Below are 144,179 nucleotides of genomic sequence, written 5' to 3' on the forward strand. Positions count from 1 at the left end.
ATTGTACTCTATGATGGGTCTGATGAGTGATGAGTAGAGGGGCACTATAACCTCTTTATTTCTAGATATGACCCCTCTAGTAATTAGATGGGCCACATAGAAGGATTTCCTAACTACGTTGGCAATATGATTGTCAAAGGAGAGATTACTATCTACCTGGGTCCCCAGATCTCTTATTACCTCTTCTGTGTTAAGGGGGCTGCCACCTATGTGGTAATTCATGGGTGTTTTGTTTTTCCCAAATGGTATGACTATGCATTTTTTGGCATTTAGCTTGAGGCCATGACTTTGACACCAGGTGTCTGTCTCTGTAAGGCCCTTTTGGAGGATGTCCGTGTCAGTTGGAGAGTCAATTATGGCTCCCAGTCTGCAGTCATTGGCAAACTTGGTTTGCCATAGTCCTCCTGTGTTTGCCTGTACTTCTGAGAAGTATATTCCAAACAGTAGAGGTCCCAGGACCGAGCCTTGCTGGACACCACTTGTGACTGGTTTAGAGTCGGACCTGGAGCCCGCTATTCATAACGTGTGAGTTCTTTCTGTAAGCCAGTTGGCCACCCATCTCATGACGTAGGGGTTTATGTTCAGGCTGGTGAGTTTTTCTGTAATACCCAAGTGGGGAATGGTGTCAAAAGCTTTGGCGAGGTCAAGGTAGGCTGTGTGAACAACCTTTCCCTTGTCTATGGCCTTGGTGACTGCCTTGAAAAAGACAACCAGGTTTAGTAGACATGATCTGCCCTTAACAAAGCCAAACTGGGTTGGGTCAAGTGTTTGGAGGTTCCCAATATCTATGTGAATGAGTTCCATGATGATGTGCTCCATAGCCTTGCAGACCAGGCTAGTCAGACTTATGGGGCGATAGTTACCAGGGGCAGTTGTGGCCTCTCCTTTGTGGAGTGGAATAACCATTGCTGTGTACCATTCTATGGGCACATAGCCTGTGGAGAGGCTGAGGTTGAACAGCGTGTTTAGGAGGGGGGTTAGTTCGTTCTGTATTTTGTGCAAGACGCAGCCTGGGACACCATCTGGCCCCATTGACGCTGTGTTTTTGCTTTTGAAAGGGCTATTTTCACCTGTGCATCTGTGATTTCTGGAAAACTGCACTTTTCCGGTATTGTTGTGGGCCCTTTTGGGGGTGAAAGGGGGTGAAGTTTGCACTGAATCTATCTGCCAGGATGTTGGTAATATCAGTAGGTTCAGTATATTTTGTGCTATTTTGCACTAGTTCAGTTGCCATTAGTTAGATTCTTAACATAGCTAAAGAAGTCTTTGTGGTTATCTTTTGAATCCTTGGCTATTTTTCTTTCGAAGTTAGCCTTGGATGATTTTATGAGGGTCCTTAGTTTCTTACTGATACTGATCAGGGATGTCTTTCCTTCTTGGGATTTGCTTTTTTTCTAAACTAGTTTCTTCCTTCTATTGTATAGCCTGTTTATGGAAGGGGTCCACCAGACTGGTTTCCTTCTCTTAGAGGAGTGAATTTTGGTTTTGCTAGGGATGGCATGATCCATGCATCCTTGTAGGTGCTCATAGAGTACATTTGTAAAGGTTTCTGCATCTTGGGTAGCGTTATCCTTTAGCGTGGGGGCTGTGAAACCTACCAACTCTGACTTGCATAAGGTGAAGTTTGTTTTAGAAAAGTTTTTTACTGTGGTTTCCTTAGTTGGGAGTGGTGGTGGGGTGTGGACATCCAGAGTGATTAGTTAATGGTCTGATCTAACCAGTGATGGGTTGACCTCCGGTTTGGAACACCTGTCGCCCATGTTTGTAATGACCAGGTCCAATATGTTTTCACCTCTGGTAGGGAAGTTTACCAGCTGATCCAGGGCATTTGAGTTGATGAATTCCAGGAAGCGCTGGGCCTGGGAGTTTGTACTCGAGTAGTTTTCCCAGATAATGGTAGGGTAATTGAAATCGTCCAATATCAAGGTGTTCAGTAGGACCTTCATGTTTTCCAGTGTCTCCAGAAAGGTGGAGTGGTGGTCCTGGATCATGGAGGATGATCTGTAACAGGCCACAATTTACATTGCAGATTTGCCCAATGTTAGTTGCACATGGATGATCTCAGAGGTTTCATGCTGCGCCACTAACCTGGAGGTGTAGGTATCCTTGATGAATATGGATACACCCCCTCCTTTTATGTTTCAGTCCATGTTTTGTAGCCGAAACGTGTGGTCTGAGTTGTAGCCTGGTAGTGCTGGGATGCTCTCTGGAGCCTTGAACCAGGTTTTAGTTACTGCACAGATGACGTTCTCCATACTGAGGAGTGTTTCAAGTGCATGCATTTTGAGATTTAAACTCCTGGCATTGAGTAGCATAACCCTCAGTTTCTTGTTAATTGTGCTGTTTACGGAGGTGGGTTTAACTTTTGAGCCTTGCCTAAAAAAGGCACTATGGGGACAGCAAGAGCCTTGGCCAGTATTCAAAAGCCTAGGGGTGTCAGGTGCAAGCAATCTCTTGCAAAGCAGCGTGGCTTGTCGAGCATGTCGTCCCAGGCTGACAGACACTGGATCCCCTTTGAATGACACCAGAAGCTTAGCCAATTGTTGAAATTGATAATTTTTTCTTTATACTGAGGTATCATTCTTGGTGAGGGCAGGATGCTACTCAGGGTCAGGGTCATACCAGCCTGGGCTACATGATCAGAGAGCTCTTTCATGTAGTCCAGGGAGGTACGTCTCAGGTCATTCACACCAACATGAACAATGACAGAGTCATTTTGTCATATCTTTTCATCAGTTATGGGGATGTCCAGTTCTTTGCAATGCCACTGTTGTCCCATATCTACTCCACCTTTTGATGACTGCCTTCGCTGTGTTCCATGGTACATGCAATGCTGTGGTAATGTTTTGTACCCTACTCCTAACCGATACCTTTCAACAATGAGATCCCTTTGATCCTTTGTAAGCTCTCTGTGAACCATGGCTTTTGCTGTAGCAGGCAACTGAGTAAATGTCAGGATTCTGATGAAGTCTTTCATCTTGACGAAAGCGCTAAATCATTAAAAAGTGTCTTGGATTACTGGATTGTGTCCTCTGTGGTTCCTAGCTTCACTATTCATCTGTGGACTTAAATGTAAGGAATATCCTATTAGGACAGCAGACCATTATTTGGTGTTACTCAGAGTCTCTTTACTTTATGGCAGGTGTGTACCCAAGCAGTTTGAATGCTGTAATTAAATCACAAGCTGCTCCAACAAAGTATTAGTTGACAGGTGTGCACACGTATACATCTAGCTTATTGTATGATTTGTATCCTTCATATTTGGTCCTCTGACAGATTTGTTGGTTTTTCAAGTGAATTTCTCAGATTACAGGTCACACTAAAGGTGGGAAAAGGTGTGGAATGAAATATTGTGGTCTCATTTTGTTATATCACAAACACCTGGCATCTTAACAGAGGTGCGTACACTTTTTATATCCATTGTATAAGAGTAATATTTCAAATATGTCCCTATTTTTGGGCCTTTGTCCCCCGCATTTTGCCAGTCTCTGTCCAGATTTCTTGCACTGACAGGTTGTGAGGTATGCTACAGAAATGCTACATCTCCTGCATATAGCCTCCTGTGGTGACCACTGTGATGCAATGCATTTAACCCCAACACAAATGAACATGCACATAATGCAATATGGCTAGGAGTGACAGTTGTGTGCATGGTAAAATGCATGCCCTTAACATGCCTTGGGTATTGGCGAACCACAACAGGACAATTACATACTCACTAGCTTCAGGCTGCTGTCCCACATTAAGACCGGAGGGACCTATGTAGTTGTGGCAGAGAGGTATTGTCAGCAGACTCACGTGGCATTGGGACAAGATGACTGCAGCTTTTCTGCACATTTAGGGTACAAGCTCCAATACTACACAATTTGCTGTCCTTCACCATAGAGGTGCAAGTCTGTGCATTACAAAACCCAACCACAACTACATTCTGACCTGACATATGCATGTAGATACTCTATGGATGTCAGTATGACTGCTATCTTAGTCTATTGATCTCCACTGGGGCCTTACCTGCATGCTCCTCGCCCGTTGTCTGGGCGTCACCCACCTCCACATTGTGAGTGTCTGGACTCTAATGTTGGGGTGGGGTGTGTGCCCCAAGGTTGGCAAGGAGTTCCTCGGTGAGTGTAAGTGGGGCCTGCATGTCAAGACCCCCACCTGTGGCTGTGCAGTCCCTGGCCACTGCAGCAGCCCTTTGCCAGGCATGGAGTATCAGGTCATTTGCATTATGTCGGACCTGCCCATATGTTCATGCGTGCAGGCTGACATCATTTATCCTGTGGACAAGGTTGTCCCACAGGGCAGGCCACTCCTGCAGATGTTGTTAGTTCTGGCTGAACATTATACTGTAGTGCTGGATTACTGCAGTTTCAGCCTCCATGTAAGCAGGATTTCTGACATGATGCATTGCACCTGGAAGACATAAACAGGGGAACACATTACAGGACCTCATACATTTGTCAATGATATTTACAGAACCTGCACATCAGCATTAACTAGCAGTAGCCACCACTCACAATGACATCATACCCCTGTCAGCTATCAGCACAGTATCAGCTTGTATTGCATTCCTGGACTTATGTGCCATGTTTCCCCCAATGAAGGCCAGTAAATTGCATAAGCCTCTCTTCATCATTCACTTCTGTGTAAAGGGATGACAGTGGCTGTCTTTCACGTGGATGGTGGTAGATGGTGCTTAAGCTTTGTTTGACTACAGTGTGTAATGGAGCTGGGAGCACATGCCTGAGTTCATGTAGGATGCAGACATGGATGTTATCACGTCCCATGGTGACCTAATTTTGTTGCCTTTCGGTAGGCATTATGGACCTGCTCCCTGATGATGAGGGAAGGAGTGTGAGTGCTGTGCATATCCACCTATACTAATGGGGGGACAGGGGGAACATTTCCACTTAACCTGTCTGCAGCGGGTTGGCTATAGTCATGGCATGTATGTATGTAATGTGATTGATCACCAGTACAGGGTGGGTTGGGTTGTTGCCTCTGAGACTGAAGACATATGTGAGGATGGCCTTGTGATTGGCCTTGGTGAAGTGGATGTGTCCAATTTGTACTCATAGTTAGCCTTACCGTGTTTCACCTGTGATGTTATATGCTTGTTTAGACAAAGGTAGACATGCTTCCAAGTTGATGCCTGCACCTACTTGGCCCTGTACAGCCAATATAGCAACATATTACGTGGTTTGTGTATTGCTGCTGTCCAGCAAAGGGGATTGCCCTACCTTGGTGGAGGTGGGTTTTACAAGTCAGGTATTGATGAGACCATACAGCTATGTAGGTGCTCCTATAGCTCTTTGTAGTAGGCCAGGACATGAGGTCATGACACAGTTGGACACTTCTACAATTTCATCCTGATAGCCATGCTTATTGTAGTACCTATTTCTGTGTCAGGGCAATGCAACAACCAGTAGCTGTAGACATATATGTCCATTGGATGCACTAGCACTCATATTACACACGTGTACAACATGTACAGCTTATTTACCTGACTCCTTGCAACTTATGTCTGTTGTGTTCTGGCTTCCAGCTAAACCTACTCATACATACATGTGCACAAGTGGTACCTGATATACATTTCTGTTCCATGTCAGTATGGCACACTGTATTTACACTCTTGCTGCTGAGTCATACCTCTCAACCTAGCACAAAAGAACAAAACAAAAAAAAACTGATATAAAAAAACAAAACCAGAGGACTGCTTTGAGCAAAAAAAAACACAAATTTAATGAAGCGCTTTTCATCTGCCTCTATGGACAGATTTCTTTAGATAAAATGAAATGGTAAAACAAAAGGAAGTGTTTTACCATTTCATTTTACTTGAATAAGTCTGCCCACAGAGGCAGATGAAAAGCGCTTCATTAAATTTGTGGGGTTTTTTTGCTCAAAGCACTCCTCCAGGTTTGCTTTTTTACACCTCTCAATCTGTTAGAGCAGGACATCTGGATGACAGCACACATGAATGGGGGGCAAAGGCCCATAAATATTGACACTGTATTACTATTGCTGTAACATACTTAAGTCAGTTGGTAGCACAGTAGGCTTTCCATTCTCAGAAATACCCTGGAGGATGTCTGACATTCATATGTATACTATTATGTTCTGATGTCAGTGTTCACAGACTTGCCAGTGGTTTTCCAGACATAACACACCTCTATGTGTAAATGACTACAAATATTAGGCACACTTGGTTGCTGTGCAGCAGGACACTGTACAGTTGAATGATATGAGCTCAGTATAGCACATGCAGTTCAACACACACTTCTGCGGCAGTAGTTTACTATGCACATACCCTGTATAGGTCTCTTAGATTTGCAACACAAACATGTGTATCACAGTTATATTCACAAGTAACATCTGGATATGTACAACATCCCAGTAGCTGGCCTAGTAGTATCACAGTCAGTATTGTCCAACAGACACTCCAGTAGTAGTCAAATGTGAGCTGTCCTTTCCTGGGGTGACTCAGGGGCCTGAGCTCTGATCTATGGCACTGCAGACAGATCCAGATGTTATGGCCATAGGTGCTATTCAGCAATATATCAGTACAGCAAGTCTTGTTGAGACATATTTGTTTAACTTCCTATTCCCCATTATTACATAGCTCCTACTGCATTCCATTACATTCTTACTTATGTCACATGCCTGTTGTTTTTCCAAGTAGTCCTGAATAGTCATGTTTTGGTTTTGTTTGTTTTGTGTTGTGGTCTTTCTTTCTTTCTTTCTTTCTTTCTCTCTCTCTCTCTACTTACATAGAGGTTTACACCTGTTTTGCATAGGCAGCATCTTGCCTTTGTAGGTAATAGTCATGAGCAGGTGATGGCCTGTCCACCAATTGGTGTTCCCCACTTGCTAATTGCATGCAGAACAGCCATGTTGTTATTCCAATAGCCAATGGCATGGTAACACACTCCTATAATTGAGTACTTCATGTGTGTGTTGCCCCTTTTCCTTGCCTGTGAGGAGAACATCATGGAGATGTGTGAGCTACCACATCACAGAGACTAGGTGGGAATCTCTCTTACAACAAGACTTGTGGAGACAGCCCAACTAATTGGGGGAGAAGGCTCCAGACTTAGAAACAGAATGTACGTATTGTTGTTATACAGCTGGAATAATGCTAGTTTAACAGGGCTTGTCTGGACATGCATTTTCAGCGTGATTTCAAGTCTGACACTGTTATGTGGATGACATAACTCTCAACTGTAGGGCTATCTGCAAAATGGCCAGAGGTTTGCCTGTTATGTTTGGTCTGTTCCTCAGACATTTTATGTCATTGGAAAATCGGTGCATACTCTGGGGATTGCAGTCAATAAATGCTAATATCTATTTGTGTTTCTGACTTCATATCCCTCAGTAAAGATATGTTACACCAAACCCTGAAATACCAGCAACCTTCTCAGTTTATGACAGCAATATTTCCAATATGTCCATGTATTTGGGCCTCTGTCCCCCAATTATGTCAGGCTTTGTCCAGATGTCATGCACTAAGAGGTTCAAGGGTATGTTACATCATTATTTAGTGCCTTTATTCCTACTATCACCACAGTGATGTAGCAGACTCCCAGACATGTTACGAGGAAGAGGCCATAGACATGAGGCCAAAACCTGGACATTATGTGGGAATCTGTACAGTTGAGAAGTCTGTGTATGTCTGGCCATTGTTAACAGACTGTCAGGATTGTGTAGCAATGTAGAGTGTAAATGTTATTTGGGCTGTGTAGGGGGGTACATGTGAGTGTCATGGGCCCTTTCTATCTGACTGTGCATGCTGCTCTAGTTTCTGGTGGTCTATCGGCTATATATGTTTGTATGTGCAGACTGTGACATGACCTGTAACACCTCAGGATGACTTGGGCCAGTATATGTAAGGGTAGTGTGTGAGTGGCAACCAGGATATATTTGCCATTATACGGTAGTGTTCAGTTGTTTACCGGTATGTCACTGTGACTGTGGTGCAAGTGGTTATGGGTATGCACTTTCACACCTGTGTCTGTTTTCCACTACTATTACATCCCTGTAGTACCTGTTATATTTGCTAATGGATGCGTAAGTCCACAGAGCTGATTTGGGGTGGTGTTGTGTTGGACTGACTGTAGTTTGGACGGTGCTTGGTGACATGCTTGACAGCTCAGTGTAGTTTCCCTAATGTTATGTTATGTTATGTCCAGATATTCGTAGGATGTCCAGTTGTGTGGCTCATATATTTTGCCAATTCCCCATAACTGTTGTGTATGTCTGACAAATTAGTGGGATGATGTGAAGAGTGAGGTCAATAACTTATGAGAAGCAATTCTGTGTCAGACTTGTGATATTTCATCAATATATGTTACAACAGATGGTGTTACTGCAGCAACTTTCTCATATTATCTACTCATGTATCTCAGATGTGTCCCTATTATCATGCCTGTGTCCCCACACTTTGTCAGGCTTGGTCCGGATTTATTCCACTAAGGGGTTTTGAGCATAACTGTCAACTGCTAGGCATTCCACAAGATGTCCAGATGTTTGGCTCATATTTTTGGTCTGTTCCATTAATTATTTGCATGTGTCTGGTAAATCACTGTGATGATCCGAGGAGTTATGTTGATAAATAATGACATATACATTTCTGCTTCAGATCTCATATCCTTCAGAAAATGTATGATGAAACAAACCCTGTTACTGTAGCATCTTTATAAGTTTATGTGTCTTTCGGCTTTTCCCGGTTAATGGTCACCACAGCGGAACTCCGGTCTGCTAATGATTGGCAGTTGATTTTTACGTACCGGCTTGCCAGGCCTGATGCACAACCTTCAACGAAGGTACGCCCATTCATGCATGTCTCCACGCAGAAGACACTCTAGCTGAGAATCGAACCGGACAGCGTCTTACTGTGAGGCGACAACGCTACCGCAGCACCACCACCGCGGGTTTCTCTTTATAAGTTTATAAGGGCGATATTTAAAATATGTCCCTATTTGTGGCCCATTGTCCCCCCATTTTGATGGACTTTGTTCAGATTTCCTGCACTAAAAGGTTGAGAGTTATGATTCTGAGGTATGACTGCACTGCATGTTTATATATATATATATATATATATATATATATATATATATATATATATATATATATACATATATATATATATATATATATATATATATATATATATATATATATATATATGGATCTACTACTATTCACCAAAAGCACATTTCACTGAAACACATTTCACCGCACACTTTTCACTGAAAGCACAATTCACCGAATACACAATTCACCAAATCACATTTCACTGAAAATGATATATGGCCTTTTCCCCACTGTAGTGTGACCCTGGCGTTAGTATATATAGTAAGGGGGGCACCACCCCCCACATTGGGTGGTGTGGGGGCATAGCCCCCCACATATTTTGAATATTGTCAGTTATATACATGGATATATCTAATTGCAATATATTACTGTTCTTTGACAATAATATATACATAAAATATGTGGGGGGCAGTGCCCCCACACCCCCTTTACTACATATACTAACTCCAGGGTTGCACTACAGTGGGGAAAAGGCCATATATCACTTTCAGTGAAATGTGTTTTCAGTGAATTGTGCTTTCGCTGAAAAGTACACACTAATTTGGTTTTCGATGAAATGTGCTTTCGGTGAATAGTAGTAGATCCATGTATATATATATATATATATATATATATATATATATATATATATATATATATATATATATACAGTACATATGTATGTACAGTTAATGGGTATGGCCGTACAGCGCTTTCACATGGCAGACATTTGTATTTCAGTCTTCATACCTTGCAGGAAGTCCATGCTACTGCAAACCCTTTATTCTATCAGCTTTAGGGTTTGTCAGTGCAATATTTAAAACATGTCCCTATTTTTGTGGCATTGTCCCACCATCATTTATGGCTTTGTACTGCTTTGTTGCTTTATGAGGGTGAGAAGTATGTGAGGCAGGCATCTGGGCATTCTGCTAACACCTGTACAGTTCACGGCTATGGCTGTGCGGTGCTTTTACATAGCAGACATTTGTGTTTCAGTCTTTATACCCTGCAGGATGTCTGTGCTACTGCAAACCTTTTATTCTATCAGCTTTCAGGTTTGTCAGTGCAATATTTAAAATGTGTTCCTATTTTTGTGGCTTTGTTCCTCCCATTATTTATGGCTTTGCACTGCTTTATTGTTCTAGGAGAGTTAGAAGCATGTGACACAGGCATTTGGGCATTCTGCAAGCACCTGTACAGTTAATGGCTATGGCTGTATGGCACTTTAACATGGCAGACATTTGTGTTTCAGTCTTCATACCCTGCAGGAAGTCCAAGCTACTGCAAACCTTTTATTCTATCAGCTTTTGGGTTTATCAGTCCAATATGTATAACGTGTCCCTATTTTTGTGGCTTTATCTTCCCATTATTTATGGCTTTTTACTACTTTATTGCTCTGGAAGGGTGAGATGTATGTGATGCAGGCATCTGGTTATTCTGCAGAAACCTGTACAGTTGACGGCTATGGCCGTACATCACTTTTACAATGCAGGGGATGTGTGACAGAACCTGTCACACACCCACTGCATTGTTTCTTGCTCCCCTAGCTATTTCAGGGTCCGTGGACACTGAAATGCACATTTTATTTCATTTCAGTGTCTTCAGACTCTGAAATACTTTTAAAAAGTACCGTATGGCACTTTCTGAGGGCAGGGGGCATGTTGGATGTGCGTGCACTGCTTAGACACGTCCCCTGCACTCGTTCACTGTTCGTATCTGTTTTGCCCTAACAGCAGCATGCCTTCATAAATATGCAAGGTGCGCTGCTGTTAATGCTAATACTACTCGAACACGAACCACTCCGTACAGAAATAGTGCTATTCCTGCATGGGGTTTATTGAATCCAGGGGTATATCTTAGAATAACAGTATTAGTAATATTTGTAATGTCTGTAGTAATATACAGGTATAATAGCCAGTCCTGCATAATGATTGCACTGACCAAGTGGATAACTGACAAATGCATTGACATGCAAATATAAAGTTTAAGGAGTAAAATGTATTATTCTGACATGTCAGTTAATATGAGTATTACAAACACTCATGGGATACACTTTAAAGGCAATGAATCACTGAAAGACATAAGCTTATTACAAACGTATATGATACTATAGGTGTTAAGGTGTGGAGTATGTAACTTAATATAAGTGTCATCAGACATCTGTGACCCTCCGAAGGATATCCTGCATGTCCCTCTAGTATAGATCATCATAATGACGGTGGACCTACACACCAGTCCAGTAGATCCCAGTTCATCCATGATGCTCCCTTGATATCCAATTCCATATGTCAATCATTGCAAAGTTCCTTGGGGATGCCCGCATACTCTGCTCAGATCCAGCATAGACAGTGAGCTCCTCTTCTGTCCAATTTGGTTCCTGGACTCACAGAAGCCTCCTCTCAGTTGACATCCTTGGCATGTTGCCTTTGTTAGAACAAATTCAAAAAAATGCTTACAGAACCTCCAGGTAGCAATGGTGTGATAAAAATATGTATCAATATTGCATTTTAAAATTGGAGCACATAGGCTTGTAGCAGACTATTGGAGTGTATTGGTCACATGTTACAGATATTCCCATTTATTGATACCTATTGGCAGAGCTGGATCATGTTCAAATGAGACCCTAGGCAGGGGAATGAACCAGGATCCTCCAAGCCATTATGGTGCCCCATTACTTGTCTTTCTCACTCCAGTTGCCATAAACACTGCTCAGCACTGTTAGCGTGCATACTGTTTTCTTCTTTACCTTTGAAGTGTACTCAGAGCTATGAATTTAATTTAAAACTTTTAATTTAAATAGCCTTTGTTGACCAGGTTAGTACCACTATGCTAGTAACATCTTTTCGGGGGATACCCTTGGTGGTATTTATACTGCTAGGATAAATTTGGCCAATAAATCAAGTAGATGTAAAAGATCTCACAGCTACTACTATTAACAGAGATTGGACCTCAGTTAACATCTCATCCAAAGAATGACACATTAGAGAGTGCAGCACACACACACACCGCTTAAAGTGCACTGCAGTATCAGTAACACATTTACATGGTGTGGGAGTAGAACCCACAGCCTTCTGCACCAAAAGGAAATATGCTATCTGTTGTACTACTAGCAGTGCTTTGGTACTTGCTACTAAAATCTCTGATGTCCATTTGCTAAACAAAACAGTTGTACATTGAAAACAGATTAAGTATGATCAACAGTAAATTTCTCTTCTCTTGAAACTCACATACCTTGAAAATGCACCCCTGTAGTTTTAAAGATTTTTTCCATTAAGCACTGAAACAAAATGTATGAACCAATAAATGACAAAAATTACCAATTTAGTACATTTCAACCACCTTTCATGACTAAGGGTACAAGCTGGTAGTCGGTGTGGAAGATTAAGGCTCTTGTCTCCTATAACCAAGGTGCAGGGTTTGAGCCTGCGCAAACTAATTAGCTAACCCAAAAATCCCTAACTAGGGCATTTTACAGAGACTCACATCTCTGATAGTATCTTAATTACTAATTTCCCAGAAAGTCTAGTCTATGGCAGCAGCCCATTAAAAGTTCTATAGCAACATGAGTTGCAGAAGTAAAGTTCAGAAGCAAGTAGCCTGACAATATTCTAATCTGTGTTTAAGTCTCACTCGTAACTGTGCATGTATCCTACAATGGGATGCATGCATAGCAATGTATAAGACTTAAAAAAAAATGCAAACCACACAGTTCAATCCAAGCTAAAAAGCTACGGAATGATACTTAAATCTGAAAACACCAAAAAATAACGGAAAATGCAGCAAGGGCTGTGAAAATGAAATCCTTTAATGATTCTGGTACCTCGGCCTTCGCCTTCTCATGGAATGTGCTGCATTTTCCGTTATTTTTTGGTGTTTTCAGATTTTAAAAAAATGTTAAGATGTACATGAAATTTATTTTGTATTTAATTAAATTTAAATGTTGTGGCAGCCCCCAGCAAGCTCTAGGCAACTGCCTGGGTTGCCCAGCACTGGAATGAGCTCTGCCTGTTGGGCAGTTACACTGAACATTGTACACTTATGATGAGCTATTAGTTAATTCACCAAGATTCAAGAACTTCCGCAGATGTTAACTAATAGGATTCCAAAACATTAAATGCTAATGAACCTCATTAATTATGCATGGTGTAAATGGTACTTTAAAAGCTCTCTGCACTTAACTAACCTCACTATGGGATATAGCTGACTCATAGCTAGCTCCCAAAGGTAAGCTGTCATCTGCTTGTATTGCTGTTGTGGAATACAGTGCTATTATTACTTTCCTATGTTCATACAATGTTGTGTAAATCCACTAAAACATAGCATAGTATGAAATATTATGCTATGCTGTGTAAAACCACTAAAATAAATTTTCATGCATGTGTTATGCATAATTCTTTGCATTAAAATCTATCTGTGTGATACATAAGGGGTGGGGATAGACTTCCTCAATATGCATGCATATAGGTACATATCCATCACTGTCAAGGAGGTATTCCTCAAATGCAGTTGCAGGGCTACAAGCAAACCAACCCCGGTGAACTATAGAAATGAACAGAATTCACATATACCTATAGTTACTGCAGATTAACATATAATGTCTGAAGTAGGTTTGCAGAGAATGATCACTTACAGGGTTGTCAGCAAGTTGTATGTTCAGAGACTGATTCACAGATACTCTTTGATGCTTAATCATATAGTGGTAGCTGTAATTACATTTAATGAGATATAGACAACATCAGGATGGCTTAACATTTACGTTGTATTTTATTGTTATATGTAGCTGTGACTGAATAACTGTTCATTTTCATAAGTTGATGTTTTAATGCCTTTTTTCTGTAAAATTTTCAGTAGGTGTGTTGTTTACCATATCATGAAGGTCACATTTGTGATGTTGTCTGTCACTGACTGTGATAACATCTGTTATGCATTCCACCAGCTTGAGGTAGAATTAGTAGGTGTGGGATGGATGTGCATGTAACTGTGGTAACACCATTGGTAATGGGTTTGGCTCTTACTTGTCATAATATCCATTCACATGGGTTCAAGTCCCATATGTGACATATCCAAACATGCAGAATAGTTTGATAACTGTTCACATGTACGTTGATGATGTAGGGCATATAGATTAGCTATTCAGAAATGTTTTTCTTATGTTCTTTCCTATTATCTGTACTTGATGGTAGTATAGATGACACAAATTGTTCTGCATAGCTATGCACTGTAAAAGAGGCAAGGCATTAATTTGACATATGCTTTTACATTGACATGTTAATATGTGAACTACTATAAAAAATCTGAGATGTGTATATCACTCTGTCCTTCACATGTCCAATTGAAATAGGAGGGACAATTTTTTCATAGGTTCATAGGTTCATAAGTAGGTACTAAGCTATCGGCCCAAGAGCCTATGTAAGCCTAGCCAACAAGATCCCTGGCTTTCGTCACCCAAGAAAGTTATTTTCCTGTGCCCCTGTCGAGCAGAGCCACTGAAGTGATCCCCGGTGTGAATTTCCTATTTCCCATCCACTCATCAAGATTTCTCTTGAAGAGTGCTAATGAGGAACTTTGCTTGACATAGATAGGTAGCTTGTTCCAGAGTATGGAAGTCTCTGGGACAGGAATCTATACCCCCAGCATATTCAGTTTATTGTGGTGATAAGGTTTAGATCCCTAGAGCATGTATCTTGGAGGGATTGGGATTTCTTTAGGTGTAGCATGCCCAACAGCTCTGGGTTTGACATAACTTTGTATGTTAGGCAGAGATCACCTCAGAATAGTGAATATGCAATGGAGTAAAGCTGGATTTGTTTTAGACGGTCAGTGTAGGATATCTGTTTGAGGCCCGTAATCCTCTTTGTGGGGTACTTCTGTGGCCTTTCCAGCTGTTGCAGATGTCTTGTGACGTATATTCCAAAAGGGGTGTTGTATTCAATAATGGGTCTAATGAGAGCAGAGTACAGGGGAACAATTACCTCTTTTTTCCTGGATGAGAAACCTTTCATGATAAGGTGTGCCATGTAGAAGGATTTCCTGACTACTGCAGTGATGGGATTATCAAAGGAGAGACTACTGTCCACCTGAGTACCAAGGTCTCATATCACACCTTCAGCATTAAGTGGACTGCCGCGTATGTGGTAGTTCATGGGTACAGAGTTTTTACCAAATGGGGATGACAATGCACTTTTTGGCGTTGAGCTTGAGGCCATGGCTCTGACAGCAGGCATCTGTCTCTGTGAGGCCGTTCTGTAGGATGTCCACGTCATTTGGGCACTCAACTATGGCACCTAACTTGCAGTCATCTACAAAATTTGTCAGCTAGAGGCCCTCTGTGTTAGCCCTTATTTCAAAGAAGTAGATGCCAAACAGGAGAGGGCCCAGGACTGAATCCTGTGGTACTCCACTTGTCACTCGTTTGAAGTCAGATTTAGAGTCTACAACTTTTACAGTGTGGTTTCTGTCAGTGGGCCAGTTTGCAACCCATCTTGTGATGTATGGATTTATACCCAGTTTAGTGAATTTATCTATAATTCCAGAAAGGGGGATGGTGTTGAAAGCCTTGGTGAGGTCAAAATAGGCTGTGTGATCTGCCTTACCCTCATCTACGGCTTTAGCAACTGTTTCAAAGAAGTCTATCAGGTTTAGGAAGCATGATCTGCCTTTCAAAAACCTGAACTGGGTGGGGTCCAGAATTTGGAGGTCACCAATATCTTTATTTATGAGTTCCATGATGATACATTCCATGGCCTTGCAGACCAGGCTCATCAGGCTAATAGGGCGATAGTTCCCAGGGTCCATGGTAGATCCCCCTTTATGCAGTTGTATAACTGTTGCTGTGTGCCATTAAGTGAGTACAAAGCCTGACTCGAGGCTCTTATTGAAAATGGTGCTTAGGTGGGGGGGGCCAGTTCGCACTGAAGTTCCTGTAGAACGCAGCCTGAGATGTTGTCCGGTCCCATGGAAGCTGTGTTCTTGGCTTTGTAGAGTGCAGTTTTTACCTGCACAATTGTGATTGCATGGGCCCTGCATTCTTCCGGTATATATATGGGCCCTTTGGGGTGAGAGGGGGGTAAAGTTAGCACTGAACCTATCAGCCAGGGTGTTGGCGATATCAGTTGATTCTGTAATTTTCATGCCACTGTGCTGTAACTCATAGCAGATCTGGGTGTTGCCATTGATATTCTTGACATAGCTATAGCATGCTTTGTGGTTATCCTTAGAATTAGTGGCAATCTTGTTTTCATACCTAGCTTTGGAGGATTTTATGAGAGATCTCAGTTTCTTGCTGAGACTGACCAGGGAGCTCCTCCACTCATGAGATTTTTCTCTCTTCTGCAACAGTTTCTTCCTTATGTTGTAGAGTTTGTTTATGGCAGGGGACTACCACATTGGCTTCCTTTTTTGGAGGATAGCATCTTCGTTCTGTTATGGATAGCACAATCCATGCACTTGTGTAAGTGCTTATAGAGTGCATTTGTGTAGGGTTTGGTAGTCATAACTGTATTGTTCATCTGCATGGGTGTCGTGAAGTTTACCACTTCTGACTTAAGAAGCATGACGTTGGCTTTGGAGAAGTTTTTTTTACAGTGGTTTCCTTAATGGGGGTTGGGGGTGGGATGTGGATATCTAAGGTGATTAGCTTATGGTCAGATCTGACCAATGAAGAGTTGACTTCAGGTGTGGAACACCGGTCACTCAATTTTGTAATGACGAGGTATAGGATATTGTTGCCACTCGTGGGGATGTGGATAAGTTTATCCAGGGCATTGGAGTTTATGAATTCTAGATAGCATTGAGTGAAGGAGTTGGCACATGAGTAGTTTTCCCAGTTAATGGTGGGGTAGTTGAAATCACCCATTATTAGGGTGTTTGGTTGAACCCTAATATTTTCCAGTATATCAAGAAAAGAGGTGTGGGAATCCTGGGGCATGGTGGGGGATCTGTAGCAACCTACAATTTGGATTGCAGTTTTGCCCAGAGTTAGTTGCACTTGAATAATTTTGGATGCATTATGTTGGACAACTAGCCTGGGGGAGTGAATATCCTTAATGAATATGGGCACATCTCCGCATTTGGTGTTCCGGTAGATGGCCGAAAGGTATGGTATGAGTTATAGCATGGTAATGCAGGGGTGCTCTCTGGAGCCTTGAACCAGGTTTCAGTCACTGCACAGATATTGATGTTCTCCATTTTAAGGAGTGCCACGAGTGAGTGCATTTTGAGGTTTAGACTTCATGCATTGAGTAGCATTACCCTCAGTGTTTGTGCCCGTACCTGTTACAGTGATGGGTTTGTCATTTGAACCTTGCCTAAAAAAGGCACTATAGGAGCGGCAAGAGCCTTAGCCAATATCCAGAATCCCAGGGGAGACAGGTGCAGGCCATCTCTGGAAAAGCATCAAGACCTGTCGACCATGTTGTCCTAGGCAGACAGATACTGGATCCCCTTAGAATGACACCAGAAGCTTAGCCAATTATTGAAGTCAATCATTTTGTCCTTGTACTATGATATCATTCTGAGTGAAGGTAGGATGCTACTCAGGGCTAGGGTCATACCTGCTTGAATTACAAGATCAGAGAGCTCTTCCATGTCTCTTTTCATGTAGTCCAGGAAGGTACATCTCAGGTCATTCACAGCAACATGGACAATGACTGAGTCATATTTCTACTTGTTGTGGAATGACCTGAGTGAGTGTGTTATGTGGTGGATCCTAGCACCTGACAGGCAGCTAACAGTAACCTTCTCTTGTCTAGTCTGGTGAGTGGAACATCGGTGTGCCTGACTATAGAGTCGCCTATGACTAATGTGTTGGGTACGTTGTTTTGCCTTATGGGCTGTAGTTGAGTGGCACACTGAGTCTGTGGGTTATGTGTCTTTTGAGTTGTGTCGAGGGGTGGAGGTTGCTTACATTTCTGCTTTGGAGGTCTCTGTTGCTTTGGCAGATTATTACTGAGAGCCTCTGCAAATGTTTTTGTTTATCTATGTGTGGGTTTTGGTGGTGTAGGTTTAGTGGGACTATGTGATGAGTGTAGTATGGTGCAAGTGCTTACCATCTCCTCTTGACAGGTGTGCTAAACTGCTGTACTATAGCAACAATATGAACAAATGAACAACTTTACCAGGTCTGCCTGTGCCTCATGTTACATGACCCATGTCATGTAAAGATGTATCTGTAAGAGAAAATTACACACAAACAACAACATGTGAGTATACTCCTTAGCCATAACAGGAGACAGAGGCACATGCCAACTATGGATCAAACTGCTATAATATGAAGACACTTACATGGCATGTGGTGTCAGTGTTCTGATGTTGATGGTGCTATGCAGTTGAAACACACAACATTACCCATGCTGCTGACAGTGTTATCTATGCACTGTGTAGGTAAGATATGTGCTATGACACTTCTATTACATATCCACATCAGGTGTGATGTCACTGTCATTGCATAGCTCTGTTGTTGCAACATAAATATAACAGTATAGTAAGAATTGTGAATGAATATCCTTCAGTGAGAACTGGTTTATGCTGCAGTGTTTGTGAATGTCAAATACGCATGTACATCCTGAAACTGCCTCAATACGTCCCACAGGTATCCAATGATCTACCAGGTGTTAAAATGGGAGGCAAGGAATATTGTTATCTCATCCAAGTGAGGCTGTGGTGGTCCATTTCTAGTGACATTCCTTACCCTCTCTTAGCGGCAAATTCAGTTATCTGTACAGAGGATTATGACAGAGCAATGTTACCAGCAGGCCTGCCTAGATCTGTTGTGTCCATTCATGGCATTGATCATGTTTGTAAGATCCATCCACACCTGATTTCTCCATACAGTATTGCCTGTCTGTTCAGGCAGGTTCCAATCATGTTGGTGCAGAGCATCTATAATCATTTCATTTTCACAAGGTGAATCTGCTTCTTCATGCTCATCACTGGTTCAGAACTGTTGTAAGCACTAAATAAGCTACAAATTACTACAGCACTCAACATTCCTCATTACCTAGTGGATAACAGCTTTTTGTACTTATCTTCCTCAATTGCTTAGAGGAAAACAAGCCTCATGTACACTGACAACCCTCTTCTCCTACCACCCAACACTACAACCTGTGAGAGATGCATTTATCTAGCCAAACTGGAGGCAAAGCTCTCTCAAACCAAGACCTTACAAACACAAAGTACAGAGTTTGAGTCTCAAAAGAGGTAATTCTCTAGACTTAAAATGTCCCACAAGGGCAACTAGCTCAGTACTAACCTATGAACATATGCCTCACCTTCAGCACTGAAAGCACTTCTGTAGACAAGATGCCCTTTTTTATTATCATCCTGACACATACATTCCATGTGAGTCTTCCCATATCTAGTTGATTCCACACAACTATATGCCTATTTTACTGTATCCCAAACAATGCAGCTAGTTCCAGGGCTGATGTGTACTAACTGTCATTGATGCGCTTTATGATCGAACATATTCTTACCTTTAACTGAATCATGGTGAAGCAAAAACCTGTGCATCGAATCGTTGCATTATGTGTGACATTCAGTGTCAGGCATGTGACGTGAGACTTGTTTCTTTTTGGTTAGTCCTTTGGATACTTGTCATTGCTGCACCACAATGTTTCACATCACTATGCTATGTGTGATGCATCAGTGTTAGTGTAAGACCCCTGTATTTCGATTACATTTGCACTGATATATCCCCATACACTGCATGGCTGTAGATTTATTGTGGTACTGGCTGTCTTATGTCTATCTTCCAATACTAGTTATTTGTATGATGGTATCCTACCAGTACAATGACACCTTCTATTTTGCACACCTCCTGCTTACCAGAATTATGCCAGTGTGATCATCTTCGGTGATGTATCTTGCAGAGAGACTTCCTGTTGTGATGTTTCCTCTGTATATATCTAGATGTGCTCCGTACTGAGTTGTGCGTATATATGGCTCTACAAGTAACTCATATGTTTCTATTGTGTATGATTCCACTTCCTGCCTATTGCCACAACTACCTTACTAATCTGTCAATCTTGTCAACACCACTTCCTCTATACCACCGTCTCTACCTACTCTATCTGACCATATTTTATTCCAACATGTATTATTTTCTAATATCTTCTACACTACTCCTTATTCTCTCTATCTCCACCTCTTACCACTCCAATCTCTCTGACCCACTCCTATGTTCACCACCTTTTCACCCATACAACATATATCCAACTACTTCATCTTTTACTATCTCCCCTAATCTCTTTACTACCTCTACCTCAAGTCTATATAAACTATCCATAATACAGGTTTTTAAACCTTCCCACAAAGCTAAGTCAAAACTATACAAACTCCATTTAGCATCTACTGCACACTCTCTCCTCACTAAAAACCTACTTTGTTCTGGAGACATCCATCCCAACCCCGGCCCCTCTTCTCTCCCCAAAACTACCTCTACACTGCCCCCATCTTACTCCTTTAACAGTCACCAACTTCAGTCACATTGCTATTCTGTCCCCCCTCTCCAAGATATTAGAAAAATGGATTTTGTCTCACCACAGCACCACCACTGCCCTCCTCTCCTTCACTCATATCATTGCAGAGGCCCTAGACAACAATAAACTAATTTCCTGTCTCTTCCTAGCTCTCTCCAAAACCTTCAATACTGTCTCTCATCCTCTACTACTATCCAAACTCACAAATCTCCACCTATCCCCCTCCACACTTGCTTGGTTTTATAGTTACCTATCTGGCAGGGAACAATCCGTAAAATAGCTCTCATCCTCCTCACCTTTTCCTCCCATCTCCACTGGTGTTCTTGGGACCCCTTTTGTTTAACATCTTCACCAATGATCTTTACACCTCATGCAAAGAATCCTCCCTTATTAAGTATGACGATGACTCCACACTTATATCCATCTCAAATAACATTTCTGAACTACACTCCCTGACCCAACAGGCCCTACTATCCACTGAACAATGGCTCTCTCACAACCTATTCATAGGTTCATACTAGGCTATCTGCCCTAGGGCATTTATAAGCCTAGCCAGAATGTGTTTGGCTTTCGCCACCCATTTTAAATTTATTTTGCTATGCCCTTTTTCAAGGTTAGTATACTGTGCCTCTGTCTAACAGTGACACAGAAGTGATACCCGGGGTAAACCTACGATCTCCCATCCACTCATCAAGATTCCTCTTGAAGAGAGTCAATGAGGAACTCTGCCTAACCTGGACTGGGATTTTATTCCAGAGTGAAGGGAGCCTCTGGGTTATGAATCTGTCCCTCCAGCATGTCCTATTTATTTCAGTGCTGAGGTTCAAGTCTCTCAAGCGCGTAGCTCGATGGGATTTGGATTTTCTGAGGTTTAGCATGTCCATTAATTCCGGGTTGGACATGGCTTTATACGTCAGACACAGATCGCCTCTGAACAGGTGGTATGCCACTGAGTAGAGCTGGAGTTTCTTTAACCGGGCAGCATATGGCATCTGATTGAGCCCTTTGATCCTCTTGGTGAGGTACTTTTGGGGTCTTTCCAGTTGCTGCAGGTGTCTGGTAAGGTACATCCCAAAAGGGGCATTGTACTCAATTATGGGCCTGATGAGGGATGAGTAAAGAGGCACGATGACCTCCCCTGATCTAGATGTGAATCCCTTCATGATTAGGTGGGCTATATAAAATGTTTTTCTAACCACTTTGGCCACATGGTTGTCAAATGAGAGATTGCTATCAACTTGGGTCCCCAAGTCCCTAATTACTTCTTCTGTACTTAATGGATTACCACCTATGTGGTAATTTGTGGGCACTTTGTTTTTGCCAAAGGGGATGACTATACACTTTTTGGCATTTAGCTTCCTAAATCCCAAAAAGACCAAACTCCTACTTTTCCTTCCCCGTTCTCTTTCTCATCACAAAACCTCCTTTTTTATTACATCTTCTAACAATACAATTATCCAACCTGACACCCACACAAAACTCCCAGGGATCATTATCAATGACGAACTAAAGTTCTACTTACACATACTCCAATGTATAAAAAAAAACAAACCAGAAACTAGGTCTGCTATATCGGAACAAAAAATTCCTAACCTCTGAATCTAGACTTATCCTGGACCAGGCAAACCTCCTCCCCTCCCTCTTATACGCCACCCCAGTTCTTACCAATATCCAGGCCTCCACTCTGAACAAACTCCAACAGACTCTATATACAGATTCCTATATATAAATAGGAAACTCAATGGTACTAACGAGTTTTTGCACGGCAATAATTGTCATCCCTCATATACTGTCTTGGTTTTACTTTATGGTGAAATACTCAGGGTTAAAAGATTATGAGAAGGCAACTTTATAAGTGATGTTGACCATCTCATTAATATCTTTGCCTGAAGAAGTTATTCTTGGGGGGCATTGATGGAAACATATTTTGAAATGCCCTTCATGTTCATGCAACAGAAGGCTTGTGGCATTGGTATTTGTACTTGCTCCTCTAAGACTTCCTACAGTACTAAAACTAAACAGGATATGTTTTTGTTACTGAATAAAATGTTCTAATTAGTGAAAATTTTCAAGTCATTCATAATTATTGGAAGTTTTTGCTTAATGATCTAGAGCTGAAGCGTAGCATTTACAGCAAACTCAAGATTTCATATAGAAAATGCAAAAGCCTGGAAAATAGGTTGATGGTTACTATTACCATATTTATTTTACTTAACATTTGTTCAATGGGAAAGTCCGACTTGGAATGAAGCCAATTTTCAGCAGAGGCCCAGGGAGAAATGCTCCAGATACATGTCTTTGCAACATGGGAGGAAGCCCACACAAACACAGGGAAGACATGCAGACTCCACACAGAAGGTACCCCAGTCAAGAATCGAACCAGAGAACCTCTTGCCATGAGGCAACCTTCTGCACTGGATACTATTCCCTGTGGCAGATGTGGTTGTATGAAAGTGATTATAAATATTTTTTTAAATATTAACAATATTAAGTTTGACAATAAAGCTTAGAGAATGGGCTAACTGTACATTAAACCTTGATTGGACAATGAATGTTCTCCAACAGGGTGTTAATGTACAGGTAATGCCCACTGAAAAATGAGTCTAGTGCTTAATGATATATTAAGCTGCCATGAAACTCAGAAACAAACTCCAGATGAGGAAGCTAATGGCCACCATTATTTTACATTCACAAAGCAGAGCTTTTTCTGTTTATCAAGTGTAAAATTAAAACAAACAGAAAATTAAAAGTAAAAATAGAAAAGTGTGTGTGTGTGTGTGTGTGTGTGTGTGTGTGTGTGTGTGTGCGTGCACGCGTGCGTGCATGTGCGTGTATGTGCATGCGTGCGTGCTTGTGTGTGTGTGTGTGTGTGTCTGCGTGCATGTGCGCGTGTGTGTGTGTGTGTGTGTGTGTGTGTGTGTGTGTGTGTGTGTGTGTGTGTGTGTGTGTGTGTGTGTGTGTGTGAATGTATACATCCCTGAAAGTGAGAGTGGGATTGACTGAAGCATTATTTTACACTTGTTAAGCAGCATTTTTGCTGTTTAACAAGTGTAAACTTAAAAGAAATATTAAAAATAAGAACAAAAAGTGTGTGTGTTTGTATGGTTCTCTTAGTCTGTGTGTGTAAGCATGCTTGGACAAGGTTGCCAGAATGATTGAGCAAGGGGGAGGGAGCACCCTCCCACTTTTACAAGATGATTTTGTCTCATCTAACACCTGTGTTAGTGGAGAACTCTATGGTGATGTCTTTCATGTGTCTTCTGCCGAAACATAGTCCATACTTAAGGTGGGTGAAATTACAAATTTTATGCTTGAGAGTGTGTAGGTAAGGAGATTTCAGATATACTGTTGCTTCTCCAATATTATAGAGCTGGTAAGGAGGTGGGTGTGTCCTCTCCAATATTATGCCCCAGTTAGGTATACCTGGTGGTTAGTGTTACTCAGCCTCAAACTCTGTACCTTAGGTACAAGGAGCAAGAGCCTCAATTCTCTACCCATACCATGACTTATGACTCAAGGAGTTGAGTCAGGATTTTACAAGGAGCTGAGAGCTTCAGGGGAAGAGAAGTTTAGTGCTGTTTATGGCATGTCTGCATGCGTTGTTAGTAGAGCAGCAGGTGGTATACTCACTTTTGATGCAGAAGGCTGTGGGTTCTACTCCCACAATATGCAGATGAATTGCTGACACTGCACTGTGTTGTACTTTAATGGGAGTGGATGCTGCAGTCCTATGAATGTCCTCCTTTGGAGGAGATACCTAGTAACTATGAACATGTTATCAATTTGCCATCCATTCCCTATTGCAATATTATTAGCTTTTTTCATTTTTTAATGTAACATAGGCAATTTATTATTCAAGGGCATCAGGCACTTTATTTGTAGTTGAAACAATGAAAGATAAAGTAACCACTTCATTAGTTACAGATCCCTTTAATGTGGAATTATTTAGATGACTTTACTTCTGCAGAGATTTTTCATATTTACTGATATTGGTGGATTGTAATGACAGAAGTCTGAGTGGCCTTTTATGAAATTTTCTGAAATTGGTAGTTTTGTCATTATTGGTTCATACATTTTGTTTCTAGAAGACTGTTCAAAACTAGAAATTTAAAACACATTCTAACAAGTGGTGCTATATTATACAAGGAATATAATTTAATATGATCAGGAAGGTGAATCAAAAAATGCATATATGTATGTATGCCCCAAACAAATGTGTAAGGAGCCTATTGTTTGAAAACAACTCACTGCTAAGCTTAGTCCTCCACTGGCCAGATACAAAATGAATGTGGGTTTTCATGCCCTTTCAGTGAATGTGAGTTGAAAGGGCAGAGAAGTTTACTGCTCATGCTAAGTCTGCTTTCATTGTGAGACTGTATTGTTTGTTTAGCAGTTGGCTCAGTGTTTGAGCTATTTTATTTCAATTTCTGTAATCATTGTAGAAGTAAATAAGAAAACAGTCTGCACTCTGACAGGTTTGATTAGTGTTTATGGTAACTGAGGAGAAATAGCCAAGGAACACTGGAGTGGCTGGGGAGAGGGCTGCTGCTGGAGAGGTACGGAGTTACAGACTATCCATTCAAGTAAAACAAAGCTCATCCCTGTCCATATTCAAACACAACTTGGATCCAAGGATGGGTAATAAAAAATGTACTCCAGGATTGCCCCTCATGCCACTAATGGATAGAGGCAGTTCCTAAATGCTGTATGCCTTACATGGGTCCCCTCAAATTATCTATGGTATGATCACAGTTATTTTCAATAGGACTAATATACAATTATCAGCCATGGGATAGGTAAGACCAAACAGGAACTGTCAATTTAAGCACCAAAAGGGAAATTGGCTAAGCTTAAAATGTCCTCTATGTGGACCTATGTTGTGGTAGTAAATAGTTTTTTAAAAAATTGCCCTTTCTAGATCACTAAGTGCACCTCTCACCCTCCACCCCCTAATATTCAACAGCTTCCGGCATCTATGTGCTTGCATGGATGACAGTGGAAGAGTTATATGTGTGTATGTAAGAGAGAGTGGGAGATTGATCCATCAGTAGCAGCAGCAGCAGTTAACATTAAGAGGTATGCATATCTCTCAAACTCTTAGTTCAAAGAAATCTTGATAAAACCTAAAATAAGTGTGGGGCAGGGGCTCAAAAGTAGGAACAGATTTTATACATTGCAGTTATAAATTTAGAAATTTGCTAGAGTGAAAGGATTTATTTTAGTATGCATTTTCTGAAGGAAATAAAATGTGAAACTTAAATGTGTGTCATTATTTAATGGCTTTAACACCAATGATTTGCCAGCAAACCACAAACTTGATTAGTAATAGACCAAAAAAAAAAAAAATGAGGTAAAAAGCTGGGCATTCTTTGAAAATCTTATTTTTTTTTATTTTTGTAAAATACTTCTTCCAACCACTTACATATACTATAACAAGTTTGAAACATTAGGCAGAACAACTATCTTGCATCAAAAATATAAAAAAATAATAATGTAGTAATAAAAGAAATAAACAAAACAATTTTGCAGACAGCCAATTCTCTAAGTGTAATAATGTGTTAAAGAATGTATATTACTGTGTAAGGAATGCCCTTCCAGGTGGTGGTGGGTCTCTGAACACCCATGACCATGTGTTATTTATTCAGTAACACACCAGCTGTTGGGCATTATTGCTTGCTTTGTACACTTGTAATTCTGTCAGTGTAGTCTATGTACTGAAATTACCGTTTTATAATGGAAAAACAAAAACTAAACTGAAAGACGGACTACATGAACATCTAATAGACATCAGACAAGTTAAAAAGTCCAGTAGCAGTGCATTTTTATTATCATTTTAGTAGTCTTGATTAATTGCTATTTTTTTTGTTTTGTTTTATTAAAGGTTAAACCTAGATTTATATGAGGTTGTGATATGCACAAATGTTTATTATACAAAAATTGTCTCTGTATATTAAAGTTTGAACTTTAAGACCACTTATAATTGATAGTAAACTGAGTTGGAAATATTTGATTGCAGTTATTAATGTTGTTGCATATTTAAAGCTACAGATATAACTTGTTTTTAATTCCCCTTTAAGGCTTTGGCAAGGAGCCATAAACATTTAGTAACACAGTTGTTTTTAGTTGTTTGATTTTTTTATGAGTTCATTGCTGTAGTGGAAAAATGTTTTGCTGTACTTTGCTATGTCTGTAGCGTTTTTTTCAGTTCACTGTTGATTCTTTGTTTATGTTATCTGGTAGTTGGCTTAGAGGATCCAAGTGCAGTTAATCAAGCCATTTCCTGTGGTGCAGTGATATAAGGTTTGATTCCTTCAACCTCCATTACCTAGCTATGAGCAAGTCCTTCCACTTGTTGACACGGGTGTGGAATGTTGTACCTCTAGCAGCTTATCCGCATTTTGCATTTTCAGAAAAATAAACATATAAAGCATAAAATAAACAAAAGTAAATAGTTTGCGAATAATAAAGACTATTAAAGCTGTCCAGGTAGTAATGTTATCAGTAAGAAGTGTTCTTTATTACAGTGATAATAGTTAATGCATTCATAGTCTTTTCCATAAATACTGTGATGTATTATAATACACACAAACCCCAAACTATTTTCTACACTTTCTAAAACATATCCTGATATCTTGAAAACTATGCAACCTAGACATATATAGCTGCAACACTTTTGTTAACCTGTCATTAGCTTTCACATGACAAGAAATTCCTCTATAAGTGAGATATTTACAGAAATATGAAAATGTTTAATTGTATAAATTAGAAAAACAGATATTTGATATCTCTCAAGATGTGCAACTTACAGTGCAAATTCCGAAGACAGTTTTCTTTAACAACATCTAATTTTTCACCTAATGTCATGCAACAGTTTGTCAGTCACTTGTTTTTTTTTTAAGTATTAAGTACATATGGAAATGGTGCATATTTTCATAATTACTAACAAACAACTAGCAATATTTTCAGTATAGTATGATGTAAATCAGCATTTTCAGAGAATTATCCCGTCTTCCACATTGATATTTCACACCATACACCTCAGTAAAATGTAGGTCTCTCAGGTATCAAAAATATGAACACAAATATGAATAATAAGTGGCAGAGATTAATTACTCCACTGCAGGGCACTCTAGACTAACAATCTTAGTGTTATTTTGTTAATATCTTCTTGCCCTTTCTAATACTGCCTGTTATTAGCCAGAAGTCTCTTCATTAAAGAAGCCAGGCCCAAAACAGATCTGGACACCATAAGGATGTATGGGAGTGAAATGGAAGTATATAAAAAGGCATTATAGGCTTGAGTGTGTTAACCAGGCACCATTTTCAGACTGAGACTGAAAATGGTCCATGTAGATCAGTGCTCTACCCCAGAAAACAAACACAAATAAAATAAAAATAAAATAAACTATATCAGGATTACTGCAGTCAGTTGAGGTGTCTTGTCAAGTGTTGATCTATGGTTCAAGACTGCATGTTTTCGCAGCACCTTACATATATGCCAGATTGATTACTACTTTTATTTTGCGAGTAGCTAATAAGTGCGCTCAGTTAGTACTGCTCTGTCTTGATTTGGTGTTTGCTGTCATGCTATTGCTACTACTATGGTATATTTAATGGCACAAAATACTACACCTCCAGGTGCAATAACTTGCTACTGGCCCTTGCTGCTTACTAGTCAGTATTGTAGACATTACTTAGCAGCAATTATATGCTTCTTATTGATCTTTGTTAACTATAGTGTGTTCTTTAGGCATATTTATTTCATAATCTGCTGTTCCTCCACTATAGCACAGTTTTAATCCTATCCTAATAGAGTTACAGAAACTGTATATCTCTTCCCATGACAGTCTACTATTACTAAGATTGTTACAAATATACAAGGTCTCCAAGGATGGAACACCAACCTCAAATCACACACACACACACACACACACACACACACACACACACACACACACACACACACACACGGTCTATTTTAGATCAGCGAACGCTTAAAAATGTGAACGCTGCTTGATCGAACTTATGTAAGCAAAAGCTTAAAATATCGAAGCAACAGAAACCTGAATTTTTTCCTAGGGAAAGAATTTGGTTGTCCGTTTCTGTTGCTTCGTTATTTTCAGTGCTGTGGTGGAAAGTTGCTGGTCAGGTTCAGGTAAGTGTGCGATTGTGTGGATGCGAGTGTTACGGCGGGTTAGGTGAGTTCGGGTTAGGGCACGGGTTAGGTATGTGTGCGATTGTGTGGATGTGAGGGTTAGGGCAGGTTAGGTGAATTAGGGTTAGGGAGTGGGTGAGGTGAGTGTGCGATAGTGACAGACCTTAGGGTTAAGGTTTGGGTTAAGGTAAGTGGATAGTTAGTGGTGTGTATTTAGTGTAGGGTTAGGTGTCAGATTTTAGGTGTATGTGTGTGGATTGCTGTTTGTTGTGCTTGTGTTGTGCGTATGTGTTTTGGATCAGCAATTTTTTTCCCTAGGAAAAAAATCGCTGTTCTGACAGTTCGAGATTGTAAGCTTTCGCTTACATAAGTTCGATCAATCAGCATTCACTTTTTTAAGCATTCACTGATCTAATATAGACCCCCCCCACACACACACACACACACACACACACACACACACACACACACACACGTCATGCAAAGCCATTTCAAAGACTGTTTAAAAATGATCTGATGCTAAGATGACTTTGCACACCTTTTATTATCATGAAGAAATAAATTACATGAACTTTATTGGTAACTTTGGATGAACGACATGAAACTGCATAAATATCTCTAGCATCAGCCCACAAAATCCAACTATATGTAACACAGTTTAAATAGAAGAGCATTTATAAAAGCATAAGAAAAATTAACCATCTTATAACATTTTAATTCTATATGCGCAATCTCTACAGAAGTAAAGATTATCCGAATATTTCCACCTTAAAGTGAACTATTACTAATGCAGAGATTGCTGCTTGCAAACAACTTTGCAATTTAGCACTCTGGCTTTGCCTGCTGTCCTTGAAGAATAAATTGCATAGGTTACATTACAAAATTACTGTGCAGCTGATATTGCCATAACATTTCCTGAACTAGATCAGCTATGTAGTAATGAATGACTAGCAAACAATAACAATGGGTTCATAGTTACCAGGCATGCATTCCTGGAGACCATTAAGGAGCCGAGCCCATATTCCCAATTGCTCTACAGCACTGTCTGGGTAAGTGCCTTGCTCAATGCCACACAGTAGTTTAATGAATATGGAAAGATTCACACTCTGCACCCTTGTCACACAAAGCAGCTCACAAACAAGTTGGAGCTTTTGTCCTCAGCACTAACTGACAGAGTAACAGTTCATGATTAAATGCCAAAATCCTTTATAGTCTAATCCTGTAGAGAAGAATGTATCACAAAAAGGTGGAACAATGACTACATAATGGATGCTAAAGATCCAATGGTTATCATCATCACGCCAAATAATCCAGACTATATGACCTGACAAATTTCCACTCCTTAGCAGTTGTTGGAGGTTGTAAAGAAGGTACTGCAAAAATATATTATTAAAATGCAACATATTTCAACTATTAAAATGCAACATGTTTAGACTGTATTAGACAATCTAGGCTTAGTAATGAATTAAATAATTATTTAGAGCAATGAATAAAGCAATTAAAGACAATATAAATTCTGCAGCAACTTTTCTTCAACAACCAACAAATTATACAGACATTAGAAATATTACACCATGCTATTTTTGTTTTTGGATGGGAGAGGAATCATGGGTTTACATGCTTGCAGGACAATTTCAACACATTTTTGATATTTCTATGTTTTCTTTGTCATCAAGAATAGCTATCCCATTTAACATCTATCAGTAAAGTTCTGACCTCCTTGAATGGATGATAATTCTGTATTGCTACAGCATACACCTCCAGAGTCATCAAAGATGGATTATAGACAAATGGGGCCCTTACAAGGTAATGAAAGAGCACCCCACCAGCCACACCAATATCCTAGTACCATGCTTCTCAACCTCTAAGAAAACCAAACATGGACAAAGCCAGAAATAATGGGAAGGGGGAACAAAGGCCCAAAATCAGGGACGTATTTTAAATATTGTGGTGCTGCGGTAGCGTTGTCGCCTCACAGTAAGACATTGTCCTGTTCGATTCTCAGCTAGAGCGTCTTCTGTGTGGAGACATGTGTGAATGGGCGTACCTTCGTTGAAGGTTGTGCATCAGGGCTGGCAACTTGGCACATAAAATTCTACTGCCAATCATTAGCAGACCGGAGTTCCACTGTGGCGACCCCTAACCAGGAAAAGCCGAAAGACACAACAACAACTCTGATAAACTAAGAAAGCACTCAGAATGATTGGGTTTTGTGCTAGCATGTACTTTCTGAAAGATATAAAGTCTAAAACTGATTTATACATCATTATTTAGTGACTTCAATCCCCAGTGATTTGCCAGAAAAACACACATTTTATAAGGAACAGCCTGAAAATATGAGCCAAAACCTGGACATTCTGTGAAAAACTGAACAACTGAGAGGTCTGTCAATAACAGACTTTGCCCCTTTGATTTAATGGCACATGATCTACAACCCCTGTGTTGAGCAAGTACTAAAGATCCTGAAGAAAAAATAGTTGTTTCATTCAGAGGCTGGAGTGGCATTCCTCTAAAAGGGCATATTTGTATCCCTTGCCAACTGTATCCATCCTGAACCAACTTTAACACCAAGAGTCTGAAACAGTCTGTTGTTAAAGGGGAATGTACAGATCCAGTTTCTGGGACAGATTTTGTCAGATACGGGCAGGAGGGGTGGGAAAGTGGGAGCGAATGTTGGTATAGTCATTCTAAAATACTAGATTGTCCCTTTATGGAAAAGATCCTTGTGTCTTGTTTCTTATTTCTTGCTCTTCCTCTCCTTGTGTTCTCTCTTTGGCTTAAGAAGGCAAGGAATTTTTTTTGTTTTGTTTCTTATGTGGGAAAGAGAATTTAGCAAGTAAGAGGGGCCTGAAAAATCTTTGAAACCCCTTGTATTAGTTTTCCTCTCTCTTCAAATTACATAAGGACTTGAGTAGTAGAGGGACCAAACAAAACCTCCTTATCTATAGCTGAATTTAAATTTTCAGTTCATCATCAGAAAACTGTGATTACTTAACCTGGCATATCTCCTCAGTTCTGTATCACAGCTGTGGCCCTAGATGCTAATCATACACACTCCTTAAGGCATGCTTTGATACCTGGGAAATGTTAGAAGCAATAGACTTCAGATGTACTACCTTCAGAGGGAAGTTGAGTAGATAATTCTCTCAAAATGTCAGCACAAAAAAAGAACAAAATTCCACACAAGTCTGATAGTTGAGAATTCGATACACCAAAGTGGTGAAATAAAATATTCTCTTACCAAATCTAACACCTGTCATTTTTTGTACACAGGGGAAGGACTGGAGGACACTAAACATTGTTTTCCCAGATGGCAAAGTTGTGGAAATGACCGAAGGGTAAGATATGAGGAGGAAAAATAAATGTTTGTTAGTTGGAGAATCTTTATAAAACCTGCTTTTCTGGGAATTGAAGGATGAGAATGAATATTGTTATAGGCAGCATTAAATACATCCTTCGAGGCTAGCATAATAGGAGGTGTGGAGTAGACTAAGGCATATCTTCTTGTAACATAGAATAATATATTCTCAGTTCTGGGGGAACATCCTTTTGTCCCCATAAAAACACTTCATTCATCCTGGCTATTGTCTGAGAGAAGGAAAATTCTTCCAAAAGAACTTGTGAGGACCACAGTCCTCAGAATCAAAGACTTGGGCTTGCCAATATGCAGGAGTCCTGTCTGTGTCAGAATCCTCTAACATGTCTTCCTCATAAATGTCTCTGCTGACATCTTTTCCAGATAAGGATTTCTGAGTACAAGGATTGACAGCCTGTAATAACTTCTAAGCTAAGGTAAGAACATTATTTTTTTCACAGATACCATGTCTTCAGAAATACAAATTTTAATCTTTGGCTTTTTTTACAGGCGTAGCCCATGACTAACTCAGAGAAGATACTTCTGCCCCATCAAGAATTTCTTTCCCAACTGCATTGAGCTGCATCTCCCAGCGTGTCTCCTTTAGCCAGAAGAGATGGTTCTCCCATGCTCACATTGGGCACTGTAACAGCTAAAGAGGACATGGCTGACCCCCTGTTAGTGGTGGCTGACAGGACTACACCAACAAAAGCTAGAGAAGTAAGTTAGAGGTTAATGGCCACTGCAGAGTCACCCACCATCAGCTGAAGCACTAAGACTGCAGAGTCAGGAAGGACTCTTCAGTAAGTTGTTTTTTTTCTGTCTAAGTACAACAGGAGATGGACAAGCATGAACCAGGTAAGTCTCTATGCTATGACTGAGGAGGATGCTCTGAATGCCATAACCTTCATTGGAATGAGTCTGTCGGTAGGTAAGTTATCAAATGTTATTCATAAAAAACACACTTACACTCGCATACACAAACCCCAAACACATTACTGCATAAGCAGCACATAAAATTGCGATCGGAAAAAACATTGATGCAAACTCAGTCTGACAGAAAAATGGCAATTAAGTTGTCACATAGTGAATGCAAGCATTAACATATTCAATAATTGCTCCTGCCTGAATAAAGCACGTCCTGACATTAAACTTTTAAATAAAACACCTAAAGTTTAAATAAGCAGTACATTTTCTCATGAAGAAAATAGCCCCTGAAATAGCTTAAAGATAAAAATAGCAGTCCCTGACAGGAAACTTCTAATACTAGAAAGATACTGGATTTCCTAAAAGAAAAATGTTTTAAAAAGCCCTATTAAAAATGGCCATTTTTAAGGGGAGGATACTGTCTGGAAGGGTTCCCACTAGACAATTATCTGCCAGAACTGAAGTTGAGGATTGGCTATTACCCTTGTGAAGCCTCTGAGCTGCTTCTTCATGAGGCAGAAAAGAAAATACTGAAGAATCTTCACTCTGGCTGCTGTGTTTTCCACCACAGGGCTGCCCGATCAGCAGTCATAATAAAGATGTGGGAGAGAGTCAAATTTTTTGAGGATGGTCAGTTGCGCTGTGTCCTGGACATGACATAACCTATATAGCCTAAGGACTACTGCAGCAATGGGAGTGATGAATTTATGTGTTGTATTTTGATCTAAGCAATGGAATATTTATAGGACACTTACTGTTGTAAGTACTCCATTGCTTAGATCAACAGAGTATTTATAGGACACTTACTGTTGTAAATGTGTCAGAGACAATAGATACCTTAGTTCTTCCTTATATGTATTTCCACTCTTCCCTTTTTCTACCTCCTACTAATAATGTATCTATGATTTTCTGCATAACACCATTTGATGTAGCTATAGAAAGCTTCATTATCTGTGCTTTTCCTATGGTAGTAAAGGGGCTATATATGGTGCTATAAAATGGGAAAGGAACATTGATTAATAAGAGTGCTAGTTGTTTGTGCATCAAATCTGCTGTACAGTATGAGACAAAGTCATAGATCTCTTCTCCAGTACAGACTTAAATAATCCAACAAACTGCCATAATCTTGATAAAATATTTAGCAGGGGAATCTGTCAAACATAGGAAATACTCCAAAAACAAAAACAAACAAAAAAAGCCATTTAATCAATAAAAAAGTAAACACCTAAAACAAACTCATTCCATCTCAAATATATTATAAATCTGCATAAATTTAATATAATAATAAAACAGAAATAAAACAAAACACAATTCAGGATTGCAACACAAATTAAAACACGTTATAGTAATAAAAGCTCTAAAAACTCACATGTAAGTACAATACATGATCATGAACAGTAAATGGCATCTATCTTTCTCTTGACATAATCAGAAAGAGGACAGATACATCAAGTAGCAACAAATGAATAAAGTTAAGAAATATTTTTACTTGTCTCGTTTCTATCTTCTTTAGTCTGAAAAGGGGACATTTCTTGAAAAATATATTTCTGTCTTTTCCTGAGCACTAGGGTAAAGAAATGCCCATGGTGAACTTTGTTTTATTGCTGGCTGCACCTTAAACTGCACCCATATAACTCCATTAATGCACATTCCAACTATTGAAAGTATCTGGCTAAAAGTCTGAGATTTTGCTGTTACTTAGTTGCAAGTCATATGAATTTTTGCACAGCAATGATAATATTACTCATAAATCTACTGCCGTTGCAACTACCTCACCAAACTCCTCTTCATGTTATACTAAAACTTATCATTGTTATTTTTTTAAGATTTTAGGGTGATATCAAAATGCTTACTCTCTCAGAAAGCTAATAGTAAAAGAAAGACTTCTAAGAAGTTGTGCAGAACTGACACACAATAGTTTGCGAGAAGTATCCCTTAAATGACTACCTTGAAGTTTTATGCCAAACTTCCACACTGTTAAAATGTTATAACCTTGGCCACAAATTAGTCAAATGAGTAGAGGAACTATTTTATTTTAAAATACATTTTAAACATATAAGTATCATGCCTAAAATGCTAAATATGAAATTCAAACAGAAGACTATTTTATAAGGGCAATAAGGCACTTATGTGTGCATGGTACAGTAGATGTTATCACAAAACCAGGGACTATAAGACACTTGCCCTTCAGGCCTGTACCTTACAACAACCCTTGCATGCAGTAATATCTGTACTTACTGCATTCTTAAGATTTCATTCAGTCTTCACAGTTCAAATTCAATGTGTACAAAGAATTTATTGTAAAGAAGTCTGCCTAACAGTGCATTTCAGAACAGTCATATATTGCTTGTATACATATTTTATAACCAATCAACATTTATATGTATTAACATTGTGGCCACCTCTAGGATGGCTGTGTTTCATTTTAATAATTTGTAGATCACTTTATGGTTCATAAGATCTTTGGGCCAGATTCAGAAAACTTTTCTGCATTATGGTATGTGAATTTGCTTGAAGAGTGGCCTTATGCAGGGTTTGTGTGATTCAGAAACACACATGCCACCAACCAAGAATATTGAGCAGCACAGTAGGGTGTGGTATATGCTAATGGCTGTATAATAACATGGTAATGAGCAACATTCTTAAAATGTGCAGCTCAGAGTATGCAAATGAGGTAAAACAAGATGCCAGTGCAATTCATAAACAAATAAAAAGCCATACAATAGATCTGCCTTTGCCGTTCATTTGAATTTGAATTAGTGTTCATATTCATGCTAAGGGAATTACTGCAGAATGTTAGTGATCCCCACTGCATTACTAAATGTATATCTGCAAGAAGTTATTATTTCCATTGCCATTCACAGCAGTGGGTGTCATTGTTTTTACTGGCACTGGGTCATCCATCTGTGCATAACAGTTCATGTACTCCATGATACTGACATTGTGGACAGGTACCATGTGGATAGAGATACCATGAAAGACATTAGGGGCATGTGTCGGCCTCATATGCAGCCCTGTGGGAGTTGTACAGTATTCAGCTCATTGAATTCAAAGGTATATGTGACTTTACATATATTGGCTACATACATATTTCAGTGACCTACTGGGGACATGGGGGAGGCGTTATCTAAGGCATGAGCTTCAGGAATATGTCAGTTTCTCGATCACATTTTTCAGCCTGGCTGGATGTATATGTGATTCCCTTGTACCACAAAGAAGATAGCTAACACCATGTGGGATTTCTTTGTTATAGCCTACTTCTTTGAGGTACTGGAGGCCACAGACTGTACCCACATTGAAATAAAGGCCCCACCTGGTGATCTGGGAAAGAGGTATATGAACCATTAATGGTATTACTGCATTAACTGTGATTTTGTCTGTAATGCACAGAATATCATCTACAGTATATTTTCAGGCTACCCAGGTAGTTATGATTCACACATATGGCATACCTGTGATATTTACCAACATTTTGCGAGGGGTGACCTCCCCAGGAGCACTTTGCTGGTGATACCAAATATGTCCTGGAACCCTGACTCATGACATCTTTTAAAAAATCCACCAAATGTAAAAGACCAGGAATACAATCATGCCCAATCACAAACATGCATGTGTTTGGCCTGCTGCTGGTACATTTTCAATGTCTTGAGTCTTCCACTGGTGCTCTGCAGTATGTCCCTGGCACCTCAGTATGTGTTTGGCCTGCTGATAGCATGTTTTCACTGAATGGATTCTTCCAGTGATGTCATCCAGAATGTCCATGGCACTTATGCAATTTATTTTAGTGTGAGCAAAGTTGCACAATATCATACTTTGGAGGCAGTTACAGCAGGGTGGACACTTTCAGGAGCAATAGTCCCCACCACACCAAGCAGTGGAGGCAAAGTCAGATGAGGAATCAGCAGCAAGGGATGGTGATGCAAGATGGAGGTGGGTACAGTATGTCACTGCACTGGCAAAAATACAGTGGCTTGCACATATCTTCAGAATGCAGTAGACAAGAGCAAATCAGATACACTACAGAAAAAGTGACACATGCAAAAACAACAACAGACTGTGCTTACCCATGTATAGGCTGGTCATTTTGTACATCAGACATAGGCAACCTAATTAACAATGTACAAGAGGAAGGGCACAGTTTTCATCATTTGCACAGGTGGGGAAGGGAGAGCATGATGTGTCTGTCTTTCCTAGGGAAATGTGCTGAAGATTATTACAAATTATAAATATACAAATTATGTATGTAAGTACTAAGCTAGCTGCCCTTGTGGGCCACTTTAAGGCCAGCCAATTTCCCTCAGATGTGAAAATCAAACCCTGTACCTTGTGTCCATAAGGTAAATACCTGAACCATTATGCCAGTCCCAAAACAATATCTGTTAAACAGGACAAGCTCTCCAGAAACTGCTAAAGCAGTTAACTGAACAAACAAAACAAGCAAACACACAATTTGAGCTGATACCACAGCAAGGAAGTCCCACAGTAAGAATAAAATAAGTAAATACTTTAATCACAACATACAGAATATAAATACTAAAATCAAGTAAAACAACAGGAGATAAGCACTTTTGGCATTTGCCTTCATCAAATTGTTGTTTTATTTCATTTTATTATTTATATTCTGTATGTTGTGATTAAAAAAAAAATGTTACTTATTTTACTCTGACTGTGGGACCTCCTCACTGTGGTGTCAGCTCAAAACAATATCTGTCAGAAGTGGTATTTAAACCCACGCCTCCAGTTGGAGACCAGAATTCACACAAGCCAGGAATGAAATTTAATCCTTGTTTTTGGTACCTTAGAGCGGTCAGCCATCTGGACAGCCATTAAAGTAAAGTCTGTATGTGTGGGGGACATAACATAAAGCTGAACATAAAAGTGTTTGTGAAGGACCAGTGTCACAGTAAACATGTGTTTGAGTGTTTATGTGTGTGAGTGTGTGTGTGTGTGTGTGTGTGTGTGTGTGTGTGTGTGTGTGTGTGTGTGTGTGTGTGTATGTGTGTGTGTGTGTGTTTGTCTGTCTGTCTATGTGCATGTGCGTGTGTGCATGTGTGTTTGTAATGTACTGTGGGCTGTAGTGGTGTGAGTGTGTTTCTGCTGGGACACAGACCCAGTAGTAGTCGCAGTACTGTGGTTAAATGTGCTGTACAGATCCAGGGCAGGCATGGTACAGGTTTAAACATCCTGTACATGCACCTGCCCATGACAGCTGGCTCTGCCAGGAGTTATACCAGTTGTAGTATGACCCTGGCTAGATTTTTGCATGTTATGATCAGAAGGCACTGAATAAGATAATTTGTCCCAGTCCCCTTCAATAAACACATCACACCAAATGACATTTGACGACCTTTATTAAATTTCCATAACATAGCTTGTTCAAATTCATTACAACTATTCATAATATAATTACTTCTAAACACAGTATAACATCCTTGTAATGTTGATCAGGGCAGCGTACCTACTCACCCTGACCAGTAAGCGGTGTCCATACCTCTGCTCGCTTACTTTACTTATGAAGCACCATCCTCGTAATTTTAATCAGGGCAGCATACCTACTCACCCTGCCCAACAAGCAGGGTCCATACCTCTGCTAGCTTACTTTAATTATGAAGCAGCGTCCCATCTCACTTCATACACTATCCATTAAATTACCTTCCACCAAATAAGCAGTATCCTTACCTCAGCTTGCTTATCTATTCGGCAAGCTTCCTCCAAATCCTTGAAATGAAAATCCAGACACCAGAGGGGGAACAGAAGAGGGCAAGCCTATCCCCTCTTCTCTGCCAACCAGCCTAACCAGGCTGTTCCCCCTCCCTTCTACCCAAAATTGTTCAACCCACTACTTCCCATAAAGGGAAGGATCAAGCCAAATATCATTTGGTGTACCCATCATCTGGAAAGCACTTTAGAATCCTGTTATAAACCCACCTTGCCATACCCTCACTGAAACACACCCTAATGAAACTAAATAAATTACCATGAACCCACTGCAAAACCAGAACATCCACATCAAGAGAATACATGCCCTTTTAGCCCGCTTCCTTTAAAGCTGAAATCATTGCTCAACCTGAATGGATTGACAACCTATAACCACAACAAAACCACAAGCTATAACCCCTTGAACTCAAAGACACCCAGTCAAAACTAGTATCAAGTCACACACCCAGTACCCTGTCAACTGGAGCATATCACCCCTATAGCTGCCTTATCCTGCAACCAAGGTGCCTTTATATCTTCTAACTCCCCTGTAACCACACACCCAGTTCCTAAAACTACCCCAACACAGCCACCTACCTACCATGCTTCCTAAAATCCTATCTATAAAATTCACTCAAACCCCAAGTGAAATGATCCTTGTGCTATTCTGTAAAACCTTAACCTGGCATGTAACATTAACACTACCTACTCAAGGGACAAATTTGTCACACCAAGATACCACCCATTAGGAACAAACTCCAGCATCCTATCCAATACCTTATTGGCCCTTCCTCCACATACGGTTCAAACAACTGGATGAGTGAAAACAATCACCCCAAGGTTCCAGGAAAGCCAGGATTGAACTTCACTTGCTTGCATGAGCCATAGGGCTGTAGCCTAATAAGTTCCTATGCTCCTATGAATGTCACAACTCTACTCATCCCATGGGATCCTCACACTCCCCATAAACCAACCCCAAAAGTTTTCCCCCTTTGGCCCCCTACCTGCCTCCCTCTACCTTACTTGCCCCCTATATCAACACAATAATCAGCTCCCACTAATTAAACACAGAGCTCTAACATGCCTTATTAAGGTGGATACGCAGACCCTCCTTGTGCCCCATTCCAGTGGCAAGAACATCCATCCTATCAAAACATCACCTTTCAAATCCCCTTTCAAGCCACTGCATGATGCCTTCTGCACTTCAGCCATCTGCAAAGAAAAGAAAAAAACAATAAATTCTATGTGCACACATTCCAATAATTACTTAACATGGAGGCACTGACAAGGACCCCTGCTACCCCATCAAGTGTTTGCCAAACTCTGCACCAAAGTATGGCACCAGCCCCCCCCCCCTTTTTTTAATACTATAACCTATATCCCCTTGAACAACAGTGATAAGTGCTACCCGAAGAAAAGAGCCAAACTTGTCTAGTTTGTAACCATCCCTGAGCCAGTAGTCTAATGCATTCCTATGATACTAAGAGTGCTGTGACTCCACTCCACCTACCTGAACCCCATCCACATTGACATGCCTTAATGAGCACTAAATAAAATGCATTACCGGGAACCTCATCAAGCCCCCTGCAGGAACCCAAACTCTTACCTATGGCTAATAGCCGTTGCTCCCTTTTACTAATGAATGCAAATGCCCAAAACAGGGACAACTTAACATACTGAACAGCTAATAGAACAAACTGTACAACCAATTAACCCTGAGATCAAAAACTCAAATGCCTATCCTTCTCTGACTAGCAGTGTAAATCCTCTACCAAAATTCAACTTTGAAATCCACTTACTTCCATCAGTAACTGTTGCCCACATGTGCTTCCCATGTGTAACCTCCTCACTCACCTCTGCTTCCATCCTCTGCGAATGCACTGTGTATCACCTCAACTGGTACTCAGAACACCACCATCTACAATGAAAAGGAGAAAAGTAAACCCTCTGATATGTAGAGAGAAGGCTCCACTTTATAACCACCTATTCCAAATTACAGCTGCAGCATTCCAAGACCCCATCTGCAAGAAAGAAAAGACATGTAAATCATCCAAAATACATATTCCAAGACATATGCAAGGACAACCTATCCTGCCAACTCAGGAAGGAATGTACCACCACCACCACTCCCATCTATGACAAAACAGCTATAACTGAAGCTATGCTTTCCAATGACCCTATCAATACCCAAGATAAATTTAACTACCAGTCGAGTATGTTAAAACTAAACCACACTCATGAAGGGACCTATCAATATCCACAACCATGACAATCCCTGAGCCCTATGCTTCACCCATTCAGAATACCCAAGCCAATGCAAACTGCTACTCCACCACTCTACCAAGTCCATAAGAGTAATCCCTACAACTTGTCCCCACTGTTGACCCTAATTATTGCTGTGTCCCAAATTCTAATAAGTACTACTACTGAGTGCCAAAGAATTCCCCCTTCCTTGACCCCTTATATACTAAATTTTATACCTCTCAACTGTACGTCACGCAAAATGTCCATATACTTGTCTCCCCCCCTTCCTGACCAACACACACCCGTGGTTTTCTGGAAAATGTACTTTAAAACAAATCCTGTTACTTTAGCCACTTTATAAATTTAAAAGAGCAATATGTAAAATCATAGCTTTCGACCCTCCATCTCCACTAGCCCTCATAATGTGGATCAAATGGGCAAAATGTGGTTGACTATCAACTTCAGCTAGGAAGGTCATAGAATAGTTAAAAGATGCTGGTTTTACTTGTATCTGTTAGTGAATTAATATGATTTAGTTATTTTACCATGGATTTCACTTAAAATATCCTAACATTGAATTAAGACCCCTCGAGAGGTATGCTTAAAATCTGTCCCTAATTTTGGGCCTTTGTCAAGATTTCTTGCACTAAGAGAGTGAGAGGTATGCTTAAACTGCCATTCCCATTGCTCAAGTCTCATGCGGTCTAAACCATCCCCACACATACTGCATGTGCACCGCAGGCATTTAACTCAAGGCTCTATCCAGCAGGTCAGTCCAGTCCAAAGCCATCCACCAGACCAATCATTCTGGTTTCTGCATCCAATTGTATAAGAGACCATAAGCTGTATTCCCGGACGATTTATTGAGAATGCTTTTAAATGTGTTAATCTAACATAGCACTATTGATGTTAAAATAATTTCTTTTAAGCTCTGCATTCCATTCTTGAAATTGCACCAGTTTTTATTCTGAGTAGAATATGGATTACTTAAGAAGATAACCTTAGCACTAGCAAATGAGACATTTTGTAAGCATTTGTAGATGATAATAATGTCGCCATGAAACAACGTTTGCATTTGTGTACAGTTTTAGATTAGTTAATTTATCAAAATCATTCAGCATGATCCATATACACGCTATTAAAATATTAAACTGCATGACAGAATTTCTTGACAACAGCTCAGAAACTGAAACCAGCTGGTTAACTGTCTAATTTATAATCTGCATTGAGCAGTATTAGTCTGAATAACATGGTAATTTCTACATTGGATGAGCACCATTGTTTAAGGCCTACCAATGCTGTATTGCTATTACTGCAGCATGTTGGCTTAATGTTTACGGTGTTCACCTCACCAACAGATAGTGCAGGGTTGAAGAGAAATGTGTTAGGCTTACAATGACCTGCGATAGGTACTAACCTATGAATCATACACATTTTTGTGATTTCGTACTGAAGATGTTTCAGTTAGAATTACTGGAGAACTCGAGTAGTATACAAAGAGATGGTAAATGAAAAGTTTATGAGGGATTAAAGAAGGTGTATAGCATATGTAGATTTTTACAGTTCACTAGAGAGAGAGAGAGAGAGAAAGAGAGAGAGAGAGGAGCTGTATAGAATTTAGGACGACAAGCAGCTGCTTAACCTAGCATTTGTCAAGATTTTTCTCAAGGTATTACATTAATAACCAGTCCTTTTCCAAGACCAAAAACTTTAATGTTGAATGATTTTTTTTTTTTTTTTATACGGACCAAATGTATAAACAAGGTTCCGGACATTCTGCAAACCCCTGTAATTTTTTAAAAAGTGAACAGCTCAGTGGAAAGCTATGCCTAGCAGAGGACAGGTGCACACCCTTCCCCCACCAACAACTAATTACCAGAGCGGGAACATTTCTTATGCTACGGATTAGGAAAAAAAACCTGCGCATGGACGAATCCACCTCTACCTCAGAGCCTTACACACCGCGAAAAGACCAGCAGTACAGGCCTTCAATCTCTTCAATAATTAAGATGCCAGCACAGCCTACCTGACCACCATAGGTCATCATGGACGAAAACCTGCTAAGTGAAACCCAGGCTAGACTGGCCTCCAGAACAGAGCACTGAAACGCGATGTTGAGACAAACTTAAACAGTACAGGCGTGCTGTCCCCACTGTCACAAGGTTGCACCTCAAGCCTGAGAAAACAAAGCAACAGCAAACCTCACCCATTCATCATTATACCACCACCAAACAAGACACGAGAGAGCACCTTACAACAACACATTAACTAATCACCGAGTGTAATAGTGTGAACCCTGGCTTTAATAGATCATCGCCGTTTGTGTATTTCACTTTTTTTTTTTTTTTTTAAACTGTAATCATCGTTCCACCTTTCCCCTTTGCCTGCTATAGCTGCACCACGCATGTGGGGCAAGGTAACATTCAGCTAGCAGCCCGGGAAATCATTTGTGCCTGGCCGTGATACCAGAACAAACAGCAATGGGTACTTGCTGAGAGAAAAACATGAGGGCAAAGCAAAAGATACCTAACCACCGATCATCCTGAAAACTATCAAGGGATTAAGACATACCCAGAAAGTGCCCCTATCAAGATTCATATGGTAACAAACCTTAGAGAAACAATAAGTAGTAACAAGCAAGACTTAGACCTTTTTAAGCATCAGGCTCCCTTACTAAACACTGGCCATCCTGAGCACTGCAAAGGAATTTTATTTGTAACCTTATTTATTGATTTTAATATATATATATATATATATATATATATATATATATATATATATATATATATATATATATATAATATAAGCCGGGAAACATGCCCTCCATGTGCTTTCTACCATACACCCCAAATCTCCTGAGTGAAGGCAGATAATGCATCCGAGCCACTGATGCCATTGCCTCAAAAAAAAAAAAAAATAGTCCCTATACTTAAAAGACATCAACTTTAACCTGCATACATATAACCATACCCTATACCTCAGGTACTCACCTCCTTATCCCCACCACCAAACCAAGGCCTACCTGACCAAGGAACACACCGGTCGTCAGGATATGAACCTGCATGTAGCAAGTTCACGCCAAAATGTGCTTGCTTAACTCAGCTACATTAGACTAAACCTCTTAAGCCCCTCCCACCCCTATCTTATTTCCTCCCAACCATCCCTGCCTCACTTAACCCTTTCACCTCCCCAACCCACTTAATTCTCCCTAAAAACAATCTAACCCCCCCCCCCCCCCATGAAGATGTCCCAGGACAACTTAGTTTGTTGCCAAACTTCATTAAACAGGCCATGAGTGATGTGAAGAAATGAGATATTTTATGAGAAAACAAATCAAAAGTGGAATCCATATTGAATTAAAATGTAAAATGGAGTCTAGTCCATGTGACTTTAAATGTTATTTCTTCTCCTTATTTAAAAATGTCTTTATACAGCCATTCATCAAAGTCAAAGTAAACTTTATTGTCATACAGATCAACACAGAGGAAAAAGTGCGTATCACTGCACAAATTTTCGATACTCAGGCTTGTACCATAAGAAAGACAGTTTACAGAAGGAAGATAGATTAAACTAATAATAATTTAAATACTAAAAATAAAAATAACATACTAAAATAAATAAGGTAAAGAATTGAAAGCATTTAGCAGCAGAAACAAAACAAATACAACAACAGGAATAGACTCAGTAGAAATATAAGGATATATAAAAAACAGTACTATAAATTAAAAAAGAGGCACATGTAAAAAACTTACCCACCACCAATATATGCCATAAACTTACAGTTTAGAGTTTTCATAGTGCAGATAGAGGTGTATAAAGGGAGCTGTGCAGAGAGTTATGTAATAACAATGACATATTGCACATAAATAATGTTTTACCCAGTGGATCAGGCTATGGGTTTGTTGTTCAGCAGTCTGATAGTATGTGGGAAGAAGCTGTTATGGAATCTGGATGTACTGCATCTAATGCTTCTGTAGCACTTCCTTGTTGGCAGGAGTTTGAATAGTTAATAAGCCGGATGGTATATATCCCTCAATAGTTTTTGGACTCTACCATAGCATTTCTTGGAATATATGTCCTGTAGGGATTGAAGGTTGGAGCCAGTGATTTTTGTAGCCTGTTTAATGATCTTATCCAGTGCCTTCCAATAAGCTTGTGAGCAATTTCCATACCAGACAATGATGTTATTTGTCAGTATGCTCTCAATCATGGCTCTGTAGAAGGTAAGTAGGACCTGTGGGGGGAGGTTAGCTCTACAAAGTCTCCTAAGGAAGTGGAGATGTTGTTGGGCTCTCTTGATAAGGTAGGAAGTGTTTGTAGCCCAACTTATTTCTTGTGAGTTATATGGCGCTAGGAATTTGGTACTATTTACTCTCTCCACTGCAGCACCATTGATGATGATAGGGGTGTGTAGCTTATTCTCCTTCCTAAAATTGATGACGATTTCCTTGGTTTTCCCAACATTTAGTGCTAAGTTGTTGTCAGAGCACCAATGAACAAGTTGGTTCAACTCCTACCTGTAGGCTCCTCATCTTACTTCTTCATAAGGCTGATTACTGTGGTGTCATCTGCAAATTTGATGATTTTGTTTGACTGATGCATAGCTGTGCCGTCATGTGTTAAAGCTGTGAAAAGAAGTGGACTGACCATGCAACCTTGTGTTCAGTGGAAAAAAAACTCAGACAGCAAATAATGTAACCTTTAAAACTCCAAACAACAAACTGAGGCATCATAAATTTGCTGTCCAAATCTAAAACAGGCTGTATATAAAGGCTTTTCCCCATATGGACATAGATGATGCCATTTCTGGGGCAGGATAATTTCTAGCTTACAGGGCACAAAAAGCTATTTGGGAATTAGGGCTTTTGTGTTGCAGAACAGAAATAATGCTGGTCACAATTATTCTTGCATTATTTCTAGTTTTATTTTTATGCACAGTTTTGGTATCAAAGTAAAAATGCAAAATGTCCAAAAATATGCAAACAGTTTGATTTACCAGTTTTAAAAAAATTATAATAATGTGTTTAAATAGAATAATAGACCAAATAAGTTTACATGTCAAAATCTTATTGCAGACAAGAAAAATGCATTTGTTACTAAAAGAAATGCTACTAATAATATGCTAATAATATCCTAATAATATGCTAATAATATCCTAATAATAGGTTCTTCCACTGGCTAAACTTAAGCAATTACTTCCACCACCCACCTCTCCTTCTCTACCACCTTCTCAATCCCTATCCTCTACTCTATCTACTTTACTCTCCTCAATCTTTCTACTATCCCTCCCCCACAATCCATCCCCCACCAAGATCTCCATCAGCCATTTTTTTATTTTTTGCTAACCCCTCACACCTTACAAGTTATACCTGCAAAATTAAACATACTACTTAAAACTGGTAATAGCAATTCTGTTTAATACTAAAAAGTATTTTTTGTATAATTGTTTGTGTCTAAACCAATTCATTTGTATGTAACTTAGAATAATCTGTTGAACTAGCCATTGCATACTTTGTAATTAAGCAGCTATTCTTCCTGTATTTGTACACTATTGCATGCTGTACTGAAGTTATAATTTTTGTCTTGTATTGTACTGTACTGTCCTTCCTGTGGAGCTTTTCTCCCCGGGCCTCTGCTGAAAATGGGCAATTAGCTCAGATGGAGTATCCCGGTAAACAAATGCTAAATAAAATAAATAATAAATAATAAAATGATTAAAAATGTACATGTAAAAAATACATTGGTACAGTTTATAAAAATGTCTGCTGAAATGTCAGATTTTGTCTGTGCATGTTCACAACTTTCAGTATTGTAATAAAAAGGGTCTATATTATATATATATTATAAAACTTTGAACCTCACATGAACGAACTCATATGAGCAAAGTTCTAAACATCAACTATATAATAAAATAAAATTAAAAATTACCTTACCGCTCTGAGCAGGGGAGCAAGCCCCCCCTGCACCCCCCACACCCCCCTACTTAAATATACCAGCTCTGAGAACGCACTTCAGTGCAAAAAGGGAAAATTTCCCATTCTGCATGTGAAAAGCCGTTGACTTTCACCTTCGACCTTTCCGACGTTCGATCGTATGATGTTGACCATCTATGATTCGAACATCGGAACGGTCGCTCATTTAATATAGACCCTAATAAAAAGTATAGTGTAAGTAACGGTTCAAAGCATCAGATGGAAAATTGTGAAGAAATGACATTTTTCTTGAGAAAACAAATCAAGAATGGAATTGATCTTGAATTAAAACATAAAATGGTGTTTAGGTCCATGTGACTTAGAATGTTATTTTTTTCCTGACATAACATATTATGATGCTTAGTTAGCTCAGTTATACAAATACAGAATAAGTATTCAGTGTGGTCAGATTTATGATAATAAAGCACAAGGATATACTGTCAGTGGGATCTTACAGAAAAATGTATTGTTCTTTCCGGTTAGTCAGCTAAATAGTAATTGTTTCATTTGTACTGTGTAATTTTACTATAAAAATAAGAGTGTTCCCTTAGCTTGAGAAACACAGGTTTATTCTACTTGGTCTCCCATGATCATGTTCTTAAATAAAGAAATTTCTTGCCTGGCTGAAGTCTGAGTTTTGTACCTTTCCTTAACAGTGATGTCTGCTATGAGACAAGCCACTGCTGCAACTGCCACAACCACAAGAATGTCCTCTCCTGACCATAGACACCTCTACAACAGATGTAGCCATGGAAGTTCTTGCACTGTGGAGGCAAGATCTAAGTCAAACATGCCTGCAATGACTACCATCTGTGCAGGTAGTGGTGGAATGGATTAATGGATGGTGTCTCATTCTTAACAAGTGAACTTGAATGGACATGGCACATTCTAGTATTTGATTCAGTCTATCAAAACAATCCCACATAAGGGCTATGCACTCCTGTAGGTCATATTGTACAGCCTGCATCACCCTTACTAACTCCACCATGGCTGTTGTGATATTACTGAGTACCTCCATGATGGCCCTGCACGTGGACTGGGTTGTGCTCACTGACACACCAACATCAGGGGAGAGTGGTAACCATGTTTTCACCAAGCAGCATTACCTCCAGTGTGTACTTCTCCAACCATGGGTCCTAGTGTCAGATTCTGATATGTGTCTGATATGGGGTACCGCACTTCCCTGACTGCCAGTGTCTCCAGTAACCTGTCCTCTATGTGTGGTCTGGACTTCCTTTGTGTTCACTAGCATACAGGCTTTGTCCATGGTTAGTATAGCAGATGCTGTGGTCGCATTCCCTTTGTCCAATGCACTCTCTGTATTCCCTGACTGTGTCAGTTCATCCCCACCCACCATCATCATCATCAGAGATCGAAGATCCTTCAGCATCAAGCAGTGGCAGTTCCAAAGTGCTTGTGTTGGATAAAGAATCACCTGTAAATACAAAAACACAATATCCTGTGTATAACACAGCACTAGAAATATACATGAAACTGAGGTGTACAAGTCTTACCATTAAATATTTTAATTGCATGCATTGTGCAATGGCCATGCAGGGGGAATGCCTGATGCTCCTGTATACCATAAATTAGACAATGTGAATAAGTTGAATAGAGACTAAGAGCTAAAGAGGATTTACAGATAGTCTTACACAGGAAGATGTCTACATATCTGGGGCATTTCTAGCAGATTGTCTTGATGGACACTCAAGCTCTGTCTCAACATCCAGCACCACACTGTGTGACAATACATAGATGTCATTGCCTCTGATAGAGGCTCAAAACCTTTCCATTTTTATGAGAAGTGGTTTACTCAATGGCCTAGCACTGAATGACCTACCTCTCCATGCTTGGTGGGAAGTTATGTGTTATGTTAGTGGTGCACCATTTCATAATTTAGGTTGTGGTCACCTACTGCATTAATTTCAGCCAACAAATCTTTATGTGCACAACCCCAGTAGTCCTAGACTGCAGCATCCTAGCCAACAAACCATTGGGCTGAAGTAGAACTTACTTCTCTGCATTACAGAACTTTGCTTTCTATGCTGTCTTTTCAACATAGTCTGAGTGCTTTGCTTCGTCCCTTGTTTCTTAGACATTGTTCTGTATGTATGGAAAACAGTGAAATTATCTTGTTTATAACTGACCCGGAAAAATCCATACACCCCCTTGGCGATAAAGCAGGCTGTTTGTGTGCCGGGCAGTTATATTTCTCTACTCACATTCTTTTTTTTTTTTTTTGCTTTTTACTTTTTTATCTACTCACATTCTTGAACTAAGGCTAAGCACACCCATAGGTTTACTGAGCAAATGTCTCCCAAAATACAATGCCTATGACTGTGTTTTCTCAAAATTAAAAAGTTTTTTGCGAATTTTATATTGCGCGATTGTGTGTGTGTGTGTGTGTGTGTGTGTGTGTGTGTGTGTGTGTGTGTGTGTGTGTGTGTGTGTGTGTGTGTGTAAACTAGTCCTGCCAGAAAGTGCTCAACTGTGGTCTAGGTATGTGCTGATGAGTTTGTTTCCCATCATGCTTAACAATCCTTCTAGCCAGCAGTTGCCTTACCCTTATAACCACTTTCTCAATACACCTTCTCACAAAACATTTACTAGTTTTGGCCTGCCTATTTCAAATGATGTCAAAAAGTAGAATGGCAGTTAAAAGTAGCCTTACATGACAAAACATACTTGTAAAAAGTAGCATTTACCTTGTATAGACAACGTTTTACTTTGCCCTAATGAATACTTTCAGGTACAACTGTTGCAGATTTAGAATTTGCTTCTCTATGAATTTTTCTGCAGAGCAATGGAGTGCAGTGCTTTCCTTATATCATGCAAATTCACCAGGCTGAGCATGATGATTATGCTTATTAGGACTCAGCTCATTACTGGTTCTGAATCACTTGATTTGTGCATCAAGGAGCTCAGTTGTCCTCAATACTGTCCACAATCCTGTGTCACTGCAGGCAGCACTGCACATGTCATGCCGCTAGGAGAGACTTGTAGTCCCACAAATAAACTCATGGAAATTGATCCTTGTAGTGCTTTGTTAACTCATTCAAGACTATTGCACATTTTTGTATACTTCATACCTTTAGCACTTTATTGTGTCCAGAACTTTTTTGGGTCTTGCTTCATTTTCAAAGTAGGTTTCCAGCTAATAATAGGCATTATTAGAATGTGCAAGGAGTTATTAACAAAATGACACCAAGATTATTAATCTAGGATATCTTGCAGTAGAGAAATGAATCACTGTTCATCTCTTATCATTCATATGTTCATATTTATATTCATATTTTCATAAGAGAGAGACCTACATGTTATTGAGGGTATGGTTAGAAAAGCAATGGTGAGAGACAGGAAAATTCATTGCCAATGTGGGGAATTTAATAAAGCCTACACATATTTTTCCATGTAGGTATTGTGCTGAAGTGATAACACAGCTGCGAACATTATTAGATTCAGTAAGTGCTGCTGAGCGGTGCTCATAAGCACTCCAACATGGAAACTTCAGTGGCATCACGGCCGGCCTTAGGCATAGGGGAACTAGGCGATCGCCTAGGGCACTGTACAAGAAGGCCTCATAAAGGGCGCAATTTGTGTTTATTTATTTTAATTAATTTACTGTTCTTATTATGCAAACGCATAATAAGAAAGTAAATTAATTAAAATAAATAAACCATAGGGTGCTGGAATCATAGGGAGAGGAGGGGGAAGAGAGCGCCCCTCCCACTTTTATACTTCCAGGTTGGACAGCACTTTAAGAATTCTTAAAAAAAATCTTCACTCCATGGTAGTGGAGTCGGTAGTGGAGTCTTCTCCTTTAAGGAGGAACATACATGCGTCACATCCACGTATGCCAACATGGATGTAAACACGTTCTACAGTTGCAACAGCAATAAACAAGCAGAAGGGCTAATGCCATGTGTACGCGTGTGGGCTATTCAGATTAAAAAGAAGGTAAGTGCATGTGTGTGTCTGTGTAGTTTACACTGGGCTTCTATGTGCAAGTGAAAGTGTGTGTGTGTGTGTGTGTGTGTGTGTGTGTGTGTGTGTGTGTGTGTGTGTGTGTGTGTGTGTGTGTGTGTGTGTGTGTGTGTGTGTATTTATGAGTTTGTGTGTTTGGAAATAACAGCTATTAATAAGGTTTGTCTGAAAGGATAGCCCCTTATGATCAGGTTGTATAAACTTTCCAAATGTGGCAGGGACTATAGACTCAGGGAACCCCACTACCTCAGAAGTCCTTCTGGGAAGAATGGATATGCAATTTTTGCCTCAAAAAGTTACTTATCTATCTTAAACAGGGTCTGTTTGCAGTGAATTCTAATGACTTCAACTCCTAGGTTTTAGATGAGTAAAGAAAGGTAACACTGTATAAGATTGATTAAAGTACATGGTCCAAAAAGTCAAAACTGTTGCACGGAGAAGCAGGACTCTTGAAAAGCAATGTCCATGTATACTCAAAAAGGCTGCCTGTAATGGCACACCATCAACTGTTCTTTAAATTCAAAAGTCAGTTACAAAAAGTCACAACTTGCTATTCAGCACTGTCAGGAACTTCCAATTGCATCAGTTAACTTCACCGAACAATAACTTGTAGACATTCAGATGCACTAATCCAAGCGTTCAGCGAAGTTTAAAGGAAAAGAAAAGTTTATTTAACATCTGGCTAGTGCTTTCAACAAGGTCTTCTTCAGGCCGTTATACAATTTTTCAAAAACTTTCACATACATTTATAGAGGATGTGACATAAACAATCTGATGTCATATCCTGTGCAATTTAAAAACAGTTAAAAATGAAAACATTCACCTAACCATTTAAACACTGTGACATTTAAACACATAGCACTCTTGGTTGGAACAGCAAATATAGCTACTGTTTATAAAAGCATCAAAACTTTTTTGCATCCCTAAAACTATTACAAATAAAATATGTTAGAACTTTAAAATTATAAAACATTCTACTAACCATTTAAAGGCTATTGAGTTAAAATACCTGAATTTTAGTTAGGTATGACTTCTTACAAGCAACATTAGCACATGCGTTGACAAATGCCATAAACTACACTATTATTCGCACGATCATCAACACTTACAGTTCTGTGACTGTTCACACTAAAATACCTTGAAAGACTGAATATTCTACTAAACATTCAGGCATCTTGAAGTAGTATACCTAACATTCCGTTAGGTGTAAAAAATTGTAATATTACCAAGTGCTAAATTCTTGTTACTTATAACACATATAAGACCTACGTGTGTAGGGGGGGGGTTGGGATGAAAGGGGGGGGAGGGGGGAATGTGATACAGATGATGGTGTATGAAACAACTGGTGAAAGGTCAGTCATGCCAGACTAGGGGGTGGAATAGAAAGGGTAAAGGGAGTGGGGGGAAAAAAATATGTTAGAACTTCAAAATTATAAAACATTCTACTAACCATTTAAAGGCTATTGAGTTAAAATACCTGACTTTTAGTTAGGTATGACTTCTTACAAGTTTTTGAGTATACATGGACATTGCTTTTCAAGAGTTCTGCTTCTCCGTGCAACAGTTTTGACTTTTTGGACTTGGTATTATTTATTTTGTTGTGTGCACGGAGCTTGTTGTGAGTGCTATCTTGTCTTTACATTGTGATTAAAGTACATAATCACCTATAGTTTTCTCATTGAGATGCAGAACAGCTTTGTACTGCTCTGTTCATTGATTATGATGTAAGCAGTTAACAGGGTGATATAGATGAAAGAACGTTTTACTAAAAGAAATCAGGATAACAATGTTGATTGAATTACATCTGCTACTATTGTTTTTTCTTAAGATTTGGATAGGGTTTCGCTTATAAAATAATTGCTTATTTTTCTGCTATTTCACTGAAGAATCTTGTCAAACTAAATTTCCCTATAAAGCTTAGCTAAAAGAAATATGTGAATAAATTATGTCTTCTGCTGTTTTTTTTTTTTTTTTAAGATTTGGATAAGATTTAGCTTATAAAATAATTGCTTTTTCTGTTGCCTGATTTCACTGAAGACTTTTGTCAAACTAAACATTTGTGCTCCCATCTAGGCCCTGAAGTTTCTTAATGAGCTGTCATCTTATGTCTCTGATAATGTCCTCTAATAGGTATGTTTCTTATATGATCAGTCATATCAGCTTGTCCTAGGCTGATATCTCAGAACCATTCCAGTCAGGCAAAGGACAACTTGAAACCTGCCCATGCTACAGTAGTTGTGTTCCTGCTAAATTCTGAAGACTGTAGTTGTTTTCCTTGAATGTATTACATATCTATGGAATATGCCTAGTTAGATGTTGTGAATCACTCCTCTAGGCCTGAGGTCCAATGATCAGAAAGGGGGGTAAGCTCCCATAAGGAGGTACAGAGGGGATTGAATAACCCAACAAAATGGTTTAATGGCATTGCAGGTAGAATCAGGATTCTCAATATTTCTGTTAGAATCATCCTTACTTGTTAATGTCTCAGGTCTTTTAGATGTTGGTCTCTCACTTCTGAATAAGAGCTGCTACAAACATGTCTTCATACATAGTAGCATGCATAGTGTTTGTTCTGGTGCATGAACAGTTATAGGCTCTAATGGGAAACTCAGATTACTAGATTTATTTTCTACTGTGACACTCCATAACATTAACAAAATGAAATATGCAATAAAAGTAAGATTACCCAGGTATGTATTGCTATGGATCACTGCTTGAACACTTAGCAATCAAACGTACAAACATCTCAATCTCAGAAGCATCTTTTCACACACACAAACACACACACACACACACACACACACACACACACACACACACACACACACACACACACACACACACACACACACACACACACACACACACACACGCACACACACACACACACACACTTTTATCCATTATATCGGCCACTACTAAACCGGCTAAGTAAGATGCATGGTCTAAACATGATCTTTGGGAACTGGCTAATATTTAGGGACCAAATGTGAACAATGGATAAATAATTAAGTTTCTACTTGTGGAATAGCTCCACGATCGAACACCTTGTTCCTTGAGAGGATTTTACAAAACCTGTTCATGTTCCAGTTTCATCCTACCTTTACTACACTAATGCCCTTTACCTGGGACTTCCTGATTCTGAAACTAATCTTTTTAAGCTAGCAGAAAAACTCTGTTACCAGGCTATTTACTGTTGCACCCAGGTACCATAATGTTACATGTGTGCTGTGAAGAATGCTCTAGCTTCCCGTTTGCTATTATATCATCTTTAAAACCTTGATGCATCTATAGCTGTCCATAAATGATTAGGGTCCTCTTTATCTGAGGGATTTAAAGTGCTGTATTACTCTCACTGTGCATTTCAGTCCCCCCCCCCCCACAGAAGCTGCTGGCACTTTTACAAGGGCATTTGGAAATGTGGAAATCACTTTTTTGCTTACCGAGACCTGCATCTGTGGATCTGATATTGGAAGCTGGTTCAGAGGTATAGAGAAATTTCAACATGTTTTATATGTTAGGTGGGGGAAGAAGAGTATAAACTCCATGCAGGTAGCAGAAGTGTATGGCAGCATTTTGTTAATTTCTCTTAACAGTAAACATTTCAGTCTTTCATCATGGATTGCTGCAGGTGAAAAAATGGCTGTGATTTAAGATTTCCTTTTTTGATGAATCCTACAGTGAGTGGGGCATTGTATTATTGAAGATCAGAGTTCTCAACCTATTATTTGCCCCCCACACACACTTTACCGCTCCCCACAGCTATCACTTTCTTCTTACAGCTAACACCCCTGGTCAGTTTCCTTCTCCCCAAAGCCCATGTATCCATTGATAGAGTGCTGAGACATAGATCTCCATTGTCCATAATGTTATATAGTTCCCAGATTTTGCCTCACATTTGTTGTCTTGTCCATCTAAAATATTTGATCTGATAAATCATTGAGGTCAAATGTCAGTTAATAATGCATTTGATTTTCAGCCTTCATTTCCTTCAGAAAATGCATGCTAAGACAAATGCTGTTATTCTAGCAACTTTCTAAGTCTATAAGAGCAATATTTATAATCTGTCCCTGTTTGGGGACCTTTGACCCCCCCCCTTTATTTTAGGCTTTGTTCAGATTTCCTGTGCTAAGATGTTGAGAGTTATGGAGGCATGGTATGTAATGTCCTAGTTGCTGATTTATTTGTTGCATTTTGAGAGGGGATAGGGGTTCTGCATTCCTTAGTGTGCCGTCCTTTGTTTAAGATGCCTAGTTACTATGAACTTGTCTGTTTCTCAGTCATTCTCTGTTGCAATATTATCAGTGTACCATTTTTTTTCTTTAATGCAGCCTAGGCAATTAATTCTTCAAGGGCAGCAAGCACTGAATTTGTAGATGGAACAGTGGAATGTAAAGTTCTTTGCCAGTAATGGCATCTTCATTAGTTACAAATCTCTTTAATGTATAATTATTCAGATGATGTTTACTTCTGCAGAGATTGTGCTTATTGACTGATACTGTTTGAAAAGCTTTTTATGGTAAAAATGTTCTGAAATGGGCAGGTTTGTCATTATTGGGTCATACATTTTGTTTCATTACTTACTGGAAAAATGTTCAAAACTACAAATTTAACACAGTGTAACAAGTGTAAATGTTTTCAGTGTGCAACTAGCTGTTTTTTGTTTATCAAATGGTACACTGTGTTGTAGAATGTGAAAGCAGTGTTAGTAGCATAACTGCCTTTGGTGCCGAAATCTGTGGATTCCACTCCCACACCATGTAGATGGAGTGCTGATATGCAGTGCCTATATGATTTTTGATTATTTGGTACATTATAAGGGGGGACAGGGGTTCTACACTCCCGAGTATGGCCTTTTTTGTATGAGATACCTAGTGACTGTGAACTTGTTAGTCATTTCCTATTGCAATATTACCAACTTACCAATTTTTTAATGTAATATAGGCAATTAATTTTTCAAGGGCAGCAGGCACTGAATTTGTAGATAACATTGATATGTAAAGTTGTTTGCCAATAGCAACCTCTTCATTAGTAACAGAGTTCTTTAATGTGGAATTCAGATGATTTTACTTCTGCAGAGATTGTGCGTGTGGAGTAATATTGGTGGATTGTAATGACAGAAGTCTTGAGTGGCCCTTTATTCTTGAAATTTTCTGAAATGGGTAGTGTTTGATTCATAAATTTTGTTTCATTGCTTATTAAAAGAATGTTTAAAACTACAAATTTAAAACATATTCTAACAAGTGGTGCTGTATTATACAAGGAATATAATACAAGGAATATAATTCGATACAATCAAGAAAGGGAATTAAAGAATAAATACATGGTATGCATGGCCTTAAAAAATGTGTGCAAGGAGTCTGTTTTGAAAACAGCCCAAAGGTAAACTTAATTCTCCACCAACCAGATGCATTTCTATGAATGCGGGTTTTCATGCTGTTTCAATGAATGTGAGTTTTGCCATTTCAATGAATGAGTTTCAAGGGCAGAGAAGTTTACTGCTCGTGCTAAGTCTGTTTTCATTGTGAGGCTTTGTTTGTTTAGCAAATGGCTATCTGTGTTTGAACTATTTCAATATCTGTAATCATTGTACAAGCAAGTAATAGAACATACGTGTGGTAACTGGTGAGATAACCAAATAATGGAACACTGGAATGGCTGAGGAGGGGGCTGCTGCTGGGGGTTGCTGCAGGAGGGCTGGTCTGGGGTGGCAGTCTATTACCCTTCCTAGAACCCTATTTGACCATGATCTGGCTCTGGTATTTCAAGTAGAAAATACTTATGTAAAGGTAGTTGTAGTTTAACTACATTACAAGGTATCTTTTTCTTCCTATGCATTTAAATAATTTAAGGAAATGACTGGAGTGGCTTTCTTGGGGAATGACCAGTGGGTGTGGCTCAAATAGGGGTGTTTCATGAGTGTGGTGTAGGTGGGGCTTAAGGGGCGCCGGAGCACTACTTTGCCTAGTGCGCCATTTCGGCTAAGGCCGGCCCTGAGTGGCATGCAAATCACCTCATAAGCAGGTGAATCTCATGCATATGAGGCAGGTAGAGCAATCCAGCAAGCAGATAGACAGCTCTGCAGACCCAGTTTCAGTGTCTGTAGTGTACACAGAAAAATTCTGTGTACAGGAATGTAGACACACAAAAGGGGCTGTAAAAATGTAGTTAGATGGACAGAAATGGCATACCACTTACAGATATGAGTGAAACAGATATGAGTGTCTGAAAAATTAAAAGAAATAAGTAAAATTAAATTTATTTTTTTAATAATCTGAGCATATTTGTGCAGTGAGCCACAGTGCACATGCTTTATTAAAAAAAAAAATAGAAAAAACAAACAAAAGTAGTATTATGTGACAGAAATGTATTACAGGACCCTGTGTGGAGTATCTACAATGGTGCAGTGGTGCTGTTACTAATGTGGTAAGGCTTTGAAGCATATAGTTTCCAGGCTGGCTGTGAGCATGGTTCCCTATGCAAATGAGGTGGAGTTACTAAATAGCATAAAGGGGTAATCGTGTCCACATATCCCCTCTGTGCAGGTAGAAAATTGTGTTGGTGTTTACAGAGAAGGTAACTGACATCAGGGAGTGTTCAATAACTTCTAAGCTTATTTCAGCTTAGCAGTGCCTGTTTGCAAGATGCACCGCCATGCTGAGCATGTGATTTCATGGGTGTGTGTGCACTAATGTCTAAGCTTTGTGTACTTAAGGGGTGTGTGTTTCACCGTGTTTGCATGGCACACCACCATGCTGAGCATGTCCTCTCAGGGAGTGTGTACACTGAATGTTCAGGTTTGTTTTCCTATGGGGCACGCATTTGAGTGATGTGCCTCAATGCTGAGTGTATCTAAAAGCCAATGACATATTAGTTAGTGTTGACCCCTGTTTAACTTAAACTAGGGCCATTAAATGATGTTTATTATTTATTTTTTTTATTTAACATTTGCTTACTGGGAAAGTCCAACTTAGAACAAAGCCAATTTTCAGCAGAGGCCCCATGTGAAATGTTCCAGACGCATGTATTTGTAACATGGAAGGAAACCAGAGTACCCAGAGAAAACCCACACAAATGCAGGGAGGGAGGACATGCAGACACTACACAGATGGCACTCCAGCTGAGAATCAAACCAGAGAACATCTTGCTGTGAAGTGACAATGCTACCTCTGCACCACTGCGCCATCATATACTAGGCAGGTGCAATGCATAATAGGTAGCCAATCACAGAGTCAGCACCTACAGCAGAGCACTATTAAGTATACAGACACCCTACAATTTGATTTTTTCCCACATACTCTGCACCACTGGAGTACAGACTTGGGAATTTTAACTGAAAGAATGCTAGAGGCTGCTGCAGGTTTGCTACATCTGTATGTGCTAGATGCAGAAGTCAGTGCTGCTGGTGACAATAGACCTAGACAGAGAAGGAGAAGAGTGTTCAAGCTCAGGGTAACCTTCCAGGAGCTACATGAGCTGGAGATTGTAGAGCTCTACAGGATGGACCGGGACATACTACAAGAACTCATTGAGCTCTGCAGCCTTCAACTCAGACCCAGAGCCAACAGAGGGGAACCCATCCCAGTGGAAACAAAGGTATGTGTAGCCCTTAGCATACTAGCTACAAGTACTTTCCAAAGACCAACTGGGGATATGATGGGGGTCTCACAGGCATCAGCATTCAGGGTACTCCACCAGTTCCTGGATGTCATGCTACCACATGCCAGTGAGCACATTTCATTTCCCCTCACCCCTGAGCTGAAGGCCAGAAATATGCAACACTTCTACCATGTAGCATACTGCCTTGAGGTACTGGGTGCCATAGATTGCACTCATGTACACATCAAGTCATCACCCAGTGAGGAGGGTAGAATCTACATCAACCGCAAGGGGTACCAGTCCATCAACTGTCAGGTCATGCACATGCCCAGGGCATTATCATGAATGTGTGTGCTGGCAGCCCTGGCAGTTATCATGACTGCCATATCTGGCACACATCACAGTGTAACAGATGTTTGCTAGGGGGAACATCACACATGGCCATTTACTGGGGGATGCTGGCTATGCACTGGAGCAGTGGATGATGACACCCATCAGAAATGCACACACACCCATGGAATAATGCCATAATGAGGCACACATACAAACTAGGAACAGCATAGAGCATGTTTTTGGCCTTCTGAAGTCACATTTCTGGTGTCTCAATATATCTGACGGAGCCCTGCAGTACACTCCAGCCACATGTGCACAGATATTTACAGTATGTGCCATGCTACGCAATATGATCCTGCGGAAACAGCTGCAGCAGGATCAGCAAAGGGAAGGGAAACACAGCACCCCACCAGTCCCTAGGTCACCACAGCCACACTCACAGGAAGACTCAGAGAAGGAACCCCTGATGATGTCCCTGTAGGCAGATGTATGTGTTCCCAGTTCACCCTGGCTTTGGCTAAGAGACAATACATAGCACATTCACTGACAACCTAGAGCCCTAGGGACTGACACCTTACTCCTACTCACATACAGATAGTAAAATTGTTGATGCCAAGCAACCCACACAACCTATCCATGTATTGGCTATGCACTGCTTGCAGCACACAGGGTCAGCTCTGAACTACAATTCTGTCAACTGCTCCATTCATAAGGTAAGTCTCTAACCTACACACGACTTGCAAGGATTACTATAACAGGGTTTTGTATGTATGGATCTGCTGCATTTATGCAAGGAAATATAGTGGCTATTTGGACAGCTATAACATCCACATGGGACTACAGATACTCAGTCCAATAGTATGTGTCCCCTAATAATCAATACACCTCATGGCTGGAATATTCACTACATCAGTCATGGAAGAAGAAAACAGTAGGGTCACATTATATTTGGACTACTGTCTATCCCAACAGATCATCTGCTGTCATTCCCCCAACCCCAACACAGCAGTGTTCCCATATAAATGCTTTAACAGTAAGTCAGCAATGATATATCAGCAGGCCAGGTAATCTCAGGGCTGCAACATAGTACTCTAACACACATTATATATCCCACGTAAAGCAGAAATAACAATGTACATGTTTATGCTGTTGAATGTGTGATGAATGACTCCTCTCTGTCTGGCAGCCTCTGTGGCTCAATGGATTAGGAAAGTCACCATGAGTGATGGTGTTGATGGTTCTAATCAGAAAGTATTCACATCATTTGCACGTGAGGTATTATTATGTCAGTGTTTTCACATACTGTCATTCTGTGTGTGGTGTAACATTATGAACCTCAGTCACATATTAAGTACAGCAGACAGCTAGTGAATGCAGTGGGCAATTTGACCGAAGTGCAGTACTGCAGGAACAGGGACAGATGTCAATGTTTGTAACAGACATCTCAATTTCTTAGTGCAAGAAATTTGTACAAAGCCCAACAAAATGGGGGAAAAAAGGCCTACAAATAGGGGCATATTTTAAATACTGTTCTCATAAACTTAAAAAGTTGCTAGAATAACAGGGTTTGTTTCAACAGACATTATTCTTAAGGATTTGAAGTCAGAAACTCAAATGTATGTAAATATTTAGTGACTTCAATCCTCGGTTAATCCAAGTGATTTGCCAGAAAACCTCAAATTTTATGAGGTACAGACCAAAATTATGAGCCAAAAACTCTGGACATTCTGCAAAACTTTGGATAGTTGAGAGGTATGGCCTGTAACACACAAAATCCTGGACTAGAGTATAGGTAGGTGTGGTCCAGTGTCACTTTATAAGTACTGACAGTCCCACTGGGCATGCCCAAACACAGTTAAAATGAATTCCTGTTACCCATATGTATGCATATCCATCTGTCACTATCTAGCTCTCACATACATAGTCTATCTATCACTATGTAGTGTCAAGTAGATAGATACCAATATATATATATTTCACAATGATACATACACTCTTCCCATATATCTACATAACACATGTACACACACACACACACACACACACACACACACACACACACACACACACACACACACACACACACACTTACATTTATATATACATCCCTGTTAATTATATACACGTGTGTGTGGATGTCTGTATTGTCCTACATACCTAAATGATGGTGAGTAAATCTGCACTATCGCACATCCATACTGTTGCTCAAAGGATCCAAACTAAGGGTGCAACAGTACATAATCCACTTACCTACAGACCCATGTGCCTGCTGGATGTCACCACACAGAAAGATGCAGGTGAGCAGCTGGTGTAATGTACAATGTTGACAACGCATGCGTGGGCAAGGCACATTGTTCCTCCCCACAAGTTTGCTTATCTAACTGCAAGCAGCCACATATGGCCATACTGGTAACTGTACACACATAGCTAGGATAATAACAGTTATCCCACTGCTAGGGTACTAGAAGCAGATAACAGTACAAAGCAATATCACTCTGCAGACCACAGATGCTACTCAACACAAGCCTAGTTTGTGTAATCCACATGTACTGTGCCTGCAATTATGCATACGACAGACTCAACCTGTGGTGCATGCAATAAGTACTGCGATCTATAGTGAGTAAGACTAGATAGGTAGGAGTTGTAATCTCACTTCAGGCTACTTGATGTACATGTGTGTGTGTGAGTGTGTGCAAGTGTGTGTATACCCCTGCAAAACAACTGCTATGCCCTCATGGGCTATCCACCTGCAATGGTTATGAACTTTTTGGCCCTGTAACTTGCTACTGGCCTCCAAATTTCCCTTTTCTACAATGTAACACAGACAGTACCCCCTACATGTAACAAGTCCCTCATGCATGTGAAGCACACATCTACTGTGACACAACATGTGCTGTTGAGAAAATGGGATGCAGAACATGCCAATCATAACTGGTGTCAGGCAACTGTCTGTACTGGACACAGGATATTTGTAGATGGGTCATGTCTGTCAGTACAGCTTGTAGATGTGTGTGTTCCTAATATCCTGGTGACACTTATCAAGTGTAACAGACCTGTTTTCAGATTAGTTATGCACGAGTATGCTGAATGCCGCTATTGTCCAAGTTACCCTGTTATACACTATATGAACCTATGGTGGAGCCATGCATTTATAGTGCTATACCTTGCTGGAGACATATTTGTGTGGTCATCCTGTGCTGATTTATTGCCACTGTGTATCTGACCATTATCCCAAAAGACTCTTGAAACAGAAACAGGTCCATGACACATACCTGGCATTGTGTAACTATACAGCCATTACAACATCATATAACATAAGGTGCACAAACATATGTGGCGTACTCATAACTCATACCAGTATACAGTATCTGTCATTAACCACTACATGTGGCATGGCAAAACAACACTGCATTACACAAGTACATGTTAACTAAAATAGTCACTCCGTGCATCAGACACATAACTTCATTTCCCTGCATCAATGGGAAGGATAACAGGGATGTGGCACAGGTATCATCACTTGCACAGGGTGTTGTGTGGGCGTGCAGGTGGCCTATGCTGATGCAAAAGGTTGACAGCATGTGTGTGAGTCAAGAAGGGAGGCAAGTAAGATGGACCATTGAAAGGAGCCTTGTGTGTCTGTAGGTGACCCGTATTTGACAGTGGTGTGTGACTGTGAGCATGTACACAGCCAAGTTTAGTGCTAGCCTTGCAAGCATCTGTGTTGGACAGCTTTGGACCATACATGGTAGAGTTGACAGGTCACTATCTCTGGCTCCGAACATGTGAGCTGGCTCTGCCAGAAGTTGCTCTGGCACCTCCATGCTCAAGGTCAGAAGCAGTGCTTGTACGTGATGGTGACTGCTGTCTGCTGGGACCATGTCCCCCATTGGAATGCCCAGAACCATGAGCCCATGGCCTGCCATGTCAAGGTGTAGACAGAACAATCCCTTCTGTAGCACTGGATGTACTGCCACTATGGGAGCATGATTGTGCATGGCCACATGGACTCTCAGCAGATGGGGTTGCTGACCTACATCCACAAGTCTGATGCTCAACTCCAACCACATGTTCCAGCACAGACAATGTGCAGTCCGAGACAGACTGTCTCAGCCCACCTTCTGCCCACTGCATCAGTGAACTGATCCAGGGTGTCACCAATGTGGTGGAAGCAGTCACAGATGTCAGACTGTGCTGCATCCATAACCCTAAGCATACATCTAGTGTTCCATTCAGAACATGCCTGTGCTTCCATGGCAGCCTGAAACATGCACATAGCAGCCAATGATGTGATACCTGCAACAGGTGGTGAATGGAAAGCAGGCCTCCTACAAGCTCCACTGTCAATCTGCCTGTGTGGGACCTCACCAGCTCTCTGGCTATGACCAGTGTCTACACTCACTGGAGCCATAGTTGCCACACTTTCCTGTTCAATGTCCCCAACCTCTGGCTTTCCAATATCTGTGGCCTCCAGCGACTGGGTATATGTGGGCATACTGACTGTGTGCAGTGACAATGGTGGCAGAAGAGAGATGTCAATCTCTAGGACAGATTCAGACCCTGACACCCCCACCTGTGATTCACTGTGGCCACCATCATCATCAGAGTCCGAAGAGACACTGACATCAGATTGTGTACGGGATAGATACCATCAACCCACATCACCTGTGATAAGAAAGAACAAGCAGCACATGAATACCTACACTGTTGTGTACAAAAAATCCACCAGTACTCATAATAACAAAGACCCACTACTGGAGTAGTGGTCAAACATTTTTATTCTCCACTTTCATCCAAAAAAAGACTTCCTCAGAACAAAATACACATTCAGCTCAAGACCTTTGTAACAATCTCTTCAAGTAAATCAAGTAAAACTTGACCAGTAAAATTCATCTTTTAATTAATCAATATGAAACTATATTTGATAAAACAACACATAAAAACCCAGTACACCTATCGTAACAAATAAATTTAAATACACTTATCACTGCCTAATTTATTTTCCTTTCAACCCTTTGTTTTTTAAAAGGCATTTTACATTAATTGGCTCATTTAAACCAAGATGCTTATCTGCTCTTAACTGTCACTGCCAAAGTGTTTCATTTTGTTCAAGTACACTCCTGTGATTACCTCCTCTAAGCTCCTTAGGTACCTTTTCCAGACTGGAAAATAAAAGCATTCCAGTCTGTTTACACATGAAAGTATGTTTAAATAGGACATTATTCTGGCCCTTAATGTTAATAGGATATAAATGTTCCTTAACAAAACAGTGTCAAGCTTACCAGGATCAGGACCATGGCCTTGACCAATACCTGATGGACCTGTGAAAAGTTGAGGGTCAGGTACTGTCAGTACCAAAGCATATTGCAGCACAAGGTAATATGTCTATATATATATCTCACACTTACAGTAGCTACTGTGTTACTTGTTGTATTGGTCACATTCTGAGTATGAGAATGCATCTGAGGTTAACCCCCCACTAAAGACCAGAGGTATGACACCCATGTAAAAGTAAATACAGCCTGACACACTGACTATTACACTATTACAATGCTGATAACAGGAAGCCTACCGGCACGCTCCTCTGCTGTGGAAACTGTGGCACCCACCTCCATGATGTATGGTGTGATGGATGCCTGCTAGCTGTCTTGTGTGCCTAGGAATTCCTCTGTGGCTGAGAGTTGTTTTTCTGCTGCAGGCCCTCCACTGGTGGCAGCACGATCCCTGGCTACATCTGCTGCCCTTCATCGTGCAGCATTTATCATGTCCATTGTGCTGTGCCGAACCTACTCATATGTCCTCCCCTGATGGTCCATGCTAGTCACATCATGGACAATGTCTGCCCACAATGCAGCCCACTGTTCCTGTTTTGTCTCCCCCTGGACAGTAGGATGTGATGATGTTGCCTTAGTCCTTCCAGAATAATTTCATTTTCCACATCATAGAAGTGTGCATGGTGCCTAGGTTACATGATTCCTGAAAGACAACAAAAGGGGAACATGTTAGAGGATCACATATATAGAAGTACACTATGTAGAGATACAGCAAGGACAAAATTGCTGGCACTCTCCACTGCTTGATCACACATGTCATACTCCACAGTGTGCAAACAGACTAAGTGTGTGGATACAACAGTGATAGCGGCAATAGTCAGGTATTCCTGTGTGTGCCATGATAGATACTGCTATATGATCATACACCCAACACTCGAGTCTACTGTGGTGTGTTCCCTATAGGCAACCCCCAATAATATATTATAAGAACAGTACCACACAGCTAGAAGTGCTATTACAACAACTGTAAAGGGACAGTCCAACGAAACCAGTGTGCCATAATGACAAAAGACAATGCACCCTTGATGTATTGGACGTCCTGTGTAGGTGTAAGACAGCAGGGGATCAATGACATGTCATTATCACAGGTCTAAGACAGGCTTAATGCTGTAATCCTTATTCTGCATAAGTCTATTCAACCATCTGCATCCTGTTGTGCACAAAATCAGTTACATGCCTGATGGAGTGCAGTACTCCTCTGTTGATATGTGGTGATAGTAAAATTTTCACAAAGGTGTGCTCTGTGTGAGGAACGTATCATACAGAATGCTGCCCCTTAGCCAGATTTTTGCCTTTTAAATATGTTTCTCATCAGCAGATGATTGTCTCTAAACCAATCTGTGGATCTGAAATGCTAATTGCAGCCAACACAGCTGATTTGCACTATCATCAGCCAATGACAGACAACCACTGTACAATATATAAGACCTTCATGTAGATTAGAGCTCGTTTCTGATATGTTGTGCTGGACATTACAGGGGTAAGGAGACTACATTGTCGCAGAGGGTAGGTCTGTATTAGAAACCTTACCATAGAGATGTGTGTGCTACAGGCTGCTGATGCTACTGCAGGTAATATACATAGACAGAGAGTGTGAACACTTTGGAGGACAACAAGCTGTAGGAGTAACTGTGGGAGCTCTGACAGCCTTGTTGTAGAGGCAGAGCCAGAGTGAGGCTACCCTCTCCACTCCAATTAAGGCATGTGTTTACGGTAAGTATGTTAGTTAACGGTATCACTAACAAAGTACTAGGTATGTTTGGTGTGTCCTTGAGTAATATGGGGTATAAATAGAGGAATATGTCCACCATTTGGGCAACTGCCAGGCCATGTGTTACAGTCTGGTAGTAATTTGCAACATGTATGAGGGCAGGCCTTATTACAAGTAGGGACTTCCAATGTGTATGTTAGCTGTGCAGCTGTTATGATCTGCACTGTGACTTTGGAAGGATTGTGTGCTGCACTGTGATATTAGTGGCCCTCATTTGCGGTACCTGTGTTGACGTTCTCTGTGAATGCATATTAATGCATGATGTGACACTTTATGCACCTATAGTTTTGCTATAGAGATATGTGAAGTGTGTTCCTACCAACAGGCCTGTGACTTCCATCAATGAAAAGCAGGCATGTCATTTGAAATGCATTGTGTGGATGAAGAGTACATGACTCAGTGATTAATTACTGCTTTCACAATACTGTACATTCACTTCTATACACCACTGGATATGAACTCAGGACTGTGTGTGGCAAAATGCACTGTTTGCAAGGCAATTAACAGACTGAGGTACTGAGTCACTGCTACAGCAGATGTATTTGCAAGATATATGTGCACGCATACAGACTGTGACATACATTTCTACATCCTTTAGTATGTGCATGGCTTTATATGGATGGATGTGTCCACCAGAGTCCCAGATAAATACGTATTTTACCATTAATGCCTTAGCAGGTGTCACATGTTGCTGTTAAAGGGCACATTTGCTATCACAGGCCTCACTTACATTCATTATTATGTCTTTGGTTTTCTAGTGGTGTACTATTGCACCAGAGTTCAAGGTACACTCCCATTTTTCCATTACTTTTTAATCAAGTTTGCATGGCAAGGTACAACCTGCAGCTCTGCTGATACACGATTAATGACTGTAACTGGCAATTAGTATGTTTTGTTTAAACCACCTGTTTTAATTATGAGTTAATTAAGAGTTGTGTGGCCTGCAGATTATTCCAGTGGTCTGCAGGTGCAATAGTCTCAGATTTGAAACATAGGACATGTTTTTGTAAGTGTTTATTACAAGTTTTAAAACACATATAGTCAATATACCTCTATTTAGCTGAGCTTAGTGAAGCTGCACAATACGGCTTGCCATACAGTGCCTTGCTAAAAAAAATATAAAGAAAAGAAAAATGGGGAGATAGGAAAGTTGTGAAATTGGGTGCAAGCAGAGGGAAAACATAGTGAAAGGCAGGTAGGGATGTGCAGGAAGTGTGTAGGAAAGAACCATAGCTATTCTTTTCTTTTACAGCAACAACTGTGCACTTTGACAGAATTTGTAGATGAATTTGGACTCTCAAACCCCAGAGAGAGGGGTGAGGACAACATAACTGCATTGTCAAGCCAATTGGACCAAATTACGTGTTCCCAATAGACACATGTGAAATGGAGAGCTATGTATGGGGCAATATATATTTTTTGGGGGGCAGGTGCCGATTTTTTTTATGGTCAGAGTGGAATGTTGGGGAAGGGACGTAGGCAGATGTGGAGGAGGTAGACTGGGTAGGTGAGGATGCATTCGCAGACAGACGACAGCAGACAGGGGCAGTGTAACACATGAGGGGGTGAACACCTTGGATAGGGAGGGTGTTGTGGAATCCAAGTCTCATGTGCTTCCAGATGGCAGCAGCATGACTCACATACCCACCCATGGGACTGTTGACACTGCTTCATCACTGCCTCAAGGGTGGCAGTGCTGGAGGCTGGGTACTGGGATGAGGCTGCCCCACCAGGATGGCTAGCATGTCCTCAATCCGGTGCAGGTGGCAGTCAAACCCACAGTAGACTATCCTGCCCACCAAGACAAGCATCTCATTCAAGGTGACAACTTCTCCTCCACCACCGCTCCTAAAGGAGGACCGGGGCACTTCTGTGGGGTGGTACTACCTGACGCCCAGGTATTGCATGGGGCAGCAGAGGAGGCACCACCAGTCTGGGTCTCAGATGTGCTGGGATCCGGTGCCATAGCCTGTTGAGGCAAGGTAGGTGGATAAGCCAGAATCAGCCTACCTTGACATGCTGTGGTAAATGAGTTATAGCAATAAGTTAAGGTTAGTAATAACCAAACCATTGTTACTATTTAATACAATGGACCATCATTTTAATTAATCCAAATATATATTACTGTATATTAACACAACAGTAAATAACATAACAGTCAGTATGTTAACAGCATGTCAGTAAGAAGTAAACCATAAGGCCAGCAAAACAGTTAGTTTAACAAAATATTTTAATATTGAATCATAAGAGCACATAGCAATAATACATCACATTTTGCAAAAATATGGCTAATTTAACAGAATATGTTAATTTTAAATTATAATAATAAATAACAATAATAAATAAATGAAGATAAGGGGTGGGGAGAGAGAGAGTAAAACAATCCATTACTGACAATGCAGACTATATCCCTGAAAACACTGATTATGAATATTCTACAGGCGTGCAGTGTCATTTTTGAGTACAGTGACTACAATTCTGCTGTAGCTGATGTAGCACGTACATACCTCTCAAGCTGTTAGCATGGGTCAGTATGGGCCGAGCAATAAAAAATGCAGGTATACAACTACACAGAACACTTTCACATAATGTGGACTTTTATAACTACAAAGGTGTTCTATAAGCAGATTTGGTAATACATTGCATTCCAGGTAATCATTTCTCAAGTAACGCTGTGACAGATGGATTAGGCAGCTGTAATTACATTACATGAAATTGTGACACCTGAGAGGTATGTTTGTGTACAGTACATAAACTAGACATCCGTCATGCCTTAGTTGGCAGGGATGGGAATTGAACCCAATAGTTGTGACTGCAGGGGACATCTACAAATACTGTAACAATTGAATGCAGCAACTTAGTACAGACATGCAAGGATTACAGCCATACTGAAAATCATTACACAGATTGGTATTGCTGATAAATGTGTATGAAGTCCACACAATGTCTGCCCATAGAGTTGGCTACCACAGCCATATAAATTTATCACCTGAAATAGGAGGAACAGAGAGCATTATGTAGCTGATATTGGCCTGGAGACAGCCTTGGACCATACCATGACTTAAATAATACAGTTTGCAGGGCATTACTTTAGCCATTAGTTTAGCATTCTACAGCTATTACAGTATTACACTTGACTGATGCAACATTACCATAGACAAGCAATGCATACAGCTCTACTGCAATGGTTATGACAACACAATCCCGCTGTACAGCATTCTGCTTAATGTTATTGGTATTGTTTATTGTTTATTGCAATACAGCTGTTATTGTTCATTTATTGCACTACAGCTCTACTTGCCCATTTATTGCACTACAGTTCTACTTGCCCATCTATTGCACTACAGTTTTTATGGTGTAGACTTTATTGCAGTAAATGCTTTAGTCATTCTTGCATATTTCACTGCAGTTAGCATAACAAATTCATACATACCACACTCACAGCATAACCTGGTCAGGCCCCTGGCATGGGACTTGACATTGTGAGCCCTCTCAGCTGCAACTGTTGGGAGAGAAGAACACCATTATGCATACCAGTTTTGCAGATATTCAGCTTGCATATTGGTAAAACAGTGGAAAACATACTTACATATTTGTGGGGCATTCCCAGCCATGGCTTTTTGGACCCAGGTGTCCACGGTTCCCCACTTTCTCCTCTTTAGGCCATCATAATGGTGACAACACTCTCTGGTGAGTTCCCTTTACAACCATTCTCAGGCCTCCACCTTACACTCCAAGCCCTGGAAAGCACCCTACAGCAGCCTGGATTCATGATTTTTAACCAGGAGCCCAACAAAGACCATGAACTCCTGAATACCCCATCTCTGTGCCCAAAAGCATGCACCTTCACCAGCACTCCCTGCCATATCGACAGATGATCAGACTCCAAAGAATGTTGCTGAATTCCTGCCTTTTGCACCTAATATAGGCTGTTTTCCCACCCTTACATGCTTAGCACCATGCAAACCAACTAAGCACAGCTAAGCAGTGTGAGAACTTGAACAACCAAAGTTTTAGCTAAGCTTAGCACTGCGCAAACAAAAGTAGCCATTAGCATGTTTAAGCAGTGTTTGGCACAGCAGTGCCATATTTCACAGATTTGTTTTTTAAAATTAAACATATATAATAAATTAAATTACAGACATCTTATCACCTTACAGCAAGAGGTTCTCCCATTCGATTCTCGGCTGGAGTGCGGAGAGGGCCTTCTGTGTGGAGTCTGCATGTCCTCTCCATGGTTGGGTGGTGTTTGAAAGACATGCGTAAATGGGCATGCCTTCGTTGAAGGTTGGACGTCGAGCTGGCACCTCGGCATTCGTGAAAATCTACTGCCAATCATTAGCAGACTGGAGTTCTGCTGTGGCGACCCCTAACCAGGAAAAGACAAAAGACAAACAACAACAACAGACATCTTATCACTGACAGACTTGAACCCAGGACCTATTAAGCATTAGGCTGAAACGCTAGCCGTTTAGTTACTTGGATATTATGAAGACTACTATACTTTCACATATACTACTTGGCTACCTTTTAGCATTGCTAAGCACCGCGGTGTGCCATGCAAACACACTTAAATATACCTAGACGTGAATAATTAATTACATCCAGTTTCTATTTTTAGATGTTAAGCACTGTCGACTATGTACGTATGAGCACCACTCTGCTCTGTGGCGCTCTGCTCTGCGCCATGCAAACAGAAATTAAAAAAAAAGAAAAAATGTAAAATAAGAAAAATATATAATCATGACAATTAATGACATCCAGCTTCTATTTTTAGATGTCTGGCAGGTGTCAACTGTCTATATGTCAGCACAGCTTGGCATTGCTGAACTCCGCTCTGCCCTGCACAAACATACAATAAATGAAAAAAAAAACATTAAAGCAAAATATTACACATTTGACCCAATTCACAGCATTTCAACAGTAGCTGGGAGCAGTACAGGGAGCCTCACCCTGTACACATCCACAACCATGGGTAGCCTCTGCACTTTCCCCTACACAGATTCAATATCCCTGTGCCTATGCCCTCCCTCAGCAGTGCACCATCATTAATATCTATGGCGTGCTGCTGCAGGTGGGGCCATGTACACAGATACATTCCATGTTCATAGGTTCATAGGTAGGCACTATTCTATTGGCCCTAGGGCCTATATAAACCTAGCCAAAAAGGTACCCTGGCTTTCACCACCCAAGAAAATTATTTTCCTGTGCCCCTGTTGAGCAGAGCCACAAAGGTGATTCTTGGGATGAATTATCTATTTCCCATCCAATCATCAAGATTTTTCTTGAAGAGTGCTAATGAGGAGCTTTGTTTGATGTAGATAGGTAGTTTGTTCCAGAGTATGGGAAGTCTCTGAGACAGGAATCTATCCCTCTATCATGTTCTGTTTATTGTGGTGACAAGGTTTAGGTCCCTAGAGCATGTAGCTCAGAGGGATTGGGATTTCTTTAAGTGGAGCATGTCCAACAGCTCTGGGTTTGACATAGCTTTGTATGTTAGGCAGAGATCACCTCTGAGTAGGCAATATGCAACAGAGTAAAGCTGGAGATTTTTGAGATGGTCTGCATAGGGCATCTGTTTGAGGCCAGTAATCCTCTTTGTGAGGTATTTCTGCGGCCTTTCTGGTTGTTGTAGATGTCTTGTGAGATACATACCAAAAGGGGCATTGTACTCTATAATGGGTCTAATGAGTGACGAGTAGAGGGGTACAATGACCTCTTTTTTCCTGGATGAGAAACCTTTTGTGATGAGGTGTGCCATGTATAAGGATTTCCTGACTACTGTGGCGATGTGATTATCAAAGGAGGGACTACTGTCCACCTGTGTCCCAAGGTCTCTTATCACACTTTTGGTGTTAAGTGGACTGCCACCTATGTGGTAGCTCATGGGTACAGAGCTTTTACCAAAGGAGATGACAATGCACTTTTTGGCATTGAGCTTGAGGCCATGGTTTTGACACCAGGCATCTGTCTCAGTGAGGCCCTTTTGTAGGATGTCCACATTGTTAGGAGTTTTGATTAGGGCTCCTAGTTTGCAGTCATGTTCAAACTTCATTAGCCAAAGACCTTCTGTGCTAGCCTGTACTTCAGAAAAGTAGATACCAAACAGGAGAGGGCCCAGGATTGATCCCTGTGGTACTCCACTTGTCACTGGTCTGAAGTTGGATTTGGAGTCTGCTACTTTCACAGTGTGGATTCTGTCAGTGAATCAGCTGGCAACCCATCTTTTGACATAAGGATTTATACCTAGTTTAGTGAGTTTAGCTATAACTCCAGAGTGGGGGATGGTGTCAAAAGCCTTAGCGAGATCTACATAGCCTGTGTGAACCACCTTACCCTCGTCTATGGCTTTGGTGACTGCTTCAAAGTAGGCAATCAGGTTTAGGAGACATGATCTGCCTTTTACAAACCTGAACTGGGTGAGGTCCACAGTTTGGAGATTACCAATGTCTTTGTTTATAAGTTGCATGATGATACGTTCCATGGCCTTGCAGACCAGGCTCATTAGGCTAATTGGGTGGTAGTTCCCGGAGTCCGTGGTGGCTCCCCCTTTGTGGAGTGGGATAACCATCTCTGTGCACCATTCAGTGGGCACAAAGCCTGAGGTGAGGCTATGATTGAACATGGTGCTTAGGTGGGGTACCCGTTCATTCTGTAGCTCATATAGAATGCAGCCTGGGATGTTGTCAGGTCCCATGAATGCTGTGTTCTTGGCTTTGCAGAGTGTGGTTTTTACCTGTGCAGCCATGATTATAGGAACTTTGCATTCTTCTGGTATAGAGATGGGCCCTTTAAGGGGAGAGAGGGGGGTAAAGTTAGCACTGAACGTATCTGCCAGGATGTTGACAATATCAATTGGTCCTATATATTTAATGCCAATGTGCTGTAACTCAGAGCAGATCTGAGTGTTGCCATTGAGATTCTTTGCAGTTTGCTTTGTGGTTGTCTTTAGAATCAGTGGCAATTTTGTTTTCGTAACTAGCTTGGAAGGAGTTTATGAAGGATTTCAGCTTCTTACTGAGGCTGACCAGGGAGTTCCTCCAATCATGGGATTTTACTCTTTTTTGCAACAGTTCCTTTCTTCTGTTATAAAGTTTGTTTATGGAAGGGGACCACCAGATTGACTTCCATTTTTCGGAGGATAGCATCTTGGTTCTGTTAGGGATAACATGATCCATGCAGTCGTGTAAGTGCTTATAAAGTACATTTGTGTAGGATTCAGCAGTCATACCTCTATTGTCCATCTGCATGGGTGTCATGAAGTTTGCTACTTCTGTCTTAAGAGGCTTGAAGTTGGCTTTGGAGAAATTTTTTATGGTGGTTTCCCTAATGGGGGGGGGGGGATGTGGATTTCTAGGGTGATTAGCTTGTGGTCAGATCTAACCAACAAGGAACTGACCTCTGCTGTGGAACACTGGTCACACATGGTGGTAATGACCAGGTCTAGGATATTGCTGCCCCTGGTGGGGGTGCGGATAAGTTGATCCAAGGTATTGGAATTTATGAATTCCAGAAAACATTGAGTAAAAGAGTTGGTACATGAGTAGTTTTCCCAGTTAATGGTGGGGTAGTTCATATCACCCATTATTAGGGTGTTGGTTTGTACCCTAATATTTTCCAGTGTATCAAGAAATGAGGAGTGGGAATCCTCGGGCATGGTGGGGGATTTGTAGCAAGCTACAATTTGGATTGTGGTCTTGCCCAGAGTTAGTTGCACTTGGATAATCTTGGATACGTTATGCTGAGCAACTAGCCAGGAGGTGTGTATATCCTTAATGAATATGGACATGCCTCCACCTTTAGTGTTTCGGTCCAGGTTAGGTGGCCGAAAGGAGTGGTATGAATTATAGCCTGGTAATGCAGGGTGCTCTCTAGAACCTTGAACCAGGTCTCTGTCACTGCACAGATGTCGATGTTCTCCATTTTAAGGAGTGCCTCGAGTGAATGCATTTTGAGGTTTAGACTTCTAGCATTGAGTAGCATTACCCTAAGATTTTGCTTGCTTGTACCTGTTACGGTGGTGAATTTGTCACTCTAGGGGTGGCAAGAGCCTTAGCCAGTATCCAAAATCCCAAGGGCGACAGGTGCAGGCTATCTCTAGCAAAGCATTGTGGTCTGTTGATCATGTCATCCCATGTGCATGTATGAGTGTTTATGTCCTGACATATACTTGAACAAGTGACTCAAGATGCTAAGGCAGCACTCTTACATTCTGATGATGCCTGTGCGTTCAAGATCCCCCCTCCCATAGGTGTTCTGATATAATTTTTAATTTGAACTGCTTGTTTCGTTATAGTAATTACAAGATAAGAAGCGAAAAATAGGTATAAGCTACAGCTAAATATTTTCTTTGTCAATATACTTATTTATTTCGATTATCGTACCTGTGAGGAGAATGTAAGTTTGAGCAGCATTTTTATTTGTATATACTTCTGTCTTAGACATCACATTATTGTGTGTTTGACTATCACTTTCTGCTGGTTTATCCATGTAGCTCAACTAATTCATGCTTTTTCTCTTAAAGAATGCACATGATAATAGCTGTGGGTTCAAGGCCTTCTCTCACAAGTGCACACAAGTAGCCTTGGTAAACTGATCAGTACATTAAATGTTTTTTAAAAAACAGGAGACTGAAGATTTTAAAATAACTTGTCCTTGTTTGTATTAATATGTTTGTTTGTATTAATGTGCTTTGGGGTATGTATCTTTAAATTATGTGTGCTTTAATTGGATCAATTAGTATTTGATATATAAGTAGCTGCTGATGTGTGTTTTAACTTATTCTGATGAAGTCTTTTGAAGACGAAAGTAATATTAAACTGTGGTTTTCACTAATTCCTGGTGGTTTCCTTCATTGTTCGGCCAGTGTGGTGGTATATTATTTTATTGGTGTTTGAATTGTTGCTCCATCCTTTGGGACTGTTGGTTTTACTAGTTTTTTTGTCTTTCCTGTGGATGGCTGGCCTGAATGAGGAGATGTCCATTCATCCTACACCTGGTACATCTGATATCCAGGATACTCATCTGCTTTCCATGTTAGTGTGTTCCATGAAGGACATGCAGAAGACCTTGGACATTTTATTGGCAAGTAATCACAAAATGACTGATTTTAGCAAAGTTCCCTCCCTGAGTTCAGATGATGAGAGTCTGGAGACTGTTGTGGACAAGACTGCTCCTGTATTTCATTCCAAAAGTGGTGGTACTGTGTTTTGTGATATTAATGCAATACTAAACTGTGATTCAGACCCTTTTGATGGTTATAATTTGGCTTAAACCTCTACATCCATCACAGGTAGGAATGTGGAGGTGGAAAAAGATGCAAAACATATTTTATCCCTGTTGGAAAAATTATTAAAGAAATACAGGGCTTTAGTAGTTGAAACAAAGTATTTTGAAAAACGTATACAAGTGGGAGTAGTACCAAAGGGTTTGTGCTTTTTTAAGTGCCCTAATAGTGTATTACCCACTGACTCTTTTTTTCCTGAATTGATTTCCTTTTTTTCATAAACTGGGCTGGATTTCTTGAAATTACTAGTTGGCCGTAATAAACACTGGATCAATGAAGTCCGTAATGAAATTATTAAAACTGAAGCCTCTCTTCAAAAACTTATTCAAAAAGTGCCTTTTTTAAATAAAGAATATTCTACTTTGCTGTTTACCACTAAGGAGGTCAAGCAAGGTTTAATTCAGAGAAAGCTAAAGAAATTGCAAAGGGACATTGATGCATATTCCAATAATATGTAATTTTCCCATTTTTCTGAAGTTAAAACCATCAATGGTTCCCCTAAGACACAGAATAACTTCAATGGTCACTATGGCAACTGTTTTGCTTCACGACGTACACAGGCTTCCTATAGTGAAGTTACAAAGGGTGCTGATGGTGATGTAACTTCCAGTTTAACCATGCAGCTTGATCCACATATTGGCAAGTTTGCAGGTGTAGTTTCTGGTGATACTGAAATGATTACGGATGAAACAACTGATGCCTCTAATGATAAGCAGGATGGTTTTAATAGTTCTGGACATGCTTCTAACAAAGTGGTGCGAGTCCCTTTAGAGAAACGACCAATACTGGGCCAAAATGAGATGAGTGATGGGCCAACAAGGAAGACTTCAATGAGGAACAAGAAAAAGTAACTGCTTCTAATGAGTACTTTACTAATGACTATTCTACTGTTATAATTTATAATTTATCGCATTATTCCTTTACTTCTGAGCATTTATATGTTCTAGGATTGGGATTTAATTTTGTGCCCAGTAAAAGGATGGATTTCGGGCATACTTTACTTGATTTAAAAGTGTTTTGCCATAAATTGAATTTAAATTGTGTTTTTTCTGATATGGGGTCAACCTATTGTCAGTTTAGTAAACTGAGTACTACCCCCCCCCCCCGATTAACACCTTACATGTATTTGAAAACTGTTGCACAGAAGAAATTAGGAAACTTGCTCAAGCTAAGCCAGAGTTCATATAGTATAATTTTTCTAAGGCTCAACAGGCAGCTTTGATAGATTTGAGTACTTTAAGCCATCTTTGGTTTATGAAGGCCAACAAGGAGGGGTTTAGCGATTTTGGAACAGGAGAAGTATATACAATCTATGGAAAGTATGTTAAACAACCATTTTGAGTATTTATTGGTTGACCAATATTTGGTTTATAAGGCATATCAAACTATATGTACACATTTATATGACCTTTGGGTTGATGGTTACATTAATAATGGCATGTATGAGTTCATGCTGGTTGAACATCCACTTTTGGGGACCCTGTTTGGTATTCCCATAATTCATAAAAATCTTTATAACCCTCCTTTTAGACCCATAGTTTCCTCCCCCAACTCAGTGATGGAAGGTATCGCTTTAGTTGTAGATTATATGTTAAATCCATTGGTACTAAAACTGGATTCATTTATTAAGGACTCATGGCATTTTTGGATAAAATCAGGGATTTTAACCATAAATATTCCTTTGATCCCAATAAAATATTTTATTTACTGTGGACGTCCAGTCATTGTTTACAAGTATTCCACATGACCAAGGTGTGGATTTTGTTAGACAATTTTTGGGGACTGTGGCCCACTTTCCATCTGACAGTGTATTTGTTTTATCTACTCTGTTAGAATTATTACTTAATAACAATTATTTTTTGTTTAATAAGAGAATTTATAAGCAGTTAAGAGGCATAGCTATGCAGTCAGCTGCAGCCCCAGCATATGCCAATCTTGTTCTCGGATGGTGGCAACACACTTTTTTGAAACCTATTATGGACCAGTACCAAGTTGTCTTTTATGGTAGATATGTGGATGATTTGTTTTTTTATTCTAGAAGGTGATTTTAACCATGTAGGTTCCTTTTGTGACAGTATAAATAAATCCTGTGATTTTTTTTTTTTGAAATTTGTGGTAGGGAATGTTGGTTTATCTGTTCACTTTTTGGATGTTACTTTGACTTGGAACATCCACAGTAATAAATTTATTAGTAGTATACACCGAAAGGAAACTTTTGTTAATGGCTATTTACATTACTTGAGCAGTCATCCAGTTTTTATGAAAAATAATATACCAAAAGGTCAGTTTATATGCACTTCATGGATGATTACGGATGATGTTGCTTTTGAGAATTAAGTTAGATTTATACATCATATGTTTTTACGTAGGGGATGTCCTTTAAATTTACTGGATAAATTAGCAAATGAGATAAAAGAAAGAAGGGTAAAGGCTTTTCTGCCCATTTTATTATATTGGTTTAGTAATAAAAAACAACTGACTACTTGTGGTACAACTAATAATTCAAATACTAAGACTAATTTTGGTACTTCATGTATCTTGGATATGTCAGTTGAACTGAATATAAGGTTCATTATAAACAGAAATTGGAATATTTTATGTGGGAATACAGATTTATTATATGTTGTTGGTGATAAGCCAAATTTTGTATATAAGAAAACCCATTGCTTAAAAATTGTTTACAATGTGATTCTACTACCAATAACATTTTTGATACAGGTAGACATTGCAAGGGGATGTTTAAGTGTGGCTTTTGTACATCCTGTCAAGAAGGGCCATATGTTAACTTACTCCATTTAAATAGGACTGTTCCTATTGATGGTGTTTATAACTTTAATACTAGTGATATAGTTTATCTTGCTACCTGTTCTTTTTGTAGTGAATTTAATATAGGAATGACCACTAGGTCATTAAGTAAAAGAATTAAGGAACATTATTATTGTATTAAGACTAAGAACATTAATAATGCTCTATTTAGGCATTTAATAATAGGGGGTACAATACATGTTTGTTCACTGTTTTAGAACATGTAGTTAAGAGCATTAGGGGTGGGTCTTTCAAGGAGTTTCTTGAACAGAGAGAAACTATGTGGTCGTTAAGATTAGGAGCTGACAAAAAAACTGATATAAATGATTCAATTAACATTAGATTAAAAAAAAAAAAACAGGAGACAACTAAGGGAATTGAATGCCTTAACAATATCCAGACTAATAATAGTTAATTGTTTCTTGGTTTTGTTTGCAATGTCTATTAGAGATAGTAGCTTAATAATATTGTTGTGCACTTTTCTATGTAAGATAAAGCCAGTTTAATCAAAGTGTATTAGCTTGAGTAATATATTCTTTAGTCTTTTGGCCAGGATAGACATGAACATTTTATAATTGATGTTTAACAATGATATGGGTCTATAGGATACACATAGTTGGGGGTCCTTACCTTGTTTCAGAATGGGGGAAATTATTGAGTACTTCCACAAGGGAGGGAAAATTAAGTCTTGTTTAACCATGGAGAATGTGTTTAATAATAACTTTATTGTGTGTTCTAGGGCTTTATTATCCTTCAGATTTTTAACTTCTTTCACTTCTGCTAAGATTATTTGTTTATTTTGGGTACTATTTTGTTGTTTAGATAGTTTAGTCTTGATATTTTCTTGTAGAAATGCATCTATTACATCATCTAACTCTAGTAGTTATTGCTTGTCATTGATTGACCTATAATGATTTCTAAAGGCTTCTAATATACCTTCTAAATCAGTTGTTTTTTTACTGTGTTATTATTCTTGTATTTAATTTCATTAATGTGATTTTGTTTATTAATTTGTTTGGATCTGATAGCTAGTTTATGTAAATGTCTGGGGGTTACTGAATAGGACTGTAGTTTAATCTTTTCTAAGCTTATAGCAACCTTATGATTTAATATTTCTAAATATTTGTGGTTTAGCTTAGAAATTTCAGTAAGTACTGCTTTATCATTTTTTTTTTATTTGGTTTCAACTTATTTATTTTGGGTTGTAAATCAGAAAGTTCCTGTCCCACTCCTTTCTCCTTTGAAAATACCAAGCTTTAACTCAACTAAAGATGTGAACTTTTAATGCATCCCAGAGGATGATATCTATTACTTCACCATTACTGTTGTTTTCCATAAATGCATTTATTTATTTTAATAACCACTCCTTAAAACCTTTTAACTTAGTAACATAGGCTGGGATTCTTTGAAAAATTATCATATCATCTTTTTTCACAATCAAGCTGAACTAAAAGGCATTTTGGTCAGAGAGTGGACATGACTGTATTACAACATCACTTATTTTAGAGTAAAGAGTGTTAAACACAAAAATCTTATCAATATTAGTTTGTGTGTCGAATCAGAAAGAATAATGAGTGTATTGAAGTGAATTTTGAACTCTTAAATTAGGTACATCTCTAAAATTCATTGAGGCTATAAAACTATTTACCTTTTTAGCTTGTGTCGTTAGTTTAACCTTACTATTTTTAGAGGTGTCTTCATCTGATAACAAGCACTTGAAATCTCCCACCAGAATAATTTCTGTCTTTGCATGTAAAGTAATGAGATCCAAGTATTTCTTCACATATTTAGTTCCTAGACCAGGAATCCAATATGAGTTTACCAGTGTGAAGTATTTCTTATTAACTTCTAGCACTACTAAGCTTAACATTCTGTCTTTATTTGAAAAGGTGTTTAAAATTGTAGGTAGTGTATAAGTATTATTTCATAGTATGAGTACCACTCCTTTTGGCTCTAAAGCAGGAATCTGTGAGAACTGTAAAACCATTAAATGATAATTTTTGCAAATCCTTCTCCAGCAAGTGGGTTTCCTACAAGAAGATTATCTGAGCTCTGCGCATTTTAATGAATTTAATTAAACCAGCTCTTTTGACGTTGTTATTTAAGCCATTAATATTTAATGATAAGCATTTATATATCATCATTTGTTAAAGTTATATTTAGAGCATCAATAATACCTTCCAAGTATAATGATTTATTCTAATGAAGTCTTTTGAAGATGAAAGCGATATTAAACTGTGGTTTTCACTAATTCCTGGTTGTTTCCTTCATTGTTTGGCCAGCGTGGTGATATATTATTTTTCTGATCAGTACATTTGTTATTGATTGATATGTATTACACACATTTTATACATGTAGAAATGTATATCAGCTTCAATTTTTCATTACATGTGATCTAAAACAATAGAAATCCCACCCTCTTGGGCCAACGGGAGTCTGAGGTGATGGATCAGACACCATTTATGTTTAATGCTATTGCTTAAATCTCCACATGCAGACTGCCACTGACTATCATGCAATATCTAAAGGACTCACATTTATTTCTCTACAGACCCTGAGCAGATTGAAGAAAATGCACAGCTGGAGGCTTGCTTTCCTCAGAGAATGCTGGGGTGAGTATATCTATTACAGGTTGTGCAGCTTGACCTGTTAGCAAACCAGTCAGCTTCATATCAGTACTCAGGATAAGTATGTATTCTCCCCAGGGTTTCTACATTATCAAATGTACAAAGTAGTATTTAGTTGTTAGACAACTATGAATTGCCAGCTGTATCACAGACAATAGATAAACTGAAGCCTATCAAACAAGTTAAGTTGTACACTATCAAGTTGTTTAGGATCTATCCTATAATATTATATTGGTTAAAATGCTACGCTAATAGTATTGTGAAATACAACTGACCATATAAGTTCATATTAATAACCACAATGGCCTTTTTAAGCGTAGCCATGCATCCTAAATCTTGGACAAGTTCTGGTATGCCTGATAAGTGTAAGCAGGATTCTGGGAGTGAAATATTCACAGGCTGCATGTGTCCATTAAAGATATAGGTGCCAAACCAGGGATGAATTTCCTATTCTCCATCCGATTGTCCAAGTTACACTAGAATTGGGTTAGGGAGGTACTCTGCTTCATATGGATGGGAAGCCTGTTTCAAACAATGGGTAGTCTCTGCGATACATACTTGTTTCTCCAGCAGGTCCTATTTATATGACAGGTGAGGCTTAGGCATGTAGAATGGTTAATTCTGGTGCCGGTTGTTTTGCAGATATGAAGGAGATCCATCAGATTGGGGTCTGACAATGCCTTACATGTCAGGCATAGATCGCCCCTCAACAGCCTGTAGGAGACAAAATACAGGGATAGGGACTTGATGCAGTCTGAATAGGATATGTTACTTATGCCCTGTATACTTTTAGTGAGGAACCTCTGTGGATGTTCCAATTGCTGTATATGTCTGGTTAGGTACATACCAAAGGGAGCATTGTACTCAATTATAGGTCTGATAAGTGCTGAATACAGTGGAACAATGACTTCCTTGGACCTAGATTCCTTACCTTTGTTTAGAAGTTGCACAGCATCGAATGCTTTTCTCATTACTGTAGACACATGATGGTCAAAGGCTAAATTACTTGCTATATGTCTACCCAAGTCCCTGACTACTGGGTCAACTGTTAGGTGTGTGTTATCAATATGATAGTTACCAGGAGTGGATGGCTTTCTGAAGGATACTATTATGCATTTCTTGGCATTTAGTTTTAGTCCATGGCTCTGACACCAGTTGTTTGTTTATGTCAGCCCTTCCTGGAGAACATTTGTGTCAGTGGGCAATTTAATGATAGCTCTTAATTTGTAATCATCTGTAAATTTAGTCAGCCAGAGGCCATTAGCATTGGCCTTGACTTCAGAGAAGTAAATGCCAAAAAGGAATGGACCCAGGACCGATACCTGAACCTGAAGGACTCCAGTTGTAAATCATCTCTTTGTAGAGTTGGACTTCTCAATTCTAACGTCTTGGGTCCTGTCTGTGAGCCAGATGGCTATACACTGGGTGACATAATGCTTTGTACCTAACCTCTTAAGTTTGTCAACAATGCTCAAGTGGAGTGTTTTGTCAAATGCCTTGGCCAGGTCAAGGTAGGCAGTGTGAACCATTTTGTCCTCATCTGTTGCTTTGGTGACCTTCTCAAGGAAGTCTACCAGGTTGAGCAGGCATAACCTGCCCCTGATGAAACCAAATTGGATTGGGTCCAATTTCTGTAGGTTTCCTATGTCAATACTGAACAATTTGCATGATAATTGTTTCCATGGCTTTGCATATGAGACTAGTGTGACTTATGGGTCTGTACTTTCCAGGGTCTGAAGATGACCCACATTTGTGCAGAGAGATGACTGTTGCTGTTCTCCATTCATAAGACATGAAGCCTGTTTGAAGGCTATAGTTAAATAGTAATTTCATGCTATTTAGAAGACATCTTGGGATATTGTCTGGGCCCATTGATGCAATGTTTTTGGCCTTGGAGAGAGCATTAATGACCTGTTCCGTAGTGATAGCAGAGGGAGTTATATTTGATGGCATTTCCTGAGGGAAGGTTGAGGGGAGACAGGGGTAAAGTTTGAGCTGAATTTTTCTGCCAGTATGTTTGCTATATCTGCTGGCTCAGTATAGCTGGCTCTATTTACAGTAATCTCTGCACACAATTGTGCATTGCCTTTGAGGTTGCTGACATAGCTAAAGAATGCCTTGTTGTTGCCCATGGCCTGGGTGGACAAATTTACCTCAGATTTGGGTTTGGTAGACCTTATTTCTCCTCTGAGATGTTTGTTTAGTTTGATGAGAGTGCTTTTATCTGCTGGGTGTTACACCTCCTCATTTTTGCCATGCTTTTCTTCCTTCTGTTAAGCAGCCCATTGATGTTGTGATTCCATGAGGGTGGCTTGTTTTTGAGCTACTTCTGTACTTCTTTCTGGTTGGTACAGTTGCCTCTGTGCAGCTATTAACAAACTTGTATAGGGTTTCTGTGAACAGTTCTGCGTAGGCAGCAGTGTTCTCAGGGTTTATGGGGGCTTGAAAATTTTCCAGGTTATCACTTAATAGTAAGAAGTTAGCTTTAGAGTAGTTTCTGAATATTACAGGGTTAGCTGGCATTCCAGGGCATATTTTTACTTCAAAGGAGACCATATAGTGGTCTAACCTTACCAGAGAAGATATTACACTAGAGGATGATGTGTGCTAAACTCTCTCATATTAGTGAGGACCAGATCCAGTATGGATGCATCTCTGGTTGGTGTACTGACAATCTGGTCCAGGGAGTTTGTGTTTACCAAATCCAGGAATCTCTGTGCTTATACATTTGATGTCATACATAATTCACAATTCATAGTGTGGTAATTAAAATTGCCCAAGAATATGATACTGGTTTGGATGGTGAGTGTTTCTAATAAGTTTAAATACATGGTATGGGTTTCCTGGGTCATAAAGGGGACATATAGCTTGTAAGGAAGTGGAACTGGATTTTGCCTATGGTGGTTTGAACATGGAGAAACTCAAGTGCATTGTCCTGTTTGACCAGCCTTGAGGTATATTTACTTTTGATGTAAATCAAAACTTCTGCACCTTTAGACTCTCTCTGTGTAGTAACTGATCTAAATGTGTGGAAGGCATTATAACCTTGCACTGTCGGTATGCTCTCTGCAGCTTTAAACCATGTCTCAGTGACTGCACACCTCTACGGTGAAAACAGCTTCTGGGAAGTGGAGTTTTTTGTTTAGACTCCTAGCATAAGCAGTAATACCTTTCGATTTTCTTTGTTTTGGTTTGCTATGGTGGAAGTACTTTCAGTTTGGTATTACCTAAAAAGGCACTATGGGGAGAATAATGTTTTAGCTAATACTCAAAAGCCTGGAGGGGAGAGGTCTAGACCATCCCTAGCAAAGCAGCATGGCCTGTTGGCCATCTCCTTCCATGCTGACAAATATTGCACCCCATTAGAATGACACCAGAAACTAAGCCAATTATTAAAGTCATTCATCTTTAGTCCATATTGTGGCATCATCCTTAGAGAAGGTAAAATGCTGCTCAGTGCTAGGCTCATACCAGCCTGGGACACATATTCCAACAGCTGCATCATGTCATCCTTCATATAGCCTAGGGAGTTATGTCTCAGGTCATTTACACCCACATGGGCTATGACTGAGCCATACTGGTACTTGTGGTCCAATGACCTGAGTGCATGCATAATGTGGTGGATCCTGACTGCTGAGAAGCAACTAAAAGTGACTTTCTCTTTATTCATCTTGGAGAGCAGGACATCAGTTTGTCTCACAATGGAGTCTCCAATGACCAGAATGTTGGACTGTGTGGTGGCTTGATTATGGGCTTAGAAGTTGAGGCTCCATGAGATGTGGCATGGCTGTATGTGTTGATGTGTGTGTTGTTTTGAAAGAGTGCATTTGGGGTTGCTGAGGCTGTTTGTAAAGTGTACTTTATCTAGGAGGTCTTTGGAGTTTAGGAAGGTTACATTTAAGTGCCTCAGCATATGTGTGTCTATGTGCCTGTTTTTGAATTGTGTGTGATGGGTGCAGCATGTGTACTACTGACAACTTTATTGACATTAGCAGTACTTTTATGTGAGAGCTTTGTCTCCAGTGACATTGTGTAAATACATCTCTCACATACCATATCAGTTTACTTGAGAATTAACTGGTTGCTCATAGGTTCATAAGTGCTTACTAGACTAATGAACTCAAGGGCCTTTTTAAGCCTAGCCATATATCCCAAATCTCTGACAAGTTCCGATACCCTTAAAAAGTATAAGCATGGGCCTGGGAGATGAAACATTTACAGGTTACCTGTGTCCATTAGAGACATAGGTGCCAAACCAGGGAATTTCTGGTCTCCCATCCAATTGTCCAAGTTGCACTTGAACTGAGTTACGGAGGAACTCTGCTTCACATGGATGGGGAGCCTGCTCTATAGATGTGGTAGTCTCTGGGATACTTACCTATCTCTCCAGCAGGTCTTATTTATATCACAGGTGAGGTTTAAGTCTTAAGAATGGGTAATTCTGGTGCTGTTTGTTTTGTGGATATCCAGGAGGTCCATCAGAGTGGGGTCTGACAATGCCCTGTATGCCAGACATAGATCTCCCCTAATGGATAGTGGGAAAGTTCATATCCATGGCAACATACCCTTTTTTATTGAATAGACAGTTGGAGTGAGAATATAAAGTAATTTCAGGAGTATACAATTTGCAACTCTGGGGGCAGTGCTGGTCACTGCAAATTAGCTGTCCCGTGTATAACTTGGTACTGGAGAAATTTCAAGGGTGCTTTCACAGGAAAAATGTCAGCTCAGTGTGTCTGTGTTTATACAGAGCACTGTCAAACACTTGAGGGGAAACTAATAAGTAAACACTAATTATTTATGGATAAAGTATTTAGGCATATATTCTGAAGTTAGAAGCTAATCAAGCAGTACTTAGTAAAAACAAAATAATTAGCTTGCAAAGAATGATGAAAAGAGGGAAGTCACCTGAACGGCTACTGCCTGGCTTCTACTAGGGTTGGTCTCACCACAATCTGCTCTGCTGGGATAGCATGCTCTTTTGCTTCTTTTCACAGCAGAAGCAAAACAGTAGCACCAATCCCAAGATGAGCAGCAGGCCACAGCCTGATTGCTGACCCACAGTCTTATCCCAGATAATACGATAATCTGTAGGCTTGTTGTAGCCTTTTCCTGTTAGATGCCTTGAATAGCAACCAGACCAGTCAAGAAGGTCAAGCACAGATACTCACTGCCCAACCAAAAACAATCAGGATCAATGCACTCTGCTCCTTCTCTCACCAAGAGCAAAACATAAGCAAAAATTTTAAGCTGGCACCTATGAAGCAGTTATTAGGCTTTCTGGTAATCAGTAGTCTCCAGAAAATAATGCCCCTATGCTCTTTCTCTCACCATGAGCAAAACAGAAGCACTAATCTCAAGATGGCTATTGAGAGGTAGAATGTGGGCTCTCCAATAATTGATGATCTTGGTGGAGATGTTGCAGATTTTAAAGGTATGATTTAAAAATGGGTTAATATCCTAAGAGCTACAGTGTGCATTAAGCAGTTAGATATTAAAGGGAGGGAGGTAACTTAAGCTTTAGCTATTTAAGTGGAGAACAAGATAGACTAGAAAGGGGTGGGCACTTTGTTTTCTGATTCTATGGAATACAGTGATATGCCCAATAAATTTAAATAGTTGAAGGGGAGTGATTTCACGAAATGATGATTTTATGCTTACAATAGCCAATGAAAGAGGAGAGGGAAGGAAATAAGTGGTCAAAGTAACATAAGGAGCAAGCAACTAGAAAGACACTTGAGTTTAAAAACACAATGGCACCAGAGTGGGAGGGTAGGGAAAAACTTAATTTCTGTGTTATTCACAACAGCACAGCTGCAGTCTCTTTTCATGTTTAAATATGCAATCAAAAGCAGAATCCAAGCAAAACACAGTATAAAGAAAATAAACCACAATATACAAAACAGAAAAAGGCAATAAAGCAACACAAAATACAAGAAAGCAAAAACAAACTATCCTCTCCCTCACAACAAGTTGTGGCAGAGTCTGGGTGAGCTTTTCCAGTAAATATTCAAAGTGTTTAGCATAAAGGGAAATACGTGTTATACCTTGTGGTATACAGTACTGACACATTGGTGGCATGTTCAGTATTGAATAAGAGCAGTATAGGGCTGACTGCATTGATGTCAATGAATGGAGGTTTCCATGTACTAATACATGTAGTTCAACATGTTGAGGCACTGCTGTCCTACTGTAATGCTGGCGGTTGGTTCAGTTCCCACTTTGTAGAGTATTTGTTGTGCAAGTCTGTGATTCGGTGGGATTCATGTCAATATAGCAACACAAATTTCCCTAATGGTAAAAATCAACAAAGTGACTTTTCTGAAACATCTTCAAGCAAACCTCAGAAACAGACACTTTCAGGGATGCAAGCCCACATGCACCACCAATATGGATTGCCCCAACATCTCCAAAATTAATATACCAACTTCAAGGTTGCACAACAGTGGAGAAAGATGAATACTTCACTATCGCTAAAGGAGTTTTGATGAATTTACTTTGAACATTTTACCTTTGCTAAAATTACTGTTTACAGATTGAGACATTCTTATTTCAGTTCAGGCTCTTTTGCAATTTGATGATGTAGCTCAACATGTAAATGCAGTAATTTTGAAGTTATATTTGATAAAGATTGTGGGTTCAAGTCCCCTATGAGTTGGATGTTGCTGCCTCTTTATTCTTCACCTGCGTGACTTGCACACACACCATAATTGTATTTTCATGCCTCGTTTCTCTTGCATTGTTGATGTAGCTCAGCATGTCAATGCTCTCGGTTAACAATTTTACCTGATGAAGGCTGTATGTTCAAGTTCCCTAGAGGCTGTATGTTGTTTCATTTTTCTACTCTGAAAGTGTGTGATACACGCCATTACTGTATGTTTTCCTATTAGCTTCTTTTGCACTGCTGATATAGCTCAGCATGCAAATGCATCCTCTAGGAGATTAACAGTAGTGAAGTTTATCATTCCAAATCACCTGGAGGTGAGTGTTTTTTTACCTTTACCTTATATTACAGGTAAAGTAGTCACACTCAGATGCCATACCTTAATTTTTCACTGTATTTGTGATTTTCCACACCCCATCCTCCTTTTTGCTATCCTTTTCAGAATATACATACACATATATTTATTTTATTTTATTTTTCTCCAGTTCTTTTACAATATATGCAGCAGCATCCAGATCATACCCCTGCCACCATCCAGGCCAGTCACTCCACCATTAGTAGTTATGTCACCACCAACACAACAGTCAACAGTGTCCCCAGTTGCTGTTGCCACTTCCACCCTCCACCCCCTCCCCCAACAGCACCAGCAGCAGCCACTGGCAATTACTCTGCTTTGCTCTGTTTGGGAAGGTGCTACATTGCTAGTTGCAGCAAGCAGCAATAGTGGAGATAACACATACATTACACTGCAGCAGCTTGAGGAGATGGAGGGGTCATTATTGACAAGCAGCTGGATGCCTGAATCAGCCTTCTTGAACAACACATTGCATCACATTCCTGCCCTACACTGGCATTAACATCAGAGCCAGAGCTCAGTAGTAAGAGGGCCCAGCATGAGTAATAATCTCCCACTGGGTCACAGCTGGCAAAGGGTGCAGCTGTGCACCCCATCCTAGTGTTCCCCTCCTGTTTGTGACTATGCATGCTGGTGTTTGTTGTCCAATTGTATACATCCCCCACTGTCTTTCCTTTGTGCAATTGATGCCTCCTTCTCCATTGTCTTCCACATTCCTGACTGTCAGCACCTTCTCTGCCAAACTTCTCTATCTTTTATGTTTGCTTGTGTGCCCTTGGTATCCAACCCCCACCTTCCTCTTACTTCCCTTACTACCTTCTCCAAATTACCTTCTCTTCATATATATAAAATGATCATCTAACTACAAAAAAGTCCTCTTTCTTCACCTCCATTCTACTTATTTCTTAATTCATTACATTATGTTCTACCCTCAGCTGCTTCCCCTTTTCACCACTTTCCTATTTTTCCATTTCCAGCCCTTAATTTGGTAAAATAGATCAGCCGACCGGCTTCATGGCCCTTTAAGGCTGCCATATAACTTATTTGTGCCCCTGCTGTGAGCATGAGATTGTGTAGAGTACCATCAAGGCACATGCATTACTAACAATCATTGGAGTTGCTCATACAACCCGTGTGGCCACTCCATATTCTAACTCACTCTTACCACAGTCCAGTCTGTAGCCATGAGAAGGATATTTAATGAGCTGCTGTTCACACATGTTTGCCTAGAAAGCATTTTGTTAATGAGCTTCAGGCTTGTCATGCACACACAGTACACAGTGCACAAACAACATGAAGACTGGTCACAATCATGCCTTTGCTGTTTCTGAATCCCAGAATTCATTTTGCATGTACATCCTTGTGGTCCGGGTCATAGCTGAAAACAGTGAAAGGACAAGACATCTTACCCAATTATCAAATCAAATAAAGGAATACATAAATAAATACAAAGTCAGAAAATATGTGTTGACATTGTCTATATCTCAGTACCAAGCTATAACAAAACAGGTTTAACTCTGAATATAGGACCACACAGGTCTGATACAGTGTGATAAAATAAGTGAAATTCTGGTAAACAAAAATGTTTTGAAATTCACATTAGTATGCTACGGAAAAAAAAAAGATCACAACTGATGATTATTTAAAAAAGTACATGAGAGACAAGAAATACACTTTATTTGTAATAGAATTTAAATGTACGACACTTTATAGAAAAGTTGGTACTTTCTATAAATGATAATAGTTAACCCCTATCCACATTGTATTTAACTGGTCTTCTTTACGCGTGTCATCTCATTTTTAATAGTGAGTATTATACTCCAAAAATGAAAAACAGTGCTGTTGTCCTCTGATGTTCATATACTGACTGAATAAGGTAACTAAAGTATGGTATTCATTGCTGTAGGCCAGGCTTGATTTTATTAATCTGGTGCAAATGCCTTGATACTGACATCACTGAAAGGGATGTATAACTGCAGTCAACCTATGCATGCAATTACATGAAACTGAATTGAAGTCTGTACTTTCATCTGACACAATATTTGTTGTCTTGATGTAAATAGCCCATAAATCATGAAAACTCTCAGAAAACTTAATTACCTTTAAGAACAGTATGCTGCATTATAAAACTGGGTTACACCCTGAGACATGATAATGTATTTGTGTTAGAATGTGAACACCTCTAAAATCTTGCTAGCAGTGTTTTCACATGTGTGTATCTTCATTATGCTGCCCTTAACATATGAATCTAGCAAGACAAATAGAAATAAACTAATCAGATGCAAGTCATGGGTTTGACCTCACCTAAATGTCAATAAAAGTGTCTCATGATCCATTTGGGGTGACCTGTATAAATCAGAGAAAATACCATTTGATCATTAGTTAGGTATTATAGAACATATTGTCTTGTAGGTGGCTCACCTTGCCACTTGGCAATGCACAGGTCTGCTTACAGTAGAGCACTAAATGGTCATCAGACTGAAGTACAATAGCATGGCAGAGAGTCACAGCTGCTGGACTCATTATTATGTTGGCAGAACAGAAGGTGACTCATTTCAGTGCAGGAATGAAGAGGGTGATTACAAAGCAGAATTGGTTACACACTACAATGAAGGATAGATTTGTATACTTGTGAGCTGGAGATGAACATGGTGAAAGTCTGTTTACAACACAGCATATGTTACATGCAAACCATTTTTAGTATATATGTTAACCATTCCATGTAAAAGGAAGTGTATTAATAACCAAATATACATTGTAACTCTGACTGCTTGTTTCTGCAAAGCTGGCACAGTATGACAGAAAGTCATTTATAGGTTCAAAGGTTCATAAGTAAATATTAGACAATCAGTTTGCAGATGATTTCAAGCTTAGTCAAAAAACCCTCTTCAAAATTTCCCTCTAGCCTCACGGAGGACAAAGACAAAATGGGAGAGAATTTGAGGCTGCCCATCCAATTATCTAGGTTTACCCTGAAAGTGGTAAGGGTGCTACTCTGGTTGACATGTAGTGGAAGTTTGTTCCAGAAGCCAGGGATACATTGGTATATGAATCTATCATACACTGACATCTTATTTATCTGCTAATGAAGATTTAGTTCTTTTAAATGAGTATTTGATGTACCATTAGTTCTGCAAAGGAACAGGAGATCAAATAGCCTTGGATCTTTCATGATATGAAAGTTTAGACATAGCTCTCCACTGAGAGGTCTGTAAAAGACTGACTACAGAGAAAGGACTGTCAGTCCCTCCTAATAACTATGTTTTCGAGGCCACTGATCTTTGTAGTTATGACTCTGAGGAATCTCAAGTTGTGTGATACATTTAAATAAATGCATGGCAAAAGGTACATTATATTCTATAATAGGTCTGACATGATATGTGTAAAAGGGAATTAAAGCCTCTGTAGACCTACTGGAGATGCCTTTAGAAATTAGAAGGTCCAGATAAAAGGCACAACAAACTACCATGGAGTCTTGATGGTCAAATCATAAGGAATTAACAAGAGTACCCAGATCCCTTACAAAAGTGTCTGACTGGAGGGGTGTATGTCCTATACAGTAAGTGAAACTGTTTTGTTTACCAAAATGAACTAAGCTACATTTCTTACATTTAATTTGAAACCATTGTCCTTGCACCAATTGTTAACATTGTCTAAGCAGTGATGTAGCAATTATGAATGAACTGAAGATTGAATAATAACACCCAATTTACATTCATCTGCAAACTTAGTTAACCATTGGCCAGAAGTGCAAGCCTGAAGGTCTGACAAATAGGTTCATATGTTCATAGGTTTATAGGTATTTACTAAGCTAATGACCACAAGGGCCTTTTTAAGCCTAGATATGCATCCCAAATGTCTGACAAGTTCTGATACCCTTGATAAGTGTAAGCAGGGGCTTGGGAGATGAAACATTTACAAGCTAGGGTCTGGGAGATGAACTATTTACAGGTTGCCTGTGTCCATTAGAGACATAAGTGCCAAACCAGGGATGAATTTCCTGTTCCCCATCCAATTGTCCAGGTTGAACTTGAAATGAGTTAGGGAGGAACTCTGCTTCACATGGATGGAGAGCCTGATCCAGAGATGGGGTAATCTCTGGTATACATACCTGTCTCCCCAGCAGGTCCTATTTATATCATAGGCAAGGTTTAAGTCTTTAGAATAGGTAATTCTGGTAATGTTTGTTTTGCAGAGAGGTGCATCAGAGTGGGGTCTGGCAATGCCCTGCATGTCAGGCATAGATATCCCCTCAAAAGTACTTAGTGGTGATGCTAGTTCATGTTTTAGCCTGTTTAGATGACAGCCTAGGATGTCATCTGGTCCCATTGAGATTGTGTATTTTGCCTTTGACAAGACTTTGAGGATCTACTTTTCAGATATGTAGAGTGTATGTGAAGTTTGAGGGAAGGTTGGTTGTAAGTTAGGAGGAGATAAGGGAGTGAAATTTTCACCAAACCAGGTTTGCAATCTCTCTGGGGGGTCAGTGTGTGTGATACAGTTGGCCACTAGTTCTACATGTGCTTGGGTCCTACCATTTAGATTATGTACGTAACTCTAAAAGGCTTTATGGTTATACTTGACTGTACTTGCTAAGTTTCTCTCAAAGGAGCCCTTGGAGGATTTGACAATTTGTCTTATTTGCCTGCTGAGGCTGAGGAAGGTGCTTTTCCATTGTTGGAGCCTTGCCTTTGTTTTCTTGGACAGCAAATTTTTGCATTTATTGTAAAGTTTGTTGATGCTGGATGTCCACCGTGGCATCTTGTTTTTACCTGGGGCTGTGGCTTTGATTCTTTCTGGTATGGCAGAGTTTATACACTTATGCAAGTGATTGTACAGGGCTTTAGTGTAAGCTTTGGTGTAGTTTCCACTCCCAGCCTGAGGTGGGGCTTGGAATGTATTTATACCTTCACCTAGGAGGGTATAGTTTGCCTTGGTGAAGTTTTTTAGTTGGATTTCACCCTTTATGAGTTCTGGTCATAGTTCCATCTTGAATGTGACTGATTTGTATCAGTTTTAACTAATGAGGGTCTGACTGTTGCAGCAGTGCATCTGTTTGACATGCTGGTTCGTATGTTCATAGGTTCATAGGTAGGTACTAGGCTATCGGCCCAAGGGCCTAAGTAAGCCTAGCCAACAAGGTTCCCTGACTTACGCCACTCAAGAAAGTTATTTTCCTGTGCCCCTGTCGAGCAGAGCCACAGAAGTGATTCCCAGGGTGTATTTCCTATTTCCCATCCACTCATCAAGATTTTTCTTGAAGAGTGCTAATGAGGAACTTTGCTTGACATAGATGGGTAGCTTGTTCCAGAGTATGGGAAGTCTCTGGGACAGGAATCTATCCCTCCAGCATGTCCTGTTTATTGTGGTGACAAGGTTTAGGTCCCTAGAGCATGTAGCTCAGAGGGATTGGGATTTCTTTAGGTGTAGCATGTCCAACAGTTTGGGGTTTGACATAGCTTTATATGTTAGGCAGAGATCACCTAGTAGCAGGCGATATGCTACAGAGTAAAGCAGGAGTTTTTTGAGACAGCCAGTGTAGGGCATCTGTTTGAGACCAGTAATCCTCTTTGTGAGGTACTTCTGTGGCCTTTCCAGCTGCTGCAGATGTCTTGTGAGGTACATTCCAAAAGGGGAATTGTACTTTATAATGGGTCTAATGAGTGTTGAGTAGAGGGGAACAATGACAGGAAAAAAGAACCCTTTTGTGATGAAGTGTGCCACATAGGATTTCCTGACTACTGTGGCGATGTGATTATCAAAGGAGAGAATACTGTCCACCTGGGTCCCAAGGTCTCTTATCACACATTCAGCGTTAAGTAGACTGCCGCCTATGTGGTAGTTCATGGGTACAGAGTTTTTATCAAAGGAGGTGACAATGCACTTTTTGGCATTGAGGCCATGGCTCTGACACCAGGCATCTGTCTCAGTGAGGCCCTTCTGTAGGATGTCCACATCATTTGGGGACTCAACTATGGCTTCTAGTTTGCAGTCATCTGGGAACTTCATTAGCCAAAAGCCTTCTGTGTTAGCCTGTACTTCAGAGAAGCAGATACCAAACAGAAGAGGTCTCAGGACTGAACCCTGTAGTACACCACTTGTCACTGGTTTGAAGTCAGATTTGGAGTCTGCAACTTTTACAATGCAATGGCAAAGATGAGCACATGCAAGCAAGGAAATGCAAGGACAGACAACAGAAGGGCTGACTACAATCTCCAACCCTGAATGCACAAGACAAATGACTAAACACAATTCCAAACAGCAGTATCACAGCAAAACATTAAGGTGACTCTATAATAAACAAAGAAATATACACATCACAAACACAGGAGAAATGGGATCCATATGTCAGAGACATATACCATGCCAGAGGCAACACAGATAGGATGTCAGGTAAACAATGTACATCTGTGACATGCAATGGCATAACATAAACCAGACAGAAAGAAGGTCCATCAGACATACCCACAGCAATGACATGAAATATGAAATAAATGGTTATACATATATGATTAATAAGAGTTAAGGAATGCAATCTTGTGCATAAGTAGGAAGCATATAAATCATCTGGGTAATGCACAAGACACAAGTACAACATAAATCCTGATGGAATCTAATCAATTGCCATCACCTTGTGTCCATATGTCTTGTGTATCTATGATACTCAACATGGTGATATAAGTTAATACTGTACCAGTACATCTACTACATAACAATGAATAACAATAATGATAGCGTACAGGAAGGTAAACAGACACATGACATATGCCATGTATATGTGGAAAATGTAGGCCAAAGCAATATGGGGAAAGGAGAGGGGCAACACAGGCCTGTATCAGTGAGGAAATGCCAGCAAGAGAAAGGAGACATAGAATAAAGCAGGACAACCCTAGCTAAGAAGACACAGTGCACATGCATGTGTCCACAGCACAAGTTGGACCACAAGCCCTCATGAGGTACATTGAAACAAATGGCCAGTGTCTTGCACATGGGCATAGTGCATTGAGGATGGTTATAAACATGGCTGTGTACAAATGACATAAACAACACAGAAATGTGCAATTCTTAAACAGCAAATGGCATAGGTATACAGCAAAACGTAGGTACAACAGGTGGCACAATCACAGTTATTGATTTATATATCACAGTACATCATACCTCTCAACCTGGAAACATCAAAAATCTGTACAAAAGACCATGAAATGTAGGTTCAACTGGCCAAAAAATGTATGCTGATTAACACAAGATTTGCATACATAATTATGTAACCCCACCCAGTCCAATGGAATTGTGGGATACCACCATTCAAGCACAAACTGAAGAATAGACAATACATTAAACACAAAATATAACCATTAATGTATTCAGTTTACCTCTTGCCTGACTTGAATCACAGTCAAACTGTCTGTATCAACCTAGATTGGGAAAAGCTATGTGAGAAAATGTGTGTCGTTTGCCAAATCCACAAAGCCAAGGACATATGTAATCCAAAGCAATGATAGAGGTAGAGTATGAAGAAATTAATGATACATGCAGACCATTCGTAAGCTACTAAAGTACCACCAGTGCTCAGAATAACACCTGCACCTATATAAAAGGAGAAAAGACAAATATATATATGTGCAAAAAAGCACTGGTGTTGCAGCACCAAAGTTTGTTAGAACTTGGAAAAATTCACATTAAGATATTTAAAGTGTTCTTCCCAATTTACAGCATGTACAATACATCTAGTTAAACATGTACAGAAGTATGTCTCAAACTACTGCAACCAGAAAAAAAAGTTGGTCTACTCTATAAAAACCAGCTTAAAAGACAGAAAATACTAAAAGTGTTCAGTAGACCATCATAAGCCATATGGTCAACAAATCTTACTTTACATTACTGCATAGGTGATATTACAGGTTAACAACAATCCCCCCCCAAAAAAGTAATAATAATAATAATAATAACAATAATAATAGTAGTAGTAGTAGTTGTTGTTGTTATTATTAAAAATCTTATGAAGATGGAGTAGTACTGTCTAGACCTGAAGAAAGAAGACTGTGAAAAGACAAGATTGAAACTTTTAGGTGCTGCTACCTCAAAGGTATCAACAGAGGCCAACTGGATTGTGTTGAGGTTATTGAGGGGACAGGTGAGAGGGGAAAATATTTCAAGAAAAGGGAGACAGGCTACTAGAACAAGTCCAGTAAACACATTAATATTACAAGAACAAGTATATGGGGATTCTTAAAGAGTGAGGGATGAAAAAAACTGTAAGCTGGCATACTAGAGAATAAAAAGAGGTGGGCCAACCAAGTTTTTTATACAGTCACCCTTTTCTCTGTAAGCATTGTCATCCACAAGTTATATATTTGGTTTTAGAGGGTGATCTCCAACAAGCCAACTGTATTTTCTGGAAGTTCTACTGCATGGATATTTTTCGAGGGATGGGGATACTGAACACTAACAACAGAGGCAGGCTTATGGCACATAGCGTGTTGATCACATCAGACAGGGAAGCATCCTCTACACTTCCTGGAAGCATGCAGTGGCATTTTTAACTTGAATCTGGACTTCCGTGTCTGTGCACTGGCAAGAAGAATCTCATTCAAGCAACCATGTATACCACACAATAGTGCTGCATATAAACAGTAATGAACACCTGGATCATCTAAACTTTTTCAACCATACTAGACTGTACCACTTGAATTTTCATATTCTTGTCTCCAGTAGACATTTACCTGACACAAAACTGTTACATAACTTTCCTGGGCCACTAACCTGCTGGATGGTGCTGCAGAAACATGCAGCTTGCTCTTATACCCCAGTGTAATAGGAAAATCTCATTGATTTCAGGTGTTGGGAATAAGATGCAATATAATCAGTTGGGCTAACATGAGCTGGGACTGGTGGTAGGAGAGATGGTGGAGACAAGTTAAAGTGTGGGCAATTACTCCATTACATCATAAAAGCATTAGCAGCAGAAAGGTTGCAAAACTGCATATTAGACGACTTGCTCATAATGCATATTTTGCTTTTTCTGCACAATTTTGAAGGCTTCCCAGAAGAATTTATTTAATTTAGGTGACCCGGAGTCCCCTTTTAGTTGTCAGTGATGCCAACAGCTAGTTACCATCCAGAAAGGTCCATTTTCGGATTGTTGAAATCTTCCAAGAGTGTAGGAGTCGGGCTGACAAGGCTCCCTCTGCTGTTTTCCAGTAGCTACATGTACATTTCTTGGCTTTCCTTGTCTTTACTGCCCACTTATTTCTGCAGCGTGTACATTACCTTCTATAAGCATTTAAACAACTTGAAAGTCCTTGTACAAACCTCTCAAGAGAAAGCACTTCACCCAACAACTTTATAGGTTACTGAACTTACCTTCCACCTCTTGTTTCACCGTCCAGTTGTTTATCACCCAAAAGCTGATCTTCCATCCAACATCTCATCTGTGTCAGCAGCACCTCCCCCTCTTTCAAATCCAGTCCTCTGCTAGCAGAAGCTTTGCTGATCAATATAAGAACAGACACTGTAAATCCTGTACTGGCCCTGCACAGGGCACGCTTGGCACGCACTGACTCAAACTGTAAAAAGATGCATGCAAGAAGTTTGGGACTGAGTATGATTGTCTTGCATGCAACAACATATAAGAACTAAATAGTTTAAAAATATCTCTACAATGAGGATTGGAAAATGCCCTTTTTGTAATTGCTGTTCCCATGGTAACCACATTTGGCTACTAGCAAATAATAAAAGCAAATGCTCTTGTAACTTTGTAATCAATGATGGGGTAAGTTCTGCCCTTCTAAAAAAGAGATCTTCAAGTACTTTTAGCTTCTGAAAAACAAAAACAGCTTTATAATTTCTGCAGAAGCTTGCATTTATTCAAAGTCACAGACTGTCATTAAAAAGAAAAAAAAATAGCCTCTGCAATTGTCTCGAAGGAGGTAGTTCTAAAAAATAATTGTGCCCGTACCAACCATGACAAACTTTGGTACATTTAAAGACACTGCCTAACATAGTATTTACCTGACCAAATGAAGAAATAAGTACTGAAGAGGATGTGAAGCAGGGCCAGAATGGAATACAGATTTGCATGCATTTTAAACAGTTATTGTCATGGGTGGTATTGTTTGGACATCATCATGTCACAAACAGGGAGGGGATTTGTTAAGTGGGTGGTAGTGTTTCTGCTTAGGTCAGAGATAGAAATATGATTTCAGCAAAGAGAGTGTCCCTTTAAAATTGTAAATAAAATAAATTGGGAATTGAAAGGGCCACTTGGAAATTCATGGCATCCCATTATTTTGCCCTCAAAACCAGTACATTCAAAGGAATTTGGTATGGTTGAGAGGTATGCAATACATGTGTAGGACTTATCAAAAGGCAGTCTTGGGTACATAAGTACAGCACGAAAAATGGAATAAGTGCATGTAGCCAGTTACAGATTACAAGTTGATCATATTACAGCCATACACATGTACAGCCATGTAAATCAGTGCATATGTACTACAAATCCATATGTAAAGACACGTATGCAAATCTGTGTATACATGCCCTATTATAAGCTATTATCAAAAAAGACCAACTAAAGACTTAAGAAAGATATGGACAAACAAGAGAATCGTGAATGATTCTAAACTAAGCATCACCTTCATATGTTCACTAAGGGACCAGTGAATGTCAACACAGTATGTCAAGGATACATGTGCATATATACACCAGTTACAGTACTCTAAAATAACATGGCACAATTATTTGCCAGTACATGCCACACAAATGTTCACTGTACCAGTGGAATAGCAAGACCCAAGAATGTTACATAAGTTACAAAATCAAAGACGTCATATTGTTGAATAGACAAAAGACAGTAACAACAAATGCACACATGGCTGCAATGCATGCACCTGTATAATGTGCAAAACAAAAAAACTTGGCCAACTTCACTGTGTTATTTGAGAAGAATGAGAAGAATGTAGTAGGTGAATTGCTGTCATCCCTCCTAAGACTATACAGGAGCAACTCAAGCAGAACACTAATGTTCTGCTCACATTATGCTAACTGCAACTGCCATATCTGCCACATACAGTACCAGAGTGTATTGGACATAACAATATTATGCTGCACTGCATGCACAGGGACACACACACACACACACACACGCACAGATTGAAGTAGTAGCACTCCTGCCCATATGATGCAATGTATTCATTAATAACAATGTGATAATGTAAATGATAATGGTTAATACATGAGTCATTTGGTAATATGTGTTGTACTACAGCAGCAAGATATAGCCACATATGACATATGTGCAGTGTACATTATGATATATGTCAGAGAAACATGACAGCAATATGATATTTCTGCAAAACTGTGCATACGCCATAAATATTTCTGTGTGAAAAACACCATGGTGACAGCATTACAAAAGTGGATCACACAGACAATACTTACGGTCCTGAGGTTAAGAATTCTGGCCCATAAAGTTTATTTGTGCATTGTATAACTAAAGACATAGAAGTATAACAATAACTAGTCTGCTGTCATGATTATGCAAGATTCTAAATGCCATAATATTCATATATTGATGATATGAATAGAAGGCTGTGTATGGGCCAATGTGCCCATCATATGTTTTCATTATGTTACTCCAGTATATTACATGGCATGCAGTTCTGTTTGTCAGACATACATTTATCATTGCACATTTACTGACATATTGGCCTTCAGCATGCATGTAAAATGCATACGTACTGCACACAAACATATACAGCAGTAAGTCTTCAGACAAGCATGGCATGCCATTTAGGTACATGGCACTGACATAGGGCTCCATTCCAAAAGACTTGGTACAGTGTCAGCTAACACTGACAGCTAATCTTTTAGAATGTAGATTCAAGTACAATCATACACTAATGTCAGTCACAGACTCTAGAAACAGTTCTTTAGGAATATAGTCCCTATTTGTTACTCAGTGTATGTCTCACATGTTTATTTTGAGGTGTCAATATGACATCTAAATTTCCACTGTCATTTATCATTATGTTCTACTAATGTGTCATGTTTATATCCCGTGATTAAAAATGTGTGTTTAAAACATATTGTAAGATTAACAATCTTTGGTACACTTAAAATGTATATACAAATGAGGTAAGCAAAGCAGTATGGCTAATGGGTGACATCACAACATCATATAATTGGAATAGAATTTGAATGCCTTTGGACAACTGCACAACAAGCACAACTGCATGCAATAGCTAGAAATTATGTATATGACACATATACATAACTGTCCCTCAGCTATATTACTGTCACTGCATACATTTGTATTATACTTACATATGTACCTGCACAGTTCAAAAAATGTAATAATAACCATGAAGATACTATTCCACACCTAAGATATACAATAAAACTATGACTGACCTGTGGCATACCAATGGCAGGAAATGGTATGTAATATGTGTAACAAACTATCACAGTGCATTTATACAGCTTTGCAATAAAGGTGAAACTCAAGAAGCACATGCCAATAAAGGTCTGCCAACAGCATTAAAAATGTTGAGACAGCAAACACCCACTCAATAATAGAAAAGATAGTTATGTACAACTTATAGATGTCCTTTCATATCACTGCTCCACTATTTGGTACATAAGGGATGCCCCTTCCTGGACAGTCTGTTGCTCGGCCAGTATAAATAAGCTTGAAATATCTTGTTTGTGATATACGTCATATTTAGTCTCCTCACACAGACTGTAGAGCATAAAAGGAATGCACAGACACAAAAACCCAGAACTTCTTTTGTAACCAGTTTGAATGCTACTGTTGTCAGTTGGTTTGAACATTTTGTTGCCATACTGAATATTTAGCAACACCAGATAAGTGACCTGTTGGGGTTATTTTTCTTTTTCTTTTTAAATTTACTTTCTTGGTCTTGTATTTTTATCGCTACCTAGAGTTCATGTCATCCAAGAGAGAAAAATGTCAGTGTGGGAGGCAAATTCCCATAAGAATTGTTACAAACTGTCTTTATTGTTTGGAAGGTCTCCACAATCATACCTCCTGTAGCACCTGTAAAGCATTTGTGCCTAAGACATTCAGAAGCTGTTTATCTTCCCTGGTCATTTAAATTGAAAACCAGCAGATTAGACAGTTAGCCCAAAGTACAATGGTGGAATACTTTAACCCCAAGATGCTCCCACTAAGTAAGACGAAGGCAAAGAAGTATCATCCAGATTCTTTAGCTGTCCAGCCTTCATCAGATGTCTCTCTGGAAGCAAGTAATAGCTCTGTAGGTTGTTCTGTGTTTATGTTGGATTGCTCTGCAGAGACCCTGCTGGAGGCCGGTATGGATCTGTCTTTTTGCATGTCCTCTGAGGCTTTGCAGATGTCTACTCTGGATGTCGAGGGGGAACCATGGTTGGTTATCCTGGAGGGTCCTGGAGGGATTCAGCAGGTATTTGCCAAGGAGGAAGTTTCGGGTTCTCTTCTTGAACCTTGCCAAGGGTCAGAATCTCCAGTATTTGTTAGGGCTGATGTCCGCTCTAAGAAAAGACAAAATTTGAAGCATGTTTCTGTCTGTTCTTTGGAGCCTCAAAATGAATGGCAGGAGTTTACTCAGGGCTTGTTCTCTGCCTTAATGGCCCTAAAGCCTTCCAAAATGTTCCTGGTTCCTTGAAAGGAGGGCATTTGGAGACCTATTTTATATCTCTCTCAGCTCAACATCTTTCTTGAGATCCCTTCTTTTTGGATGCTTACTCTTCTAACTCTGTTTCCTCTTTTATTGCCCCAGGGTTTTCTGATGTCCTTGGATCTGAAAGATGCTTACCTTCATATCCCTATTTACGCTCTCTTCAGTAAGTTTTTACATTTCTCTATGTCTTCTTCTCATTTTCAGTTCTCTGCTTTGCCCTTTGGCCTCTCTATTGCCGCAAGGTTATTCACAAATTCCCTAGCTCCTGTTATTGCCTTTTGTTGACTCCAAGGCATTCAGATTTTTCCTTATCTAGACAACCTGCTGTTTCAGGTACCTTTTTTCGGGTTCTTATTATGTGATCGAAAATTGTAAACAGCGAACGAGTATTGAGCGAACCCGATTGGTCAAAACGTCGCACGTGTAACATGGAAATCACCGTAGGGAATATTTTCCCTTTACTTCAATGCAGTGCGATCTCGAAGTAGAAATATTTAAGTAGCGGGAGTGTGGGGGGCACAGCCCCATACATGGGGGTGCAGGGGGGCTTGCCCCCCTGCCTACAGCGTTTAGGTAAGTATTTTTTTTTATTTATTTTTTTTATTATTATATTTTTGAAATTTCAAACATCACTCATATGGTGTCGACCATATGGTGTTCGATGTTTGAAACTTTCGAAAATATAATATAGACCCCCTTTTTCCAGTCAATTGTAGCAGGATCTGCAGTTCACCATCTCTCTTCTTCAAAGTCCAGGGTTTGCTATTAACTTTCAAAAGTCTGTCCTGTCTCCCTCTCAGGATCAAGTGTACCTAGGTTGCAGGATTCAGATGTTTTAATGTTGGCCTATCTTCTGCTCCAAAGGTATTGTTGTTGAAAGCATTCTTTCATTCTCTTCTTCTCCTGACTGTCATACCTGCCAGGGAGTTTCTTTCCATCCTGGGATTCATGGACTCTTCTATTCTGATGCTTCCTCTTCCCAGGCTGCATATGCAGAAGCTTCAGTGGTATGTCCAGTCAGTTTGGCTGTAGCATTGAAACCCTCTGGACTTCAGTGTTCTTATTCTTCCCCGTCTGAAGAAGGAATTTGAGTGGTCAATTCAATAGTTTGCTCTCAACCCAGACCTGCCCTTTCAGACTGCAGTCCCTTCACAAGAGCTATTCACATATGTCTTGGACATGGTTTGGGGGACATTTCTCAGTCAACTGAAAGTTCAGGATCTTTGGCATTCCCATCAGAAGTCAAACCATATCAACATTAAAGAGATGAGGCTCTGACTCTGGCCCTTCAGGCTTTTCACCCCATGTTCTCTCCAGGCTCCTTGAAAGTGAACACAGACACTACAGTGATGTGGTATGTCAACAAGCAGGGGGGGGCACAAAATCTTACCTCCTGTACAGGATGGTGCTTCAGGCTTGGGACATGGCTCTCAGTTATCAGGGAAATCTTCAGGCAGCATATATTCCTTCAGAGCACAATCTTGTGGCTGTCTCTCTGAGCAGGTCCAAAACACAGGCTCACAAATGGATGTTTTACAGTGACAGGTTTCTGGACATTGCCCATCAGTGGGGTATTCCTCAGGTAGATCTTTTTTGCCTCCCCTCTGAACAGGCAGCTTCTTCTCTTCTGTTCTATAGTGCCATGCCATCTGACCTGGAAGACTGATGCCCTATCCATCTTGTGGAAGGGGAGACTTCTTTATGCTTCCCCTCTACTTCCTCTACTTCCAAGAGTCCTGCAGAAGATTCACCTAGATTCCCTGAAAATCTTGCTAGTGACTCCTTTTTGGCAGAGACAGCACTGGTTCCCCTTTTAATGCATCTGGCCAGGGGCAATCATCACAAGTTACCACACTGGCTGGATCCCCTCACACAGGACAATGGGTCTCTCATCTATCCCCACTTGTCTGCTCTGCAACTGATATTGTGGGTGATAGGGTTTTGATCCCTTTCAGGCACCTCTATTCTGAGGGCATGCTCAGGGCTTTACAAAAGGGAAGGAAACCCTCAGCCAAGAAATATTATATGTTCAAGTGGAAGAGATTTACATTCTGGTGGCATGCTCATGACCAGGACCCTTTTTCAGTTGGGGTCCCTTTGGTTGTCTCTTATTTGTGTGAGTTGCTCCAGCCTCACTTGTCCTATTCTTCTGTGAAGGCCCATTTGTCAGCAGTACTAGTATGTACAAGCAATGCATTTATGAGGAAAAATACAGGCAGTTAGAATAACAAGAAAGAGAAATGATAAGCAAGCAAAGCACCTCAGTTGGGTCTTTACAGTTTATTTCTCATGTATCTGACAAAGATTACAAATGAGAACTGGACTTATATATTCTTGAAAGATATAGTCTGCCTCCTTAGACATACACTGTGTCCTAATCTGACAATACAGTTAATTTCAAATGTCCTGTTAAGACAGGTTATTTTTGTAAAGAGTACAGATGCAAGCATTTCTTACTCAAATGTACTGTGTCTTATTAATTATCTAACCTTCCTAATAAGAAATACCATTTATTATTGCTACAGCTGCAGTTAATATTTATATTATTATCACTGTTGAATATTTCAGAATTAATGAAAGTTTGCAACTTACAAAGTAATACAAAAGCTTAATAAAACTTCATATAAAATCTGCAGCATGCATATACAAGACACAATATCTGCTCCTGTCCTTCATTCTATGGATAACATATGAAATAGAAGAATATACATTTTCTTATTATTTGATGTTTGTAACATATATGTACATTTTACAGAACATGCATTTTACATTTATTTTTATTCTTTACACATATAGTTTAAGAATGTTTTGATAAAAATAGAAAATTACTAATTAATACATGGTTATGAAACTTCTAATAGAACAGCCATTCCCTGCTGTTATAATACATCAGTGTGTTAGTATGTGACCCTTGTTCCAGTCTGCTGTGACTTTTCATGCTATTTTTACTCTAATAGCAATCTGAGCTAGCTGTTCTAAGAACCACTGTGAAGTCTTATAGCTGGTTTACATCTGACATCTGACTATTAGAGGAATTATTTTCAACATAAATATTTATTCATATTGATAATTATGCCTTGATAAAGAGAGGAATTATTTATATGCACTATTTTATCTTGGCTGATTTCCTTTTAGCCAGGGATTTTATTTCCTTGCAGCTTTTTATTATTTTTATTAATTCTTGTCATTTTTTCAGTCACTGACATTCATATAAAAGATTGTTCACACATGTTGTTCAAGGAAGATTTCATAAGCTGGTGTCTCAAAGTTGTTTGAGATCCCAATGCTATAACAGTTCCCCCAGAACAGATATGCGGCCTCATGTTTGTTGATTTTATTCAGTGGATATCATCAAGCTTCTTTGGTTCACTGTACTTCATAAATCATACAATATCTTGGACGTGATGCACTTGGTCCATTGTCAAAACCTGTACTGCCTGTCATCCTACACGTTCAATTCCACATTTGACGACAACAATTATTAGGCTTACACATCCTAAAATGCCAACTATGACCAGTATAAGCTGCATTATTTTTCCTAATCAGCCACTAATAGAACCACTTAGCCAAGAGAACCATGTTTCTTGTCTATCTGTGCTTTTTGAGCAATTTCTTCGATTAGCTTGAGGTGGCTGCTGATTCCCAGTTCATTATCAGAAATATAAATACAACATTTCTTTCCTACCAATGCACAATGTACCACCTTTGCTAGCAAGAACAAAATCTAATGCCTTGCAGTGCTATAGGACCACAGTTCTCATGGCAGTCATTATATGATAACTTTATCTATTGCCTCAAATGTGGTATTGCTTAATTCCTCTAATAGACCTGCCAATTTCCTAATTTCCCAAATAGCCTTTCCTGCCCCATAGAATGGAAAGATTGATGCTCCTGCTAGGACATCATCTCCTACCTCCATTTTTCTATGTTAATATGTCTTTTCAATCTAACATTTCTAATATTAGAATTAGGCAATGTTGTAGTATGTCTAATGGATGGAATTACATGTCCCAAGTAACACAACCCATTCCAATTATCAGGAAGACATTTGTAGACTCTTTTACCACATATGTAATATGTGTCTGCTCAAACTGGAATCATTCATGCAACCCATTGTTAAGTTTTAGCTCTTTTAATTGTCCAGCAAGTTTTATTACTAAAACTTTCAAAACACTGCTCACTGGAATTTCGGGTACTGTAGATGATGCTACAAGATCTTTTCCCAATAAATGGGTGATTACTTCTCCTTGTAAACAAACATCAGCAGTCACATTCGTTTGGACAGGTCTCAAGAAAGGGAGTGTTTTTAGGATAGAGTTATTTCTTAGAACCCAATCTTAGTCTGTAAGGTTCAACATTTCCGGAAAAGTAAATGGAATAGGTTGTAATGGAATTCTACTGTTAGCATCTTGTGGTATCTCAGTACATATCCACCATTGTTTGGCATTAAAGTTTCTTAATACATTTGCAGTAATTTAGTAAAGGTATTGAAGTTCACATTTCCTTGTGTTGGGGAGTAAAAATTCATCAGGATCACTATTAATATCAGGATCTTCATGATTCAGTCTTTTCTTCTCAAAATGATCTAAGAGAAAAGAATCATATTCTTATTAGTTTTATTTAATATTGTGTTCCTTTATATCAGTTATTACATTTGCAATTAATTTAATTTTTCCTCTCCATTTTAATTTTTAACATGATCTTTATGAATCCAACCATTTTTGGTGGCTGCTTTTTATATGGCTGGACTTGTGCAGCCACTAACCCCACTTTGGTAACAATGTAGGGTCCTATCTATTTTGAATCCCATTTGCTTCTGTTTCCAAATTGGCAGACCATTATACGATCTCCTTGTTCCAATTGTACCTCCTCGATTCCCAAACCTCATTTTGCTTACAAAGTTCTAGGTTATGGGCTTGTCCAGCATCCCAGATGCTCCCTTTTGCCCAACTGATTTGGTCTTGGAGGTGGCCCCACAATTTTGTTTCTTCTAATGGCATCCCATAAAGGATTTCTTCTGCTTGTAAAGTCATAGGTCGACCTATCATTAATTCATGTGGAGTTAACCCACATCTTTGAGGAGAATTTTGCATCTTGATCAGAATGCTGGGCAACTGTTTTATCCAGTGATTCTCATACTCAGAAATCATTTTCTTTAATCCTTCCTTAGAGTTCAGTCAGCTCTTTCTACTTTTCCAGAACAGTATGATAAGGAGTATGAAACCTTTGCTTGATTTCTCAAATTTTCAAATTTGTTTTGTTACCTTTCCAGTAAAGTGAGTCCCCTGGTCACTATGCATTTATCAGGGTATTCCCCATGTTGGAATTACCCTTTCCCTTATTATTCTAGCTACTGAGTTGGCATCTTCCTTTTTTGCTGAATGTGCTTCCACCAATCCAGTATATACATCTATCAGGGTAAGTAGGAAATGGAATCCTCGTGGTGCTGTTGGTAGAGGTCCTACAAAATCCATTTGTTACACTTTCCAAGGGTCCCAATGCTTGCGGGAGTCTATATTGTTTCCTCCTATTTCATTTTCCTATATTATGCATGCCACACATGACACATCTATATGGTTTTGAATGTTTGTTGTCATTCCTTCCCATTTAAACCTAGAACTAACAATTTGTTGTAGTCTTCCCTTCCTGGATGACCTAGGAAAGTATGATAATAGGTCAACAGCATTTTTTCTTTTTCAGACTCAATTATTTGTACTCTATGTAAAGGACCTTTTTTTAATTCTCCTGGTACCAATCAATGTTCTGGAGACTTAACTCATTTCCATTCACTTCCTTGTATTATTTCAAATTCCTCTATTTTATCTTTCTTGGTAATGTTTGGCTGTCCTCTCAGAATCTTTATTAAGCTTCCTAACTGTTGCCTATCTTTGTCTGTTTTTGCATTTAAGTTCATATGAACACCTTGTTCAAAATCAGGACCCCATAATGGCTTCATTTTATCTGTCCCTATTACTGTTAATTCACATACAGTAGGTGTTATGATGACCCCATCACATTGAATTTGGGTGATTTCACCTGCCTCACTTTCCACTCTTTCTTCATACTCTGTACACTGGTCTTTTCAGGAGTAAGCTGTGCAATGTAAAGGTGAAGGATTTAGAGGTAAGTCCTTTTGTATTTGGCACTTATTCAAAATATTTTGCACAAGTTCCAGTTCCCTTGTTTGTTTTTCTTCCATGATGTTTACTTCCCATGCCCAGTATTGAGGAACATTTTGTATTGGATATGTTTTTTTAGAGTCAAGGGCTCCTTCTTTTGCTAGCTGATCTACTATTTTATTAGCCTGACTATGTACTTCATTTTTGGTGTGAGCTTTGACTTTATTTATACTCACTGTAGAATGATTGTCATCTTTTAGCAGTCTCCAAATTTCTGTTAACACTTCCTGATGACTGATTGATTTACCATCAGCTATAATCAAACATCTGCTTGCACAAATGGGAAGAGATGATGTTAAAACTCGGACTACATATTCACTGTCTGTATAAATGTTTACAGGTCTGGGCAATAAGCTTGTTTAACTCATTAACCCCTTCTTCTCATGCCACTTCTGTGCTTAACACCGAGTGCACCATGAGAAGATACTAATTGCAAGCTGTTACCCCCAAGTGCCTTCCACAAGTGCAAGAAACTGTAGTGCAAATTTGTAGTTGGGCTTAATGTAAAACACGCTGAAATCATAACTGAACTTGTAATTTATTTTATGTAGTTACGATTCAGCATGTTTTAACGTTAAGGTCACATTACATTTTTTGTAGAAAATCCGCTTACAAAGTAGTTTATAAAGCAAGTGGCGGCAGCCAATTGGATTCTTGCAATCCAAGCCACCACTTGCGTAACACTTCATCTTTTTTCTGTGCTGTTTTCTGTCAAAACGCATTCTGTTCGCTTGAGTTGAACATGAAAATGGATATCAGGATCATCAATTTAAACAAGTCAATAAGAAACTAAATGAAATAGGTTAGTCCATTCTTGATTGTTGACAATATGCTCTTATATGAATGCACTCATAGAGAGAGGTACGTATATCCACATGCACATGTGCACACATGTACACATAATAAAGAACATGCATAATATTTGCAGCTGTTAGAACTAGACAAGCTTGCTACTTAGAACACTGTAGAGACTTCTGATGTATGGACTTAATAAACTGCTGACATTTTACCAAAAATATGCAAACTAAGTATAGCTCTATAAAAAGTTTGCCAGGAAGAGTGTGTAAAAGGAATTTTATTATTAAGAATCTGTAAAGCAAACGGCATTAAATGCACTGTTCTTCTTTTGTAGTAAATTTTCTTAATAAATGTAACACAACAGTCAGTCTTCTTCCACTTAGCCCCACACAATTTCCTCAGAAAGTTTATTAAAAAGTTGTTTTAAAGAAAAGCTGAAATGAAAATATAAAGCAATAAAAAATATTTGTAAAATAAGTTATACATTTAAAATAAATCTGCTGATGTGTTTTGCCTGAATTCCGTACTCGGTATTGAAATGACAAACAGAATAAGAGTCTAAAAACTGCAGTTGACTGACCCAAAAGTAGTGGTTAAAATGAATATCATTATGGTTTTACTTTGCTGGTGTGAACTGCAAAACGTATTTCATACTCTTGTCTTCTGTGTAATTCAGAATTAACCCAGAATTTGCTTTAATTGAAATTTACATTTGCTAATGGTTACATATTCAGCTTAGATAGAGTTAGTACAACAAAACGGTACCACGTGACATGATGTTGCAACAGCAGAAAGTAAAAGAAAACCAAGTACCATGATTACTTGTATGCTGAAAAATAATCTTAGAAGCAATAGCTAATTAATGTAAATATATTCAGTGAATTTTCCATTTTGAAGTGGTAAAAAAAGTAAAGTGCCTAAAACACTGAAAGAACAAACAAAGACAAAAACAAGCGATCTTGACGCTTTTAGTGGTACACTGAAAAACGTCATGGCTTTCTGTTCTGTCTCCTCCCCTTTATTTTTATTTAAACATTGCCCAAGCTAGTTCTATGATTGTATTATGTTACAGGAATTTGCACCCTTCAATAGGCTTACTTTGCAACAGAAACTGCATCGACATTTACGCCACCGGAAAAGACTCACTTTCAATTCAACTATAATGTTTGACTAGTGTACAATACTACTAAAAGCTTTCAGCTCAAATTTTATTCATGGACAAGATTTTGCAGCATGACAAAGCATATTCATATGTACAATAAAAAGATAAAACAACTGTTAAGAAGTGGGTCACAGGTAGTACAGGTATTACACTGCATTGCCCGACATTGCCGAAGATAGAACTTAACCTTACAGATTATGGTAGCTCAGCAGGGGCAGCAAAACTGTCTTAACTTTAGTAGAAATCATTCATTCTTTCATTCATAAACATTGAATGAAAGAATTAATGAAATGTGCTTGTTTGCAGTATTTGTCAGCATTTGAAGCAGGGAGCCTCTCTAGCCTCATTGGCGTGGACCTAGCTACTTGATACTTCCCATTTTGTGTGACAGGGAAGACTGGAGATTACAATTAAAATGGGGATTAAGTATACTTTTTTATTTTAAAGTCTATGCACAGCAGTGAAGAAGTACAGACTGTATTAAATTCTAATATATGTACAAGAAAATTAATATGTATGTAGTTTTTCGTGTTGCAGATGTATATATATATATATATATATATATATATATATATAGCTTTCCTTGTGAAAACTATTTAACCCCTCTGAAAACATAAATCTTGCATACTTTAAAAGTTTGCAGTGGCGATAGTCCTCTAACTCACTGCTTTAATTTTAAATTGATAAGTGTACATCTTTAAAAAAATAAGTGTCCAAGTAAAATGTGTCTTGGTGTACTTGGTGTCCTACAACACAACTCTTCAGGTTTTTGCCTCATACGTTTGGTTTGTCCCTCATAAAATTTGATTTCCTGGTAAATTGCTACGTGTTAAAGTCACTAAATGACACCATTTGGGTTTTGGACTTCATACACTTCAGATAATACAGGCTTGCACATCTGTCAACTTTCTGAGTTTATAAGAACAATATTTAAAATTTGTCTTTGATCCTCTGTCTCCCCGCCCCCAATTAGGTTTTGGCCACAGTTTTTGAGCCAAGAGGCTTCTCAGCGTAAGGGGCATGACATAAAAACATAACTGATTTGCTTTTTAATGGTTGGTTGCTTTTCTTATGAATAAGCATTTTGTAAATCAGGTACACTTAGAATACTGCAGCATTTGTGTTCTACTGGAAACCAGTCCATTTGTAACAAGGCCCAAATTAAGAGGGGAGTACTAGGCTAACTGCCCTTGTGAGCCATTGTAAGCCTAGCCAATTATCCCTTGTGAGACTCAAACCCTGCACCTTGTGTTTGTAAGGCAAACATTTTAACCATTAGGCCATTCTCCCAACTAAATAGAAAAGGGCTCTACCTAAGTTTCCACATGACTGCAAGCTAGAAGCATTCACTCAGTCTCGAAATGACTTATCCATCTTGCAGGAAGGTTTCTCCCAAATAAATTGTGCCAAAATCATGGACTGAAACAAATGTCAAAAAATTAATTATTGTATCCTTTGGTAAGTCATCCACCTTAAGGGAAATACCACACTGACAATACACCCCCTAAGAGTTGACCCAGTTGTTTATGTTTGGGATCTTATGTGGACAGCGATCTAACTCTGTCCCACCATGTGTCATTGCTATAAGAAAGTCCTTCTATACTCCACAGCTTATGAAGAAAGATATTGTCAGAGCCATAGACGGCACTAGGCTACTAATCTGAAAGAGTCAACTGGATAAATTACCTATGATATGCCAAAAAATATTTGGGTGAGAGCAAGGGCTTAGTGAGATATATTAATACTGATTTTACACCAGGTGTGGCATTGATAAACCAGATATTTTGAACAATATTCCTGCCTTTGTCACTTATGTCTCTCATTCTAATCAGTGGGATGGATCAGTGAGATAAAAGTTACTTTTGCACTAACTCTTACATGGATCAACCAGATAATTTAAATATTTGTGACTCTGTGTGTCTGATTTTAACCAGTTGATGGCTCAGTGAGATGAATGTTATTACTTGTATACTAATTCTGGCATGGATCAACCATATATTTTGGACAATATTTCTGCCTTTGTCATTCATGTAAAATTTAGGTGAGAGGAAGAGCTCAGTAATATATAAGTAACATACAACTTTTACTGAATTACTCTGGTCTTTTCTTGACAGATGGTAATGACTCAGTCTTACATTACACCTGCACCAGGAATGCAATTAATGTTTGCTTAAAAGATTATGTGCAGCAATTATCACCTTTGTATGAGCATGCAAAACCTTGCAGTAATGAAATGCTAGTCGTTATCACATTATTAATTTACAATATATGCAGTTACAAGACAACACATTATCACTTGTCAGGTAAAACCATCAGCAGCTGCCACTGTTATTCACATTACTAAAAGAAATTATCACCTTGCAAACACAGGTAAGGGACACTGCAGATGCCCTCGAGTGCCACTGATAATTGTCATATTTTGTTGTATAAGTCTGCTAGGGAACTTGTCAACATGCTGAGTCAAACCTCATTTTAAGATGGTAGAATAACTATCTGTATGCTGTATGCATGTACAGATATCACAGTTTATGACTTAGGTTATGAAAGTTATAATATGTTTTCATAGTTTGCTAAATAACTTTGCTAGGGAACATGCTAACATGCTAAGAAAGATCTAATTTTGAAGATAGTATTAATACTTATAACATGGTAAAATAACTGTATGTGTAGGCTGTAGACATGTACAGATCCATTTGTTTATGACTTGGATTATGAAAGCTATTACATATTTTATATTTTGGTAAATAACTTTGCTAGGGAGCATTTAATTGTGCCATGTCATACCTAATTTTGAAGACAGTGTTAGTTCTTACGACATGATAAAAGAACTGTGTCTGTATGTTGTACACATGTACAGATATCACAGTTTTTTTAGGAATAAAGTTATGAAAATTCTGATATTTTTTCACATTTTAGTTAATGACTTTGCTAAGGAAAGATGTCAATGTGCTAAGTAATAGCTCATTTTGAAGACAGTATCAGTACATACAACATGGTAAAACAACTGTTTCTGTATGCTGTAGACATGTACAGATATCACAGTTTGTTTTGGACTTAGGTTATGGAAATTATGATTTTTTTCATATTTTGGTAAATAGCTTTGCTAGGGAGGTAGTAAGATGGTAGAATAACTATCTGTATGCTGTATGCATGTAGAGATATCACAATTTATGACTTAGGTTATGAAAGTTATAATATGTTTTCATAGTTTGCTAAATAACTTTGCTAGGGAACATGCTAACATGCTAAGAAAGATCTCATTTTGAAGATAGTATTAATACTTATAACATGGTAAAATAGCTGTATGTGTAGGCTGTAGACATGTACAGATCCATTTTTTTATGACTTGGATTATGAAAGCTATATTTTGGTAAATAACTTTGCTAGGGAGCATGTAATTGAGCCAATTCATGCCTTATTTTGAAGACAGTGGTAGTCCTTACAACATGATAAAACTGCCTGTATGCTGTACATATGTACAGATATCACAGTTTTTTTAGGACTAGGGTTATGAAAATTATGATATTTTTTTCATATTTTAGTGAATGGCTTAGCTAAGGAAAGATGTCAATGTGCTAAGTAATACCTCATTTTGAAGACAGTATTAGTCCTTACAACATGGTAAAAGAACTGGCCTTGAGCTGTACACATATACACATATCACAGTTTGTTTAGGGCTTATGTTATGGAAATTATGAATTTTTGCATATTTTGGTAAATAACATTGCAAGGGCCCATTTCAATGTGCTAAGTAATATCTCATTTGAAGACAGTATTCATAGTTCCAACATGGTAAAAGAACTGTGTCTGTATGTTGTACACATGTACAGATATCAAAGTTTGTTTAGGACATAAGGGAACATGTTAGTGTGCTTAAGTAATACCTAATTTTCAAGACAGTGTTACTCCTTACAACATGGTAAAAGAAATGTTTCTGTGTACTGTACACATGTACCGATATCACAGTTTGTTTAGTCATGTAAGATTATGAAAATCATTCATTTCCAATACTTCTCATTATTATGCCCATATTTTTGCAAGGGAGCATGGTGATGACACAAATGATGCATCATTTTGAAGTTGACACTGAGACACACAACTTGTACACTGATATGTAGCCTCTGTCTGTTATAGTTGATGAGATATTATGCTTTGTTTATTTATCAATTATGAGAAATATTATATTAATCATATTTCTGTGAATATCTCTGTAAAGGAGCATCACACAGTAATGGTTAAGGTATCATTTTAAAGTTAACATTCATACAAACAAATTAAATACAAATTGCATGGGTCTACATGGCACATTGACCAAGATACTGTGCTTTGCTTTTTCGGAACAACTTTTGCATTTACATTTTTAGTCTAGCTCTTATAGTTAAAAAGTTATGAACATTAGTTTTCTGTATGGTATTACAAATGGATTTTCTGAAAATGAGCTCAGGCTGCACTGTCGTTCCTATGGTGGAAGTAAGCAGTCAGCATTTTCTGAGCTGCTCCAGAGTGAATGAGTTAACTGCTTCTAGTTCAGCTCTTTGTGGTGAGCATCCCCCTAGAAGATTGCCTTTCTTTTGTTCTTTTGTCTCCAAATTGTATATTGCTGTCACAAAATACCCGCTTTCAGAGCTCCAATATATAGATCCATCTGTGTACCAATCTGAAGCTCATCAATAGTTTGTGTGCCCACCCTTAAGTGTTCCTCCTCATTTTCCAAGTCAGGACATTCGTGATATCTCCCTTGGTAATTAAACAGTTCTGGTAAAAACTCAACCTGAGGGATTTCTACTCTAATTCCTCCTTCCTGGCTTGCAAAACTTGCAATGATTCTACAAAGTCATGCATTATTCATGCCCTTTGGGTTTTAGGTTCATATGTTTATAGGTTGGTACTAGGCTATCAGCCCTAGGGCCTATACAAGCCTAGCCATAGCAATTCCCTTGTAATTTTTTCCCACACTATTTACTTCCCTGGACCCCTGTCTAGCAGGGTGACTGATGTGATCCCCGTGGTGAATTTCCTTTCTCCCATCCAATCGTCATGGTTCCTTTTGAAGAGGGCCAAAGAGGCACTCTGCTTGACATGTATGGGCAATCTATTCCAGAGCCTGGGGAGTCTTTGGGTCAGGAGCCTATCCCTCCAGCATGTTTTGTTTATTGTGATGACAAGGTTTTGATCCCTGAAGCATGTGGCTCTGAGGGATTGGAATTTCTTTAAGTGTAGCATGTCCAACAGCTCTGGGTTTGACATGGCCTTGTATGTTAAGCAGAGATTGCCTCTGAGTAGACGATATGTGACAGAGTATAGCTGGAGTGTTTTAAGGTGGTCAGCATAGGGCATCTGCTTTAGGCCTGTGATTCTTTTAGTGAGGTACTTCTGTGGCCTTTCCAGTTGTTGCAGGTGTCTTGAGAGGTACATACCAAATGGGGCGTTGTATTCTATAATGTGTCTAATGAGGGATGAGTACAGTGGGACAATGACCTCCTTTTTCCTGGATGAAAATCCCTTAGTGATGAGGTGTGCAACACAGAAGAATTTTCTGACTGTTGTGGCGATGTGGTTATTGAAGGTGAGACCACTATCCACCTGTGCCCCTAAGTCTCTTATCACTCTTTTGGTGTTTAGTGTACTGCCACCTATATGGTAATTCATGGGTACATGTTTTTTCCCAAAGAGGATAACTATACATTTCTTGTCACTGAGCTTGAGCCCATTGCTCTGGCACCAAGCATCTGTTCTGTAAGGCTCTTTTGTAGAATATCCACATCATTTGTGGATTCAATAATGGCTCCCAGTTTGCAGTCATCTGCGAACTTTGTTAGCCAGTGTCCCTTAGTGTTGGCCTGTACTTCAGAGAAGTAGATGCAAAACAAGAGCGGTCCCAGGACTGAACCCTGAGGTACTCCACTTTTCACTTGTCTGGAGCTGGATTTGGAGTCGGCTACTTTTACAGTGTGGGTTCTATCAGTAAGCCAGTTAACAACCCATTAGGTGATGTAGGGATTAATGCCCAGCTTAGTAAGTTTATCTATGATTCCAGAGTGGGGGATGGTGTCAAAGGCCTTGGCAAGGTCTAGATAGGCTATGTGAACCACCTTACCCTTGTCCATGGCTCTTGAGACTGATTTGAAGAAGTCAATCAGGTTCAGGAGGCAAGATCGGCCCTTCACAAACCCAAATTGGGTGGGGTCCAGTGTTTGAAGGTTGCCAATGTCTTTGTTTACAAGTTCCATGTTAATACGCTCCATGGCCTTGCAGATAAGGCTTGTCAGACTGATGGGACGGTAGTTTCCCGGATCCAAGGTGGATCCCCTTGTGGAGTGGGATAACTGTAGCTCTGCGCCACTCAGTGGGCATGAAACCTGAGGTGAGGCTATGATTAAACATGACACTTAGGTGAGGTGCCAGTTCATATTGTAGTTCATGTAGTACACAGCCCGGGATGTCATCTGGTCCCATGGATGCTGTATTGTTAGCTTTGGAGAGTGCATTTTTTACCTGTGTGGCCATTATTACTGGAATTTGGCAATCTTTCAGTATTGAGATTGGCCATTTAGGGGGTGAGATAGGGGTGAAGTTGGCACTGAATCGATCTGCCAGGATATTGGCAATATCCTTGGGATCAGTATATTTAATGCCATTCTGTTTTAGCTCAGAGCAGATCTGAGCATTGTCATTTAAGTTATTGACATAGTTATAGAATCTTTGGCAATTTTATTTTCATAACTAGCTTTGGATCATTTTATGAGGGATCTCAGTTTCTTACTAAGGCTGGTAAGGGAGGTTTTTCCATCCTGGGATTTTCCTCTTTTCTGCAACAGTTTCTTCCTTTTGTTGTAAAGTTTGTTTATGGCAGGGGACCACCAGATTGGCTTCTTTTTTTTGGATGAGAGCATCTTGGTTCTATTTGGGATGGCACGATTCATGCATGAGTGGATGTGCTCATACAGTGCCTTAGTGTAGGATTCAGCAGTTGAATTTTCAGTTCCCGTCTGCATAGGTGTCATGAAGTTTGTCACTTCTGACTTGAGTAGCATGAAGTTGGCCAATTGTTGAAGTCAATCATTTTGTCCTTATATTGTGGTATCATTCTGGATGAAGGCAGAATGCTACTCAGGGTTAGTGTCATACCTGCCTGGGCCACATGATCCGAGAGCTCTTCCATGTCTCTTTTCATGTAGTCCAGGGAGGTACATCTCAAGTCATTTACTCCAACATGGACAATGACAGAGTTATATTTGTACTTGTTGTGGAGTGACTTGAGTGCATGCATTATGTGGCAGATCCTGGCAGCTGACAGGCAGCTGACTGTAATTTTCTCCTTGTTCAACCTGGTGAGTGGGACATCAGTGTGCTAGACTATAGAGTCACCTATGACTAAAGTGTTAGGTACATTGTCTTGCCTTAGGGGCTGTTGCTGGGTGGCACACTGGTGTTGTGAGCTATGTGACACTTTGGTTGTGACTGGTGTTTGTGTTTCAGCTTCAGAGGTCCTTGTTGCTTGGGCAGGTTACAGTTAAGTGCCTCTGCATATGTGGATTTAGTGTTGCTATATGTGGGTGTTGGTGGTTTGGGTTTAGAAGGGCTATGTGTTGCTTGAGGTGTAGTGTGGGTGTTAACCTTCTCCTCTTGACTGTCTAGCACAATCTTGGGTGGAAAGAGCTTTGCTTCCATTTTTAGCTATGTAAGTGCATCTCTCACAGGTTGTAGTGTTGGGTGGTAGAAAGAGAGTGTTGTCTGTGCACATGAGGCAATTGCTGCATTGCCCCAGTATGCCCAGATTCACCAGGTGGACAAGAGAAATCACCACAAGCTGACCCTTGGACATGCCTGGTTTGGTGTTTTTTTTTTTTTTTGTAAAGTGCAGGAGCTGTTTTCCATTACCTTAGCAAGGTACTTTGCAATTATAGGCTGTTTAGTGCCTACGATTAATTTCTCCTTATTAACAAGGAGAGTTGAGTGCTTGTATCATTTTAAGGCTTCCTAGTGCTTTCCAGCAGGTATTAGAGCAAGTGCTAGTCACAGGATGCTTAAAGGTAAGATGAAAAAAATGCACACTGCAGTGTGCACTAGAGAAGTTAGATGTGAAAGTAGGTAACTTAAGTTTTACCTATTTAACAAGTTAAGGTTTAGCGGAGAGTTACTATTTTTAAAATAGCAAGATGGATTGAAAGGGTGGTCACTTTTGTATTCTGGTACTATGGAATACAGTAGGATGGCCAATAAATTTAAATAGTTGAAGGGGAGGGATTTCTAAAATGATGACTTTGTGATTACTCACACAAGTCAGTGAAAGCAGAGAGTAAATGAGATCTATGGTCAGATTAACATAAGAGGCAGGCAACTAGAAAGACAATGACAATGACAAAAATTATGCCTGACTCAGAAGAGACAGAGCTGTGGTCTCTTTTGAAGTTTTAATATGCAGTTAAAGCAGAATGCAAGTAAAACACAAGGTAAAGAAAACAAACCACATTATTCAAAATATAAAAAGGCAATAAATTAATACAAAATACAACAAATAAAAGCAAACTAACCTTTCCTTTACAGCAAATTGTAACAGAGTCTGGATGAGCCTTTCTGGTAAAGCTCTGAAATGTTTTATTTTACCCCTTAAATAGAAGGTTTAGTTCCTAGCTCCACCCCCTCAGTTCACAAATGATTAACCTTAAGTGACCTCTTCTATCTTATGAATGAGTCCTTAATTGATCAGTTCTAATTTCTGCCTGGCTAAGAAGAGACAGACCTGTGGTCTCTTTTGAAGTTTCAATATGCAATTAATGCAGAATGCAAGTAAAACACAAGGTAAAGAAAACAAACCACAGTATTCAAAATATAAAAAGGCAATAAAGTAATACAAAATACAACAAATAAAACCAAACTAACCTTTCCTTCACAGCACGGTGTAGCAGAGTCTGGATGAGCTTTTCTGGTAAAGCCTTCTTTCTAATATGTATTTCACTGGGGTATGTTTGGTCTATAGCACAATTGTAGAGTCCTGAATCATATGACATGTCACTTCAGTAGACCATTCTGCTATGATGGCTTCCTTTCACATTCTCTCATTCATTTCTCAACTAGACTCATAATTTGGGAATAATATCACAAAATCTGATACTGACATTCTCTTGTTTGCAACACTATTGCCATCATAGTTAGACCATTGTGTCCAATTATATGATAAACTCTTTATCTCTTTCTGGAACACGCAAAACAGGTGCAGAAATGAGTTCTTCTTTGACCTTAGAGAAAGCTGCTAATGACTCATCATTCCAATTAAGAGGTTCATCTCCCTTTTTGTTTCCTTTAAGCATATCAGTCAAGGGTTTTGTTTTACCTGTGTAATCTAGTATAAATTTCCTTGAGAATCCAAAGATTCCTAGGGCTTGTTTTAACCCTGTGACAGTAACTGGAAATGGTAACTGTCTGATCAGTTGTTTTTTGTCTTCACTAATGCTTCTTTGTCCTGCTGACACCATGATACCCTTAATCAATTCTCTGTTACACAAATATATAATCTAACCTCTTTGTTTCAAGATGTCATTACAATGTAGTTCTGTGGATGATGACCCATTGCCCATGCATGCTGGAAAGTATCTTACCCTATCTTTGTTTCTACAGGGAGACTTACTTGAGCTTGAGAGATTTCTCCTCCCAATCCTTGCAAGTTTATAGTTCTTGTTTCTGGGAATGTTCTTGTAGTAATGCTAACTGCAGCTCCAATATCAATTAAATACGTATCTAAGTGGCCACCTACCCAAATTTCAGCATGTGGCCTCCCAATCTAATAGCTTCTTGTAAAAATGTTTCTAGTGCTTTTATTTCATGATCACCAAATTCCACTTCTTTTTCTAAATTAACTGCTTGTTCTTTCCATTCCCTCATGTCTTCTTCTAACTGTTCTGTTTGATTAAATGTCTCTTTATATTGTTTTTTTACTTTAATTTCATTACGTAAAGCTTTTAGTTCTTCTGATGTCTCTTTTACCTGTCTGATTCTTCTACACTTTCCTGTAAGTGTGAACATCTTTTTGACAAAGCTTCTATAGTCTTGTGTTGCTCTAACATACACAAAAATTCATGTTGTAAGAGAGATGGAATGAATGCTTTCTTAACAAAATCTCTTTTATTCTGATTTGGTTTTCCCCATTCGGTAAATTCATAAATCAAAGAAGACAGTTTATAAATAGGACTGCTCTTTTTCTTCCTTCAGCTATCTCTTTTTCCCTTAACTTTTGTTGCTTCTGACTTACCCACTCATGAATAATATCTAATAAAAATTGTGGCTCCCCTATTTATGAATTATCACTACCTTCATTGTCTGCTTGGTTTATAACTTCCTCAAATCTGGGAAAATTAAGAGATAAAATTAACCCTGATGTCCTTGCTTTTTCTGGAACATTGTTTTTTAGAATTTGACATCTCTATTCCTGTAGAGAATGGAAAAAACTTTTATATTTTTCTTGAGACCTTTTCTCATTAACACTTTCAGATTGGTTTTGAGACTTCTTTGCTTGAAATGGTTTAGCAAATCTTAATAAATATCTATTATTTTTAGGTCTGGTTGCAGGTACCATTTCTGGGATAATATCTTGGTTTAAGTCTCTAATACTGTTACTTTTATAATTCAACTTTTCAGATCTAATTTCTGGTTTCAACAACTGTGGTGCCTTTGCATCCCCACATTTAAAAATCTTATTAGCATACAAATTCCTTTCACTTCATGCCTCATAAATTACACATTACACAGTTAACTATAGTAGGACAGAGTCCTTAGTGCTTTCTAAATTAACAAGCAAAACAAAGGTAGGACCTCACCCTATTGGCAGTGTGGAAGTCTCTTTTTGGGATCTCACTGGCCAGCATTTTCTTCCATCTCCCTTCTTGCAGATAGGGTCCCACAGAGGAAACCTGATCCAGCCCCTGTATTCGTGTTTCCTTAACCCAACCTTTCTTCTTTATTTCAACTTTATTTCAACTTTTCAACTTCTGCACTTTCTGCTTTGTTCCTGAGTTTTGGCACCAAAAAACTGTACTAGTATGTACAAGCACTGCATCAATGAGGAAAAATACAGGCAGTTAGAATAACAAGAAAGAGAAATGATAAGCAAAAAAAGCACCTCATTTGGGTCAGTACAGTTTATTTCTCATGTATCTGACAAAGATTACCAATGAGCACAGGGCTTATATATTTGTGAAAGATGTAGCCCTGCCTCCTTAGACATACACTGTGTCCTAATCTGGTCATGTAGTTATTTTCAAATGTGCTGTTATGGCAGGTTATTTTTGTAAAGAGTACAGGTGCAAGCATTTCTTGTTCATCTTTACCATATCTTATTAATTAACTAATCTTCCTAATAAGAAAGACTATTTATTATTGCTACATCTGGAGTTAATATTTATATTATTATCACTGTTGAATAATTCAGAATGTATGAAAGTTTGCAACTTACAAAGTAATGCAAAAGCTTAATAAAAACTTCATATAAAATCTGCAGCATGAATATACAAGGCACAGCATCTGCTCCTGTCCTTCATTCTGTAGATAATGTATGAAATAGGAAAATATACATTGATGTTTATAACATATATACACATTTTACAAAACATCCATTTTATATCTCTTTTTATTCTTTACACATATAGTTTAAGAATATTTTGATAGAAATAGAAAATTACTGATTAATATATGTTGTTATGATACATCAGAGTGTGTCAATGTGTGACCCTTATTCCAGTCTGCTGTGACCTTTTCATGCTATTTTTACTCTAATAGCAGGCTGAGCTAGCAGTTTTAAGAACCACCGCAACGTTTTATAGCTGGTTTACATCTGGCAACTGACTATTAGAGGAATTATTTTCAACATAAATATTTATTCATATTGATAATTATGCCTTAATAAAGAGAGAAATTATTCATAAGCATTATCTTATCTTGGCAGATGCCCTTTTAGCCAGGCATTGCATTTATTTTTTTTGCAGCTTTTTATTATTTCTATTAATTCCTGTCATGTTTTCAGTCACTGATATTCATATAAAAGACTGTTCACACATGTTGCTTAAGGAAGATTTCATAAGCTGGTGTCTCAAAGTTGTTTGAGATCCCAATGCTATAACATCAGCCATATCTGTTTGTCTGCCCTTGGCCCCTCCTTTGACTTCTCATTTTCAGGTCAAGCAATTTCTTAAAGATGTCCTGCATATTAGGCCTCCAAGAAAGCCTGTTCCTCCTCCTTGGGACCTTAATTTTGTTTAGGAATAATTGACTCAGGCTCCTTTTCAGCCTGCAGATTTTTTGCAGCATTGTACCCGGAAGACTGTTTTGTTGCTGGCTCTTACTTCTGCTCTATGGGTTTCTGAGCTCTAGTCCATTATGTCCATTCCTCCTTTTTTTCCCCCACAGGGATGGGATGTCCCTTCATATTGCTCCTTATTTTATGCCAAAGGTAGTCAATGAGTTGTCCTTGAATCAGTTGGTACAACCCCCTTCCCTTTTCCCTTCTCCTCAGTCTGCTACTGAGAGGGTCCTCTATACCTTGGATTTGCACAGACAGCTCAAGTATTATTTGGATAAAACAAGGACTCTATGTAAGTCTGACCAGCTTTTTGTTCCGTTTCATCCAAAGTCATTGGGTTTGTCTGTTTCTAAGCAAACCATCTCCTCCTGGATATCTAAGGTAATTTCTTTTTGTTATTCTTTTCATGGCAAAGCTCTGTTTGCTTCTGTTAGAGCTCATTCCATTAGACCTGTTGCCTCTTCTGGTGCCTTCTTCAAGGGGTTGGACACGAGTTCCATCCTTGAAGCTGCACTTGGTCTTCCATGCATATCTTTACAAAGTTGGATATGGTTTCTAGGGACACAGCAGGTTTTGTGAAAACCATTTTGTGTGAGTTTGTTGATGGCTTTTCTTAGCCTTCTGCTTCCCATTCTGTTTTTTAAGCTTTTTTACTCTCCCTTATGTACCAAATACTGCAACCATGATATAGAAGGACATAGTACAGTTGTGTAAAATCTTATCATAACAGTAGATGTTCTTCTCTTCAATGTTGCAGTATTCGCTCTGTCCCTTCACCCTCCCTCTTGTTTATTCTATATTTTTTCCTTCAGGATATGCGTGGACTCCTTCATCCTATGATGACTGTTGTCTTCTGGGGCAATTCAGTTCTGGGTAGTTGTGTCTGTACATCCATTTTATGCCCTACGCTCTGTGTGGGGAGCATAAATATGACTTACAGCACAAACAAGATCTTTTCTAATCTATACTGGCCTAGCGATGGGCTCCCCAAGAAGGGACACCTCTTATTTACAGAATACTGCAACAGTGAAGAGAAGGACATTTACTGTTATGGTAAGATTTTACATAAATGTACTTTAACTCAGAACTACTGCCGCACATACACATTTGCCACATTCTGCTAGTCAAACACCAATAACAGTATAAGCAACTTACATGTAAATCATTCAAATCTATATCGATATGCCAGCTGAATGCAGATACATTTCATTTAGGTTTTGTCAACAAACATCACAAAACCTCAACTTAATTAAAAAAAAACTCCTGTTGATAACACCTAAGGTAACATGCTATTTAAACACCTAAGATAACATACTACTTAAACTTTATCACTAAGTGTTACATTTACCTTGCAGATGATTATGAGAAGTCTGACAGAAACATTAGCATGTCTGAATGTCAGAACACTACACATCTAAAACTGAGGATTTAAATATATGTCAATATTATTTTTAGAGAAATAAAAGTAGAACGTGGTAACGCATTCCTCTCTCCCACCACTGCTCCTCAAGCATGGGTTTAATGTTTAGAAGAGGTCTCATTCTACCTACCTTGAAAGCACATTTAAGCAAACTAACAAAGAGATACATTGAACCACTAGGAGGCTCAAAACTGATCATAAAATTAAAATAGGTTCTAAAACCTAATATTACAGCAAACCTTTTTTAACTATGTCAGGAAGTTAAGAACTAACACCTAAAAGTATGAGAATCAGAAAAATAGCTACCACCAAATGCAAGTCTCCAGGCCCAAAAAACAAATATAGTCCAAATGTAAACAAACCAAAGAAGGACCAGGAGCAGGCTGCAGATTCCAGTTTCAAAGTAGTTTATTCCAGAACAGACGACATCCAAACACAAAACAACACTAGTGTTTTCATAGATGTGTACCCCACTTCGTCAGATGTAACAATGTTTCATTTAAGCATCATTTTATACTCTAGAAGTGCTGCAAAACAGAAAGTGAATGGTCACATGATATTTTTACTTAAAGCCACATAAACACATTTCCTTAAAGAAAGTGGTACAAATATAAAAGCCTACATAATAATGTATTGAAAATGCATGAGAGTTTATTAAAAGTATTAACAATTATATATATTAAAAAATGTATATATTAAATATGGTCATTTAAACCATGCCCACAGTCTGCTTTCAGTCTAACAATCTGTCAGAAAAATATGTATTAGTATATGTATTAGTAATATGCTTAGTGCATTTAGAGCTTGAAAAGGGTTAACACATTTATTCTATTTCATGCTGCATAAATCTGTACAAATTGCAGAAGCTTTCTGACCTTGTATTGTCATGAAATATGCGCAGCTAAAATCTTTGCTTATGCCTTGGAAATTTACTGAGAAGCAGATGATTTCTGCTTGTGTCAGGAAAATAATGAATAGAACAATACCACTTGTATAAATGTTATGAAACTTAGACAAGGAGTTCCGCTTGTGCTGTGAGAAAATACACAGATGCAGAAGCTATAGATAATTAGAACAAAGACTGCTTGAAAATATGAACTGCAATCAGCATTTGCTTGTGTCTGAGCTAGAAAAGTACCTTGAAATGTAACACATGCATTAGAACTATACAATAGAAACTTGTAACGGGCTAGTGCCCACCAAGGCCAGGTTGTTTCTCTCAAAAAGTTTTTCACAAATCTAGTCATGTCAGCAGAAAATCTGAGTAACATCTGCTGTAGAACAATACTGAAAGTTGTGTTTGATTACGTCAGCTATAGAAGGCCATGTCTTGTAAAATAGTATAAGAATAGCATACTTCCTGTTAGTAGTTAGGCAAAATCCTGTATTTGCATGTTTTTGTCTCCTTGCTGCAAGTTATTAAATGTGCCTTAACTGAACCTTACGTGTATTGGTCTTTGAAGTTTTTACCTTTGACAGATTGGTCCTTCGGACCAGAAACCCTCACTTCGCCTTGGATCAGACAGGCCAGGTGGCTTGAAACCGTACGGGGAAGAAACCACATCGGTTCTTCTTATTTGAAAAGCCCTCCGACTGAATTGTCGTACAAAAGAGGCCAGCCGCTTTCTGATCTGCGACTAAAGGACGGGTTTACATGAACCAGGTGATCAATCACGAAGGCTCAGGTAAGGTGAATCTACCTTTTTTTCTGTTTTAGATCAGGGACTAGATTTGTATTGTTTTGTTGAGACTTTGTTTTTACAAGTCAGGGACAAAAAGATTACTGTCTTGTCATAGATCAGGGAAACAGAGCAGGTAGGCAGTCATTCTAAAGAGACTATAACAAAATCCGTGGTACCACGTTAAAAAATAAGGAGTTACATAACGATTAAAAGGGTAGAACAAAATGGGTAATAATTGCACAAAAAGATCCCAAAATCTGCCGTTAACCGAAGATGCGAAATACATGCAGTCACAGTGTGCTGATAATATTAAATACTACTCAAAATGGGTTAATAAGTATGAATTTGATGGTAAATTAGAAAAACAGCTTAAAACTGATTCTAAAGGTCGGGTAAAAAAGCAACGTCAATTAGGAATTCCTCAGGCACACAGGTGGATTGAGGAAGTAAACCGTAGGGAACAAAAAAAGCAATAATTCAAAAGCAATGTTTTTAGATAAGGAGGACAATAACTTAGTAATAGCATCGGCCCCTCCACCTCCCTTACCAGAATATGAAGCAAGTGAACAAGTTAGTCCACCCCAGCGATATCCTGCTGTCACTGTAAATAGAGACACTGCAAAAGCAAAACCATTTATTAGAGATCCCATCGAGACCAGGTCTCGAACACAGGCAGGTAATTCAAAAGGGGATATCGAGCTATATCAAATGGGTAGGAATTCACGATCTATGAGTGAAGAAGAAATATGTCCACTTATAGAAGTGCCTAATTATCAAGCAGGGCAAGAAGGTCAGGATCCAACTATCCTAGTGTATAGACCCTGGACTCAGGAAGACATCCGGAAAGCCACTGAGGGAATTCCCCATCCAAAAGTTAATTTTAGAAAATTCTTAGAAGATTTGCAAGGAATGAGGCTAAGTTATAATTTAAACGGAGAAGAGGTAGAAAAAGTAGTCGGACAAATTGTGGGACCAGATTGGCACATGATTAGTGGCGACTGGAATCCCCATGATGCTACACACAGGCCCCTCCCACATAGTAGCGCAGAGCTAGACAACAGAGTGAAAGGTCTTACAGACCGTATCTCTGAGAAATGGAAGCCTAGGGCAGACTGGACTTGCATTAATCAATGCATCCAACAAGAAGGCAAAACTGTTGACAGATATGCCAGACTGTTAGAATGTTTTAATAACCATTGTGGAATGCAGGTTCCTGAAGATCAGACACAAGATTCCCCATATGAGCAGCAGTTAAAGAATGCATTTTTGAAAGGCAGCATTGCACCCATAAGCAGTTTTATTACAAAGCACATGGTAGATCATCGTACAAGCAGATTACAGTCATTACTTGAATATGCTAGGCATGCCAAAAGGCATTTTAATAGCAAAAAGAAAAAGAAAGCCCAAGTATTTTCTGTGGAAGATGGAGCAGAAGTTTATTTAGTACAGTCCGGGAAAAAGGGCAAGAGAAATGCCCAGGGAAACAAACAATCTGATCAGCGATCAGAGGACTTTGAAGGGCGAAAGAAAAGGGGTGAATGTTTTAAATGCGGTAAAAAGGGACACTTGGCAAGGGATTGCAAGAAAAACAAGAAGGCAACCATGGAAGACAAGGAGGGTGAGGACTGACTATATGATAGTCAGGAATCACTAGAAGGGGATAGCAGAGATATGACAAATAAGAATGTGATAGAGGGAGTAGAGAATGTGACAGAAGAAATGGAGGAAGTGCAGGAAGTTACAGATAGTGAAGAAAATGAAATATTAGATTTAGCTTTAATGAGCTTAGAGCTCTATTTAGCAGACATGAAACCAGAAGTTACACTCCTGGTAGAAGGGGGGAGAGTCAGATTCTTGTGTGACTCAGGGGCATCACGGACCCTGATACATCCCTCCAAACTGCCAGAGAATTCAGAGTCATCTGATTACATACTAGTGAAAGCAGCTAATGGACAGGTGTATCGGGAGCCCCTCTCCCATAATATTGCAATAACTGATCCTGTTTCAGGATTGACCCAGAAAAGCAAAATTGTTGTTTCTGCAAAATGCCCAGTAAATCTCTTGGGCAGAGACCTTATGCAGCTATTTGGTATAGCAGTAGTTCCGACTATGCAGGGTATGGAAGCACAGCTACAAATTGATACCTTTGCAGTGCAATCGGAGGGTGAAATGTTTTATTGGTACAGCCAGGACTTGGTTACGACTGGTCCAGGGGCAGTAACCCAAGAGTTGATGAATGTAGCCATCAGCAAGTTCCCCTCCCTTGACATTGATTAACAGCATTTGTTGCACTGTACTCTGTATTATTGCAACACACCAGGACCTGATAAGGAATATGAGCAAGAATTGTTTTAGAAATCATGCAAACAGATTGATATTACGTAATCTGTACTGGGACACAGAAGGGAACAGTGTAGCCAGCTGTTCATTGCCCCAGGAGTTCTTTGCACTTTATAAATCTAATCGATTACCACGTCAGCTTAACTAAGGACAAGAATGTAAAATGGGTAAACTTAGGATAAAAAGTCACGAGGTGGGAAAAACAGACAGATTTAGAACTGTCAGAACAGGGAATACAAATGCAGAAGTTGAATTGGATAACTCAGACCCACCCAGCTGTACACTTGCAGTCTAGCAAGGACAGCTGATTAGCACTCCTATTGAAGGAGGAAGAGAATGCCTTACAGAATATACCAGGAACTCTTTGGTCAACAGGAAAGTCAGATGTAGGACTTATTCGTACAGTGGGACCAGTTACTATTACGCCAAAGTCAGCATTTAGACCACAAAAAAGACAGTATCCCTTAAGAAAAGATGCAGAGGTAGGAATCAAACCTATTATAGCAGCTTTACTTAAGGAAGGGGTGCTGGTGTAATCTCCTGATTCACCATGTAACACGCCCTTATTTCCTGTTAAGAAAGCAAATGTAGAATGGCGTATGGTCCAAGATTTACAAGCTGTAAATGACGCAGTAATACCAAGGGCACCTACGGTGCCAGACCCACACACCCTGTTGAATGATTTAAAACCTCAACAGAAATATTTTTCTGTGGTAGATATCAGCAATGCGTTCTTCTCGATACTGATACACCCTGACAGCCAGTATTGGTTTGCATTCACATTTCAGGGGAAAATGTATACATATACGCGACTATCACAGGGATATTGTGAAAGTTCGACAATATTCTCACAAGAAATGGCAAGTAACTTGGCGGGATTTACCCCACCGAGAGGTAGTCAGATTTTACTTTATGTTGATGATATCCTGCTGGAGGCCCCCACCCAGCAAGATTGTAAAGAAGATACCATAGCGCTATTACAACTTTTAGCCACTGAAGGAGATAAAGTAAACAAAAATAAACTGCAGCTTTGGAGAAAACAAGTTAAATACTAGGATATGTAATATCCAAGGAGGGTAGGACATTAGATGAGGACAGAAAAATAGCGATTTTTACAAGCACCAAAACCCAGTACCAAGAAGGAAATTATGTCCTTCCTGGGTACAACTAATTTTTGTCGGAGCTGGATTCCAAACTATGCCTTGGAATCTGCACCACTGACTAACCTGATTTATAAAAAGCCTATGGCAGCACAGGATTTGTTACAATGGACACCAGAAGCAGAATCTGCTTTCTGCAAACTGAAACAGTTAATAGCGTCCTCATTAGTTTTGGGATTACCAAACTATCACAAACGTTTTTTCCAAACTGTAGATTGTAAGCAAGGTTATATGACATCAGTGTTAACATAGCAGCATGGGGACAAGCAACGCCCTATTGGTTACTATTCATCACAACTGGACCCAGTGGCACGGTCCTTACCTCACTGTATGCAAGCAGTAGTTGCAGCTGCAATGGCAGTACAGGCTTCGGCCTCAGTAGTTTTGTTCCAGCCTCTCACATTGAGAGTGCCTCATGCAGTCGCGATTATTTTACTGCAAGAGAAGGTAGCATATCTTTCCCCTGCTAGGCATCTTTCCTGTATGACTATATTGTTGAGCCAACCTCATATGACAATTGAACGATGTACGACTTTGAACCCTTCTACCTTGCTCCCAACCCCTGCAGATGGCACACCACACAGCTGCCTGCAGGTGATTGAGCAAGAGACACTGCCTAGAAACAATATCACGGATGTCCCCTTGGATGATGCCGAGGTGACATACTACGTGGATGGCTCATGCAAAAGGGGTCCTGCAGGACAGAACCTAGTAGGATATGCAGTAGTTTTTGATACTGACATTATAGAAGCAAAATCTTTACCACACAATTTATCTGCACAGGCAGCAGAATTGATTGCCTTGACACGGGCATGTACCTTAGTAAAGGGTAAATGTGTGAACATTTTTACTGACAGCCAGTACGCTTTTTCTACTGTACATGATTTTGCGCAACAGTGGAAAAATCGAGGAATGATAACATCTACTGGCAAACCAATCAATCATGCACAGTTTATTTTAGATCTCTTAGAATCTATTCAGTTACCTCAGAAAGTAGCTATTTGTAAATGCACAGCTCATTCCAAGCAACAGGATAGGATTTCAAAAGGTAATGCAAGAGCTGATACAGCTGCAAAGCAGGCAGCTTCAGAAGTATTTCTTTTGAATGAGGAATTACAACCCTCTGAGATTTTAGATGTAGAAATGTTAAAGACAATGCAGACACTTACTACGCAAGCTGAAAAACAAAGATGGGTAAAACGAGGAGCAATTCTCGAAAAGGGGCTGTACATCTTTAAAGAAGGGAAACCAATATTACCATCTAATTTGTTTAGATATGCAGCTTTGTTGAGCCATGGGCAGTGCCATGTCTCAACAGGGGGGATGGTACAGCTGGTGAACCAAGTGTTCACGACATACAGATTCTTAAATTACTCTAAAAAATTTTGTTTGATGTACCACGTTTGTAACAAACATCATGCACAAGTGGCATTAAAGCCCAAGCAAGGGAGTTTCCCTACACCACCGTATCCATTTCATACTATCTGTATGGATTTTACAGAATTGAACAAATGTGAAAATAAGAAGTATTGTCTTGTCATTGTAGATATGTTTTCCAGATGTGTGAAAGCCTTTCCAACTAAAAATCCAGATGCGGCAACCGTGGCTGAAATTCTCTTTAAAGAAATCATTTCTAGATTCGGCATTCCGGAAAGGATCTACAGTGACAATGGCACACACTTCATAAACCAGACCATACAACAGTTAAGTAAACATTTTGGTATTTCTTTAAAAAATCATTGTGCGTATCACCCACAGTCTGCAGGGTTAGTAGAGAGGTATAATGGGATTTTAAAGAGTAAGCTAAGGAAGATAATACTAGAAACACAGTGGAATTGGGTGTACTGTCTGCCCCTGGCACTGTTGAGCATGAGAACTGTTCCGAATGCAAAAGGATTGACTCCTTTTGAAAAACTATTTGGAAGGGCTTATTATATACCTCAGTGGAAACCTCTCATGCCCGCAGACCAGGAAGCCGACTGTACCCTAGCTGAGTACATGAGAAACTTGTTAAATTCTAAACATCTGTTGCAGTCAAATTCTGTTTCAGATAAAGAACAAACCAGACCGTCAGAAGTGGCAGTGGTCCCAGGTACCTGGATCTGGGTGAAGACAATAAAGAAAAAGAATTGGGGGGTCACCAAAGTGGGAAGGTCCATATCAAGTGCTTCTGTTGACACCCACTGCAGTCAAGATAGCAGAGCGCACCTCCTGGATCCACCTGACGCACTGCAAACTAGTTAAGAACTTTGAACTGGACAAAAATCTTGTCACATGCCAAGAGTAAAAATGATAGAGTCCAGAAGAAACAGGAATGCAGAACAGCCCTTTCCTCAGAAGTATTGCATAATCATCCTGTTAACTGTACTAGTGACAATAATCTTTTTGCTGTGGCCTTTCCTTTTCCCAGCCACACAGACTGAACTGAATCAACGTGAAGTGTTACTCATAGACTGGCATCCAAACTTTAACACTTACCAGGCAATTACATATGTGTATGCTGAGGCTTTCAATGTTTCGAATTGCTGGATTTGCACAGCTTTGCTGACAGCATACGGGGGGTTATTAATGACTACGGTCCCCCTAGGGGTCAATGAGACCTGGGAAAATTTGATTTATGATACCTCAACCATTACATCACAAGATAAAATAGCATGCACTTGTCTGTTCCACAAAAGGGAACTGTGTGATTTTATAAATATGATACTGTTCAGGTGGGTTGGAGCAATTACAATGTGACTGTTCCTTATAAATGTTACACTAAAGGTAACAATGCAGATTTTTATTGTAATACAAACTATGATTCATTTCTTGGATTGATGCACAAAACAATTGGTGAAGTAAAACATAATTCTGTTCTTTATAAACAACTGTCTATAATTGATAGAAAAATGTTTCATGCAGGGCGAGTGTATATTCACAGTAAGGTTACTACTAAAGTAGAGGACTGTTATTTTGTGTGTGGCAGAAAGGCATACAAATGGTTACCTGAGAATTGGTCCGGCAGTTGTTTTTTGGGTTACCTGGTTCCCGCCATACGACACACTGCAGTTTTGCCTCGAGGAAAAAGTCAAAATGTCTGAGAGGTCGTCAAGAAACCTGTAAATCCAGTGGGACAAATCGATGCACGTTGGAAAAACCATCATTCTATAGGCAATGGACTAACACATATTGACTTGAGTGATAGTGTTATATTGTGGGCAGGCATATTACCAGCATATGGAGCAGTGAAATCAATCTGGGAGCTGAGAAAACTGTCTAAACTTCTCGAAGTAATGAGCAACGCAACTTTTTCCGCTCTTGAATTGGTGACTGATGAACTGAATGCCATGAGAACTGTAGTGCTTCAAAACCACATGGCTCTCGACTTCATCCTAGCGGCGAGAGGTGGTACTTGCGCTTTAATCCAGGAAGAGTGCTGTTCGTATATTCCTGACCATAAACACAAGATAGACAATCATTTTGAGGTAATTCAGCAAGTGTCGGCCATGACCAAACTAGGCCCAAACCTACTGATGGACTTTTTCCAGAAATGGTTTGGGGGGTGGGGTACCATCCTAATGAACATCCTGATTGCCATTTGTGTAGGAATGCTCCTACTGGGAGTATGTGTTTGCTGTGGCATCCCCTGCATGAAAAGACTGATTAAAGACTTTATAGACATGTCAGTTTCTGAAACCTTATATCAAAGTACTGAGTTTGAAGAACTGTTAAAAGATTGAAAATGCTTTCATAAGTTTAAACTGAATGACTCTCTTAACTACAAATCCTAAGTGGAAGAGGTTAGGAGAAGAAAACAAACTGTTTATGCTTATTTTGAAAGTAGAATAAAAGATTTAAAAGGGGGAAATGTCAGAAAAATATGTATTAGTATATGTATTAGTAATATGCTTAGTGCATTTAGAGCTTGAAAAGGGTTAACACATTTATTCTATTTCATACTGCATAAATCTGTACAAATTGCAGAAGCTTTCTGACATTGTATTGTCATGAAATATGCGCAGCTAAAATCTTTGCTTATGCCTTGGAAATTTACTGAGAAGCAGATGATTTCTGCTTGTGTCAGGAAAATAATGAATAGAACAATACCACTTGTATAAATGTTATGAAACTTAGCTTGTGCTGTGAGAAAATACACAGCTGCAGAAGCTATAGATAATTAGAACAAAGACTGCTTGAAAATATGAAATGCAATCAGCATTTGCTTGTGTCTGAGTTAGAAAAGTACCTTGAAATGTAACACATGCATTAGAACTATACAATAGAAGCTTGTAACGGGCTAGTGCCCACCAAGGCCAGGTTGTTTTTTTCAAAAAGTTTCTCACAAATCTAGTCATGTCAGCAGAAAATCTGAGTAACATCTGCTGTAGAACAATACTGAAAGTTGTGTTTGATTACGTCAGCTATAGAAGGCCATGTCTTGTAAAATAGTATAAGAATAGCATACTTCCTGTTAGTAGTTAGGCAAAATCCTGTATTTGCATGTTTTTGTCTCCTTGCTGCAAGTTATTAAACGTCCCTTAATTGAACCTTACTTGTATTGATCTTTGAAGTTTTTTCCTTTGACACAATCCATTTGGCTTCTAAGACCTCAGTTTTATTGCGGACATCACCACCTCTGATATTCTCATTAACCCTTCCTATCACAATAAACTTAAAAATATGTCCATCATCATTGTCACTGACATGCTTAGAAAGTGCACTAACTTTATCCCTTCTATTCATATGATATAAATGTTCTCTGATTCGATCCTTAAGTGCCTTATCAGTTTTCCCAACATAGAATTTAAAACATTTCAAGCAATGTGCAAGATATACTACATGTTTAGTATTACATGTAGCAGAAATTTTAAAAGTGTATCCCCTTTTTTCATCTGGGTGCATAAATTTATTACTGGTGTTCAAGTAACTACAATAATTACACCGTCCACACATAGTTAAACCTTCATACTCTAAAGCTTTATATTAATTCCTTGGAAAACATAGCTTCCTGTTAAGGGACAGCTCATTTTTAAACAGAAACCTAGGTTCATGGTCAATAACATTACTAATGTCTTTGTCTGAGGTTAAGATACCCCAATTTTTCTTTACTATGCCCATATATATATATATATATATATATATATATATATATATATATATATATATATATATATACATCAGATGAGTAGTATAGGGGCATCTTAAGTTTCCTTGTAGTATTAGTATTTTTAATGTTACTAGAAGCACTTCTGTCTGAGAAATAAGGTTTTGCTGCTGAATCTCTAAGTTTGGCCACTTCCTGCACATTATTCTTTACCATCTTCTCATCATAACCTCTCTCTATTACATTTTAATAATATTGTCAGTGCAATCTATAAAGTCTGCTTCCCTTCCATTGAGCCTAGAAGCTCTAAAAGCTTGATTTCTTACAACATTCTTAAATGTGATGAGGGTTCATGATGTCATGTGACAACAAAGTATTCACATGGCATGGTTTCTTGTATTGTTTTGTATACAGCCTGTTGGTGTCATCCCTCAATATCGCTACATCAAGGAAGTTGATTTCATCAACAGAATGTATGGAAGTGAATTTTAAAGATGTGGTACTACTATTAACATAACACACAAATTCAGATAACTGTTGCATGGTTCCATTCCGTAAAATAAAAAGGTCGTCCACAAATCTTCTAAAAATGAAATATATTTACTATAAGGACCTTTTAACAAATATTCATCTTCCCAAACCACCATAACGGCATTGGCATAGCTATTGGCACACGAGGTGCCCATAACTATGCCATTGCTGTGCCAGTAAAAGGTTTTTCCAAATACAAAAACATTACAGCATAGGACAATTTCAAGTAAAGCCCTTAGAAGTAAAATCTGCCTAACTTCAAAGTTAGAATAAGTCATAAGAAACTTTTCTATACTCTCAATTCCAATTTCATTCAGAATCAGCGTGAAAAGTGGGACCACATCCATGGTAACAAGTAAGTAATCAGCATTGACATCCAATGCTTGTATATAGCCATACAGATCTTTCAGGAAATGTTCAGTGTCCCTTAGGAGTACTCATCTGCTGTATATAAATATATGGGCATAGTAAAGAAAAATCGGGGTATCTTAACCTCAGACAAAGACATTAGTAATGTTATTGACCATGAACCTAGGTTTCTGCTTAAAAATGAGCTGTCCCTTAATAGGAAGCTATGTTTTCCAAGGAATGAATTTAAAGCTTTAGAGTATGAAGGTTTAACTATGTGTGGACGGTGTAATTATTGTAGTTACTTGAACAGCAGTACTAAATTTATGCACCCAGATGAAAAAAGGGGATACACTTTTAAAATTTCTGCTACATGTAATACTAAACATGTAGTATATCTTGCACATTGCTTGAAATGTTTTAAATTCTATGTCGGGAAAACTGATAGAGCACTTAAGGATCGAATCAGAGAACATTTATATCATATTAATAGAAGGGATAAAGTTAGTGCACTTTCTAAGCATGTCAGTGACAATGATGATGGACATATTTTTAAGTTTATTGTGATAGGAAGGGTTAATGAGAATATCAGAGGTGGTGATGTCCGCAATAAAACTGAGGCTTTAGAAGCCAAATGGGTTGTTAGACTGAAAGCAGACTATGGGCATGGTTTAAATGACCATATACCTCTAAAGCCTATTTTAAAGAAGAGACCACTTTTTCGGTGAAAACGTTTTTTGTATGTGTTTACACTTTAAGTATTAGTTTTTAATATATGCATTTTTTAAAATATATAATTTTGAATACTTTTAATAAAGTCTCATGTGCATTTTCAATACATTATTATGTAGGCTTTTATATTTGTACCACTTTCTTTAAGGAAATGTATTTATGTGGCTTTAAGTAAAAATATCATGTGACCAGTCACTTGCTGTTTTGCAGCACTTCTAGAGTATAAAATGATGCTTAAATGAAACATTGTTACACCTGATGATGAAGTGGGGTACAAACCTCTGAAAGCACTAGTGTTGTTTTGTGGTTGGATGTCGTCTGTTCTGGAATAAACTACTTTGAAACTGAAATCTGCAGCCTGCTCCTGGTCCTTCTTTGGTTTGTTAACACCTAAACGTGTTCAGAGTTAGTCCACAATAATACTATAGTCCCTGACCCAAAAGAAATAGCTAATATTCTAGCTAACAAATCCTAGCTAACAAATTTAGTGCAAATTTTACACCACCCATAGTTATTGCAATTCCACAGGATCCACAGCCATTGCATCCCCCTTTAATTACTATGGAACAAGTTCTCGCTGCCCTTTCAGAAACTAAGAATACTTTATCCATGTGCCCTGACAACATGCTAGGTTGTCTAATTATCACTGTACAATATTGCCTTTCTGAACTTCTATTTAAACTCTTTAATCTAAGTTTCTCCATTGGCTACATTCCTGAAGGCGAGAAAACAGCTATTGTGATGTCATTACATATGGGTGGCCCAACCACAGACCCTGGTAAGTATAGCTCCATTAGTCTCACTAGTCTCATATGTAAAGCTATGGAGTGCATTATCTCAGAATTCATTAATCTGGACATTGAAAAATCTCTCAACCCTGGGCCTGCATCAATTTGGCTTTATCAAAGGAAGGTCCTGCCTCTTTAGCCTCATTAATTTCTTTGCAAATGTAACTGAAAGCAGTGGATAGTGTTTTTGTGTTGCATACAGCATATATAGACCTGGAGAAGGCCTTTGATACTATTCTCCATACAAGAATTATTGATAAGACTTGGAAATCTGAATATAAATCTTTATATTGTACGATGGGTAGCTAACTGTTTGCCAGAACCCATGTGGTTAGAGTAGCCACTTCTGAAAGCAAAGCAGTTACCAGAGGTCTGCCACAGTGCTCAGTTTTGGGCCCTCTCCTATTTGACATGTATTTGTCAGACCTTCAGATCAGCACTTCTAGTCTGTGGTTAACTAAGTTTGCAGATGACTGTAAACTGGGTGCTGTTATTCAATATTCAAGTGACTCACAATTGCCCAAACATGGCTTAGACCATGTTAACAACTGGTGCAAGGACAATGGTCTTAAATGTAAAAAAAAAAGTGTCATAGTTTGTTTTGTTAAATACAACAGTTTCACTTACCATATAAGATATGTGCCCCTCCAGTCATTCACTCTGGGATCTGGGTATTCCTGTTGATACTTCCTTATCATTTGATCATCATGTCTCCGCACTAATTTCAAAAACCTTTTATCTGGCTTGTCTAATTTTCAAAGGCATCTCAATAGATCCAAGGAAGTTTTAATTCCCAGTTATTTATATTTCAACAGACCCATTATTGAATATAATGCACCTTTTATTTATTTGTCTAAACATATCACATACGTTAAGAGACCTCAGAGATTCATAACAAAAATGATCAGTGGTCTCAAAAATCTTAGTAATCAGGAGAGACTGGGAGGCCTTTCTCTGTACTCAGTCTCTTACAGACTCTTACATGGAGATCTATGTCTAGCCTTTCTTGCCATGAAAGATCCAACCCTATTTGATCTCCTATTCCTTTGAAGAACTAATGGTACAGCAAATACTCAGCTAAAGGCACTAAACCTTCATCAGCAGATAAATAAGACACATTGCTGTGATAGATTCATATCTCAATGTATCACCTCTGGAGCAAATGTACACTACATGTCAGCAGAGTAGTACCCTTGCCTCCTTCAGAATAATCCTAGATAATTGGATGGGCAGCCCTAAATTCTCTCCCAGTCCATCTTTTATTGCCCTCATTGAGGCTAGTGGGAAATTTTGAACAGGGTTTTTTAATTAGGCTTAAATGGACGGCATACTGATTGCCAAGTACATACCTAAGAACCTTTGAACCTATGATGTTTCTAGAAACTTTGCAGATAACAGAGATATGCATAGTCATCCTCAACATAAAAACTTCAATGCACCACAGCCATGTTAGATGTGCAAAATATCTGCTGTATAATTTACCAAGCATGTAGGGAGCTCCCATATTTGTTGTTCAACAGGAAATGCTTAACTGCCAAGTCATTATCCAGCAAAGGCTACACTGAGATTTGAACCCACACATAGGCAAAAATATATTGGTCTGTTGCTCAACCATTAAACCAGTAATGGACATTACACTTTCATTAATGCTGTAGAAGTCTATGGAATAACAACTGGAAATGCATTTATATAAATTATAAAGATATCATGCGTCAGAACATTGAGTTTAACTGTCATAGTTTGCAGAAAAACATGGAATGGACTTTTAAAAAATCAATAGCCATTAAATTAATTAACGTACAACCACGCAGTTCAAACCAACATGTCCCCAAATACAGTGCTAAACCTACAACCATAAAACAGTATAAGGATTACAGATCCACACTTCTTTTACTTACATTGTGTTTACAAGACACATTTTTCAGCCATGATGACTTGTATTGGTCTTAACATTCATTAAACTCATGAAAGCAGACATAGATTATAAAAGACTGTTGTGAATTTTATAATTTACAGCTTACTAATGTATGTATTACTCAGAATTCACACATACAAAAGCCTACTGTATGATGTTTCTAAAAGCTTTATGGATAACAGAAAAATGCTACTGCATATATTAAATAATAATGTAGGTGTTAGATGTGGATTAGGTGACTTGACTGGCTTCAGGCTTCTATGACCTTCTAGTGAAGATCGCCTGTGTCCCTCTGCTGTAGGTCATCATAGCAGTGGTGGACCTACACACCAATCCAGTAAGTCTCAGTCTGTCTGCAATGCTTCCTCACAATCTGGTTCCACATTTCAATCATCACAAATTTCCTAGGGAGGGCTGTTATTCTCTGCCCATGTCCAGCATAGACAGTGAGTATCTGGGTGGTCTTCCCCTGTGCCCAATTTAACAGTCAGACTCGTTAAAGCCTCTTCTCTGTCAACATCCTCAGTATGGGTGTTGAAGCTTTTACAAAAATGCCTTCCAAATAATGCTAAATTAAGTCCCACTCAGTTCGCAGGTAGGAATGGTATGGTAGGAATATGTATCAATATTATATTTTAAAGTTGGTGCATATAGGATTGTAACAGATTATCAGAGGGCATCAGGCATGTGTTAGAGATATTTCCATTTATTGATACCTATTGAACAGTTGTGCTGAGTACTGCATACTTACACCGAGCTATTAGTTAATGTGCTGAGATATGAGAACTTACATAGATGTTCGCTAATGGAATTCCAAAGCACTGAATGCTAACGAGCCTCATTAATTATGTATGGTACAAAGGGTACTTTAAAGCTGTATGCCCTTAACTAACCTCACTCTGGGATATAGCCATCTTAGAGCAAGCGTCAAAAGGTAAGCTGTCAATTGCTTGCTTTGCTGTGGTGGAATACCATGCTATTATCACATACCTATGTTATCACTATGCTTTATAAAACAACTGAAACATAATTTTCATGCATATGCTGTTTGAAATTCCCTGCACTAGAATCTCTCTGATACAAAGAGGTCAGGTGCACTTCAACAATAGTCATATATGTGGTTACATGTCAATCAATGACAAGGAGCTTTTCCCCATATGCAGTTGTAGGGATAAAAACACACCAGCCCTGGATATCTACAGATACAAATGGAATTAAAACACATCCGTAGTTATTGCCAAATAACCTGTAATGTCTGGTGTATGTTTACAGAGACCAATGACTTAACTGGGATTTCCACAAGTTGTATGTTCAGTGACTGATTTACATATGCTGTCTGATGCTTAGTCATAGAGTAGTAGTTATGATTACATTCAAAGGGATATAGACAACATTAGGATGGCTTAGCATTTACGTTGTTTCTTGTGGTGCTATGTAGCCCTGACTGCATAACAGACTATTCTGATATGCCGACATGTTAATGCCCTGTGTCTGTATAAATTTAAGTACAATTAATATAACATCTGTCACTGATTGAGATAATGTCTGAGATTCATCCAACATTTTTTGAGATCACATTGGTACTTGTGTTTTGATGTGCATGTAACCTTGGCAACATCATTGTTACAGAACTGGAGTTGTGGCATGTTGGTTATGTGTTTTGGTCTACACTTGTTGTAATGTCTGCTAACATGGGCTCAAATACCACCTGTGCATATACGACCTGTAAAAACTTGTTACATGTATTGGCAAATTGTGCACATGCACAGCCGGTCCTTTGGAATTTTCATGCTGCTGTATGTTGTTTACTGTGTTATACTCCACTGTTACACATCATACTATGCTATGAGTGATGCATCAGTGTTAGTGTACAGCCCCTTCTTTTTAGTTATGTTTTTGCTGATATATTCCCATACACTGTATGGGACTAGATTTCTTGTGGTATATGTTATTTTACTGCTACCTTTCCATGCTAGTTATCTGTATTATGATATCCAACCTATCCAATGACACCTTCTGCTGTGCACACCTCTTGCATCCCACACATTTGACTGTGTGGTCCTCTTTGTGATAAACCTTGCACAGAGACTTCCTGCACTGATGTTTTCTCTCTATGCATCCTTGCTGATAGTTGTGTATATGTTCTTACTTTTATAACTTATATTCTGTTGTGTATAATGTTCAATGTGGACATCTAATGGTTTCTTTCAATTAGCCATGCTCTGTACCGCTGTTGTGGGGCAACATGTGAACATTACTGTTTAGTCTTTGCACATTTGTACATGTGGCTTGCCATGACTCAAAGATGTGTGTCAGATGCTGCCATGTTGCCTGAGATAGGACATATGTCCACATCCTGAGTTGTCCACACTATTTCTTCTCACCCTAGTGCATTACCTATCCTCCTGTGACAGCTCTGATATGTCCTCATCATACAGCTGAGGTTCTTGGGGTAGATAACCCACACCTGTAGCTAGTGAGCCACCATATTTTGCTGTTATCATGTTGTGGAGCAGGGCACACATGGCAACCATCTTTGATGTCTTTTCTGGTGTGTATTTCAATGTCCCCCGGATGTGTCCAGACATCTGAATCTTGCTTTCAGCATGTCGAACACATGTTCAGCGGTGTTTAATGTCATGGTGTTTGCTATATTCTATGCATCCTTGGCAGAGGTTGATGAGGCTCTGCATGGTGTCATTTTCAGTGGAGACCCAAGGAGAAATGCTCCGGTACAATGCAAATAATTATGAATGTACATTTGAGATAAACAATAGAAGAAAAGAAAAATAGAGCAGATTAACATAAAGCAAACAAAGCAGGCATACAAAAAACATTGAATGTTAATACAAAAAATTACATATAAATGTTACACATCACGGAGCTATTGAAACATATGTATTTACATAGACTGTAGCAGCAAATGAACATCAGGTGTAATACAGTTTGATATTACTCCTATTATAGTGAAGTAGAGTCATGAGAGTTTACAGCTGTAATATAATGAAGAAACTGAATAGAGAAAGAGAAGGGAGGTAGGATTTATGTAGGGTCCTGGTAGGGGCAGGTCCGTGAATATGATAGGAAGTTTTTTAGCTCTTTTCTGAATCGATTAGCATACATGATGTTTCTAACATTAGAAGGGAGTTTGTTGAGTATTTGTATAAGAGTTTGCCAATGTTTTTATTGGGTTTGTAAATACCCAGGAGGTGTTGGTCTGAGCTTCGGAGTGAGTGATTTGGGGTATAGTAGGATACTAGAGAAAAGAGGAAGGGACAGGCAGTAGGTTTGTGTAGTATGGAGTGTGTTATTTCAAGATGTGAAAGTAGAAGTTGTTGGGGAACTTCTAGCCATTGTAGTTTCTTTAGTGCAAGGCAGTGGTGAGAGTTGTGAGGCTGGTTTGTGGCAAATCTAGCAATTGTGTTATAAGTTTGTTCAAGCTTGCTGATTAATATAGATTGTAAGTTTGTTAGGATTGGAGTGGCATAGAGTAGGCAAGCTAGGAGGAATGCCTGAGGCTGATAAAGTTTAGAGTCTGATGTAAGGAATTTTTTGTTCCTATAAAATAGTCCCAATTTTTGATGTGTTTTTTTTTGATACACTGTTGAAAGTGAAGGTCGGATTTTAATTGGTTGTCAACTATGGTACCAAGGAGCTTAGTGTGAGAGTATGTTTTGATGATGGTGTTGTCAAGTGATGAAATAGCAAAGGTGGATTCATGATGGAAGAGTCATTTTGGTAGGAACTGAAGGAGTTTTTTTTTTTTTTGATTTAAGATGAGCTTGTTTTCTGTAAGCCATCTTTCAATACAAAGGAATGAGTTTTGGGTAAGTGTGTGAAGATGAGAGATGCTGTCAGAGAAGATGAGTGTAGAGTCGGCCACATATTGTGTAAGTAGAAGGATGTGTGGAGGTTGTTAGTAAGGATATTGAATAGAAGGGGTCCCAGAACGGAACCCTGGGGTACTCCTGTTTGGATAGGTAGGAAGGGGGAGAAAGAAGTGTGCCATCTGATGGAATGTAGCCTGTTGGTAAGGTAACTGGAGAACCAGTGAAGAGTGGAAGATGAGAGGTTGAGTTCAGATCATTTTGTTAGTCGCTTAGAGTGACATACTGTATCAAAGGCTTTTGAGAGGTCTAGGAACAGACAGTTGAATGTTGTTTCTATCTTCTACTACAGTATGAGTAAAATATATAAGGGCAGTAGCAGTGCTGTGGTTTGGCCGAAAACCATGTTGGGTAGTAGTCAAAAGGTTTTCTTGGGTTATTAGTTTGAGAAGCTGAGTATGTATGCATTTTTCGAAGGTTTGTGAGAGTGGGGAAAGAATGGCTATTGGTCTGAAATTGGAATGGTCAGTGGAGTTTCTGCCTTTATGTAGAGGTATTGTATAGAATGATTTCCGGATATCCTCACGTTTACTGTTGACAGATCTAGCTTCTTTGCATCACTGGTGTGGTCCTATACTTGCCAAGTAGTAGTCCCTCAGGAATTTCACCATGTTGGAAAGTGACCCTCAGACTTCTTTCCATCCATATTGCAGCATCATGAACACTAATGAGGTGGGTTGCCATGATATTAGTAGTAAGGTCATCTGCCAAGCACACTACCTGCCAATTGAGCAATGGCCACCCCTTTCTGTTGATGCACCATTCAGCATCAGATACAGCTGGGGTTTTAAATAGGATTTGGTGGCAGTCTATTGCACCAAGGACATGGGGAAAGTTGGCTATGGTATAGAACTATTCCATGTTAGGAAATGGATATATTCATCCCCCTTGGTACACATTGCTGATAGGAATTGTGACAGGATGCAACTTGCAGGTCTTTGGGACACTCCTGTGATATTCATGTGTACTGAAATGTTCTTAAGGCCAGTTTACCTAGACTCTGGCACACCATTGTTTCTATTGCTACTAGATCACCCAGTAGAATGTGAGCAAACGTGGGGAGCACATGTCCTGCACACAGCCTGCACTAAGTCTCTGTCTAATCTGTATCTATGTATTATTTCCTGGTCAGAGAGCTGGCTCAAATGTAGGCTGGCTTGGCATCTAGCTGGCTGCCTTCTGTGATGCATTTGTAGATTATCCTCTAGTATGGCCTGAAGAACCCCAGTCTACCGTAGTGCATTAAATGTTGGTTGCTTTTTTTTTTTAAAGTAAGGTTTGCAGATTATCTAAGAATATGTGGAATATAGTGGTGTTAAGATAAAGCACGTATGGCCTCCACTGAATCCTTTCAGAAAGTTGTTGGAGAAGTACTTTGTTGCATTTACTTTGCATTGGGCATGCTCATTGTATTTTGGAATCTAGTGGGCATGTGTGGAGTCCATAATTATTTTATGCTGACTAGATAATTACTTGCTTTTTTAAAAGTACATTATGAAATTGTGTCTGCTACTGTTGTGCTTATATCTTTCTTCAGCATGCTGTACTGTCTACAACTTTCTTTTGGAATTGGGCCCATATATTCAAGGAAGACTTCTGTTTTGGTTCCAGTAGACAAGGTACTGATCAGGTCTTTAACTGAATATAATAATAGGAATTGCAATCATTTATCATCTGGCCTGTTTAAGATGGCAATGATACAAATACTTCTATTTTTTTACTAGACATATCACTGACCTGTGTGCCTTTATTGCATAAATAGACTCAAGCATTTGCAATTATATTCTATTTATTTTAGCCTTTTCATGTGAACTTGTGTGCAGTTTTCACTTTTTTTCTACAAGCAGATACAATGACTATGTATGGATTAGACACTAACAACTGTGAACTGGGAATTAGAATCTCGGTGTGTGCACAATGGATGCTCAAAGGTTATAGGGCAAGTATAATTCCTTCCAATTTTATAGTGTTTATCCAGAATATAGTCTCACTGTAACTGAGGTTGTGTCAGATAACTAAAATTATAAAGCTAAGGAAATGGGTTACATGCCTCATTATGAAGCTTAGAGTGTGTAGTTAATCTACAGAGAAACAGGAAGGTGAAAAGGTGAGCAAGATTAAAATCTATCTCTCATGCAATAGCTAGAGAGGAGACTGTATGAGAAGATGAACAGCTGAAATATAGTCCTCATATGATACCTGTGCAACACAGAAATTTCCAGTTAATTCTATTAGTGATTATGAAGAACTGTCCTGCATCAAATGAAACTCTGAATCCATTATGAACACTGTGACAGCACAGCCAATGATACATGCTAAGTTCCACTGCCATATTTTAGCAGCGTTGTTCCCGCATTCCCTCAGCAACACATTGCACAGGCATGTACTATTGCACAAATACCAGGCATGTCTTCCATTTGGTAGCAACTTTTCATATCAAAGTCAAGTTCAATAATTTGCCTAAAACTAAACATAACACATCATGACAGATGTAGAACATGATCATGTCAGTGCTAAGTAACATTTA

This window comes from Protopterus annectens, chromosome 11.part0, assembly GCF_019279795.1.
Source record: "Protopterus annectens isolate FY-2018-M chromosome 11.part0, PAN1.0, whole genome shotgun sequence".
NCBI classification, from domain to species: domain Eukaryota; kingdom Metazoa; phylum Chordata; order Ceratodontiformes; family Protopteridae; genus Protopterus; species Protopterus annectens.